The following is a 126,534-nucleotide window of genomic DNA, read 5'->3' as shown; positions in this document are numbered from 1 at the left end:
GTGCTGAGGTTACACAGTATAGGGGAGAGGATGAGAGGTGCAGGGGTTACACAGTATAGGGGAGAGGATGAGATGTGCAGGGGTTACACAGTATAGGGGGAGAGGATGAGAGGTGCAGAGGTTACACAGTATAGGGGGAGAGGATGAGAGGTGCAGAGGTTACACAGTATAGGGGAGAGATGAGCGGTGCAGAGGTTACACAGTATAGGGGGAGAGGATGAGAGGTGCAGAGGTTACACAGTATAGGGGAGAGGATGAGAGGTGCTGAGGTTACACAGTATAGGGGAGAGGATGAGAGGTGCTGAGGTTACACAGTATAGGGGGAGAGGATGAGAGGTGCAGGAGGTTACACAGTATAGGGGGAGAGGATGAGAGGTGCAGAGGTTACACAGTATAGGGGGAGAGGATGAGAGGTGCAGAGGTTACACAGTATAGGGGAGAGGATGAGAGGTGCAGAGGTTACACAGTATAGGGGGAGAGGATGAGAGGTGCAGAGGTTACACAGTATAGGGGAGAGTATGAGAGGTGCAGGGGTTACACAGTATAGGGGGAGAGGATGAGAGGTGCAGGGGTTACACAGTATAGGGGAGAGGATGAGAGGTGCAGAGGTTACACAGTATAGGGGGAGAGGATGAGAGGTGCAGAGGTTACACAGTATAGGGGGAGAGGATGAGAGGTGGAGGGGTTACACAGTATAGGGGAGAGGATGAGAGGTGCAGAGGTTACACAGTATAGGGGGAGAGGATGAGAGGTGCAGAGGTTACACAGTATAGGGGGAGAGGATGAGAGGTGCAGGGGTTACACAGTATAGGGGGAGAGGATGAGAGGTGCAGGGGTTACACAGTATAGGGGGAGAGGATGAGAGGTGCAGAGGTTACACAGTATAGGGGAGAGGATGAGATGTGCAGGGGTTACACAGTATAGGGGAGAGGATGAGAGGTGCAGGGTTACACAGTATAGGGGGAGAGGATGAGAGGTGCAGGGGTTACACAGTATAGGGGAGAGGATGAGAGGTGCAGGGGTTACACAGTATAGGGGGAGAGGATGAGAGGTGCAGGGGTTACACAGTATAGGGGGAGAGGATGAGAGGTGCAGAGGTTACACAGTATAGGGGAGAGGATGAGAGGTGCAGGGGTTACACAGTATAGGGGAGAGGATGAGAGGTGCAGAGGTTACACAGTATAGGGGGAGAGGATGAGAGGTGCAGAGGTTACACAGTATAGGGGAGAGGATGAGAGGTGCAGGGGTTACACAGTATAGGGGAGAGGATGAGAGGTGCAGGGGTTACACAGTATAGAGGGAGAGGATGAGAGGTGCAGGGGTTACACAGTATAGGGGAGAGGATGAGAGGTGCAGGGGTTACACAGTATAGGGGGAGAGGATGAGAGGTGCAGGGGTTACACAGTATAGGGGAGAGGTTGAGAGGTGCAGGGGTTACACAGTATAGGGGAGAGGATGAGAGGTGCAGGGTTACACAGTATAGGGGAGAGGATGAGAGGTGCAGGGGTTACACAGTATAGAGGGAGAGGATGAGAGGTGCAGGGGTTACACAGTATAGGGGAGAGGATGAGAGGTGCAGGGGTTACACAGTATAGAGGGAGAGGATGAGAGGTGCAGGGGTTACACAGTATAGAGGGAGAGGATGAGAGGTGCAGGGCTTACACAGTATAGGGGAGAGGATGAGAGGTGCAGGGGTTACACAGTATAGGGGGAGAGGATGAGAGGTGCAGGGGTTACACAGTATAGGGGAGAGGTTGAGAGGTGCAGGGGTTACACAGTATAGGGGAGAGGATGAGAGGTGCAGGGGTTACACAGTATAGGGGAGAGGATGAGAGGTGCAGGGGTTACACAGTATAGGGGAGAGGATGAGAGGTGCAGGGGTTACACAGTATAGGGGGAGAGGATGAGAGGTGCAGGGTTACACAGTATAGGGGGAGAGGATGAGAGGTGCAGGGGTTACACAGTATAGGGGGAGAGGATGAGAGGTGCTGAGGTTACACAGTATAGGGGAGAGGATGAGAGGTGCAGGGGTTACACAGTATAGGGGGAGAGGATGAGAGGTGCTGAGGTTACACAGTATAGGGGGAGAGGATGAGAGGTGCAGGGGTTACACAGCATAGGGGGAGAGGATGAGAGGTGCAGAGGTTACACAGTATAGGGGGGAGAGGATGAGAGGTGCAGAGGTTACACAGTATAGGGGGAGAGGATGAGAGGTGCAGGGGTTACACAGTATAGGGGAGAGGTTGAGAGGTGCAGGGGTTACACAGTATAGGGGAGAGGATGAGAGGTGCAGGGGTTACACAGTATAGGGGAGAGGATGAGAGGTGCAGGGGTTACACAGTATAGAGGGAGAGGATGAGAGGTGCAGGGGTTACACAGTATAGGGGAGAGGATGAGAGGTGCAGGGGTTACACAGTATAGAGGGAGAGGATGAGAGGTGCAGGGGTTACACAGTATAGAGGGAGAGGATGAGAGGTGCAGGGCTTACACAGTATAGGGGAGAGGATGAGAGGTGCAGGGGTTACACAGTATAGGGGGAGAGGATGAGAGGTGCAGGGGTTACACAGTATAGGGGAGAGGTTGAGAGGTGCAGGGGTTACACAGTATAGGGGAGAGGATGAGAGGTGCAGGGGTTACACAGTATAGGGGAGAGGATGAGAGGTGCAGGGGTTACACAGTATAGGGGAGAGGATGAGAGGTGCAGGGGTTACACAGTATAGGGGGAGAGGATGAGAGGTGCAGGGTTACACAGTATAGGGGGAGAGGATGAGAGGTGCAGGGGTTACACAGTATAGGGGGAGAGGATGAGAGGTGCTGAGGTTACACAGTATAGGGGAGAGGATGAGAGGTGCAGGGGTTACACAGTATAGGGGAGAGGATGAGAGGTGCTGAGGTTACACAGTATAGGGGAGAGGATGAGAGGTGCAGGGGTTACACAGCATAGGGGAGAGGATGAGAGGTGCAGGGGTTACACAGCATAGGGGGAGAGGATGAGAGGTGCAGAGGTTACACAGTATAGGAGGAGAGGATGAGAGGTGCAGGGGTTACACAGTATAGGGGGAGAGGATGAGAGGTGCAGGGTTACACAGTACAGGGGAGAGGATGAGAGGTGCAGAGGTTACACAGTATAGGGGGAGAGGATGAGAAGTACAGAGGTTACACAGTATAGGGGAGAGGATGAGAGGTGCAGAGGTTACACAGTATAGGGGAGAGGATGAGAGGTGCTGAGGTTACACAGTATAGGGGAGAGGATGAGAGGTGCAGGGGTTACACAGTATAGGGGAGAGGATGAGAGGTGCAGGGGTTACACAGTATAGGGGGAGAGGATGAGAGGTGCAGGGTTACACAGTATAGGGGGAGAGGATGAGAGGTGCAGAGGTTACACAGTATAGGGGGAGAGGATGAGAGGTGCAGAGGTTACACAGTATAGGGGAGAAGTGCTGAGGTTACACAGTATAGGGGGAGAGGATGAGAGGTGCAGAGGTTACACAGTATAGGGGAGAGGATGAGAGGTGCAGAGGTTACACAGTATAGGGGGAGAGGATGAGAGGTGCAGAGGTTACACAGTATAGGGGAGAGGATGAGAGGTGCAGAGGTTACACAGTATAGGGGGAGAGGATGAAAGGTGCAGAGGTTACACAGTATAGGGGAGAGTATGAGAGGTGCAGGGGTTACACAGTATAGGGGGAGAGGATGAGAGGTGCAGAGGTTACACAGTATAGGGGAGAGGATGAGAGGTGCAGGGTTACACAGTATAGGGGAGAGGATGAGAGGTGCAGAGGTTACACAGTATAGGGGGAGAGGATGAGAGGTGCAGGGGTTACACAGTATAGGGGAGAGGATGAGAGGTGCAGAGGTTACACAGTATAGGGGGAGAGGATGAGAGGTGCAGAGGTTACACAGTATAGGGGGAGAGGATGAGAGGTGCAGGGGTTACACAGTATAGGGGGAGAGGATGAGAGGTGCAGGGGTTACACAGTATAGGGGGAGAGGATGAGAGGTGCAGAGGTTACACAGTATAGGGGAGAGGATGAGAGGTGCAGGGGTTACACAGTATAGAGGGGAGAGGATGAGAGGTGCAGAGGTTACACAGTATAGGGGGAGAGGATGAGAGGTGCAGGGGTTACACAGTATAGGGGGAGAGGATGAGAGGTGCAGGGGTTACACAGTATAGGGGGAGAGGATGAGAGGTGCAGGGGTTACACAGTATAGGGGGAGAGGATGAGAGGTGCAGAGGTTACACTGTATAGGGGAGAGGATGAGAGGTGCAGGGGTTACACAGTATAGGGGAGATGAATGAGAGGTGCAGAGGTTACACAGTATAGGGGGAGAGGATGAGAGGTGCAGAGGTTACACAGTATAGGGGGAGAGGATGAGAGGTGCAGGGGTTACACAGTATAGGGGGAGAGGATGAGAGGTGCAGGGGTTACACAGTATAGGGGAGAGGATGAGAGGTGCAGGGGCTACACAGTATAGGGGAGAGGATGAGAGGTGCAGGGGTTACACAGTATAGGGGAGAGGATGAGAGGTGCAGGGGTTACACAGTATAGGGGAGAGGATGAGAGGTGCAGAGGTTACACAGTATAGGGGGAGAGGATGAGAGGTGCAGAGTTACACAGTATAGGGGGAGAGGATGAGAGGTGCAGGGGTTACACAGTATAGGGGGAGAGGATGAGAGGTGCAGGGGTTACACAGTATAGGGGGAGAGGATGAGCGGTGCAGGGGTTACACAGTATAGGGGGAGAGGATGAGAGGTGCAGGGTTACACAGTATAGGGGGAGAGGATGAGAGGTGCAGGGGTTACACAGTATAGGGGAGAGGATGAGAGGTGCAGGGGTTACACAGTATAGGGGAGAGGATGAGAGGTGCAGGGGTTACACAGTATAGGGTAGAGGATGAGAGGTGCAGGGTTACACAGTATAGGGGGAGAGGATGAGAGGTGCAGAGGTTACACAGTATAGGGGGAGAGGATGAGAGGTGCAGAGGTTACACAGTATAGGGGAGAGGATGAGAGGTGCAGAGGTTACACAGTATAGGGGGAGAGGATGAGAGGTGCAGAGGTTACACAGTATAGGGGGAGAGGATGAGAGGTGCAGAGGTTACACAGTATAGGGGAGAGGATGAGAGGTGCAGAGGTTACACAGTATAGGGGAGAGGATGAGAGGTGCAGGGGTTACACAGTATAGGGGAGAGGATGAGAGGTGCAGAGGTTACACAGTATAGGGGGAGAGGATGAGAGGTGCAGGGGTTACACAGTATAGGGGAGAGGATGAGAGGTGCAGGGGTTACACAGTATAGGGGAGAGGATGAGAGGTGCAGAGGTTACACAGTATAGGGGAGAGGATGAGAGGTGCAGAGGTTACACAGTATAGGGGAGAGGATGAGAGGTGCAGAGGTTACACAGTATAGGGGAGAGGATGAGAGGTGCAGAGGTTACACAGTATAGGGGAGAGGATGAGAGGTGCAGAGGTTACACAGTATAGGGGAGAGGATGAGAGGTGCAGAGGTTACACAGTATAGGGGAGAGGATGAGAGGTGCAGAGGTTACACAGTATAGGGGAGAGGATGAGAGGTGCAGGGGTTACACAGTATAGGGGAGAGGATGAGAGGTGCAGAGGTTACACAGTATAGGGGGAGAGGATGAGAGGTGCAGAGGTTACACAGTATAGGGGGAGAGGATGAGAGGTGCAGAGGTTACACAGTATAGGGGGAGAGGATGAGAGGTGCAGGGGTTACACAGTATAGGGGAGAGGATGAGAGGTGCAGGGGTTACACAGTATAGGGGGAGAGGATGAGAGGTGCAGAGGTTACACAGTATAGGGGGAGAGGATGAGAGGTGCAGAGGTTACACAGTATAGGGGAGAGGATGAGAGGTGCAGAGGTTACACAGTATAGGGGGAGAGGATGAGAGGTGCTGAGGTTACACAGTATAGGGGGAGAGGATGAGAGGTGCAGGGGTTACACAGTATAGGGGAGAGGATGAGAGGTGCAGGGGTTACACAGTATAGGGGGAGAGGATGAGAGGTGCAGGGGTTACACAGTATAGGGGAGAGGATGAGAGGTGCAGGGGTTACACAGTATAGGGGAGAGGATGAGAGGTGCAGAGGTTACACAGTATAGGGGAGAGGATGAGAGGTGCAGAGGTTACACAGTATAGGGGGAGAGGATGAGAGGTGCAGAGGTTACACAGTATAGGGGAGAGGATGAGAGGTGCAGGGGTTACACAGTATAGGGGGAGAGGATGAGAGGTGCAGAGGTTACACAGTATAGGGGAGAGGATGAGAGGTGCAGGGGTTACACAGTATAGGGGGAGAGGATGAGAGGTGCAGGGGTTACACAGTATAGGGGAGAGGATGAGCGGTGCAGAGGTTACACAGTATAGGGGGAGAGGATGAGAGGTGCAGGGGTTACACAGTATAGGGGAGAGGATGAGAAGTGCAGAGGTTACACAGTATAGGGGGAGAGGATGAGAGGTGCAGAGGTTACACAGTATAGGGGAGAGGATGAGAGGTGCAGGGGTTACACAGTATAGGGGAGAGGATGAGAGGTGCAGGGGTTACACAGTATAGGGGGAGAGGATGAGAGGTGCAGGGGTTACACAGTATAGGGGGAGAGGATGAGAGGTGCAGAGGTTACACAGTATAGGGGAGAGGATGAGAGGTGCAGGGGTTACACAGTATAGGGGAGAGGATGAGCGGTGCAGAGGTTACACAGTATAGGGGGAGAGGATGAGAGGTGCAGAGGTTACACAGTATAGGGGGAGAGGATGAGAGGTGCAGGGGTTACACAGTATAGGGGGAGAGGATGAGAGGTGCAGGGTTACACAGTATAGGGGAGAGGATGAGAGGTGCAGAGGTTACACAGTATAGGGGGAGAGGATGAGAGGTGCAGGGTTACACAGTATAGGGGGAGAGGTGCAGAGGTTATACAGTATAGGGAGAGAGGATGAGAGGTGCAGAGGTTACACAGTATAGGGGGAGAGGATGAGAGGTGCAGGGGTTACACAGTATAGGGGGAGAGGATGAGAGGTGCAGAGGTTACACAGTATAGGGGAGAGGATGAGAGGTGCAGGGGTTACACAGTATAGGGGAGAGGATGAGAGGTGCAGGGGTTACACAGTATAGGGGAGAGGATGAGAGGTGCAGGGGTTACACAGTATAGGGGGAGAGGATGAGCGGTGCAGAGGTTACACAGTATAGGGGAGAGGATGAGAGGTGCAGAGGTTACACAGTATAGGGGGAGAGGATGAGAGGTGCAGGGGTTACACAGTATAGGGGGAGAGGATGAGAGGTGCAGAGGTTACACAGTATAGGGGAGAGGATGAGAGGTGCAGGGGTTACACAGTATAGGGGGAGAGGATGAGAGGTGCAGGGGTTACACAGTATAGGGGGAGAGGATGAGAGGTGCAGAGGTTACACAGTATAGGGGAGAGGATGAGAGGTGCAGGGGTTACACAGTATAGGGGGAGAGGATGAGAGGTGCAGAGGTTACACAGTATAGGGGAGAGGATGAGAGGTGCAGGGGTTACACAGTATAGGGGGAGAGGATGAGAGGTGCAGGGGTTACACAGTATAGGGGGAGAGGATGAGAGGTGCAGGGGTTACACAGTATAGGGGAGAGGATGAGAGGTGCAGGGGTTACACAGTATAGGGGGAGAGGATGAGAGGTGCAGGGGTTACACAGTATAGGGGGAGAGGATGAGAGGTGCATCGGTTACACAGTATAGGGGGAGAGGATGAGAGGTGCAGGGGTTACACAGTATAGGGGAGAGGATGAGCGGTGCAGAGGTTACACAGTATAGGGGGAGAGGATGAGAGGGTGCAGGGGTTACACAGTATCGGGGAGAGGATGAGAGGTGCAGAGGTTACACAGTATAGGGGGAGAGGATGAGAGGTGCAGGGGTTACACAGTATAGGGGAGAGGATGAGAGGTGCAGGGGTTACACAGTATAGGGGGAGAGGATGAGAGGTGCAGGGGTTACACAGTATAGGGGGAGAGGATGAGAGGTGCAGAGGTTACACAGTATAGGGGAGAGGATGAGAGGTGCAGGGGTTACACAGTATAGGGGGAGAGGATGAGAGGTGCAGGGGTTACACAGTATAGGGGAGAGGATGAGAGGTGCAGGGTTACACAGTATAGGGGGAGAGGATGAGAGGTGCAGGGGTTACACAGTATAGGGGGAGAGGATGAGAGGTGCAGGGGTTACACAGTATAGGGGGAGAGGATGAGAGGTGCAGAGGTTACACAGTATAGGGGGAGAGGATGAGAGGTGCAGAGGTTACACAGTATAGGGGGAGAGGATGAGAGGTGCAGGGGTTACACAGTATAGGGGGAGAGGATGAGTGGTGCAGGGGTTACACAGTATAGGGGAGAGGATGAGAGGTGCAGAGGTTACACAGTATAGGGGGAGAGGATGAGAGGTGCAGAGGTTACACAGTATAGGGGAGAGGATGAGAGGTGCAGAGGTTACACAGTATAGGGGGAGAGGATGAGAGGTCCAGGGGTTACACAGTATAGGGGAGAGGATGAGCGGTGCAGAGGTTACACAGTATAGGGGAGAGGATGAGAGGTGCAGGGGTTACACAGTATAGGGGGAGAGGATGAGCGGTGCAGAGGTTACACAGTATAGGGGAGAGGATGAGATGTGCAGAGGTTACACAGTATAGGGGGAGAGGATGAGAGGTGCAGGGGTTACACAGTATAGGGGAGAGGATGAGAGGTGCAGGGGTTACACAGTATAGGGGGAGAGGATGAGCGGTGCAGGGGTTACACAGTATAGGGGAGAGGATGAGAGGTGCAGAGGTTACACAGTATAGGGGAGAGGATGAGAGGTGCAGGGGTTACACAGTATAGGGGGAGAGGATGAGAGGTGCAGAGGTTACACAGTATAGGGGGAGAGGATGAGAGGTGCAGAGGTTACACAGTATAGGGGAGAGGATGAGAGGTGCAGGGGTTACACAGTATAGGGGGAGAGGATGAGAGGTGCAGGGGTTACACAGTATAGGGGGAGAGGATGAGAGGTGCAGGGGTTACACAGTATAGGGGAGAGGATGAGAGGTGCAGGGGTTACACAGTATAGGGGGAGAGGATGAGAGGTGCAGGGGTTACACAGTATAGGGGGAGAGGATGAGAGGTGCATCGGTTACACAGTATAGGGGGAGAGGATGAGAGGTGCAGGGGTTACACAGTATAGGGGAGAGGATGAGCGGTGCAGAGGTTACACAGTATAGGGGGAGAGGATGAGAGGTGCAGGGGTTACACAGTATAGGGGAGAGGATGAGAGGTGCAGAGGTTTACACAGTATAGGGGGAGAGGATGAGAGGTGCAGAGGTTACACAGTATAGGGGAGAGGATGAGAGGTGCAGGGTTACACAGTATAGGGGAGAGGATGAGAGGTGCAGGGGTTACACAGTATAGGGGGAGAGGATGAGAGGTGCAGGGGTTACACAGTATAGGGGGAGAGAATGAGAGGTGCAGGGGTTACACAGTATAGGGGGAGAGGATGAGAGGTGCAGGGGTTACACAGTATAGGGGGAGAGGATGAGAGGTGCAGGGGTTACACAGTATAGGGGGAGAGGATGAGAGGTGCAGGGGTTACACAGTATAGGGGGAGAGGATGAGAGGTGCAGGGGTTACACAGTATAGGGGGAGAGGATGAGAGGTGCAGGGGTTACACAGTATAGGGGGAGAGGATGAGAGGTGCAGGGGTTACACAGTATAGGGGGAGAGGATGAGAGGTGCAGAGGTTACACAGTATAGGGGGAGAGGATGAGAGGTGCAGGGGTTACACAGTATAGGGGGAGAGGATGAGAGGTGCAGGGGTTACACAGTATAGGGGGAGAGGATGAGAGGTGCAGGGGTTACACAGTATAGGGGGAGAGGATGAGAGGTGCAGTGGTTACACAGTATAGGGGGAGAGGATGAGAGGTGCAGAGGTTACACAGTATAGGGGAGAGGATGAGTGGTGCAGGGGTTACACAGTATAGGGGGAGAGGATGAGAGGTGCAGAGGTTACACAGTATAGGGGAGAGGATGAGAGGTGCAGAGGTTACACAGTATAGGGGGAAAGGATGAGAGGTGCAGAGGTTACACAGTATAGGGGAGAGGATGAGAGGTGCAGAGGTTACACAGTATAGGGGAGAGGATGAGAGGTGCAGGGGTTACACAGTATAGGGGGAGAGGATGAGAGGTGCAGGGGTTACACAGTATAGGGGGAGAGGATGAGAGCTGCAGGGTTACACAGTATAGGGGAGAGGATGAGAGGTGCAGAGGATACACAGTATAGGGGGAGAGGATGAGAGGTGCAGAGGTTACACAGTATAGGGGGAGAGGATGAGAGGTGCAGGGGTTACACAGTATAGGGGGAGAGGATGAGAGGTGCAGAGGTTACACAGTATAGGGGGAGAGGATGAGAGGTGCAGGGGTTACACAGTATAGGGGGAGAGGATGAGAGGTGCAGAGGTTACACAGTATAGGGGGAGAGGATGAGAGGTGCAGGGGTTACACAGTATAGGGGGAGAGGATGAGAGCTGCAGGGTTACACAGTATAGGGGAGAGGATGAGAGGTGCAGAGGTTACACAGTATAGGGGGAGAGGATGAGAGGTGCAGAGGTTACACAGTATAGGGGGAGAGGATGAGAGGTGCAGGGGTTACACAGTATAGGGGGAGAGGATGAGAGGTGCAGAGGTTACACAGTATAGGGGAGAGGATGAGAGGTGCAGGGGTTACACAGTATAGGGGAGAGGATGAGAGGTGCAGGAGTTACACAGTATAGGGGAGAGGATGAGAGGTGCAGGGGTTACACAGTATAGGGGGAGAGGATGAGACGTGCAGGGGTTACACAGTATAGGGGAGAGGATGAGAGGTGCAGGGGTTACACAGTATAGGGGGAGAGGATGAGAGGTGCAGGGGTTACACAGTATAGGGGAGAGGATGAGAGGTGCAGGGGTTACACAGTATAGGGGGAGAGGATGAGAGGTGCAGGGGTTACACAGTATAGGGGAGAGGATGAGAGGTGCAGAGGTTACACAGTATAGGGGGAGAGGATGAGAGGTGCAGAGGTTACACAGTATAGGGGGAGAGGATGAGAGGTGCAGGGGTTACACAGTATAGGGGGAGAGGATGAGAGGTGCAGAGGTTACACAGTATAGGGGGAGAGGATGAGAGGTGCAGGGGTTACACAGTATAGGGGGAGAGGATGAGAGGTGCAGGGGTTACACAGTATAGGGGGAGAGGATGAGAGGTGCAGGGGTTACACAGTATAGGGGAGAGGATGAGAGGTGCAGGGGTTACACAGTATAGGGGAGAGGATGAGAGGTGCAGAGGTTACACAGTATAGGGGGAGAGGATGAGAGGTGCAGGGGTTACACAGTATAGGGGGAGAGGATGAGAGGTGCAGAGGTTACACAGTATAGGGGAGAGGATGAGAGGTGCAGAGGTTACACAGTATAGGGGGAGAGGATGAGAGGTGCAGGGGTTACACAGTATAGGGGAGAGGATGAGAGGTGCAGGGGTTACACAGTATAGGGGGAGAGGATGAGAGGTGCAGGGGTTACACAGTATAGGGGGAGAGGATGAGAGGTGCAGGGGTTACACAGTATAGGGGGAGAGGATGAGAGGTGCAGGGGTTACACAGTATAGGGGGAGAGGATGAGAGGTGCAGAGGTTACACAGTATAGGGGAGAGGATGAGAGGTGCAGGGGTTACACAGTATAGGGGAGAGGATGAGAGGTGCAGAGGTTACACAGTATAGGGGGAGAGGATGAGAGGTGCAGAGGTTACACAGTATAGGGGAGAGGATGAGAGGTGCAGAGGTTACACAGTATAGGGGGAGAGGATGAGAGGTGCAGAGGTTACACAGTATAGGGGGAGAGGATGAGCGGTGCAGAGGTTACACAGTATAGGGGGAGAGGATGAGAGGTGCAGAGGTTACACAGTATAGGGGGAGAGGATGAGAGGTGCAGGGGTTACACAGTATAGGTGGAGAGGATGAGCGGTGCAGAGGTTACACAGTATAGGGGAGAGGATGAGCGGTGCAGAGGTTACACAGTATAGGGGGAGAGGATGATAGGTGCAGAGGTTACACAGTATAGGGGGAGAGGATGAGAGGTGCAGGAGTTACACAGTATAGGGGAGAGGATGAGAGGTGCAGGGGTTACACAGTATAGGGGGAGAGTATGAGAGGTGCAGAGGTTACACAGTATAGGGGGAGAGGATGAGCGGTGCAGAGGTTACACAGTATAGGGGGAGAGGATGAGAGGTGCAGAGGTTACACAGTATAGGGGGAGAGGATGAGAGGTGCAGGGGTTACACAGTATAGGGGAGAGGATGAGAGGTGCAGAGGTTACACAGTATAGGGGGAGAGGATGAGAGGTGCAGGGTTACACAGTATAGGGGGAGAGGATGAGAGGTGCAGGGGTTACACAGTATAGGGGGAGAGGATGAGAGGTGCAGGGGTTACACAGTATAGGGGGAGAGGATGAGAGGTGCAGAGGTTACACAGTATAGGGGGAGAGGATGAGAGGTGCAGGGGTTACACAGTATAGGGGGAGAGGATGAGAGGTGCAGGGGTTACACAGTATAGGGGGAGAGGATGAGAGGTGCAGGGGTTACACAGTATAGGGGGAGAGGATGAGAGGTGCAGAGGTTACACAGTATAGGGGAGAGGATGAGAGGTGCAGGGGTTACACAGTATAGGGGAGAGGATGAGAGGTGCAGAGGTTACACAGTATAGGGGAAGAGGATGAGAGGTGCAGGGGTTACACAGTATAGGGGGAGAGGATGAGAGGTGCAGAGGTTACACAGTATAGGGGAGAGGATGAGAGGTGCAGAGGTTACACAGTATAGGGGGAGAGGATGAGAGGTGCAGGGGTTACACAGTATAGGGGAGAGGATGAGAGGTGCAGGGGTTACACAGTATAGGGGGAGAGGATGAGAGGTGCAGGGGTTACACAGTATAGGGGGAGAGGATGAGAGGTGCAGAGGTTACACAGTATAGGGGAGAGGATGAGAGGTGCAGGGGTTACACAGTATAGGGGAGAGGATGAGAGGTGCAGAGGTTACACAGTATAGGGGGAGAGGATGAGAGGTGCAGAGGTTACACAGTATAGGGGGAGAGGATGAGAGGTGCAGGGGTTACACAGTATAGGGGAGAGGATGAGAGGTGCAGGGTTACACAGTATAGGGGAGAGGATGAGAGGTGCAGGGGTTACACAGTATAGGGGGAGAGGATGAGAGGTGCAGGGGTTACACAGTATAGGGGAGAGGATGAGAGGTGCAGGGGTTACACAGTATAGGGGAGAGGATGAGAGGTGCAGGGGTTACACAGTATAGGGGAGAGGATGAGAGGTGCAGGGGTTACACAGTATAGGGGAGAGGATGAGAGGTGCAGGGGTTGCACAGTATAGGGGGAGAGGATGAGAGGTGCAGGGGTTACACAGTATAGGGGGAGAGGATGAGAGGTGCAGGGGTTACACAGTATAGGGGGAGAGGATGAGAGGTGCAGGGTTACACAGTATAGGGGGAGAGGATGAGAGGTGCAGGGGTTACACAGTATAGGGGAGAAGATGAGAGGTGCAGAGGTTACACAGTATAGGGGAGAGGATGAGAGGTGCAGGGGTTACACAGTATAGGGGAGAGGATGAGAGGTGCAGGGGTTACACAGTATAGGGGGAGAGGATGAGAGGTGCAGAGGTTACACAGTATAGGGGGAGAGGATGAGAGGTGCAGGGGTTACACAGTATAGGGGGAGAGGATGAGAGGTGCAGGGGTTACACAGTATAGGGGGAGAGGATGAGAGGTGCAGGGGTTACACAGTATAGGGGAGAGGATGAGAGGTGCAGAGGTTACACAGTATAGGGGGAGAGGATGAGAGGTGCAGGGGTTACACAGTATAGGGGAGAGGATGAGAGGTGCAGGGGTTACACAGTATAGGGGAGAGGATGAGAGGTGCAGAGGTTACACAGTATAGGGGAGAGGATGAGAGGTGCAGAGGTTACACAGTATAGGGGGAGAGGATGAGAGGTGCAGGGTTACACAGTATAGGGGAGAGGATGAGAGGTGCAGAGGTTACACAGTATAGGGGAGAGGATGAGAGGTGCAGAGGTTACACAGTATAGGGGAGAGAATGAGAGGTGCAGGGGTTACACAGTATAGGGGGAGAGGATGAGAGGTTCAGGGGTTACACAGTATAGGGGAGAGTGTTGTGAATTCTGTGGCTGAGTTCACTTCTGTGGTCACAAGTGGTATTGCAGTCTCTGGGCTTCCTCCCTCAGGTGTTTTGGTGAGCTCGTTGGCTGCTTTGCTATTTAGCTCCACCTGAGTCTGTCTTCCTTGCTCCTTGTCAATGTTCCAGTGTTGGATCTGAGCTACTGCATCTTTCCTTGGGCCTGCTGCTCTGCTAGATAAGTGCTTCTAGTTTGTTTTCTGTTTTTTCTGTCCAGCTTGCTATTAACTTTTGCTGGAAGCTCTGAGAAGCAAAGGGGTGCACCACCGTGCTGTTAGTTCGGCACGGTGGGTCTTTTTGCCCCTTTGCGTGGTTTTCGTTTTAGGGTTTTTTGTAGACTGCATAGTTCTCTTTGCTATCCTCGCTCTGTCTAGAATATCGGGCCTCACTTTGCTGAATCTATTTCATTCCTACGTTTGTCTTTTCATCTTGCTAACAGTCATTATATGTGGGGGGCTGCCTATTCCTTTGGGGTATTTCTCTGAGGTAAGTCAGGCTTGTATTTCTATCTTCAGGCTAGTCAGCTCCTCAGGCAGTGCCGAGTTGCATAGGTAGTGATAGGCGCAATCCACTGCTGCTTATAGTTGTGTGAGGATAGATCAGGTACTGCAGTCTACAGAGATTCCACGTCTCAGAGCTCGTCCTATTGTTTTTGGTTATTGCCAGATCTCTGTATGTGCGCTGATTACTGCACGCTGTGTTGCCTGATTGCCAGCCATAACAGGAGAGGATGAGAGGTGCAGAGGTTACACAGTATAGGGGAGAGGATGAGAGGTGCAGAGGTTACACAGTATAGGGGGGAGAGGATGAGAGGTGGAGGGGTTACACAGTATAGGGGGGAAAGGATGAGAGGTGCAGGGGTTACACAGTATAGGGGGAGAGGATGAGAGGTGCAGAGGTTACACAGTATAGGGGGAGAGGATGAGCGATGCAGAGGTTACACAGTATAGGGGGAGAGGATGAGAGGTGCAGGGGTTACACAGTATAGGGGAGAGGATGAGAGGTGCAGAGGTTACACAGTATAGGGGGAGAGGATGAGAGGTGCAGGGTTACACAGTATAGGGGGAGAGGATGAGAGGTGCAGGGGTTACACAGTATAGGGGAGAGGATGAGAGGTGCAGAGGTTACACAGTATAGGAGGAGAGCATGAGAGGTGCAGGGTTACACAGTATAGGGGGAGAGGATGAGAGGTGCAGGGGTTACACAGTATAGGGGGAGAGGATGAGAGGTGCAGGGGTTACACAGTATAGGGGAGAGGATGAGAGGTGCAGAGGTTACACAGTATAGGGGAGAGGATGAGAGGTGCAGGGGTTACACAGTATAGGGGAGAGGATGAGAGGTGCAGGGGTTACACAGTATAGGGGGAGAGGATGAGAGGTGCAGAGGTTACACAGTATAGGGGAGAGGATGAGAGGTGCAGGGGTTACACAGTATAGGGGAGAGGATGAGCGGTGCAGAGGTTACACAGTATAGGGGGAGAGGATGAGAGGTGCAGAGGTTACACAGTATAGGGGGAGAGGATGAGAGGTGCAGGGGTTACACAGTATAGGGGGAGAGGATGAGGTGCAGGGGTTACACAGTATACGGGGAGAGGATGAGAGGTGCAGAGGTTACACAGTATAGGGGAGAGGATGAGAGGTGCAGAGGTTACACAGTATAGGGGGAGAGGATGAGAGGTGCAGGGGTTACACAGTATAGGGGGAGAGGATGAGAGGTGCAGGGGTTACACAGTATAGGGGGAGAGGATGAGAGGTGCAGGGGTTACACAGTATAGGGGGAGAGGATGAGAGGTGCAGAGGTTACACAGTATAGGGGAGAGGATGAGAGGTGCAGAGGTTACACAGTATAGGGGAGAGGATGAGAGGTGCAGGGGTTACACAGTATAGGGGGAGAGGATGAGAGGTGCAGGGGTTACACAGTATAGGGGGAGAGGATGAGAGGTGCAGGGTTACACAGTATAGGGGGAGAGGATGAGAGGTGCAGGGGTTACACAGTATAGGGGGAGAGGATGAGAGGTGCAGAGGTTACACAGTATAGGGGGAGAGGATGAGAGGTGCAGGGGTTACACAGTATAGGGGGAGAGGATGAGAGGTGCAGGGGTTACACAGTATAGGGGAGAGGATGAGCGGTGCAGAGGTTACACAGTATAGGGGGAGAGGATGAGAAGTGCAGGGGTTACACAGTATAGGGGAGAGGATGAGAGGTGGAGGGGTTACACAGTATAGGGGGAGAGGATGAGAGGTGCAGAGGTTACAAAGTATAGGGGGAGAGGATGAGAGGTGCAGGGGTAACACAGTATAGGGGGAGAGGATGAGAGGTGCAGGGGTTACACAGTATAGGGGAGAGGATGAGAGGTGCAGGGGTTACACAGTATAGGGGAGAGGATGAGAGGTGCAGAGGTTACACAGTATAGGGGGAGAGGATGAGAGGTGCAGGGGTTACACAGTATAGGGGGAGAGGATGAGAGGTGCAGAGGTTACACAGTATAGGGGAGAGGATGAGAGGTGCAGAGGTTACACAGTATAGGGGGAGAGGATGAGAGGTGCAGGGGTTACACAGTATAGGGGAGAGGATGAGAGGTGCAGGGGTTACACAGTATAGGGGGAGAGGATGAGAGGTGCAGGGGTTACACAGTATAGGGGGAGAGGATGAGAGGTGCAGAGGTTACACAGTATAGGGGAGAGGATGAGAGGTGCAGGGGTTACACAGTATAGGGGAGAGGATGAGAGGTGCAGAGGTTACACAGTATAGGGGGAGAGGATGAGAGGTGCAGAGGTTACACAGTATAGGGGGAGAGGATGAGAGGTGCAGGGGTTACACAGTATAGGGGAGAGGATGAGAGGTGCAGGGTTACACAGTATAGGGGAGAGGATGAGAGGTGCAGGGGTTACACAGTATAGGGGGAGAGGATGAGAGGTGCAGGGGTTACACAGTATAGGGGAGAGGATGAGAGGTGCAGGGGTTACACAGTATAGGGGAGAGGATGAGAGGTGCAGGGGTTACACAGTATAGGGGAGAGGATGAGAGGTGCAGGGGTTACACAGTATAGGGGAGAGGATGAGAGGTGCAGGGGTTGCACAGTATAGGGGGAGAGGATGAGAGGTGCAGGGGTTACACAGTATAGGGGGAGAGGATGAGAGGTGCAGGGGTTACACAGTATAGGGGGAGAGGATGAGAGGTGCAGAGGTTACACAGTATAGGGGGAGAGGATGAGAGGTGCAGGGGTTACACAGTATAGGGGAGAAGATGAGAGGTGCAGAGGTTACACAGTATAGGGGAGAGGATAAGAGGTGCAGGGGTTACACAGTATAGGGGAGAGGATGAGAGGTGCAGGGGTTACACAGTATAGGGGGAGAGGATGAGAGGTGCAGAGGTTACACAGTATAGGGGGAGAGGATGAGAGGTGCAGGGGTTACACAGTATAGGGGGAGAGGATGAGAGGTGCAGGGGTTACACAGTATAGGGGGAGAGGATGAGAGGTGCAGGGGTTACACAGTATAGGGGAGAGGATGAGAGGTGCAGAGGTTACACAGTATAGGGGGAGAGGATGAGAGGTGCAGGGGTTACACAGTATAGGGGAGAGGATGAGAGGTGCAGGGGTTACACAGTATAGGGGAGAGGATGAGAGGTGCAGAGGTTACACAGTATAGGGGAGAGGATGAGAGGTGCAGAGGTTACACAGTATAGGGGGAGAGGATGAGAGGTGCAGGGTTACACAGTATAGGGGAGAGGATGAGAGGTGCAGAGGTTACACAGTATAGGGGAGAGGATGAGAGGTGCAGAGGTTACACAGTATAGGGGAGAGAATGAGAGGTGCAGGGGTTACACAGTATAGGGGGAGAGGATGAGAGGTTCAGGGGTTACACAGTATAGGGGAGAGTGTTGTGAATTCTGTGGCTGAGTTCACTTCTGTGGTCACAAGTGGTATTGCAGCCTCTGGGCTTCCTCCCTCAGGTGTTTTGGTGAGCTCGTTGGCTGCTTTGCTATTTAGCTCCACCTGAGTCTGTCTTCGTTGCTCCTTGTCAATGTTCCAGTGTTGGATCTGAGCTACTGCATCTTTCCTTGGGCCTGCTGCTCTGCTAGATAAGTGCTTCTAGTTTGTTTTCTGTTTTTTCTGTCCAGCTTGCTATTAACTTTTGCTGGAAGCTCTGAGAAGCAAAGGGGTGCACCGCCGTGCTGTTAGTTCGGCACGGTGGGTCTTTTTGCCCCTTTGCGTGGTTTTCGTTTTAGGGTTTTTTGTAGACTGCATAGTTCTCTTTGCTATCCTCGCTCTGTCTAGAATATCGGGCCTCACTTTGCTGAATCTATTTCATTCCTACGTTTGTCTTTTCATCTTGCTAACAGTCATTATATGTGGGGGGCTGCCTATTCCTTTGGGGTATTTCTCTGAGGTAAGTCAGGCTTGTATTTCTATCTTCAGGCTAGTCAGCTCCTCAGGCAGTGCCGAGTTGCATAGGTAGTGATAGGCGCAATCCACTGCTGCTTATAGTTGTGTGAGGATAGATCAGGTACTGCAGTCTACAGAGATTCCACGTCTCAGAGCTCGTCCTATTGTTTTTGGTTATTGCCAGATCTCTGTATGTGCGCTGATTACTGCACGCTGTGTTGCCTGATTGCCAGCCATAACAGGAGAGGATGAGAGGTGCAGAGGTTACACAGTATAGGGGAGAGGATGAGAGGTGCAGAGGTTACACAGTATAGGGGGGAGAGGATGAGAGGTGGAGGGGTTACACAGTATAGGGGGGGAAAGGATGAGAGGTGCAGGGGTTACACAGTATAGGGGGAGAGGATGAGAGGTGCAGAGGTTACACAGTATAGGGGGAGAGGATGAGCGGTGCAGAGGTTACACAGTATAGGGGGAGAGGATGAGAGGTGCAGGGGTTACACAGTATAGGGGAGAGGATGAGAGGTGCAGAGGTTACACAGTATAGGGGGAGAGGATGAGAGGTGCAGGGTTACACAGTATAGGGGGAGAGGATGAGAGGTGCAGGGGTTACACAGTATAGGAGGAGAGCATGAGAGGTGCAGGGGTTACACAGTATAGGGGAGAGGATGAGAGGTGCAGGGGTTACACAGTATAGGGGGAGAGGATGAGAGGTGCAGAGGTTACACAGTATAGGGGAGAGGATGAGAGGTGCAGGGGTTACACAGTATAGGGGAGAGGATGAGCGGTGCAGAGGTTACACAGTATAGGGGGAGAGGATGAGAGGTGCAGAGGTTACACAGTATAGGGGGAGAGGATGAGAGGTGCAGGGGTTACACAGTATAGGGGGAGAGGATGAGGTGCAGGGGTTACACAGTATACGGGGAGAGGATGAGAGGTGCAGAGGTTACACAGTATAGGGGAGAGGATGAGAGGTGCAGAGGTTACACAGTATAGGGGGAGAGGATGAGAGGTGCAGGGGTTACACAGTATAGGGGGAGAGGATGAGAGGTGCAGGGGTTACACAGTATAGGGGGAGAGGATGAGAGGTGCAGGGGTTACACAGTATAGGGGGAGAGGATGAGAGGTGCAGAGGTTACACAGTATAGGGGAGAGGATGAGAGGTGCAGAGGTTACACAGTATAGGGGAGAGGATGAGAGGTGCAGGGGTTACACAGTATAGGGGGAGAGGATGAGAGGTGCAGGGGTTACACAGTATAGGGGGAGAGGATGAGAGGTGCAGGGTTACACAGTATAGGGGGAGAGGATGAGAGGTGCAGGGGTTACACAGTATAGGGGGAGAGGATGAGAGGTGCAGAGGTTACACAGTATAGGGGGAGAGGATGAGAGGTGCAGGGGTTACACAGTATAGGGGGAGAGGATGAGAGGTGCAGGGGTTACACAGTATAGGGGAGAGGATGAGCGGTGCAGAGGTTACACAGTATAGGGGGAGAGGATGAGAGGTGCAGGGGTTACACAGTATAGGGGAGAGGATGAGAGGTGCAGGGGTTACACAGTATAGGGGAGAGGATGAGAGGTGCAGGGGTTACACAGTATAGGGGGAGAGGATGAGAGGTGCAGGGGTTACACAGTATAGGGGGAGAGGATGAGAGGTGCAGGGTTACACAGTATAGGGGGAGAGGATGAGAGGTGCAGGGGTTACACAGTATAGGGGAGAGGATGAGCGGTGCAGAGGTTACACAGTATAGGGGGAGAAGATGAGAGGTGCAGAGGTTACACAGTATAGGGGAGAGGATGAGCGGTGCAGAGGTTACACAGAATAGGGGAGAGGATGAGAGGTGCAGGGGTTACACAGTATAGGGGAGAGGATGAGAGGTGCAGAGGTTACACAGTATAGGGGGAGATGATGAGAGGTGCAGGGGTTACACAGTATAGGGGGAGAGGATGAGAGGTGGAGGGGTTACACAGTATAGGGGAGAGGATGGGAGGTGCAGGGGTTAAACAGTATAGGGGGAGAGGATGAGAGGTGCAGAGGTTACAAAGTATAGGGGGAGAGGATGAGAAGTGCAGGGGTTACACAGTATAGGGGAGAGGATGAGAGGTGGAGGGGTTACACAGTATAGGGGGAGAGGATGAGAGGTGCAGAGGTTACAAAGTATAGGGGGAGAGGATGAGAGGTGCAGGGGTAACACAGTATAGGGGGAGAGGATGAGAGGTGCAGGGGTTACACAGTATAGGGGAGAGGATGAGAGGTGCAGGGGTTACACAGTATAGGGGAGAGGATGAGAGGTGGAGGGGTTACACAGTATAGGGGGAGAGGATGAGAGGTGCAGAGGTTACAAAGTATAGGGGGAGAGGATGAGAGGTGCAGGGGTAACACAGTATAGGGGGAGAGGATGAGAGGTGCAGGGGTTACACAGTATAGGGGGAGAGGATGAGAGGTGCCGAGGTTACACAATATAGGGGGAGAGGATGAGAGGTACAGAGGTTACACAGTATAGGGGAGAGGATGAGCGGTGCAGAGGTTACACAGTATAGGGGGAGAGGATGAGAGGTGCAGAGGTTACACAGTATAGGGGGAGAGGATGAGAGGTGCAGGGTTACACAGTATAGGGGAGAGGTGCAGAGGTTACACAGTATAGGGAGAGAGGATGAGAGGTGCAGAGGTTACACAGTATAGGGGGAGAGGATGAGAGGTGCAGGGTTACACAGTATAGGGGAGAGGTGCAGAGGTTACACAGTATAGGGAGAGAGGATGAGAGGTGCAGAGGTTACACAGTATAGGGGGAGAGGATGAGAGGTGCAGGGTTACACAGTATAGGGGAGAGGTGCAGAGGTTACACAGTATAGGGAGAGAGGATGAGAGGTGCAGAGGTTACACAGCATAGGGGAGAGGATGAGAGGTGCAGAGGTTACACAGTATAGGGGAGAGGATGAGAGGTGCAGGGGTTACACAGTATAGGGGGAGAGGATGAGAGGTGCAGGGGTTACACAGTATAGGGGGAGAGGATGAGAGGTGCAGGGGTTACACAGTATAGGGGGAGAGGATGAGAGGTGCAGAGGTTACACAGTATAGGGGGAGAGGATGAGAGGTGCAGGGTTACACAGTATAGGGGGAGAGGATGAGAGGTGCAGGGGTTACACAGTATAGGGGGAGAGGATGAGGTGCAGGGGTTACACAGTATACGGGGAGAGGATGAGAGGTGCAGAGGTTACACAGTATAGGGGAGAGGATGAGAGGTGCAGAGGTTACACAGTATAGGGGGAGAGGATGAGAGGTTCAGGGGTTACACAGTATAGGGGGAGAGGATGAGAGGTGCAGGGGTTACACAGTATAGGGGGAGAGGATGAGAGGTGCAGGGGTTACACAGTATAGGGGGAGAGGATGAGAGGTGCAGAGGTTACACAGTATAGGGGAGAGGATGAGAGGTGCAGAGGTTACACAGTATAGGGGAGAGGATGAGAGGTGCAGGGGTTACACAGTATAGGGGGAGAGGATGAGAGGTGCAGGGGTTACACAGTATAGGGGGAGAGGATGAGAGGTGCAGGGTTACACAGTATAGGGGGAGAGGATGAGAGGTGCAGGGGTTACACAGTATGGGGGAGAGGATGAGAGGTGCAGAGGTTACACAGTATAGGGGGAGAGGATGAGAGGTGCAGGGGTTACACAGTATAGGGGGAGAGGATGAGAGGTGCAGGGGTTACACAGTATAGGGGAGAGGATGAGCGGTGCAGAGGTTACACAGTATAGGGGGAGAGGATGAGAGGTGCAGGGGTTACACAGTATAGGGGAGAGGATGAGAGGTGCAGAGGTTACACAGTATAGGGGAGAGGATGAGAGGTGCAGGGGTTACACAGTATAGGGGAGAGGATGAGAGGTGCAGGGGTTACACAGTATAGGGGGAGAGGATGAGCGGTGCAGAGGTTACACAGTATAGAGGAGAGGATGAGAGGTGCAGGGGTTACACAGTATAGGGGGAGAGGATGAGAGGTGCAGGGGTTACACAGTATAGAGGAGAGGATGAGAGGTGCAGGGGTTACACAGTATAGGGTGAGCGGATGAGATGTGCAGGGGTTACACAGTATAGGGGGAGAGGATGAGAGGTGCAGAGGTTACACAGTATAGGGGAGAGGATGAGCGGTGCAGAGGTTACACAGTATAGGGGAGAGGATGAGCGGTGCAGAGGTTACACAGTATAGGGGGAGAGGATGAGAGGTGCAGGGGTTACACAGTATAGGGGAGAGGATGAGCGGTGCAGAGGTTACACAGTATAGGGGGAGAGGATGAGCGGTGCAGAGGTTACACAGTATAGGGGGAGAGGATGAGAGGTGCAGGGGTTACACAGTATAGGGGGAGAGGATGAGAGGTGCAGGGGTTACACAGTATAGGGGGAGAGGATGAGAGGTGGAGGGGTTACACAGTATAGGGGGAGAGGATGAGAGGTGCAGAGGTTACACAGTATAGGGGGAGAGGATGAGAGGTGCAGGGGTTACACAGTATAGGGGGAGAGGATGAGAGGTGCAGAGGTTACACAGTATAGGGGGAGAGGATGAGAGGTGCAGGGGTTACACAGTATAGGGGGAGAGGATGAGAGGTGCAGGGGTTACACAGTATAGGGGGAGAGGATGAGAGGTGGAGGGGTTACACAGTATAGGGGGAGAGGATGAGAGGTGCAGAGGTTACACAGTATAGGGGAGAGGATGAGCGGTGCAGAGGTTACACAGTATAGGGAAGAGTTTGAGAGGTGCAGGGGTTACACAGTATAGGGGAGAGGATGAGAGGTGCAGGGGTTACACAGTATAGGGGGAGAGGATGAGAGGTGCAGGGGTTACACAGTATAGGGGGAGAGGATGAGAGGTGCAGGGGTTACACAGTATAGGGGGAGAGGATGAGAGGTGCAGGGATTACACAGTATAGGGGAGAGGATGTGAGGTGCAGGGGTTACACAGTATAGGGGGCAGGGTGGATAAAAATCAATGTTTTTTTTTTTTTTTAAATAAAAAAAAAAAAATCGGATTTTTTTTATTTAAATCGGATTTTTTTTAATAAGCTGCTTTTTGAGGAAAATATTTTACCTGGTTCTTCCATCATGAGATAAAGCGGAGTTGTTTAACTCAGCAGAATAAAGGCTGTATATGTGTAACATTCACAATGCCATGCTCTTCCAGAGGTTTCTGTAGGATTAGTGGGCAGTTTCTCTCCTATATTATCACAGACGCTCGCTTTACTTACGCAGTTCTCAAAACTGAATTTGACTCCGCAGAGGTCCCAGCCTCTTCTTCACGGCAAATATGTTACAACATCAACAGAGTTGAGAAAAAGACCTTAATCCTATTGTTCTACAATCCTATGAATACAGAATCAACCCCTTTAGTGCCAAGTCCAAGAAGTTAGACAATATGTTTCTGATTGTTTGGACTGGAATAGATCTGCACAACACAAGAAGATTGTGAATCTAAGTGTGAGGAGGAGGAAGGGCAAGCAGACAAGAAAATGAAAGTGAAACTTTGAGCACAATACTGCAGCATAGCCACAGACAGACAAGTCTGGATCTGTTTGTGTGTGCGATCTGAGGTTTATTACATTCTTTCCTTATAATGGCAGCAGGCCATAAAAGAGACCCAGTTTGGGAATATTTTAATGAAGCTCCTTCGCCTATCGGTAAGGCAGGCATGCGTGCAAAATGCAAACGATGCAACAAAGAGATGCAAGGCCTGGTGGCGCGAATGAGGCAACATCATGAGAAGTGCGGTGATGAAGATGACCAAAGAAACACTTCTGAACAGGCAGGATCTTCAGGTTGGTAAACATTTTTATTGAATCCTATTTCTAAAGACTGAACTGTCATGTGTGAGAAAAATTATATTTCTTATTATTACTGCATGTTACTGTCATTTGGTACAGTTATGAAGAAAAACAAATATTCCTTTTGGGGCAGGGGCAGTGAGGTGTTGTGTACAATAAGCAGAAATTGTATAAACAATAAAATAACAGCATTGACTTTTTTTGTTTAGGGGAATTCATGGATTCTGGAAACTATCCACCTCCAAGATCACCATCATCCTGTTCTACAGTTTCAGAGTTATCCATCCAGGATAGTGCTTCATTAGCAGCAGCATCATCATCAGACACCCACAGCCACATATCACCATCACCCAAAAGGAAGAAAAAACCTTTACCTCCTGGAACCACCATAGATAGGTTTGTGAGCAGATTAGAAAAATTGTTGATTGATGAAAAAATTGCCCAGTTTATTTATGCAACGAACTCTTCTTTCCGTCTGACTGAGAACCCACATTTCATTAATATGGTTCAGTCACTGAGACCAGGATACAGTCCACCCAGCAGAGCTGATGTTGCAGGGAAACTGCTGGATCAAGTGTATGACAGAGAAATGGAGCAATGTGCAACAGCTCTGGAGGGTAAAATTGTTAACCTAAGTATTGATGGGTGGAGTAATGTCCACAATGATCCTATTGTATGTGCTTGCATAACAAGAGAAGAAGGTAAAGTCTTCCTTGCACAAACAACTGATAAGTCAGGAAATGCACACACAGCAGAATACTTACAAGAAGTGGCAGTAAAAGCTATAACGACATGTGAATAAAAATTCAAATGTCTAGTACGCAGTTTGGTCACTGACAATGCTGCAAACGTATCCAAGATGAGAAGAGATTTAGAAGAGCAGGGAGGGAATACAAAGCTGCTAATAACATATGGTTGCAGTGCTCATTTGCTGCACCTCTTAGCCAAATACTTAAGTGTTCCAGAAATAAAGGCTAATGTTGTTGAAATTGCTAAATACTTCTGTAATAATCATTTTGCTGCAGCAGCTCTGAAAAGGATGGGTGGAACCAAGCTAACGCTCCCACAAGATGTTAGATGGAACTCTGTGGTGGACTGTTTTGAGCAGTATATCAAAAACTGGCCTATTCTGATGACACTTTGTGAAGAAAATCGAGATAAAATAGATGGCACTGTCACGGTCAAAATCCTCAACATTGGGCTTAAGAGAAATGTTGAAAATATGCTGAGCTTCCTGAAACCCATCTCTCAAGCTTTAAACAAAATACAGAAAAATAGCTGTTTTATTGCGGATGCTGTTGAAATTTGGAAGGAACTGAGTGAACACTTAAAAACAGAACTACACATGGACAGAATTAAATTACAAGCAGTAAACAAACGAATGGGACAAGCACTGACTCCAGCTCATTTTTTGGCAAATATTGTCAATATCCAATATCAGGGTCAAAACCTAAGTGCTGAGGAAGAGGAGTTAGCTATGACATGGGTATCCAGCAATCATCTATCTTTAATGCCAACTATAATAAACTTCAGAGCTAAGGGGGAACCATTCAAGAAATATATGTTTGCTGAAGATATTTTAAGGAAGGTCACACCAGTAAACTGGTGGAAGTCACTTAAGCGCTTGGATTTAGAGACTGTTCAAGTAATGATTTCACTTTTAACAGCAGTAGCTTCTTCTGCAGGCGTTGAAAGAATATTCTCTTCCTTTGGACTCATTCATTTTAAATTGAGAAATCGGTTGGGACCCAATAAAGCAGGAAAGCTTGTTTTTCTTTTCCAGATTATGAATAGGAACAAAGAAGAAGATGATGATGATGAAGATGACGACAAGTGAGCTACAGAGGACAGCAGGGACAGTAGTATTTAAGTTTTTCATGTGTCGGCTGGGCTGACAGTCTAAGTTTCTTATAATATATATATATTTTGTTTAGCCAAATTAGTTAACAAACATGGATGTTTGTTTAAGCAAATAACTTATGCTGTAATGTTGTTATTGTTTCAGTTGAATAAATCTATTTAAATTGTTATTAATGTCAGGATTATTTTTCGCCTTCCTAAGTACAACAAAACAGTGGTGTCCAAATATGAAAGATTAACCCATTAAACTGGGGAGAAAAAAGTAATATAAAAAGTGATTCTAAAAATTTTCATCTACTTGCATGTTAAAGTAGCAAGAACTAGTTTAGGTAGAAACTTTGATTTAAATCACTGATTTAAATCAAGCCTTACTGACTAGTATACACTATATACACTAGATTCCTTGATAGGGCGTTGATCCAGGGAACTAGTCTGATTGCCGTATGTGGAGTCGGGAAGGAATTTTTTTCCCCAAGGTGGAGCTTACTCTTTGCCACATGGGTTTTTTTTGCCTTCCTCTGGATCAACATGTCAGGGCAAGATAGGTTAGGCTATGGGTTGAACTAGATGGACTTAAAGTCTTCCTTCAACCTTAATAACTAAGTAACTATATAGTGATGTAAATCGTGATTTAAATTGTAATTTAAATCAGTTAGATTTAAATCAAATCCACCCTGATAGGGGGAGAGGATGAGAGGTGCAGGGTTTACACAGTATAGGGGGAGAGGATGAGAGGTGCAGGGGTTACACAGTATAGGGGGAGAGGATGAGCGGTGCAGGGGTTACACAGTATAGGGGAGAGGATGAGAGGTGCAGGGGTTACATAGTATAGGGGGAGAGGATGAGGTTACACAGTATAGGGGGAGAGGATGAGAGGTGCAGGGGTTACACAGTATAGGGAAAGAGGATGAGAGGTGCAGGGGTTACACAGTATAGGGGGAGAGGATGAGCGGTGCAGGGGTTACACAGTATAGGGGGAGAGGATGAAAGGAGCTGGGGTTACACATTCTGAGGTGGAGATGATGAGAGGAGTTGGGGTTACGTAGTATGGGGTGCAGAAGATGAGAGGTGCTGGGGTTAGACAGTATGGTGGAGATGATGAGATGTTCTGGGGTTACACAGTCTGGGGTGGAGATGATGAGAGGAGCTTGGGTTACACAGTATAGGGGGAGATGATGAGAGGGGCTGAGGTTACACCGTATGGTGGAGATGAAGAGAGGGTCTGGGGTTACACAGTAGGAGGGTAGATGATGAGAGGTGCAGGGATTACACAGTCTGGGGTGGAGATGATGAGAGGAGCTAGGGTTACACAGTATAGGGGGAGATGATGAGAGGTTCTGGGGTTACTCAGCCTGGAGTGGAGATGATGATAGGGTCTGGGGTTACACAGTCTAGGGTGGAGGTGAAGAGAGGTGTGGGGGTTACACAGTATGGTGGAGATGATGAGAAGTGCTGGGGTGACAGTATGGGGAGAGAAGAGTGGTGCAGTACTCATGCATTATGGGGGGGATTTGATGAGGTGTATGGGAGGGCAATGAAGAGGGGTGCAGGGTTACACAGTATATGGGGGAGATGAGAGTTCTGGGGTTACACAGTCTGAGGTGGAGATGATGAGAGGAGCTGGGGTTACACAGAATAGGGGGAGATGAGAGGGGCCGAGATTACACAGTATGGTGGACATTATGAGTGGGTCTGAGGTTACACAGTATGGGGTGGAGTTGATGAGAGGGTCTGGGGTTATACAGTCTACAGTGGAGATGATAAGAGGGTATGGGATTTTCTCAGTCTGGGGTGGAGGTGATGAGAGCGTCTGGGGTTACTCAGTCTGGGGTGGAGATGATGAGAGGTGTGTGGGTTACACAGTATGGTGGAAATGATGAGAAGTGCAGGGGTGACACAGTATGGGGAGGGAAGAGACGTGATGCACTGATGCACTATGGGGGAGGTGATGAGGTGTCAGAGGTTACACCGTATGGGGGGCAATGATGAGAGGTGCAGGGTTACAAAGTATGGGGTGGAAATGATGAGACGTGCTGACAAAGGGGTTTAACAGTATGGTGGAGATTATAAGAAGTGCAGGGGTTACACAATATATGGGGGGAGATGATGACAGGTTCAGGGGTTACACAGTATGGGGGGGGAGATGATGTGAGGTCTGGGGCTTACAGTATCGGGAATGGGGAGAAGTGCAGGAGTGACACAGTATGGGAGGGAGATGAGGAGGGGGCTGAGGTTACACAGTATGGAGAGATGAGACGTGCGTGTTTGACACAGCATGGAGGAGAGATGAGGTGGCGGGGTTACACAGTATGGGGGAATGAGAGGTATGGGGGTGACACAGTATATGAGGGAGATGATAAGAGGTGCAGGGGTTACACAGTATAGGGGAGATGATAAGTTTACTGAGAAGATGAGAAGGGGTTGGTTATATAGTATGGGGGAGGATATAATGAGAGGTGTGGGGGTGACAGTATGGGGGGGCGGAGATTACACAGTGTTGGGAGAAGATGAGCTGGGGTTGTTCATATAGTATGGGTGGAGGAGATGAGCGGTACGAGGGTATTGGGGGACAAGAGAAGTTTGGGGCTGACAAAGTATGGGGGTGAGATGATGAGGGGTGAAGGTTACAAAGTGTGCGGAGATATGAGTGTTGGGGGTCTGATGAAGCGGGGGGATATGATGAAGGGGAAAGGTTACACAGTATGGGGAGAACATGAGATGGGGCTGTTTATATAGTATGAGAGGAGGAGATGATGAGCGGTACAGGGCTGACACAGTATGGGGGAGATGAGGGGGCAGAGGTTACACAGTATGGGGAGATGAGCAGTGCAGTTGGATATGATGAAGTGGCAGAGGTTACACAGTCTGGGGAGAATATGAGACGAGGTTGGTTATATAGTATGGGGGGAGATGAGAGGTATGGGGGTGACACGGTATGGGGGGAGATGAGGGGGCAGAGGTTACACAGTACTGGGGGAGATGAGCAGCGGGATGGAATATGATGAAGTGGGAGAGGTTATACAGTCTGGGGAGAAGATGAGATGGCGTTGGTTATACAGTATGGGTGGAGGGGATCATGAGAGGTGCGGGGGTGATAGTATGGGGGAAGATGAGAGGTGCGAGGCTGACGAAGTAGGAGTGAGATGATGAGAGGTGAAGGTTACACAGGAAGGGAGGAGGTGAGTGGTGTGGGGTTGACACAGTGGAGAGATATGATGAAGAGGCAAAGGTTACACAGTATGTGGGGCAGATAAGAGGTGCAGGGCTGACGCAGCATGGGGGAATTGATGAGGGGGCAGAGGTTACACAGTACAGGTGGGATGATGAGTGGGCAGAGGTTACACAGTATGTGGGGTAGATAAGAGGCGCAGGGCTGAAGCAGGAGGTGACGAGGGGGCAGAGGTTACACAGTACAGGTGGGATGATGAGTGGGCAGAGGTTACACAGTATGTGGGGCAGATAAGAGGTGCAGGGCTGAAGCAGCAGGTGGGGAGGTGACGAGGGGGCAGAGGTTACACATTATAGGTGGGATGATGAGTGGGCAGAGGTTACAGTATGGGGTAGATAAGAGGGGCGGGGCTGAAGCAGTAAGTGGGGAGGTGATGAGGGGGCAGAGATTATACAGTATGGAGGGGATGATGAGGGAGCAGAGGTTACAGTATGTGGGGCAGATAAGAGGGGCGGGGCTGAAGCAGTAAGTGGGGAGGTGATGAGGGGGCAGAGATTATACAGTATGGAGGGGATGATGAGGGAGCAGAGGTTACAGTATGTGGGGCAGATAAGAGGGGCGGGGCTGAAGCAGTAGGTGGGAAGGTGATGAGGGGGCAGAGATTATACAGTATGGAGGGGATGATGAGGGACCAGAGGTTACAGTATGTGGGGCAGATAAGAGGGGCGGGGCTGAAGCAGTAGGTGGGAAGGTGATGAGGGGGCAGAGATTATACAGTATGGAGCGGATGATGAGGGAGCAGAGGTTACAGTATGTGGGGCAGATAAGAGGGGCGATGGTTACAGAATGTGGTGGAGGGAGATGAGAGATGTGGTGGCTGATGGTTGCAGTTTGGGTGTGAGCATTTTACATGTTCCTTAGTACAGGGATAGTATTACATAGGTGAAATAGCGTCAGTGATTTACAGTAAGGTGGGACTGCGGGCAGGTGATGTCACTCAGTACAGATAATGATGTCATACTATTCCAGTGAATCAGTCTTTATTTTGTGTTAACAGATCCAGGGTACAATATAGCGTTACAGAGCAGTAATATAGCAGCACATTGCTGTATGCAGGGTCACATAGCACAAGTACAGGGTCTACCAACCTCACATACAGGGGCATACTCTCCAACATAAACCCTTCTTACTAATAACCTCCTAAAAGCAAATGCATAGTCTGCAGCAGTCAGGTCATCCGATGAAAAGGGAGGGGGCAAGTATAATACTGCGCTGCTACCTGCCTTTCACAGGGGACCCAAATTATATGACTGGGTATCTAAGCCTTATATGAGGTAACCTGCACACCTCTTAACCTATTACCTGGAAGGCTCAGAGCTTTGAATGGATACACTGAGTAGAGGGAAGAACTAAGTCTTATCAAAGGCATTAAGGCAGGGATCTGAGCATAATCAATGGGTTCTAAACTATTTAGGCTATGTGCACACGTTCAGGTTTTTTCGCGTTTTTTTCGCGCTAAAAACACTATAAAAACTCATTAAAACGCATGTTTTGTACACATGGATGCGTTTTTTTCCGCAAAAAAACGCATCGCGGTAAAAAAATGAGCATGTTCATTATTTTTGCGGATTTTCTACGTTTTTCCCGCAATTCTATGCATTTGGGAAAAAACGCACAAAAAACGCGGTAAAATCGCGGTAAAAATGCATGCGGATTTCTGGCAGAAATGTCCGGTTTTTGTCAGGAAAATTTCTGCAAGAAATCCTGACGTGTGCACATACCCTAAAAGAGAGGAGGGATGATCAGAGCTTTGAAGTAGACAGCCTTATCAAAGAGGATCAGGGCCATTAAGGGGAATCGAAGCCTTGAGATTCAGCAGATCCAGATCTTATCAGAGAATGCTGCTCCTAAAGGAAATATGTGAGCAAGGTCTGGACCAAATACCAACTAGAGGGGTCTCAGTGCCGTGCAGGGAGCGCTGCTAGAGAGGCCTCAAAGCCATACAGGGAGCGCTGCTAGAGGGGTCTCGTTACCGTACAGGGAGTTCCAATAGAGGTGCCTCAGTGCTGAACAGGGAGCGCTGGTAGAGGGGCCTCGGTGCCGTGCAGAGAGTGCCGCTAGAGGGGCCTCAAAGCCATTCAGGGAGCGTTGTTAGAGAGGCCTCAGTTTCGTACAGTGAGCATCGCTAGAGGGGCATCAGTGCCGTATAGCAAGCGCTGCTAAAAGGGCATACAGGGAACGCTGCTAGAGAGGCCTCGGTGCCGTACAGGGAGCACCGCTAGAGGGGCCTCAAAGACATACAAGGAGCGCTGCTAAAGGGGCCTCAGTGCTGTACAGGGAGTGCCGATGGAGGGGCCTCAGTGCTGTACAGGGAGCGTTGCTAGAGGGGTCTCAGTGCGGTACAGGGAGCACTGCTAGAGGGGCCTCGAAGACATACAAGGAGCGCTGCTAAAGGGGCCTCAGTGCTGTACGGGGAGCGCCGATCGAGGGGCCTCAGTGCTGTACGGGGAGAGTTGCTAGAGGGGCCTCGGTGCTATGCTATACAGGGAGCGCCACTAGAGGTGCCTCAAAGACATACAAGGAGCGCTGCTAGAGGGGCCTCAGTGCTATACAGGTAGCGCCGATGGAGGGGCCTCAGTGCTGTACAGGGAGCGTTGCTAGAGGGGCCTCGGTGCCGTACAGGGAGCGCCGCTAGAGGGGCCTCGGTGCTGAACAGGAAGCATTAGTAGAGGGGCCTTAGTGCCGTACAGAGAGCACTGCTAAAGAGGCCTCAGTGCCATCCAGGGAGCGCCGCTAGAGGGGCCTCAAAGCCATACAGGGAGGGCTGCTAGAAAGGTCTCAGTCACGTACAGGGAGCGCCGCTAGAGGGGCCTCGAAGCCATAACGAGAGCATTGCTAGAGGAGCCTCAGTGCAGTACAGAGAGCACCACTAGAGAGGCCTCAGTGCCGTACAGGGAGCACCGCTAGAGAGGCCTCAGTAACATACAGAGAGCATGGCTAGAGGGGCCTCAGTGCCGTACAGGGAGCATCGCTAGAGAGGCCTCAGTAACATATAGAGAGCACGGCTGGAGGGGCCTCAGTGCTGTACAGGGAGCACCGCTAGAGGGTCCTCAGTGCTGAACATGGAGCGCCGCTAGAGGGGTCTCAGTGCTGTGTTGTGAATTCTGTGGCTGAATTCACTACTGTTATGCTGTGCTATCAGGCAACACAGTGTGCAGTAATCAGCGCACATACAGTGATATGGCAATAACCCAAAAACAATAGAACGAGCTCTGAGACGTGGAATCTCTGCAGACTGCAATACCTGAACCTATCCTCACACAACTAAAAGCAGCAGTGGATTGCGCCTAACACTACCTATGCAACTCGGCACTGCCTGAGGAGCTGACTAGCCTGAAGATAGAAATACAAGCCTGACTTGCCTCAGAGAAATACCCCAAAGGAATAGGCAGCCCCCCACATATAATGACTGTTAGCAAGATGAAAAGACAAAACGTAGGAATGAAATAGATTCAGCAAAGTGAGGCCCGATATTCTAGACAGAGCGAGGATAGCAAAGAGAACTATGCAGTCTACAAAAAACCCTAAAGCAGAACCACGCAAAGGGGGGCAAAAAGACCCACCGTGCCGAACTAACGGCACGGCGGTGCACCCTTTGCGTCTCAGAGCTTCCAGCAAAAGAGAATAGCACAGCTGGACAGAAAAAACGGAAACAAAAACAAAGTAACACTTATCTAGCAGAGCAGCAGGCCACAGGAAAGATGCAGTAGCTCAGATCCAACACTGGAACATTGACAAGGAGCAAGGAAGACAGACTCAGGTGGAGTTAAATAGCAAGGCAGCCAACGAGCTCACCAAAACACCTGAGGGAGGAAGCCCAGAGGCTGCAATACCACTTGTGACCACAGGAGTGAATTCAGCCACAGAATTCACAACAGTGCTGTACAGGGAACGCTGCTAGATGGGCCTCAAAGCCATAAAGGGAGGACTGCTAAAGGAGCCTCAGTGCTGTACAGGGAGCGCCGATTGAGGGGCCTAAGTGCTGTACAGGGAGTGCAGCTAGATTGGCCTCAGTAATGAACAGGGAGCACTCGTAGAGGGGCCTCAGTGCCGTACAGAAAGATCTGCTAAAGAGGCCTCAGTGCCGTAAGGGAGCACCGCTAGAGAGGCCTCAGTGCCATACAGAGAGTACCGCTAGAGGGGCCTCAGTGCTGAACAGGGAGCGCGCTATAGGGGCCTCAGTGCTGTACAGGGAGCACTGCTAGAGGAGCCTCAGTGCTGTACAGGGAGGGCTGATGGAGGGGCCTTAGTGCTGTACAGGGAGCGCTACTAGAGGGGCCTCGGTGCCGTACAGGGAGCGCTGCTAGAGGGGCCTTAGTGCTGAACAGGGAGCACTCATAGAGGGGCCTTAGTGCTGTACAGAGAGCGCTGCTAATGAGGCCTCAGTGCCATACAGGGTGCGCCGCTAGAGGGGCCTCAATGCCATACATGGAGGGCTGCTATAAAGGCCTCAGTGTCGTACAGGGAGCGCCGCTAGAGGGGCCTCAAAGCCATAAAGAGAGCACTGCTAGAGGAGCCTCAGTGCAGTACAGAGAGCACCGCTAGAGGGGCCTCAGTGCCATACAGGGACCACCACTAGAGAGGCCTCAGTGCCATACAGGGAGCACCGCTAGAGGGGCCTCAGTGCTGAACAGGAAGCACCACTAGAGGGCCTCAGTGCTGTACAGGGAGCGCTGCTAGACGGGCCTCGAAGCCATAAAGGGAGCACTGCTAAAGGAGCCTCAGTGCCGTACAGAGAGCACTGCTGAAGGGGACTCGGTGCCGTACAGAGTGCGCTGCTAGAGGGGGCCTCAGTGCCGAACAGGGATCGCCGCTAGAGGGGCCTCAAAGCCATACAGGGAGCGCAGCTAAAGAGGCTTCAGTGCCATACAGGGAGCGCCGATAGAGTGGCCTCAGTATTGAGCAGAGAACGCCGCTAGATGAGCCTCAGTACCGTACAGGGAGCGCTGCTAGAGAGGCCTCGAAGCCATACAGGGAGAACTGCTAGAGGGGCCTCAGTGCCGTACGGGGCGTGCCGCTAGGGAGGCCTCGAAGACATACAGGGATCGCTGATAGAGTGGCCTCAGTACTGAGCAGGGAGCGCCGCTAGATGAGCCTCAGTACCGTACAGGGAGCGCCACTAGAGGAGCCTCAGTGCCATACAGAGAGCACCGCTAGAGAAGCCTCAGTGCCGTAGAGAGCGCTGCTAAAGAGGCCTCAGTGCCGTACAGGGAGTGTCGCTAGAGCGGCATCGAAGCCATACAGGGAGCGCTGCTAGAGGAGCCTCAGTACCGTACAGAGAGCACCGCTAGAGGGGCTTCAGTGCTGTACAGGGAGCACCGCTAGAGGGGCCTCAGTGCCGTACAGGGAGAGCTGCTAGAGGAGCCTCAGTGCCGTACAGAGAGTGTCGCTAGAGAGGCCTCAGTGCCGTACAGGGAGTGCCGAGTCTACTAGCATAGTATGGAGAGATGAGAGCCTTTAATGTTGTAGATCTGAGCCTACTATCATAGTATGGAGAGATCAGAGCCTTTTATGTTGGAGATCTGAGCTTAGTAGCACAGTATGGAGAGAGATCAAAGCATTTTATGTTGGAGATCTGAGCTTAGTAGCAAACTATGGAGAGATCAGAGCCTTTTATGTTGGGGATCTGAGCCAAATAGCATCTTATGGAGGGATGAGAGCCTTTTATGTTGGAGATCTGAGCCTAGTAGCAGAGTGTAGAGATAAGAGCCTTTTATGTTGGGGATGTGAGCCTAGTAGCAGAGTACAGTGGGATCAGAGCCTTTTATGTTAGGGATCTTAGTCTATTAGCATAGTATGGAGGGATGAGAGCCTTTTATGCTAGGGATCTGAGCCTAGTAGCAGAGTACAGAGGGATCAGAGCCTTTTATGTTAGGATCGGAGTTTACTAGTAAAGTATGAAGGGATGAGAGCCTTTTATGTTGGAAATCTGAGCCTAGTAGAAGAGTATGGAGAGATCAGAGCCTTTTATGTTGGAGATCCGAGCATAGTATAGAGTGATCAGAGCCTTTTATGTGGGAGATCTGAGCCTAGCAGCAGAGTTCAAAAGGGTCAGAGCCCTTTAATAATATTTGCGTCAAATAGAGCATAACATTGAGATCTAAACCATACTTCTCCCCATCATTACAGAACATTGGGAATATAAACCTATTACAGAATTTCTAGCCCTAAAGTGTAGCAGTTTTGAGCCTAGTATTAGAAAGTCAGTAGAAGGTATATTGGGAATAATTCAGATACTGTGCAGTAAGATTATTCCAGGAAGTGCAGATTACTCATGGGACAGGCCAAAACCATATCTTTCCTCTAGAAGTGACACAGCAATAATGTGAAGAGAGCCACCGCTCGAGGCATTCAGCTTGCTTGCTTTAAAACTGACCACAGATGAAAGTTAGGTACCCTGTTGAAAAATGCAGATGCACTCCCCAAAGGGTATTAAGGGTGCCAATGTAGATGATGCTCATTTTCTAAGAACCTGATCACATAAGTCAAAGGACACCCTGAATCAGGAATTGGAGTTTCTTTCTTTGGTTCTTGGCCAGTAGGAAGGTTCACTGTATACAATGGCAATGTGTTTGAGGCACCACTGCATCTCCTTCCTTATGTCATACAAGATAACTGTGGACTAACAGTAATTCAGCTATATTTACTAGAAAGAAGAGGCTGGGTGTGCATACACCTGATATGGAGGACGTCAACACAGAATCTGCACACAAGGTCTTCAGAACAATTGTCAACATCTACAACCTGAGGTCCTCTTCAGTGCCAGGTGTTTTTGACGGTGGCAAGCATTTCTAAACATGCTCTACCTATCTCCACACTTACATCTTCCAGATCAGAGCGGTGATAACTGCACAAACAACCCTGACATAAGTCCATGTTGGAAGCAAGTGTAAGCTTACAGAAGGACAACTTGATTGAGGAGGATTTCGCTTCAGGTCAGTACAATGGTATTGTGGAGACACAAGGGTCACTGGGTGTTCTTGTCCGCTGGACTGGCTGTCTTTAGAAAGACAGCGTAGACCAGGGCTCATACCACTGAATGCCCGCACTCCATTCCTGTGGAAGGAATACTACTCAGACCTACTGAAAATATATATCTGGCATAATTAAGATTAAATGCTGTGTCCTCACAAGTATGCTTATCTGGACTGAGCTGTGAGCCACGGTCCAGGAGAAATGAAGCCAACATCAGCTGCTTGCATGCACTCACATGACTCATGGAGAAGAAGACGAAAGGTGATCCTCTCCACTAGCATAACTTTAGCTATCATAGCCTACGACAGAAGAGCCTCCAATATCACAAGCTCAGCCTTAAGGACTCCCATGACCAAGAGTTAGGGATGTGGACCTCACATGCACAGGGCTTGTAAAGAGATAGCGGACACAAGTGTCTGTCGTAAACATGCAAACGAAGGGTTATACTCTGTGTGTATATATATATATATATATATATATATATATATATATATATATATATATATATATATATATATATGTATGTATATATATATATATATATATATATATACACACAAATACAGATGTGTTACCATGTGGCTTAGTATTTAGTATCAGTGCCCTGGAAAACATCAGAACTGATTGCCTACAAAATTTTGATCTACCACTAAAACGAGGCTAACACCTTCAGCATTCGGCAGACCTAAGGTACAAAGTGTAATGAGTGGTCGGTCACTGGAGGGTTAAACTGGATAATACGAAACAATGGATATCTTGTGCCCATCAGGTTCCAGCTCTCCTCCCATCTCTAGACTCGTGTTACCTCATCACCCTGCTCAACAGCCTCTAGTACTCACTCAAACTGTGCCACTTGGCAATCAGCTTACGAGGGTTATCGCACACCTCCCGCAAATGTTCAATGCCATCAGCCGTTACACTGTGAGCCCCTAGGATTAGCCGGCCCACCACCTGGTTCTTGGTAGTACGATCAAAGTCGATGACAAGGAATTCAATGCTGATGTCCGGCAACAGGTCTATGGGAATGTCATAGATGAAGGACTCGTTGAAGACTGGACTGAGCGTGCACTTCTTGACGTGAGTTTTCTTCTTTGCTATCCTCTTTCGACCATAATAGACGTTCACTTTTACATAAGGATCTGTGGAAGAAGATCTCACACATTACCCTGGCCACTGAAGAGGAGATATAAAGAGACCAGAGACTGATGAGAGAGGAGAGTTACAGAGGCCAGAGATTGATGAGAAAGGAGATCTATAGAGATCGGAGACTGATGAGAGAGGAGATCTATAGAGGCTGGAGACTGATGAGAGACAAGATCTATAGAGGCAGGAGACTGGTGAGAAGAGGAGATCTATAGAGACCGGAGACTGATGAGAGAGGAGATCTATAGAGACCAGAGACTGATGAGAGAGGAGAGACATAGAGGCTGGAGACTGATGGGAGAGGAGAGTTATAGAGGCTGGAGACTGATGAGAGAGGAGAGCTATAGAGGCTGGAGAATGATGACAGAGAAGATCTACAGAGGCCGAAGACTGCTGAGAAGAGTAGCTCTATAGAGACCAAAGACTGATGAGAGAGGAGAGCTATAGAGGCTGGAGACTGATGAGAAGAGATCTATAGAGGCTGGAGACTGGTGAGAGAGATCTATAGAGACTGGAGACTGATGGGAGAGATGATCTATAGAGACCGGAGACTGATGAGAGAGGAGATCTTATAGTGGCTGGAGACTGATGAGAAGAGGAGATCTATAGAGGCTGGAGACTGATGAGGGAGGAGAGCTATAGAGGCTGGAGACTAATGAGAAGAGAGCTATAGAGACCTGAGACTGATGAGAGAGAAGAGCTATAGAGACCGGAGACTGATGAGAGAGAAGATCTATAGAGAGCGGAGATTGATGAGAGAGGAGAGCTATAGAGGCTGGAGACTGATGAAAGAGGAGAGCTATGGAGGACAGAAACTGATGAGAGAGGAGATCTATAGAGGCCAAAGACTGATGAGAGGAGAGCTATAGAGACTGGAGACTAGTGAGAGAGGAGAGCTATAGAGACCTGACACTAATGAGAGAGAAGAGTTATAGAGACCGGAGACTGATGGGAGAGCAGATCTACAGAGGCTAGAGACTGATGAGAAGAGGAGAGCTATGGAGCACAGAAACTGATGAGAGAGGAGATCTATAGAGGCCAGAGACTGATGAGATAGGTGAGCCATAGAGGCTGGAGACTGATGGGAGAGGAGAGTTATAGAGGCTGGAGACTGATGAGAGAGAAGATCTATAGTGGCTGGAGACTGATGAAAAGAGGAGATCTATAGAGGCTGGAGACTGATGAGAGAAGAGAGCTATAGAGGCTGGAGACTAATGAGAGGAGAGCTATAGAGACCTGAGACTGATGAGAGAGAAGAGCTATAGAGACCGGAGACTGATGAGAGAGGAGAGCTATAGAGGCTGGAGACTGATGAAAGAGGAGAGCTATGGAGGACAGAAACTGATGAGAGAGGAGATCTATAGAGGCCAGAGACTGATGAGAGGAGAGCTATAGAGACTGGAGACTAGTGAGAGAGGAGAGCTATAGAGACCTGAGACTAATGAGAGAGAAGAGTTATAGAGACCGGAGACTGATGAGAGAGCAGATCTACAGAGGCTGGAGACTGATGAGAAGAGGAGAGATCTATAGAGGCCAGAGACTGAGGAGAGAGGAGAGATCTATAGAGGCCAGAGACTGATGAGAGAGAAGATCTATAGAGGCCAGAGACTGGTGTGAGAAGAGAGCTAAAGAGCCTGGAGACTGATGAGAGAGGAGAGATCTATATAGGTCAGAGACTGATGAAAGAAAAAAGCTATGGAGGGCAGAGACTGATGATAGAAGAGATCTATAGAGGCTGACTGATGAGAGAGAAGAGGAGAGCTATAGAGACCAGAGACATAGAGAGAAGATAAGAGCTATAGAGGACAGTGACTGAGAGAGAGAAGAGGAGAGTTATAGAGACCAGAGACTGAAAGAGAATGATAAAGTAAATACTGTAGTTGTTAGCGGTCTATGGAGCGCTGAGCTGAGATGAGGGATAAATGTAAGGACAGTGATCTGGTTAACAAACCTTTATTAACCCTTTTAACTCCACAACACGTTTTGATAGCATAATACTACCTGATGAAGATAGTGTTATGCTATCGAAACGCGCTGTGGAGATCGAAGGGTTACTAAAGGTTTGTTAACCAGATAACTGTCCTTATATTTATCCCTCATGTCAGCGCTCCATAGACCACTACAACTATTTCCTTTATCATTCCATATCCCTCCTTCTGAGGGTTTGTGGCAGGAGCAGGTACGAGCATAGTCAATTCCATTGTGAAGCTTAAAGGGAACCTGTCCCCCCCCTCTGGCATTTTTAACTAAAAGAGCCAACTTGTGCAGAACTAATGCTGCATTCTGTGAAGGTGGCTCTTCTTTTTGTGTTTTCTTTTTCTGATTTATTCAAACTGCGGGGCAGAATCTCGGGCCTCGGGTACACACAGGCGCGAGATGAATTCCACCAGGTGATGTGAGTTGAAGGGCAGTGCAAAACACGCATGCCCGAAAAAGAAAAGCACAGCACAGACACCGGGTACGTTACTAAATACAGAGGAGGCAGGGCCCGGCGCACGGAAGGGCTGACTGATGGCTGGGAGGCGGTTGTGTCCGGGGGAAAAGACGTGCCCCCCCCCCCCCCCCCCCGGACATACTAAAGGTATAGCGCGAAAATTAATATTGCTGCGTTGGAAGGGAGCACAAAAAGAAGAGCCAACTTCACAGAATGCAGCATTAGTGCTGCACAAGGTGGCTCTTTTAGTTAAAAACACCAGAGGGGGGAGACAGATTCCCTTTAAGGACCTGCGGTGTCCGGGCAACGCTGCATCCACACTTCCCAGCCTAAGGACCTGCGGTGAGCTATAGCGACCAGAGACAGAAGAGCTATAGAAGACAGAGAGAAGAGGAGTGCTATAGAGGCCAGAGACTGAGAAAGAAAAAAGGAGAGCTATAGAGGCCAGAGACTGAGCGAGAGAAGAGGAGAGCTATAGAGGCCAGACACTGATGAGAGAGGAGAAGAGAGTTATAGAGGCCAGTGACTGAGAGAAGAGTAGAGCTACAGAGGTCAGTGCCAGAGAGAAAAGAGTAGTGCTATAGAGGCAAGAGACTGATGAGAGTGAGAAGAGGAGAGCTATAAAGGCCAGAGACTGAGAGAGAAGAGAACTATAGAGGCCAGAGATGAAGAGAGAAGAGGAGAGCTATAGTGGCCAGGGACTGAGAAAGAGAGAGAAGAGGAGAGCTATAGAGACCAGTGATTGAGAGAAAAGAAGAGGAGAGCTATAGAGGCCAGAGATAGAGAGAGGAGAAGAGGAGAGTTATAGAGGCAAGTGACAGAGAGGAGAAGGGGAGAGTGTGAAGAAACCAGATTGTATCTTAATTTCCCAGACGACTATGTTTTTGCAAACCAAGAAGAATTGACTTTTTATCTGTATATTGGCTTGTGGATTTAAGTGTTTATTTCTGGTGGGTCAAGAAGACAGACTTCCAAACTGATATACCATTTAACATACTGTGTAAGTCTGTAATAGTGACTTGAACATAATGTGTGTTTATCTTTGACTATTGATGTGTGCTGATATGCTAATTGTGCATTGTATTCTGGAACTAGTTTGTTGACTTCTAAAGTAAAGAGAGAAAATAATGTTAGGGTGGACTGAAGGACACTGGGTAAATCTAAAAATAAAAAAGACTCAAGAGACAGAGCGAGCAGATCTCATCGCTAGTACTGAAGTAACACAGAGCTACCACCCAGACATTCTGCAAAACACCCAACAGACGAGAGAGAGGACTGCAGCCAATTCATCATGGCACCATCACGAGGGACACGAATCTATGATACTATAGGAAACAACCTAGGGGTTTTCAGCTCCGGTTGGAAGGACACAGATCTGATCCAGTGACCATCTCTGAACTATGGATATGTTTGGAGAAAGCCAGGTGGTGACTCTCGTATCAACTGGCTTTGGACCCTGTACGGACTCCGTGGACTATTCTCTGTCATCTCCCTACGCTTGTCGTTACCTCTTCTCTGTGTGTGTATCACAGGTCAAAAAGCGACCCTGGGAGCTCTGACATCGTGTCAACTGCCTTTGGACCTTGTACAGACTCTATAGACTGTCCTCGGTCATCTCCCAACGCTTGTCGATATCTCTTCTCTGTGTGTGTATCACAGGTGGAAAAGCAAGCAACCCTGGGAGCTCTGACGTAACATCTACCATTATCCCGGCAAGTCAGCGGAAGGGTGAGACTCTGTAATGTCCACCATCTTATGGTAACTGCTGGGATTGTTCTGTTTGCTACTGGGTGTTGTGGTTCAATAAAGTATTGCCACACTGTTTTACTCTAACCCTGCGTTGTCTGTGTAGTGTATTACCCATGGAGAGATAGAGCGGGCGTTCAGTGGTATGAGCCCTGGTCCATACAGTCTTGTTAAAGGCAGCCCGGTGGACGAAAGCACCCACTGACCCCTTTTCTTCACAGAGAGCTATAGAGGCCAGTGACAGAGAAGAGAAGAGGAGCGCTATAGAGGCCAGAAACTGATGAGAGAGGAGAAGAGGGAAGCTATAGAGGCCAGTGACAGAGAGAGAGAGAAGAGGAGAGCAATAGAGGCCAGAGACTGATGAAAGAGGAGAGCTATAGAGGCCAGAGAATGAGAGAGAAAAGAGGAGAGCTATAGAGGCCAGTGACTGAGAACGAGAAGAGGAGAGCTATAGAGGCCAAAGACAGAGAGAGAGGAGTAGAGCTATAGATGCCAGAGTTTGAGAGGAGTAGAGCTACAGAGGCCAAAGACTGAGAGACAGAAGACTATTTACCAAAAAGGACAAACAAAACACAGGTTAAATACCAAAATTAACCCCTGTGCCCGTTAGGAGATATAACAACCATAACGGTCCCGTACAAGCAAATATACAAACCTACAAAAAATGTACAAATCAGACCTCAAAGTACAAAGAGATATCAAAAACTTTATTAGATGTACAATTATAAGAAACAACCATGATGGTGATGTCTACCAGTATAAAACACCATAGACCTGAGGCACGTATTATAACACAATTTCAGCTACATTACCTCAGGTCTGATGGTGCCAGATCCCTTACGCGCGTTTCGGTTGCGTGTGCCTTCCTCTTCCCCTACGCAGCCGAAACGCGCGTAGGGGATTTGGCATCATCAGACCTGAGGTAATGTAGCTGAAATTGTGTTACTTGTCTTGCCACTTTTGAGACTCAGTACTGTGGGAATATTGTCAAACATGCCATCTGGTGTAACGATTTGTTATGACAAAGGAGATCTATATATGTGGCAGGAAGGACTGTTATAATACGTGCCTCAGGTCTATGGTGTTTTATACTGGTAGAAATCACCATCATTGTTGTTTCTTATAATTGTACATCTAATAAAGTTTTTTGATATCTCTTTGTACTTTGAGGTCTGATTTGTACATTTTTTGTAGGTTTGAGTGTGTGTGTGTGTGTGAGAGACAGAAGAGTAGAGCTATAGATGCCAGAGACTGATGAGAGAAAAGGAGAGCTATAGAGGCCAGAGACTGAGAGAAAGAGAAGAGGCAAACTATAGTGTCACGACAGATATATAGCAACAGGAACAGAATAGCCGGTCTCAGGAGCGCAGAAGGAGAACACAGACACCAGTTAGGGTAAAACCACAACGCGTTTGAACGGCGTGCGACTGTCGGTGTTAGTTCATTCTGCAGCGACCTTGCTGGGAGAAGGAGCTTTCTGGGAGAAGTGATTCTACAGCTGTGTTTGGCTTATTTGTGTTGTTATCTTGCTGTGCGGTGCTTTGCAGCAGAAAGCTAAATGTGGTATTTTTAATACCCTGTCCGTTTCAGTGTCTGTCTTAGTTTACCTTTTGTTGTCTTAGTGCAGCGGTGGGACCAGTGTTCTCACTTGCCAATTCCCTACTTAGGGATAGGAGCAGGGCAAGTGATGGATTAGGTATCCTGCTCGATGACGGGGTGAAAGAACCCGTAGAGGGACGATAGTATGATCAGGGCACATCCTCAGGTGAGTGCATGAGGTGTCCATTCCCCCTTTGTCTACCGACAGGGCCCACCGATGTTAAAGTTTCCCTGGTGTCCCCTGGTGTGTTGTGCTCTCTGGTGACCAACCAATTGTAGGTTGTGTCACACAGCTTCAGTTACTTCGTGACAAACCTAGTCCTTCACTGTCACCTTGTCGGCCCTGGCTAGTGCACTGGCCGACAAGGTGCGCTAGCCTCCCCCCTGCAGATGGTACCACACAGGGGATAGTGATGAACACAAAAGGGACAAGGAGAAAGCACAGCACTTAGCTTCCAGACACCGCTGCCAAGCTCCACACTGCAAATAGCACAGCAACAGAATTCCTAACACCAGAAGTGGCTGACACCTGAGAGCGGCTCCTGCAAGGCTGGTCTCCATAGAGAAACCAACATTCAGCTGATGTATCAGGTGACCATTTAAAGGATGATGGGAGTGGTCCCCACCCACATCAGCTGACCCAGGAGCACTGCAGTTACACCAGATTGCCAGAGGGGGGGGGGGGTTTGTTGGGGGCTCAGGAGAAACTGCCTGTAACCCCCCGATGGTCCTGAAAGGAAAAAAGCTACTTTTAAGAGAGAGTAGAACCAGAGCTGCCAGGAATCCAAAAATGGATCATGACATAGAGGCTGGAGACCGAGAGAGAGAAGAGGAGAGCTATAGAGGCTAGAGAGTGAGAGAGAGAAGAGGAGAGCTATAGAGGCCAGTGACTGAGAAAGAGAAGAGTAGATCTATAGAGACCAGTGACTGAGAAAAAGAGTAAAGCTATAGAAGCCGGAGACAGAGAGGAGGAGAGCTATAAAGGCCAGAGACAGAGAGGAGGAGTGCTCTAGAGGCCAGAGACTGATGAGAGAGGAGATCTACAGAGACTGATGAGAGAGAAGAGATCTATAGAAATCAGGGACTAATGAGATATGAGGAGAAGATGCCAGAGACTGATGGAAGAGGATAGGATAGAGAAGAATATGGCGATGAGATACGATATACAGAACACGAGGTAGATAAATAGCTGCTACCTGAGAGGCCAGTGATGTCCATTCTGGGCAGGTGTTTGGCTTTCAGAACCACGACCGTCATTCTTTGTGCCACCGGCTGATACGATAGCGACACCTGCAGTTCACCACGGCTGACACATTTCTGTGACAAGAATACAAAATTAACCCTTCATGTGTAGTCAGCGGGACATGAGATATGCTGAGCTCTCCACATTATACCGCTCATCCATTACCTGGATGTTCCTCTTCACGATGTGTCGGGTGATCTGCACGCGTCCTGTACTGGGATCAACCCCTGATAGCGGCACTATTACCTCACCAATCACGTCATCCCGTGAGAAGCGGTCAAAGCTCAGCACCAGAAAGTGAAGAAGCAGGTCCTGGAGCTGGCTGTAGGGGATGCCATAGAAGGTGAAAGTCTCATCAAACACGGGATCTAGGGTTCTCCGTAAGACTCGAGTTTTCACCCGATGCTTCTTGTCTGGCAGGATGGTCATTTTGATATAGGGGTCAGAGCCGTGGGTCTGCTCGTCCATCACTGGGAGGCCATGAGCTTCTTGTATGGTCACCACCAAGGCTTTCTTAGGGAAGTTATAGTCCACAGCGATGGTTAGCGACCCCAGCGTCACCTCCTCCTCGGGGGTTGATAGGGATGAGGTCTTGCTAGCACTGGAGCTTGTGCTCACACTTGGACTTACCTCTTGCCCATAGTGTGGGCTGGTGGGCAGCTGGGTAACAGCAGTGGCCAGACCATTAGGACCTTTCTCAGATCCCATCAGACCAGCCTCAGTGTTGCCACTGTCTGCATGTGACTTATCTCTGCGCACACGGAAGGTCTTCTTCTTGTTGCTGAGGGTCTCTGGGTAGATACTGATCCCTTTCAGCATATGGATGAACTTGTATGGGGGGGTCTTATACTTCTCCTCCATACGGCTGTGGCAACAGCTCCAGATAAAGACAGCCACCGAGACAGACACTACTAAGACCGCAGCACCAATGAAACCCGCTGCGATCGGAGACATGTCTAGAAAACAGAACAAAAGATGCAAGTCACACATGTACCAAGCCAATCAATCACATCACCATGCGAGGACCTGTGGATCGGCACAGACCTACTTATGTCATCCCCTGCTCAATCATCCATGACCAGAAACCACTGCGTCCCGTCACTACACAAGGAACTGCAGACCGGCATGGTCCTACACGGGTCATCCCCCGCTCCATCCTCCATGGCCCGAAACCAGGGTGTCCCATCACTACGCAAGGAACTACAGACCGGCGCGGACCTACATACATCATTCCCTGCTCCATCCTCCATGACCAGAAACCAACATGTCCCGTCGTCACGCTGCCTGTCCGTTATGTGTAATGTCCGATTTATGTGTCCACTCCTGTGTGAGTGTGTAACATCCGTAGAGATCCTCTCCTGGAAATGAGACACCTGTAGGTGCCCCCTCCTGTGTGTGTAATGCCCGTACACATCCCTTCCTGTGTGTGTGACGCCAGTACACATCCCCTCCTGTGTGTGTGAGGCCCATACATGTCCCCTTTCATTTGTGTCACACCGGTATATGACATCTCCTGTGTGTATAACACCTGTATGTGTCACCTCCTGTGTGTGTGATGCCTGTATCTGTTACCTCCTCTGTGTGTGACACCTGAATGTGTGCTATAATAATAATCTTTATCTATATTACTATATGTGTGTGACGCCAGAACACATCCCCTCCTGTGTGTGACGCCAGGACACATCTCCTCCTGTGTGTGTGACGCTCATACGTGTACCCTTCTGTGTGAGTGGCGCCTCTACGTGTCCCCTCCTGTGTGTGATGCCTGTACACAGTCCCACCTGTGTGTGACGCCTGTACATGTCCCCTCCTGTGAGTTTGACCCCCCTACACGTCCCCTCCTGTGCATGATAAGCCTGTACAAGTCCCCTTCTGTGTGCAGGATGCGTGTACGTGTCCCCTCCTGAGTGTGTAGTGCCTGTACATGTTCCCTCCTGTGTATGTGTGTAACGCCGGTATGTCTACCCATCCTGTGTGTGTACCGGCCGTACCTGTCCTATCCTATGTATGACACCAGTATGTGTCCCCTCCTGTACGTGTCTCCTCCTGTGTATGTCGACTGTACTTTTGTCAATTCCTGTGTGTGACACCCGCACGCATGCCGTCCAGTGTGTGTGACGCCTGCACATATCCCTCCTATGTGTGTGTCTCTCATAAACGTACCCTGCAGTGTGTGTGACGCCTGTACACATATCTCAAATGTGTTTGCCATCTGAACACGTCGCCTCCTTTGTGTGTGACGCCCATACACGTCCCCTACTGTGTGTGACGCTCATTCGTGTCCCCCCGTGTGTGTAATACCTGTACAAGTTCCCTCCTGTGTGTGATGCCTGTACATCTCCCCTCCTCTGTGTGACACCCATGTGCATAACCACCTGTGTGCGTGACACCCATACAGTACCCCCCTGTGAGTGAAGCCCATACACGTCCCCTCCTGTCTATGCGAAGCTTGTACTTGTCCCCTTCTGTGTGTGTGTAAAGGCCGTACAAGTCCATTCCTGTGTGTGACATTAGTATGTGTCTTCTGTGTGTGTAACGCCCATTCAAGTCCCCTCCTTTCTGTGTGACCCCGTATATGTTCCCTCCTGTGTGTGTAATGCCTGTACGTATCCCCTCCTGTGTGACACCCGTATGTATCCTCTCGTCCCCTCCTGTGAGTAATGCCTGAATGCGTCCCCTTCTGTGTGTCTGACACCCATAAGCGTCCCCTCCTGTGTGTGTGATACCAGTACAGGTCCACTCCTGTGTGCGTCGCCTGCACATGTCCCCTATGTGTGTGACCCCGTACACGTCCCCTCATGTGTGTGTGACGACAGTAAACATCCCTCCTGTGTGCAACGCAAGTACAGGTCCCCTCCTGTGTGCATGACGCCCATATGTGTCCCCTCCTGTGTGTGACCCAGTACGCGTCCACTTCCGTGTGTGTGACACCCATACGCGCCCCCTCCTGTGAGTGCGACACCTGTACATGTCCCCTCCTGTGTGTGACGCTTGTACACATCCCCTCCTGTGTGTGCGACGTCCGTACACATCCCTTCCTGTGTGTGACCACTTACACGTCCCCATGTGTGTGTGACACCCATACACTTCTCCTCTTATGTGTTTGTGACGCCCATACGTGTCCATTCCTGTGTGCGACGTCCATAAAAGTCCACTCTAGTGTGTGTATGACGCCTGTACAAGTCCATACCTGTGTGTGTGACACCCAGGCACATACCTCCTGTGTGTGTGAATCCTGTACGTGTTACCCTCCGTCCTGTGTGACACCTGTACGTGTCCCCTCCTGTATATGACGCATGTACACATCCAATCTTGTGTGTGTGACGCCCGTACATATCCCTGCTGCATGTGTGATGCCCCTACACGTCACCTTCTGTGTGTGTGCGACATCCATACGTGTACCCTCCTGTGTGTGTGACCCCATACACATCCCTCAATGTGTGTGACGCGCATACACGTACCCTCCTGTATGTGTGTCACCTCCTGTGCTTGTGACGCCTGTACGTGTCTCCTCCTGCGTGTGAGACTCCTGTAAATATCCATTCCTGCGAGTGTGAGGCTCGAACACGACCCATCTTGTGTGTGTGATGCCTGAACTTGTCCCCTCCTGTCTATGTGACGGTCAAACACTTGCCCTTCTGTGTGTGACGCTCGAACACTTGCCCTCCTGTGCGTGTGACGCCCGTACATATCATCTCCTGTGTACACACGTGGTCAAAATTGTTGATATCCCTCGTTTAATGACAGAAAAACCCACAATGGTCACAGAAATAACTTGAATCTGACAAAAGTAATAATAAACAGAAAATCTATGAAAATGAACAAATGAAAGTCAGTCATTGCTTTTCAACTATGCTTCCACAGAATTAAAAAAAAAACTCATGAAATAGGTCATGACAGAAATGATGGTACCCTTAACTTAATATTTTGTTGAACAACCTTTTGAGGCAATCACTGCAATCAAACGATTCCTGTAACTGTCAATGAGACGTCTGCACCTCTAGACAGGTATTTTGGCCCACTCCTCAAGAGCAAACTGCTCCATTTGTCTCGTGTTTGAAGGTTGCCTTTTCCAGACGGCATGTTTCAGCTCTTTCCAAAGATTCTCAATAGGATTTAGGTCAGGGCTCATAGGTGTTTTTAGCTGTGTGTTTTGGGTCCTGTTGCAAGACCCATGACCTGCAACTGAGACCAAGCTTTCTGACACTGGGCAGCACATTTCTCTCTAGAATCCCTTGATAGTCTTGAGATTTCATTGTACCTTGCACAGATTCTAGACACCCTGTGGCAGATGCGGCAGAGCAGCACCAGAACATAACAGAGCCTCCTCCATGTTTCACAATAGGGACAGTGTTCTTTTCTTGATATTCTTAATTGTTCCATCTGTGAACATAGAGCTGATGTGCCTTGCCAAAAAGTTCAATTTTTGTCTCATCTGTCCATAAGACATTCTCCCAGAAGCTTTGTGGCTTGTCAACATGTAGTTTGGCAAATTCCAGCCTGGCTTTTTTATGATTTTTTTAAAAAATGATGTTCTCCTTCGTCATCTCCCATGAAGTCCACTTTTTGATTTGTCATCAATTTTCCTCCTGGCGTCATGTCCAGCGAGGTTGGAGGCACTCCCATTTCTGAATAATATGTGCAACTGTAGTCACAGGAACATCAAGCTGCTTGGAGATGGTCTTTGTCATGAACTTGTGGTGTTTGGTTCCCTCAGTTTTTTGCTCATGGATTTATTTATATCCCACTTTCCAGTTCCGGTTTGGAACTTGCAGCTCTCTGGCGCTGCCCTTACCATCAGGTCAGTGAGGGAACTGCACCTAGGGTAATTAGTCACTAGAAAGGCTGCTCGGTCGTGTACTGGATATTCGGCACACTGCAGCGAAGGTGATATAACTTCTCCCGCTCAGGCAGGAACTATAATTATCAAACGCTGTCCATCGCTGCCAGTTTTGCCCAACCAGCTAAGTACGCTTCGCTGCCACCAGCATCTATTACTATGATTAATAGCGGGTCAGGAGCCAACCCAATCAGTAGCATGATTTACTTCAGAGGATGTTGGAGGTACGTTTTAGAGCAAGTAAAACGAAGCTTGCAAATATTGTAACTTTAACCCCTTCATGACCCAGCCTATTTTGACCTTAATGACCTGGCCGTTTTTTTGCAATTTTGACCAGTGTCCCTTTATGAGGTAATAACTCGGGAACACTTCAACGGATCCTAGCGGTTCTGAGATTGTTTTTTCGTGACATATTGGGCTTCATGTTAGTGGTAAATTTAGGTCAATAAATTCTGCGTTTATTTGTGATAAAAACGGAAATTTGGCGAAAATTTCGCAATTTTCACATTTTGAATTTTTATTGTGTTAAACCAGAGTTATGTGACACAAAATAGTTAATAAATAACATTTCCCACATGTATACTTTACATCAGCACAATTTTGGAAACAAAATTTTTTTTTGCTAGGAAGTTATAAGGGTTAGAATTTGACCAGCGATTTCTCATTTTTACAACAAAATTTATAAAACCATTTTTTTTAGGGACCACCTCACATTTGAAGTCAGTTTGAGGGGTCTATATGGCTGAAAACACCCAAAAGTGACACCATTCTAAAAAATGCACCCCTCAAGGTGCACAAAACCACATTCAAGAAGTTTAATAACCCTTCAGGTGCTTCACAGCAGCAGAAGCAACATGGAAGGAAAAAATGAACATTTAACTTTTTAGTCACAAAAATGATCTTTTAGCAACAATTTTTTTATTTTCCCAATGGTAAAAGGAGAAACTGAACCACGAAAGATGTTGTCCAATTTGTCCTGAGTACGCTGATATCTCATATGTGGGGGTAAACCACTGTTTGGGTGCACGGCAGGGCTTGGAAGGGAAGGAGCGCCATTTGACTTTTTGAATGAAAAATTGGCTCCACTCATTAGCGGACACCATGTCACGTTTGGAGAGCCCCTGTGTGCCTAAACATTGGAGCTCCCCCACAAGTGACCCCATTTTGGAAACTAGACTCCCCAAGGAACTTATCTAGATGCCTAGTGAGCACTTTAATCCCTCAGGTGCTTCACAAATTGATCTGTAAAAATGAAAAAGTACTTTTTTTTCACAAAAAATTTCTTTTCGCCTCAATTTTTTCATTTTCACATGGGCAATAGGATAAAATGGATCCTAAAATTTGTTGGGCAATTTCTCCCGAGTACGCCGATACCTCATATGTGGGGGTAAACCACTGTTTGGGCACACGGCAGGGCTCGGAAGGGAAGGCGCGCCATTTGACTTTTTGAATGGAAAATTAGCTCCAATTGTTAGCGGACACCATGTCGCTTTTGAGAGCCCCTGTGTGCCTAAACATTGGAGCTCCCCAACAAGTGACCCCATTTTGGAAACTAGACCCCCCAAGGAACTTATCTAGATGCATATTGAGCACTTTAAACCCCCAGGTGCTTCACAGAAGTTTATAACGCAGAGCCATGAAAATAAAAAATAATTTTTCTTTCCTCAAAAATTATTTTTTAGCCTGGAATTTCCTATTTTGCCAAGGGTAATAGGAGAAATTGGACCCCAAATGTTGTTGTCCAGTTTGTCCTGAGTACGCTGATACCCCATATGTGGGGCAGGGCTCGGAAGGGAAGTAGTGACGTTTTGAAATGCAGACTTTGATGGAATGCTCTGCGGGCGTCACGTTGCGTTTGCAGAGCCCCTGATGTGGCTAAACAGTAGAAACCCCCCACAAGTGACCCCATTTTGGAAACTACACCCCGAAAGGAACTTATCTAGATGTGTGGTGAGCACTTTGAACCCCCAAGTGCTTCACAGAAGTTTTATAACGCAGAGCCGTGAAAATAATAAATAAGTTTTCTTTCCTCAAAAATAATTATTTAGCCCAGAATTTTTTATTTTCCCAAGGGTTACAGGAGAAATTGGACCCCAAAAGTTGTTGTCCAGTTTCTCCTGAGTACGCGGATACCCCATGTGTGGGGGTAAACCACTGTTTGGGCGCACGTTGGTGCTCAGAAGGGAAGTAGTGACTTTTGAAATGCAGACTTTGATGGAATGGTCTGCGGGTGTCACGTTGCGTTTGCAGAGCCCCTGGTATGCCTAAACAGTAGAAACTGTGACGGGGTGTACGGCAGAGCAAGAAGGGGCAACAGGCCAAGGGATGATTCCACAGATTTATTATCAAGAACGCTGGAACAACACATGCAGGTAGATCTACAGAGTCCACAATTAGTCCAACGGAACAGGTTCGGGGGCACCTCCCGATAATCCTTGTGCCAGCTAACAAAGCAATAGTCCACACGAGTCCAAGGGATCCCAAAACAATCCCACGAACGACGAGATATGTCCTCAGCTCAAGTCTCGCCCCGTTTGCTTCCGCAGTCACAGATGGACATGGGGTCTTGCCTCAGCTAAGAATCCCCACTCCTTCTCCTTTAAGGATCAACTCACATCTGATCTCAAAATAAGAATGGATTGTCTGCGCTCCTGGGATCCGCCCATGAAGGGGGGTAGGGGTCACACCTTCTATTCAATGGTTGGGTCCACCAGAAGATTCTAGACTGGTGGGCTCCACTTAGTCTATGTAGTATGTACATTTGACTAGCCACCTGCTGTGAGGAAGAATGGCTATTCTTTCACTAGTGGTATTGACAAAGCTTAATTACATTGTAGCTTAGGGCTGCAAGTATTGGGGGAAGGAGACATATTGTTACAGGTGAACTCCCAGCACAAGAAAATACATAAATTACAGCTAATAGAAACCAGAGAACAGTTACATACATCAAATGGCATATTATTCAAATACAGGACAGGGCAAAAGTACATATCAAGACAGAAACCCCCCACAAGTGACCCCATTTTAGAAACTAGACCCCCCAAGGAACTTACCTAGATATGTGGTGAGCACTTAAACCCCCAAGTGCTTCACAGACTTTTACAACGCAGAGCCGTGAAAATAAAAAATCATTTTTCTTTCCTCAAAAATGATGTTTTAGCAAGCATTTTTTTATTTTCACAAGGGTAACAGGAGAAATTGAACTCCAGTAATTGTTGCGCAGTTTGTCCTGAGTATGCTGGTACCCCATATGTGGGGGTAAACCACTGTTTGGGCACACGTCGGGGCTCGGAAGTGAGGGAGCACCATTTGACTTTTTGAATACAAGATTGGCTGGAATCAATGGTGGCGCCATGTTGCGTTTGGAGACCCCTGATGTGCCTAAACAGTGGAAACCCCTCAATTCTACCTCCAACACTAATCCCCCACACCACTAACCCTAATCCCAACTGTAGCCATAACCCTAATCACAACCCTAACCACAACCCTAATTCCAACCCTAACCCTAAGGCTATGTGCCCACGTTGCGGATTCGTGTGAGATTTTTCAGCATCATTTTTGAAAATCCGCGGGTAAAAGGCACTGCGTTTTAACTGCGGATTTACCGCGGATTTCCAGTGTTTTTTGTGCGGATTTCACCTGTGGATTCCTATTGAGTAACAGGTGTAAAACGCTGCGGAATCCGCACAAAGAATTGACATGCTGCGGAAAATACAACGCAGCGTTTCCGCGCGGTATTTTCAGCACCATGGGCACAGCGGATTTGGTTTTCCATAGGTTTACATGTTACTGTAAACCTGATGGAACACTGCAGCGAATCTGCAGCGGCCAGTCCGCTGCGGATCCGCGGCCAGTCCGCTGCGGATCCGCAGCCAAATCCGCACCGTGTGCACATGGCCTAATTCTAAAGGTATGTGCACACGCTGCGGAAAACGCTGCGGATCCGCAGCAGTTTCCCATGAGTTTACAGTTCAATGTAAACTTATGGGAAACAAAAATCGCTGTACACATGCTGCAGAAAAACTGCACGGAAACGCAGCGGTTTACATTCCGCAGCATGTTGCTTCTTTCTGCGGATTCCGCAGCGGTTTTACAACTGCTCCAATAGAAAATCGCAGTTTTAAAACTGCAGTGAAATGCGCAGAAAAACCGAGGTAAATCCGCCATAAATCCGCAGCGGTTTAGCACTGCGGATTTATGAAATCCGCAGCAGAAAAATCCGCAGAGGACAAGAATACGTGTGCACATACCGAAACCCTAACCCTAGCCCTAACCTAACATTAGTGGGGAAAAAAAAAAATTCTTCATTTTATTATTGTCCCTACCTATGGGGGTGACAAAAGGGGGGGGGGTCATTTACTATTTTTTTATTTTGATCACTGTGAGGTTTTATCACAGTGATCAAAATGCACTTTGGAACGAATCTGCTGGCCGGCAGATTCGGCGGGCGCACTACGCATGCGCCCGCCATTTTGGAAGATGGCGGCGCCCATGGAGAGGACGGACAGACCCAGGGAGGATCGGTAAGTATGATGGGGAGGAGCATGGGGGGGTGGATCGGAGCACGGGGGGTGGATCGGAGCACGGGGAGGGTGGATCGGAGCACGGGGAGGATGGATCAGAGTGCAGGGGGGTTGGATCGGAGCACGGGGGGGGGGGGGGTGATTGGAGCACGGGGGGAGCGGACAAGAGCACAGGGGGAGCGGAGCACAGGATGGAGGGGAGCCGGAGCAGTGTACCGGACAGATCGGTGGCTTGGGGGGGCGATCGGTGGGGTGGGGGCACATTAGTGTTTCCAGCCATGGCCGATGATATTGCAGCATCGGCCATGGCTGGATTGTAATATTTCACCAGTTTTAATAGGTGAAATATTACAAATCGCTCTGATTGGCAGTTTCACTTTCAACAGCCAATCAGAGCGATCGTAGCCCCTGGGCTGAACTACCACTCCCCCTGTCCCTGCAGATCGGGTGAAATTGGAGTTAACCGTTTCACCTGATCTGCAGGGACGCGATCTTTCCATGACGCCACATAGGCGTCATGGGTCGGATTGGCACCGACATTCATGACGCCTACGTGGCGTCATGGGTCGGGAAGGGGTTAAGGCTGTGTGCACATGTGATTTTTCACTTTTTTTCGCTATAAAAACGTTATAGAAATCCATTTAAAAAAGCACACATTATGCATCCCATCATTTAGAATGCATTCCGCAATTTTTGTGCACATGATGCATTTTTTTCCGCAAAAAAAAACGCATTGCGGTAAAAAACGCAGCATGTTCATTAATTTCGCGAATTTTTCACATTTTTCCCGCTATTTAATGCATTGGAAAGCTCTGGAAAAAAACGCGTCAAAAACGCACAAAAAAACACGCAAAAGACGCGTCAAAAACGCATGCGGATTTCTTGCAGAAAATGTCCGGTTTTGCTCAGGAAATTTCTGCAAGAAATCCTGAACATAGCCTTAAGGTACCGTTACACTAAACGACTTACCAACGATCACAACCAGCGATACGACCTGGCCGTGATCGTTGGTAAGTCGTTGTGTGGTCGCTGGGGAGCTGTCACACAGACAGCTCTCTCCAGTGACCAACGATCAGGGGAAAGACTTCGGCATCGTTGAAACTGTCTTCAACGATGCCGAAGTCCCCCTGCAGCACCCGGGTAACCAGGGTAAACATCGGGTTACTAAGTGCAGGGTCGCGCTTAGTAACCCGATATTTACCCTGGTTACCATTGTAAAATTTAAAAAAATAAAAAAACAGTACATACTTACATTCCGATGTCTGTCACGTCCTCCGCCGTCAGCTTCCCGCACTGACTGTCAGCGGCGCCGGCCGTAAAGCAGAGCACAACGGTGACGTCACCGCTGTGTTCTGCTTTACGGCCGGCGCTCACAGTCAGTGCAGGGAAGCTGACGGCGGGGGACGTGACAGACATCGGAATGTGAGTATGTACTGTTTTTTTTTTTACTTTTACAATGGTAACCAGGGTAAATATCGGGTTACTAAGCGCGGCCCTGCGCTTAGTAACCTGTTGTGAATTCTGCTCTTGGGTTCCCTCCAGTGGTTGTAGGTGGGAATGCAGTTGTCTCTGACTCGCAGTCCTGGCCAGGTGTATCGGATGATTACAATTCTGACTGGGATATTTAAGTGTGCAGGATCCTTTAGCCCTTGCCAGTTGTCAATGTTCCTTGTGAAGTGTTGGATCACTTTCTGGCTTCTCCTGCTGGCTGCCAAATTCAGCAAAGATAAGTGTTTGGTTTTTGTATCTGTGGCACACTGCTGTGTGCTTGTTTCAGTTTTATTCCTGCTCTGATTGTAGGATTCACTGGAGTTGCAGATTTACGCTCCTACATCTGGGGGTAAACCACTGTTTGGGCGCACGTTGGTGCTCAGAAGGGAAGTAGTGACTTTTGAAATGCAGACTTTGATGGAATGGTCTGCGGGTGTCACGTTGCGTTTGCAGAGCCCCTGGTATGCCTAAACAGTAGAAACTGTGACGGGGTGTACGGCAGAGCAAGAAGGGGCAACAGGCCAAGGGATGATTCCACAGATTTATTATCAAGAACGCTGGAACAACACATGCAGGTAGATCTACAGAGTCCACAATTAGTCCAACGGAACAGGTTCGGGGGCACCTCCCGATAATCCTTGTGCCAGCTAACAAAGCAATAGTCCACACGAGTCCAAGGGATCCCAAAACAATCCCACGAACGACGAGATATGTCCTCAGCTCAAGTCTCGCCCCGTTTGCTTCCGCAGTCACAGATGGACATGGGGTCTTGCCTCAGCTAAGAATCCCCACTCCTTCTCCTTTAAGGATCAACTCACATCTGATCTCAAAATAAGAATGGATTGTCTGCGCTCCTGGGATCCGCCCATGAAGGGGGGTAGGGGTCACACCTTCTATTCAATGGTTGGGTCCACCAGAAGATTCTAGACTGGTGGGCTCCACTTAGTCTATGTAGTATGTACATTTGACTAGCCACCTGCTGTGAGGAAGAATGGCTATTCTTTCACTAGTGGTATTGACAAAGCTTAATTACATTGTAGCTTAGGGCTGCAAGTATTGGGGGAAGGAGACATATTGTTACAGGTGAACTCCCAGCACAAGAAAATACATAAATTACAGCTAATAGAAACCAGAGAACAGTTACATACATCAAATGGCATATTATTCAAATACAGGACAGGGCAAAAGTACATATCAAGACAGAAACCCCCCACAAGTGACCCCATTTTAGAAACTAGACCCCCCAAGGAACTTACCTAGATATGTGGTGAGCACTTAAACCCCCAAGTGCTTCACAGACTTTTACAACGCAGAGCCGTGAAAATAAAAAATCATTTTTCTTTCCTCAAAAATGATGTTTTAGCAAGCATTTTTTTATTTTCACAAGGGTAACAGGAGAAATTGAACTCCAGTAATTGTTGCGCAGTTTGTCCTGAGTATGCTGGTACCCCATATGTGGGGGTAAACCACTGTTTGGGCACACGTCGGGGCTCGGAAGTGAGGGAGCACCATTTGACTTTTTGAATACAAGATTGGCTGGAATCAATGGTGGCGCCATGTTGCGTTTGGAGACCCCTGATGTGCCTAAACAGTGGAAACCCCTCAATTCTACCTCCAACACTAATCCCCCACACCACTAACCCTAATCCCAACTGTAGCCATAACCCTAATCACAACCCTAACCACAACCCTAATTCCAACCCTAACCCTAAGGCTATGTGCCCACGTTGCGGATTCGTGTGAGATTTTTCAGCATCATTTTTGAAAATCCGCGGGTAAAAGGCACTGCGTTTTAACTGCGGATTTACCGCGGATTTCCAGTGTTTTTTGTGCGGATTTCACCTGTGGATTCCTATTGAGTAACAGGTGTAAAACGCTGCGGAATCCGCACAAAGAATTGACATGCTGCGGAAAATACAACGCAGCGTTTCCGCGCGGTATTTTCAGCACCATGGGCACAGCGGATTTGGTTTTCCATAGGTTTACATGTTACTGTAAACCTGATGGAACACTGCAGCGAATCTGCAGCGGCCAGTCCGCTGCGGATCCGCGGCCAGTCCGCTGCGGATCCGCAGCCAAATCCGCACCGTGTGCACATGGCCTAATTCTAAAGGTATGTGCACACGCTGCGGAAAACGCTGCGGATCCGCAGCAGTTTCCCATGAGTTTACAGTTCAATGTAAACTTATGGGAAACAAAAATCGCTGTACACATGCTGCAGAAAAACTGCACGGAAACGCAGCGGTTTACATTCCGCAGCATGTTGCTTCTTTCTGCGGATTCCGCAGCGGTTTTACAACTGCTCCAATAGAAAATCGCAGTTTTAAAACTGCAGTGAAATGCGCAGAAAAACCGAGGTAAATCCGCCATAAATCCGCAGCGGTTTAGCACTGCGGATTTATGAAATCCGCAGCAGAAAAATCCGCAGAGGACAAGAATACGTGTGCACATACCGAAACCCTAACCCTAGCCCTAACCTAACATTAGTGGGGAAAAAAAAAAATTCTTCATTTTATTATTGTCCCTACCTATGGGGGTGACAAAAGGGGGGGGGGGTCATTTACTATTTTTTTATTTTGATCACTGTGAGGTTTTATCACAGTGATCAAAATGCACTTTGGAACGAATCTGCTGGCCGGCAGATTCGGCGGGCGCACTACGCATGCGCCCGCCATTTTGGAAGATGGCGGCGCCCATGGAGAGGACGGACAGACCCAGGGAGGATCGGTAAGTATGATGGGGAGGAGCACGGGGGGGTGGATCGGAGCACGGGGGGTGGATCGGAGCACGGGGAGGGTGGATTGGAGCACGGGGAGGGTGGATCAGAGTGCAGGGGGGTTGGATCGGAGCACGGGGGGGGGGGGGGTGATTGGAGCACGGGGGGAGCGGACAAGAGCACAGGGGGAGCGGAGCACAGGATGGAGGGGAGCCGGAGCAGTGTACCGGACAGATCGGTGGCTTGGGGGGGCGATCGGTGGGGTGGGGGCACATTAGTGTTTCCAGCCATGGCCGATGATATTGCAGCATCGGCCATGGCTGGATTGTAATATTTCACCAGTTTTAATAGGTGAAATATTACAAATCGCTCTGATTGGCTGTTGAAAGTGAAACTGCCAATCAGAGCGATCGTAGCCCCTGGGCTGAACTACCACTCCCCCTGTCCCTGCAGATCGGGTGAAATTGGAGTTAACCGTTTCACCTGATCTGCAGGGACGCGATCTTTCCATGACGCCACATAGGCGTCATGGGTCGGATTGGCACCGACATTCATGACGCCTACGTGGCGTCATGGGTCGGGAAGGGGTTAAGGCTGTGTGCACATGTGATTTTTCACTTTTTTTCGCTATAAAAACGTTATAGAAATCCATTTAAAAAAGCACACATTATGCATCCCATCATTTAGAATGCATTCCGCAATTTTTGTGCACATGATGCATTTTTTTCCGCAAAAAAAAACGCATTGCAGTAAAAAACGCAGCATGTTCATTAATTTCGCGAATTTTTCACATTTTTCCCGCTATTTAATGCATTGGAAAGCTCTGGAAAAAAACGCGTCAAAAACGCACAAAAAAACACGCAAAAGACGCGTCAAAAACGCATGCGGATTTCTTGCAGAAAATGTCCGGTTTTGCTCAGGAAATTTCTGCAAGAAATCCTGAACATAGCCTTAAGGTACCGTTACACTAAACGACTTACCAACGATCACAACCAGCGATACGACCTGGCCGTGATCGTTGGTAAGTCGTTGTGTGGTCGCTGGGGAGCTGTCACACAGACAGCTCTCTCCAGTGACCAACGATCAGGGGAAAGACTTCGGCATCGTTGAAACTGTCTTCAACGATGCCGAAGTCCCCCTGCAGCACCCGGGTAACCAGGGTAAACATCGGGTTACTAAGTGCAGGGTCGCGCTTAGTAACCCGATATTTACCCTGGTTACCATTGTAAAATTTAAAAAAATAAAAAAACAGTACATACTTACATTCCGATGTCTGTCACGTCCTCCGCCGTCAGCTTCCCGCACTGACTGTCAGCGGTGCCGGCCGTAAAGCAGAGCACAACGGTGACGTCACCGCTGTGTTCTGCTTTACGGCCGGCGCTCACAGTCAGTGCAGGGAAGCTGACGGCGGGGGACGTGACAGACATCGGAATGTGAGTATGTACTGTTTTTTTTTTTACTTTTACAATGGTAACCAGGGTAAATATCGGGTTACTAAGCGCGGCCCTGCGCTTAGTAACCTGTTGTGAATTCTGCTCTTGGGTTCCCTCCAGTGGTTGTAGGTGGGAATGCAGTTGTCTCTGACTCGCAGTCCTGGCCAGGTGTATCGGATGATTACAATTCTGACTGGGATATTTAAGTGTGCAGGATCCTTTAGCCCTTGCCAGTTGTCAATGTTCCTTGTGAAGTGTTGGATCACTTTCTGGCTTCTCCTGCTGGCTGCCAAATTCAGCAAAGATAAGTGTTTGGTTTTTGTATCTGTGGCACACTGCTGTGTGCTTGTTTCAGTTTTATTCCTGCTCTGATTGTAGGATTCACTGGAGTTGCAGATTTACGCTCCTACATCTTTTAGTAGATGTAGGAAGTTTTTTGTATATTCTGCTGTGTATGTTTTGAAGGGTTTTAATACGGACCGCACAGAACTCTGTCCTATCCTGTCCTATCTAGCTAGAGTGGCCTCCTGTGCTAAATCCTGTTTTTCTGCCTGTGTATGTTTTTTCCTCTCCGACTCACCGCCAATATTTGTGGGGGGCTGTCTGTCCATTGGGGATTTTCTCTGAGGCAAGATAGTATTCCAATTTCCATCTTTAGGGGTATTTAGTCCTCCGGCTGTGACGAGGTGTCTAGGTGTGTTAGGTGTTATGATACGGTGGTCTAGGAGCAACATGGAACGAGCTCTGAAGGAAGTGGTAACTGTACTGACCGCAGTCCCTAAGCTCAACACAACACTAGAAGTAGCCGTGGAATGCTCCTAACTCTCCCTAGGCATCTCGTCACAGCCTAAGAGCTAACTACCCCTAAAGATAGAAGCAGGAAAGCTATCTTGCCTCAGAGAAAATCCCCAAAGGATAGATTAGCCCCCCACAAGTAATGACTGTGAGTGGAGAGGGAAAAGACATACACAGAATGAAACCAGGATGAGCACAGGAGGCCAGTCTAACTAAATAGATAGGACAGGATGGAATACTGTGCGGTCAGTATAAAACACTACAAAAATCCACGCAGAGTTTACAAAAAATCTCCACACCTGACTAAAGGTGTGGAGGGCAAATCTGCCTCCCAGAGCTTCCAGCAAGACAGAATTAATTCACACTGATAAGCTGGACAAACATAGAAAGCACAGAATGGATAAGTCCACAATCTATGGACAGAAAAGGGCAAGCAAAAACTTAGCTTAGACGAACTGGTCAGGATAACAGGGAACTCCAAAGAGATGTGAATCCAACCAGGAACCATTTACAAGTGGCACTGGCTGAAGATAGAGCCAGACTTAAACGGACACCGTCACCTGAATTTGGAGGGAACAATCTTCAGCCATGGAGGCGGGGTTTTTGGGTGTTTGATTCACCCTTTCCTTACCCGCTGGCTGCATGCTGGCTGCAATATTGGATTGAAGTTCATTCTCTGTCCTCCATAGTACACGCCTGTCCCTTTAAATAGCCGAGCAGAAGAGACGATAAGTGGAGGCAGCTGATGACAGCTAACTCCAAGGAGCAGCCATACCACTAGAAACCACAAGAGGGAGCCCAAGAGCAGAACTCACAAAAGTGCCACTTACAACCACCGGAGGGAGCCCAAGAGCGGAATTCACAACAGTCAGGTACACTCCACGGCTACTTCTAGTATAGTGGACACCTTCTCCAGTGAAAGTTCTCATGCAGCTCCTAGGTCACCGGATCATAACAGTAACCCGATATTTACCCTGGTTACAAGTGAACACATCGCTGGATCGACGTCACACACGCCGATCCAGCGATGACAGCGGGTGATCAGCGACGAAAAAAAAGGTCCTGATCATTCCCCACGACCAACGATCTCCCAGCAGGGGCCTGATTGTTGGTCGGTGTCACACATAAAGGAGATTGTTAGCGAGATCGTTGCTACGTCACAAAAAGCGTGACGCTGCAACGATATCATTAACTATATCGTTATGTGTGAAGGTACCTTTACTCCAAAAAGAAATAGGCAGTGTTTACAAAAGTCTAATAGGATATTACCAAAATGAGACAATTATAGTTTGTACAGAATGATTACAAAATAAAAGGGATTAAAGAAGAAAATAAACTTACATTTGTCTTATGTCATTCCATGGTAAGCCATGCGGCAGGGAGAAGGAGGAGCATACGTCCCAATGCATCGGGCACAGTATCTGCTAGGTGACTTCCCAGGCCAAGAGAGACAGACGGAGAGAGAGGGGGCTCTAGTCCCGCCTCTGTGTCTTATACCTGTGCTCAAACTTAAGGCACTCTCACTGCGGTGACCTCACTGGGTGGTTGGGGAACTCCCCTGTCAGAACAGTTATGAAATACTCTATTATCCATATCTCTTAGGGTGAACTTCGTAGAAGAAAGACAAAATTATCATTATGCTCAGCATGACATGGGGGTTCATTTAAGTATAAACACGACGTGGATACATGACCTGCTTATGGAGAAAATAATTCCTTGGATTTTGTTGGGTTTGGATCCCAGAGATTCGGGGTCAAGTTATGCCCTGCTATTTAGTTTTTAAATGAACAAAAGAGCATGTTTCCACAACAGCCTTCAGCCTGCTTAGGGCTATAAACTACTCAGTGGGGGGCTGCTAGCACACTGGTATCACCTTGCACAGAGTGTGTAGTGAGAAGGAGCTGGGAGGAGGGGTCAAAAAGCCCACAGCATGTGTCTGTACCACCATGGAACCTTCCAGAAGTATACTCAGAATATGGCGTATTTATATTATCGTGACACCTCCCCCTTTTGGACTGCGCTACGGAGGCAGGACCTATCAGTACTCCTCCATGCGCATCTCGGCAGGTTTGCCCCGGTGGGACAATCCATCTGCGGTGCCATGCTCGCTGCCCTTTTTGTGTTTCACGGTAAAGTCGCACTATTGGAGAGAAAGGCTCCAGCATAGCAACCTTCCGTTGGTACTAGACACGGCGTGCAGCCAGCTCAGGGGGTTGTGGTCGGTCACCACGGTGAAGGCGCATCCGTACAGGTAGGGCTGCAAACGTTGCAGGGCCCAAACCATGGCCAGGCACTCCTTCTCGATGGTGGAATAAACACTTCCCTCGGCAGAAGCTTCCGCCTCAGGAACAACACGGGGTGCTCTTGGTTCCCAGAGTCCACCTGGCTGAGCACAGCACCGAGGCCAAACTCGCCGGCGTCAGTCTGTACCAGGAACGGCCGACTGCTGTCAGCGGCTTTTAGCACAGGAGAACTGCTCAGGGCTGTTTTCAAAGCCCGGAAAGCCACCTTACAGCCGTCTGTCCAGTCAACTGTTTGGGGTAGCTTCTTCCTGCTGATTTCCGTCAAGGGTTTTGCAAGGCAGCTATAGTTCTATACGAAGCGCCTATAGTATCCTGCAGTGCCCAGGAAGGACATCACCTGTTTCTTGGTCCTGGGGGAGGGCCAGGACCTGATCGCGTCCACTTTCCCAGGTTCTGGCCTCATGGAGCCCCCGCCTACCCAATGCCCCGGGTACTGGACCTCGCTCATGCCCATCTGGCACTTTCCCGGCATGATGGCCAGGCCTGCTTGGTGAATTCGCCTGAGCACCTCCTGGAGATGCTGCATGCGTTCCTCCCAAGAGGAACTGAAGACGGCAATGTCATCCAGGTACGCCACCGCGTACTTCTCCAGTCACTGAAGCAGGTGATTGTCCATCCGCTGGAAAGTGGCAGAGGCATTCTTCATGCCGAATGGCATGACCGTGGACTCGTACAGTCCTAAGGGGGTGATAAAGGCGGACTTCTCCTGTGCCTTGGGGCTCAGGGGAATCTGCCAATATTCCCGGCTCAAATCCATTATGGACAAATATTTTGCGCCAGCTAATCGCTCAAGCAGATCCTCGATGCATGGCTTTGAGTGTGTGTCAGAGGCTGTGACGTAGTTGAGCCCCCAGTAGTCCACGCAGAAGCAGGTGAGGCCCACGCGCTTTTGGACTGTTGAATCACCCCCAGCTGTAACATCTCATTGATCTCCTGGTGCATAACCCGCTGCACCTCATCAGAGATCCGATAGGGTGTTTGCCGTAGTGAGACATGATTCCCGGTGTCCACCTCGTGGATCGCTAACTCAGTCCTTCCAGGTCTAATGATGAACACGGCCCGTAAGGGTTCCTGCGCGGTCCCCAAATCCGACCGCTGGGGTTCAGATAGCAAGGTGCTTACCTCCACGTCCTCAACGGACCCACCGGCCTTGGTTTGGGCCAGCATGTCCAGGAGGGGTCTTCCTCCCCGTCTTCGGGCAGGTTGCAGACTGGTAGGACACAGGCTTCACGTTCGTGATGAGCCTTCATCATATTGATGTGAAAGGCCTTTCGCCTACCCCGAGCGTGGTCAAGCATGACCACGTACGGGCATTCCCAGGCTGCCTGAAGCTTATCCTTTGGTATGAGGACCAGCAACCACACCTTTTGACCCACCTGGTAGGTCCGCTCCCCACGTACTGGGGAGTGCTTCTGATCGGCCTGGGCCTGTGCCATGTTGTCATGCACCAACTGCGTCAAGGTCTGTTTTGTCACGGAAGCGCATGACATACTCCACGACTGACACTTCAGAAGGGTCCTGCATTTCTTCCCAGGATTCCTTTACCAACCCAAGTGGTCCCCGGACTCGCCTGCCGTACAGGAGCTCAAAGGGGGAGAACCTCGTCGAGACCTGCAGAACCTCTCGGTAAGCGAATAGCAGGTGTGGGAGGTAACGCTCCCAGTCGCGTCCTTGGGTCTCAACAAGCATGCGTAGCATCTGTTTGAGGGTACCGCTGAAGTGCTCACACAAACCATTGGTTTGGGGGTGATACACACTCGATACCAGATGCTTCACCTGCATTCTCTTAAGGTACCGTCACACATAACGATATCGCTAACGATATTGTTGCTTTTTGTGACGTAGCAACGATATCGTTAACGAAATCGTTATGCGTGACAGCGACCAACGATCAGGCCCCTGCTGGGAGATCGTTGGTCGCTGTGGAAAGTCCAGGACTTTATTTCGTCACTGGATCACCCGCTGACATCGCTGAATCGGCGTGTGTGACACTGATTCAGCGATGTCTTCACTGATAACCAGGGTAAACATCGGGTTACTAAGCGCAGGGCCGCGCTTAGTAACCCTATGTTTACCCTGGTTACCATTGTAAATGTAAAAAAAAAAAACACTAAATACTTACATTCCGGTGTCTGGTCACGTCCCTCGCCTTCAGCTTCCCGCACTGACTGTGAGCGCCGGCCGGCCGTAAAGCAGAGCACAGCGGTGACGTCACCGCTCTGCTTTACGGCCGGCCGGCGCTCACAGTCAGTGCGGGAAGCTGAAGGCGAGGGACGTGACCAGACACCGGAATGTAAGTATGTAGTGTTTTTTTTTTTACATTTACAATGGTAACCAGGGTAAACATCGGGTTACTAAGCGCGGCCCTGCGCTTAGTAACCCGATGTTTACCCTGGTTACCCGGGAACTTCGGGATCGTTGGTCGCTGGAGAGCTGTCTGTGTGACAGCTCTCCAGCGACCAAACAGCGACGCTGCAGCGACGTTGTCTAGATCGCTGCAGCGTCGCTTAATGTGACGGTACCTTAACAGAGAGCCTCCATTAGGCGAGACATGAATTGGGTCCCTTGGTTGGAAAGCATCTCCTTGGGAAATCCTACCCGTGAAAAGATGGCCCACAGGTCATCCGCCATCTTATCCGCCCTAGTTGAGGATAGAGCCACTGCCTCTGGGTACCGGGTAGCGTAGTCTACCACAATGAGGAAGTATTGCTTTCCAGAGCTGCCGGGGATGGCCAGCGGGCCCACAATGTCCACCGCAATCCTCTGGAAAGGCTTCTCTATCACTGTCAACAGGATCAGGGGGCCTTAAGAGCAGGCCCCAACTTCCCCACTCTTTGGCAGGTGATACAGGAGCGGCAGTAGTTTGTCATATCTGTCCCCATCTTGGGCCAATAGAAGTGTTGAGACAGCCGGACCTTAGTTTTGCTGATCCCCAAGGGTAGAGCGAGTGGGATCTCATGGGCAATCACAACTTACCCAATTGAATTGGTACGGGATGACCAGCTGTCTTTCTTGCAACCACTCCTTTTGGGAGTTACCGGGAACTGTCTCCCGGTATAACCTCCCTCGTTCCCAGAACATCCTCTCCTTATCAGTCACGGAGGTGGGTGTCTCGGCGAGGTGTCTCAAGTTCTCCAGGCTTGCATCTGAGTGCAGAGCAGCCTTGAACTCCTGGCTGGAGGCAGCCAGAAGTGACATCAGGGTCCCTTCCCCACGGGAACCTACTGGGACCTGCTCTGGGTCCATCTCTGGTTCAGTCAGCCCTGTAACTGAGGAGGATCCGGAAGGCAGAACATTATCTGCATTCCGGAAACTCTGACTGCGGGTGACAGCAGCTACGTAGGCTGTCTCCCTGGGGATTTCCACAGACCCATCAGCCGATGCTGCTATGGGTTCTACCTCCCCATCCAACCCTATCACCTCAGGAGCAGTGCTATATATGGGGCTGTTACCTTCCTCTGTGGCACTGGTCAGTTCCTCACGGTTCTCATGCATCTACCCATTTCCCTTAGAACCATCGCTTGCTCCTGTTAGGGGTTCCTTAGCCATGTCACCACACAGAGTGACGTGGCTGAGCACTTCTGCACCTGTAGACACATCATCATTAGGAGATAAATGGTTAGCAGGTAAAACATGCACATTTTCATCATCATCATCATCATCATCATCATGAGATAAATCACTTTCAGGTAACACATGCAATTTCCCATCATTATCATCCGCATTAGCATCACCCTTAGCATCAGATTGGGTAGGGGATCAGGGACGTAATATGCAAACATGCTCCCCAAATCAGTCCCCAATAAAACATCGGTGGGCAAGTTATCGGAGAACCCCACTTCCTTCACCCCACTCCTGGCACCCCAATCTATAAACACCTGGGCCACGGGCAAGGGACAGCGGATGCCCCCAATCCCGGTGACAGTCAGGGTTTTCCCCGGAATAATCTCTTCAGGGGCCGGAAGTTCGGGTCGGATTTGGGTTTGTTCAGCCCCGAAGTCCTTGAGGCCTCTAGCGACATGGCCCCCCATGGTGACGTGCTGCACGTTGTCAAAGAACCCACCCATTAAACCTCACTGAGCTCAAGCTGTTTGCCAAGGAAGAATGGGCAAGAATTTCAGTCTCTCGATGTACAAAACTGATGAGAGACATACCCCATGCGACTTCCAGCTGTAATCGCAGCAAAAGGTGGCGCAACAAAGTATTAAGTTAAAGGGGCCGAATAATATTGCACGCCCCACTTTTCAGTTTTTGAATTTCCACAAAAATTTTAAATAATCAATAAATTTCGTTCAACTTCACAATTGTGTTCCACTTGTTGATTCTTCACTAAAAATTTAAATTTGGTATCTTTATGTTTGAAGCATGATATGTGGGAAAAGGTTGAAAAGTTCCAGGGGGCCAAATACTTTTGCAAAGTACTGTATTTTTGTCTGCGTCCGGTATCCTCTGGTACAGAGGAGCAACGGGTGGGGATTGTTATCTCGTTCCTACAGGGGGATCCACAAGCTTGGGCATTTTCTCTCCCATCCCATTCTTTCAGGCCCTGGGCTTGGTGTATGATGACCCTGATCGCGTCTCCTTGGCTGAGTCATCTCTGTGCTCCGAGTTCCAGCGGTGGGCCACCGACACGAGGTGGAATGACCCGGCCCTCCGTAGTCAGTTCTGTGAGGGTCTCTCTGTGAGAGTAAGGGATGCTTTTGCTCTTTATGAGACTCCTGACTCCCTTGAGGCGGCCATGTGTCTGGCAATCCGGGTTGATAGCCGTCTTCATCATAGACATAGGGAATCACCTCTGGGGGCGGGAGGTCCAAGTTTGAGCGTGGTCAGTACTGATTCAACTGTGGAACCCATGTAGGTGGGTGCGGTGTCCCAACCTAGCAAACAATATTAGTCCGGCGTAAAGGGGGAGTGTGTTTCTGTTGTGGCAAGAAGGGTCATTTTGCGAGTACATGTCCTACCTGTCATTTGTTTAAACAACCGCTGGAAAACTAGTGGGTCCGGGTTGCGGGGAGGTTGGCAACTCGGGTGTACTTGTAACCTCGGTGGGAAAGACTCATTTTTTCCTTCCAGCTATGTTATACGTGGGTGAAAAGAAGGTGGACGTTTCTGACTTCTTGGACAGTGGAGTGCGGTTTAATTTGGTCAACGCTAGGTTTGTCCGGGACCAAGGCCTTGTATCACATACCTTGTCCTGACCGATACCCATTATAGCTATCGATTCCGGCCCTCTAAAACTGGGGCACTTCACACAGGTGGTCCGTGACTTGCGGCTACAGGTGGGGGCCATACATTCTGAGGTGTTAAACTGCTATGTGCTTGAGGGTCTGCCCTTACCTGTGGTGCTGGGACTTCCTTGGCTCGCTCTGCACTATCTGGTAATTGATTGGTAGACTCAGGAAGTGGTAAAGTGGAGTACATACTGTCAAGCACACTGCTTTGGTACCCAGTTGGCAAGGGTGGATACCCAGTCTGTGACCCGTTACCTGTCAGACTTCAAGGATGTGTTTTCTGAGCAGGGGAGCCAAGAGCTTCCCCCTCATCGTCCTTATGATTGTGCCATTAATCTGGTGCCAACCTGCCCAAGAGCAGACTCTATAACATCTCAGGTGCAGAAAGGCAGGCCATGAAGGACTTTATTAAGGAAAGTCTGGCTAAGGGTCATATCTGACCATCCTCTTCTCCCCTTGCTGCGGGGTTCTTTTTTTGTCAAGAAGAAGGGTAGGGGGTTAAATCCTTGCCTGGATTTCCAGGAACTCAATGCGATCACTGTCTGTGATCCATATCAGCTACCTCTGATCCTCTGATTCCTGATTTCTTTAATCAAATTGTTGGGGCAAAATGGTTCTCTAAGATGGACCTCAGGGGGACATACAGCTGCGTTCAATACGCCAGAAGGACACTACGAGAATCTAGTGATGCTTTTTTGGTTGACGAACGCGCCCGCTGTTTTCCAGCACATTAATGACATATTTAGTCACCTAGTAGGCAGGTTTGTTATTATCTACCTGGATGATATTCTTGTGTATTCACCTGACCTTGATTCACACCAGCGACATGTCAGGTAAGTCCTACACATACTTTGTGACAATAAATTGTATGTCAAACCCGAAAAGTGTATGTTCTCGGTTGAGGAGATCCCTTTCCTAGGATATGTATCATCTGCCACCGGCTTTCGTATGGATCCGATGAAAGTCCGGGCGGTATTGGAGTCAGATCGTCCTGAGCATCTGAAGGCCTTGCAAAGGTTTTTGAGTTTCGCCAACTACTACCGCAAATTCATAAAAACTTTTCGGCAGTAGCCAAGTCGCTCATTGATCTGACCAAGAAGGGGACGGACTTCTCCAGGTGGTCCAGTCCTGCCAGGGAGACATTTGACACATTGAAAAAGTGTTTTGCTTCAGCGCCGATTGTTATTCAGCCTGATGTCACTCAGCCTTTCATTGTGGAGGTGGATGCATCCGAGGTAGGGGTGGGGCTGTATTGTCGCAGGGTGCGTCTCCTGGTAAATGGCAACCATGCGCATACTTTTCTAAAACACTTTCGCCAGCTGAGAGAAACTATGATATTGGTAATACGGAACTCTTAGCTATCAAATGGACTGTCAGGAAATATGAAGAAGTTCTTGTTATTTCAATTACACATACAGGGCTCTCAGCTGCAGTTTCCTCTGCCTGCATATGCATGTGTGCGATTTCACTCCCCCCCTCCCTCTCCCCTGCTATACAGCTGTAATGTGAGACAAGTGTGCCAGTAGCCCTCCCTGAGTAGTTTATGGCCCTAAACTGAAAGTACAAAGCAGATGCACATGGAAAAACCACAGTTTCTTTGTCCTTGCAAACGTACGGTAAATATCTTAGCACCGATTAATGATAGAAGTGGGACAAATACATCCTTTTCATGTGCCTCGGTAGAACTACCAGCCAGTGAGGTTTCTAGGGTCCAGAACCAGCACAATCACAGAAATGGATTTCTGCTTAACCGGGTCACACTTGCACTCCATGTTTAGACTTAATAGAAAACGAACTTCGAAACCAGAATGATGATGGTCCCGATAGCGACAGTGCTTAGGGGAATGGGGAGATGCATGGGAACCGTGAGGAAGGTGATACCGTGCAACTGACCAGTGCCACAGAGGAAAGTAACTGCCCCATAAATAGCACTGCTACAGAGATGTTGGGGGTGGATGGGGAGGTAGTACCCATAGCAGCGCTGGCTGATGGGTCTGTGGAAATCCCCGGGGAGACAGCATACGAAGCTGCTGTCACCCGCAGTAAGAGTGCCCGTAACGCAGATAATGTTCTGCCCTCTGGACCCTCCTCAGTCACAGGCGTGACTGAACCAGAGATGGACCCAGAGCATGTCCCAGAGGGTTCCCGTTGGGTAAGGGACCCTAACGTCGCTTCTGACTGCCTCCAACCAGAAGTCCCAGGCTGCTCTGCACTCAGATGCAAGCCTGGAGAATTTGAGACACTTCACCGAGACGCCCACCTCCACGACTGATAAGGACAGGTATCATGGATCCCAGGGAAGATATCTTTATCATCCCCGCCGCTCACACTAATATGTCATGAACCGGGGTTGTTTGGTTGCCCAGTTCTTTTCTGAAGGGGATTTATCTATATCCCACTTCCCAATTCCGGTTTGGAACTTGCAGTTCTCTGGCACCCCCCTTACCCTCAGGTCAGACAGGGTACTGCACCTAGGATAATTAGTCACCAGAAAGGCTGCCTTACTTTGTACTGACTAATAGGCATGCTGCAGCGAGGGCGATATAACTACTCCAACTCAAGTGGGAACAATAATTATCAACGCTGTCTGTCACTACCAGGTCTCCCAAATGCCCAGAACAAATCCGCTGCCACCAGCTCCGATTCCTTAATTAAGAACGGGTCCGGAACCAACCCAAATTAGTAGCGTAATTCACTTCAGAGGACATGACAGTACGTTATAGAGGAAGGAGAAAGGAAGCTAGTAATTTTATATATTTTACTCCAAAAAGGTAGGCAGTGTTTAAAAAAGGGTAAAAAGATATTATAAGAGAAGACAGGTATCGTATGTACAAACAATTACAAATAAAAAAGGATTATCGGTGGGAATCGACTTATGGTTCTTTCATATCATTCAAGGGTACACCATGCGGTGGCAGGGGAGGGGACTTTGCACACTTATGGGTCTCTCCCCCTGGATGACCTCATGGGGTGTACAGAGCTATGGAATGCACTCCTCTTTCTTGAGCATATTATAAACCATCATCCCGCATATCTTGGCTGTGTCGTTATGCTCAGTGTGACCTAGGGATTCGTTTAAGTAGAGACACGGGGTGACAAAGTTACGTAGTAATGCGTTTCTCACTTTCTGCTAGGTGCTGGGCTCCCGAAACCCACCAGTTAGGAGCCCTATTGTTGCGCATACCAAATATATAACTTTCAGAGCTATGTCACTATTTGGGGTGGAATTATTCCATCTTGAATAACTCTGATACACAAAGGAGCACATGGTATCAGACAAAGTACTGGCTTTCCCAGCTTAAAGCCTTAACCGCTTCATGACCTTGGGATTTTTCGTTTTTCTGTGTTCGTTTTTCACTCCCCTCCTTCCCAGAGCCATAACTTTTTTATTTTTCCGTCAATTTGGCCATGTGAGGGCTTATTTTTTGCGGGACGAGTTGTACTTTTGAACGACATCATTGGTTTTAGCATGTCGTGTACTAGAAAGCGGGAAAAAAATTCCAAGTGCGGTGAAATTGCAAAAAAAGTGCAATCCCACACTTGTTTTTTGTTTGGCTTTTTTGCTAGGTTCACTAAATGCTAAAACTGACCTGCCATTATGAGTTCATAGACACCTAACATGACTAGGTTATTTTTTATCTAAGTGGTGAAAAAAAATTCCAAACTTTGCTTAAAAAAAAAAAAAAAAAATTGCGCCATTTTCCGATACTCGTAGCGTCTCCATTTTTCGTGATCTGGGGTCGGTTGCGGGCTTATTTTTTGCGTGCCGAGATGACGTTTTTAATGATAGCATTTTGGTGCAGATACGTTCTTTTGATCGCCCGTTATTGCATTTTAATGCAATGTCGCGGCGACCTAAAAAACGTAATTCTGGCGTTTTGAATTTTTTTCTCGCTACGCCATTTAGCGATCAGGTTAATGCTTTTTTTTAATTGATAGATCGGGCGATTCTGAACGCGCCGATACCAAATATGTGTAGATTTGATTTTTTTTTTTATTGATTTATTTTGATTGGGGCGAAAGGGGGGTGATTTAAACTTTTATATTTTTTTCACATTTTTTTAAACTTTTTTTTTTTTACTTTTGCCATGCTTCAATAGCCTCCATGGGAGGCTAGAAGCAGGCACAACTCGATCGCCTCTGCTACATAGCAGCGATCTGCTGATCGCTGCTATGTAGCAGAAATGGAGGTGTGCTGTGAGCGCCGAACACAGGGTGGCGCTAACAGCCACCGGTGATCAGTAACCATAGAGGTCTCTAGGACCTCTATGGTTACCATCCTGACGCATCGCCGACCCCCGATCATGTGACGGGGGTCGGCGATGACGTCATTTCCGGCGGAAGCGGTAGTTAAATGCCGCTGTCTGCGTTTGACAGCGGCATTTAACTAGTTAATAGGTGCGGGCAGATCGCGATTCTGCCCGCGCCTATTACGGGCACATGTCAGCTGTTCAAAACAGCTGACATGTCCCGGCTTTGATGCGGGCTCACCGCGGAGCCCTGCATCAAAGCAGGGGATCTGACCTCGGACGTACTATCCCATCCGAGGTCAGAAAGGGGTTAAAACTCCGCAGTGCAGGTTGCCGTCAGGCTGGTTTCACATTACAACTGTTTAGCAGGGGGAGGGAGGGGGAAAGGTGAAATCGCACACAGGCACATGCAGACAAAGGAAACTGCAGCTGAGAGTTTTGTATGTGTAATTGAAATAATAAGGAATTCTTCCTATTTCCTGACAAGAGGGTGTTCTGGGAATGAGGGAGGTTATATCGGGAGACAGTTTCCGGTCAATCCCAAAAAGAGTGGTTGAGGGAAAGACAGCTGGTTGTCCCATACCAATTCAGGGGTGAGTTGTTGCGGATTGCCCATGAGATCCCACTCGCTGGACACTTGGGGATCAGCAAAACTAAGGCCCGGCTGTCTCAACACTTCTATTGGCCCAAGATGGGGACAGATGTGACAAACTACTGCCGCTCCTATATCACCTGCCAAAGAGTGGGGAAGTTGGGGCCTGCTCTTAAGCAGCGTCGGACTGGAGCACCTTGGGCCCACCAGAGAAAATCATTCTTGGGGCCCACTATGTAGCTACATAGAAATAGATACAAGACCACCAATTGTGCGGTAAAAAGCGCTAATATCAGGGTATAATATAAGGTAGTTCACGTCTTAATAATGTAGCAAGGGTTGGGGTAGCCCCCTCACAGAATATAATGTAGCCCCCTCATAAAATATAATGCAGTCCCCTCTCATAGAATATAATGCAGCACCCCACAAAATATAATGCAACCCTCTCAGGTATGACGCAGTCCCCACCATAGAATATAATGTAGCACCCCATAGGGTATAATGCAGCCCCCCCATATAGTATAATGCCACCCACCACAGAATATAATGTAGTCCCGAGAGAATGCAGTTCCACCACAGAATATAATGCAGCCCCCCATAGAGTATACTGTAGCCCCCTCATATAGTATGATGTAACCCCCATAATATTATGTAGTCCCCTGAGAGAATAATGCAGCCCCACCACAGAATATAATGTAGTCCCCTGAGAGAATAATGCAGCCCCACCACAGAATATAATGCAGCTCCCCCATAGAGTATACTGTAGCCCCCTCATATAGTATGATGTAGCCCCCATAATATTATGTAGTACCTTGAGTATAATGCAGTCCCCCCACAGAATATAATGTAGCCCCCCAGGGCCGTATTTAGAGTTTCTGCTGCCCTAGGCACTTTTAGTGCTGCCTCCCCCTTTGGTGAGTATGACACTATCGGCATAGACTTTGGCAAGAATCGCTGATGTGAAAGTCGCCTTTTGCAGCAGATCCTACAGTTTTTCTGCATCTGCCGCGTAATGGATTACTTACGGCAACACTGCGTTCGGCCTCATTCATTCCCTATGGGATTTGCGGCACTTGCCGTGATCTGGCAAATGTGGTACCATACCTCCCAACTTTTGAAGAAGGGAAGGAGGTATAACGTAGTGCGCCGCGGCAAATTTTAGGCCACGCCTCTGACCAGACCCATTTCACAACTAGTCACACCCATATCCACGTCCCAACCACAGCCATTTAGCACTGCTGATCACACTGTTTGCTTATAATTATTGTATATAAAACAAAAATATGGCCACACAGTGCTCCATACTGTATAATGGCCACATATGATGCTCAATACTGTATAACGGCCACCACACATGATGCTCCATACTGTATAATGGCCACACATGATACTGCATACTGTATAGTGGCCACACATGATGCTCAATACTGTATAACGGCCACCACACATGATGCTCCATACTGTATAATGGCTGCACATGATGCTCCATACTGTATAATGGCCACACATGATGCTCCATAGTGTATAATGGCCACTCATTGCTCCATACTGTATAATGGCCACACATGATGCTCCATAGTGTATAATGGCCACACATAATGCTCCATACTGTATAATGGCCAGACAGTGCTCCATACTGTATAATGATCCCACATAATGCTCAATACTGTATAATGGCCACACATGATGCTCAATACTGTATAACGGCCATCACACATGATGCTCCATACTGTATAATGGCCACACATGATGCTCAATACTGTATAATGGCCACCACACATGATGCTCCATACTGTATAATGGCTGCACATGATGCTCCATACTGTATAATGGCCACACATGATGCTCCATACTGTATAATGGCCACACATGATGCTCCATAGTGTATAATGGCCACACATTGCTCCATACTGTATAATGATCCCACATAATGCTCAATACTGTATAATGGCCACAAATGATGCTCCATACTGTATAACGGCCACACATGATGCTGAATACTGTATAATGACCCCCCTCCTGTATGCATGGCTCATCTCCCTCCTATCCCATATACATAGCTCATATTAACCCCCCCTGTATGCATGGCTTATATTCCCCCCTGTATGGCTTATATTCCCCCCTGTATGGCTTATATTCCCCCCTGTATGGCTCATATTCCCCCCCGTATGCATGGCTCATTCCCCCCTGTATGGCTTATATTCCCCCCTGTATGGCTCATATTCCCCCCGTATGCATGGCTTATATTCCCCCCTGCATGCATGGCTTATATTCCCCCCGTATGCATGGCTTATATTCCCCCCTGCATGGCTTATATTCCCCCCTGCATGGCTTATATTCCCCCCTGCATGGCTCATATTCCCCCCGTATGCATGGCTTATATTCCCCCCTGCATGGCTCATATTCCCCCCTGCATGGCTCATATTCCCCCCTGCATGGCTCATATTCCCCCCGTATGCATGGCTTATATTCCCCCCTGCATGGCTTATATTCCCCCCTGTATGGCTCATATTCCCCCCTGCATGGCTTATATTCCCCCCTGTATGGCTCATATTCCCCCCGTATGCATGGCTTATATTCCCCCCTGCATGGCTTATATTCCCCCCTGCATGGCGGCTTATCTCTCTGCACCAGCACCCGCTCCTGCTCGGCGCGCCGGCTCATGTCCTCCTTCATCCCCTCCGTCCCCCCCGTCCCTCATACTCACCTGTTCCACTGCACGGCCGTGCCGACATCCCTCGCGCTCTGTCCCGACTCCAGGCGGCGGCGCCGGCGCAGCAGCTTCTTCCTGCTTGAGCGCTCATGTAACACCATTCATTAAGATCATGAATATGCGCATATTCATGATCTTAATGAGCGGTGTCACGTGACCGCTCGTTCAGGACGAGCTGCAGTGCAGACGCCGAGACCATCGCTGGAACAGGGTGAGTATTCAAGGCGGGCGACGGGGGGGGCCCTGGAGCAGGGGGGGGGGGCCCTGGAGCAGTGGGGGCCCTGCCAGTAGGTGTCAGTGCCAGGGCCCACCGGAGGATCCTCCGGTTCCCCGGTGGGCCAGTCCGAGCCTGCTCTTAAGGCTTCCCTGATACCTTTGCCAGTGATAGAGGAGCCTTTCCAGAGGATCGCGGTGGACATTGTGGGCCCGCTGGCCATCCCCAGCAGCTCTGAAAAGCAACACTTCCTCACTGTGGTAGACTACACGCTACCCGGTACGCAGAGGCAGTGGCTCTATCCTCAACTAGGGCGGATAAGGTGGCGGATGCCCTGTTGGCCATCTTTTCACGGGTAGGATTTCCCAAGGAGATGCTTACGACCAACGGACCCAATTCATGTCTCGCCTAATGGAGGCTCTCTGTAAGAAAATGCAGGTGAAGCATCTGGTATCAAGTGCGTATCACCCCCAGACCAATGGTTTGTGTGAGCGCTTCAACGGTACCCTCAAAACAGATGCTAAACATGCTGGTTGAAACCCAAGGATGCGAATGGGAGCCGTACCTCCCACACCTACTATTCGCTTACCGAGAGGTTTCGCAGGCCTCAACTGGGTTCTCCCCTTCGAGCTCCTGTATGGCAGGCGAGTCCGGGGACCCTTTGGGTTGGTAAGGGAATCCTGGGAACAGGAGCCGAACCCTTCTGAAGTGTCCATAGTGGAGTATGTCATGCGCTTCCATGACAAAATGCAGACTTTGACGCAGTTGGTGCATGACAACATGGCGCAGGCCCAGGCTGATCAGAAGCACTGGTACGACCAGAACACCCGGGAGCGGACCTACCAGGTGGGTCAGACGGTGTGGATGCTGGTCCCCGTACAGAAGGATAAGTTTTAGGCAGCCTGGGAAGGCACGTACGTCATCCACCAACAGCTCAACCCAGTCACCTATGTGGTAATGCTTGACCACGCTCAGGGTAGGCGAAAGGCCTTTCACGTCAATATGATGAAGGTGTGACAGGGTATGCGACAGAGCAGAAAGAAACACCAGGCCGATAAACAATCCAACAAGACTTATTGGAACAGGGAACTGGGACAATGCAAATGAAAGTAATTCTGCAGAGTCCACAATGAGTCCACAGAAATGGAGTAGATCCGGGGGCGCCACCCGGCAATCCGATGCCAGGGAAATAGCAATAGTCCTTGAGCGAATTCAATAGATCCAGCAGATGAGGGGCACAACACAGTTCCATGTGGCAGCTTCCAACAATACACACGGTCACAGGGATCTCGCCTCAGCCTAAGATCCCAGCCCTTCGCAAGTCACCACACAATTGAATCACCCAACACATGAGTCTATTGTTCTGTGTCCTGGGATCCACCCCTCCATGGGGGAGGGCTCCCCCTCCTGGTTGTTGACTCCAGCCTGATTACATGGCAGTCAAGGGACACAGGCTGGGGGAGGGACACGCTGTTACAACTCCTTCCCCCCTCAAGTAGTGTACATACTAGTGACCTCAACAGGTCGCTTGTCAAGTACACGTAAACATGGCAAACGTAACTCATGGCTCCTGCCTGGACAATCCATTAGCGTTTGTGTCGACTGCCTCATCTTTATTATATGGTGCATTTGTAGGCTTAAAGGCGGGCTCTATTTTACATCCTCTTTGACTTAAATTCTGCTTCCTGCACCCACAAATCGACATTGTAGCTCTCTTATATCATTCCTAAGACAATATCTGCAGGCAGGCTCCTCATCACCCCAACCACGCATTGCTTGACCCCAAAGCCAAAGTCCAGTTCTACACTTGCTTTTGGGATATTCTTCCATTGGCCTCCAGCTAATTCATTGGTAATTCCAGGTCCATGCTGTATTGCCTCTGGCCGAACCACTCTGGGATACGCTATGGTGAGAAATGCCCCAGAGTCACAAAAGCCAAGAACTTTCCGACCATCCAGCATGACCTCCTGTAAATGCTTTCTTTGAGGATTAAAGGAACTCGTGGCTGTGGCCCTGACCCCATAAACCCCTAATGGTCGAACATGGGTTTCTGAACTATTAGGCAAATCAATTTGTAGGGGTGGCACCTCTTCCTCCATTGTGTTTGGCTGTAAATAATTGATAGGCCGATTTGGTGCAGGGTCAATCCTCAATTGACCCTGAGGGCAGGTGTCTTGCAGATGCCCAGTCTGCCCACATCAGTAACAGCTGCGCTGTATCACACTCCTTCCCTTGTGCACTTTGGGGATGGAGCTAAGGGGACCTGGAGGCTGATATCTATGTGAAGGTGCATGAGGTGGTTGTTGGGGTTGAGACCAATTTCTCCACTGTATAGCTGGGCAGGTGGCCTGCATATGCCCGGGATGCCCACATCCATAACACCTGTGCTCTACTACTTTCTCTCCTTCTAGCATTTCAGAGGAAGAGGCAGGAAAAGCTGGAAGGTGAGTCATATGGGTATCAACATGAGGTGGTGGTCTAGTGGGACAGCAAACTTTTGGGGACTGAAGGACAAGAGACCACTGGTGGTGGGGTGTTGGTAGTTGGTGTTGGTAGTTTTTACTTCATCCACCAGTACATTTTTCCACTGAGGCTTGATGGTGAGAACCTCATTAGCTAAAGCAGCAACTTGCTCCACTGTCACTGGTTTCCTCTTTCGCACCCATTCCCGGATCTCAGCGGGGCATTTGGCATAGAACTGTTCTTTTAGGATGACCTGGAGGAAAGGCTCACAAATTAAGGCCCCCTCTCCCTTCAGCCAGCGGTGACACACTTGTTTGAGCCTGTGGGCATATATCTTGAAAGACACTTCCCCCTCACAGGCTAAGGAGCAGAATTGTGCTCTGTAAGTATCTGGAATTACAGCATAATGTTCAAGAATGGCCTCTTTTATCTCCTCATACTCACTGCTCCACTGAGGGTCCATAGCTCTGTAGGGTTCAGCAGCTCCACCATCTAAGAGCAACACCAGATGTCTGACTCGCTCCCTTTCCGGAACTTCCATTAATCGACATTAATGTTCGAAGTCCTGGAACAAGCCCTCAATGTCGCCTGCAGCCTCGTTAAAAGGCTTAAAGTCCTTACAGGACACCCTTGGGAATTCCCTCATGGTGGGTGCTGAGGTTACAGTCTGTCTGGAGCTTCTAGCTGCTTCCACCATGCACTGTCTCTCCTTAGCTGTTCGAATAGCCTCCCTCTTATCCTCTATGGTGTCCTCATCCCCAAGCAATGCCATCTCCTCCTCATACTACACAACCCACTGACTTTTTGGGGTATTTACCTGCAGATCCAGTCTTTCCTCCCTTTGCTGTGGGAATCCTTCTTCGGTTCCATCTTGCAGGTAAGCTCCTTCCAAAGCCTTAATTAGTTGGTCCTTGGACAGTCCTTTATAGCAGACTCCTAATTCACGGGCCTTTGTTTGTAAACTCCCCACAGTCCAGTTCCTGTATCCTGAGGTTCCGGTTCCAGACATTGATGAGCCACTGTCTTCCATATCCTCTGCTCTGTCCCCACTGCTTGCCACCAGTTTGTGACAGGGGTATGCAACAGAGCAGAAAGAGACACCAGATCGATAAACAATCCAACAAGATTTATTGGAACAGGGAACTGGGACAACTCAAAGAAAGTAATTCTGCAGCGTCCACAATGAGTCCAAAGAAAGGGAGTAGATCCGGGGGCTCCACCCGGAAACCCGACACCAGAGAAATAGTAATGGTCCTTGAGTGAATTCAATAGATCCAGCAGATGAGGGGCACAACACAGTCCCATGTGGCAGCTTCCAACAATACACACGGTCACAGGGATCTCGCCTCAGCCTAAGATCCCAGCCCTTCGCAAGTCACCACACAATTGTATCAGCCAACACGAGTCTATTGTTCTGTGTCCTGGCATCCACCCCTCCATGGGGGAGGGCTCCCCCTACTGGTTGTTGACTCCAGCCTGATTACGTGGCAGTCCAGGGACACAGGCCAGGGGAGGGACACACTGTTACAGAAGGCTCATCATGAACGTGAAGCCTGCGTCTTACCGGTCTATAACCTGCCCGAAGATGGGGAGGAAGACCCCCCTCCTGGACATGCTGGCCCAAGCCAAGGCCGGTGGGTCCATCGAGAACGTGGAGGTAAGTGCCTTGCTATCCGAACCCCTGCGGTCGCAGTTGCGGACCACGCTGGAACCCTTCCAGTCTGAGTTCTCCAACAGACCTGGAAGGACTGAGTTAGCGGTCCACGGGGTGGACACCGGGAATCATGGCCCACTACGGCAAACACCCTATCGGATCTTCGACGAGGTGCAGCAGGTTATGCGCCAGGAGATGGATGAGATGTTAAAGCTGAAAATGATTCAATGGTGCAAAAGTGCATGGGCCTCACCTGTAGTCCTCGTGCCAAAGGATTGGACCACCCGGTTCTGCGTGGACTACAGGGGACTCAACGCCTCTGACGCGCACCTAATGCCGCGCATTGAAGAGCTGCTTGAGCGGTTAGCTGGTGCAAAATATTTATTCATAATGGATTTGAGACTGGTATATTCCACTGATCCCCGAGGTGCAGGAGAAGTCCGCCTTTATCACCACCTTTGGACGGTACGAATCCACGGTTATGCCATTCGGCATGAAGAATGCCCCTGCCACTTTCCAGAGGATGGTCAACCACCTGCTTCAGGGACTGGAGAAGTACACGGTGGCATACCTGGATGAAATTGCAATCTTCAGTCTCTCCTGGGAGGAACATCTGCAGCCTCTCCAGGAGGTGCTAAGACGAATTAACCAAGCAGGGAAAGTGCCAGATAGGCATGAGAGATTTCCATTACCTGGGGCACCGGGTAGGCGGGGGCTCCATGAGGTCAGAGCCTGGGAAAGAGGACGCGATCGCGTCCTGGCCCACCCCCAGGACCAAGAAACAGGTGATGTCCTTCCTGGGCACTGCAGGGTACTATAGGCGCTTCGTGCAGAACTATAGTAGTCTGGCAAAACCCTTGACGGACCTCAGCAGGAAGAGGCTACCCCAAACAGTCGACTGGACAGACGGCTGTGAGGTGGCTTTCCGGGCTTTGAAAACAGCCCTGAGCACGATGCTAAAAGCTGTCGACAGCAGTCAGCCGTTCCTGGAACAGACCGATGCCAGCGAGTTTGGCCTCGGTGCTGTGCTCAGGCATGTGGACTCGGGGGAGGTGTTAGGAATATGATGTATTTGATTCTCTATTATCACGCACACCGAGCTTTGCTACATCCATTAGGTCTGGGTACAGACAACAGGCTGTGGGCTTTTGACCCCCCTTCCTCCTAGCTCCTTCTCCCTAACAATACAGATGTAACGTGAAACTCCAGTGTGTGACTCTGTTCCCCCTCCCTCAAGAATGCGAGGCTTAGCAGAAAACCAATCTTTGTTTCCAGCCATGTGCGTTCTGTTTTGTTTGACAGTTATTCAAGAGGGACTAATTCTACCCCAGGTAGTGAGAAAGGTGTGAAAGCTACATATTTGGGATGTGCCAGGGTAGAGCGACACGCTCAGTGTTTTTTCTAAGCTCAGCACCTAGCAGAAACAGAGAAACGGATTACTACTTAACCGGGTCACACAGCTACCCCATGTGTAGACTTAAATGGAAGATAACCTCGTGAGAAGACATGTAATACTTTTGCCGTCACTCTACGAGGTTCCCAGTGTATGCTATGACAGATATGAGTTTTAATAAAGTTCTGAGTCTCTTGGGAAAGGGGAGTGGAGTCCATGGTGCAGCCCACCGGGGGGTATAAGACAGTGGGAGCTCGTTTTGCACAAGATTTTTGCCCAGGGAGCCAGCTAAAGAGAGACTCTGTGAAGCATTTTGATGTCACCCCTCCCCCACACCACATGGTCATCCATTATATAAAACAAATGTAAGTTTATTTTCATCTTTAATCTCTTTTATTTTGTAATTGCCTGTACATACAATTGTCTCACCTTGTAATAGTTTTTATATACTTTTGTAAACACTGCCTAATCTTTTTGGAGTACAAGCCATAATATTTACTAGTCTTGTCCTCCTTGCTCTAAACGTACCTCCATCGTCCTCTGAAGCAAATTACGCTACTGATTGGGTTGGCTCCTGACCCGCCATTAGTCTTAGGAATGGGAGGTGGTGGCAGCAGATCGTACTGAGCTTGTTGGTTAACGCTGGCAGTGACGGAACGGGGTTTATAAGTGTATTGCTCGGCTGCGGCTGGGAATAATTGCAGTGGGTGCCCAATAGCTAGTACATAGCCGGCAGCATTTCTGGCGACTAATTATCCTAGCTGCAGTGCCCTGACTGACCTTAGGGTAAGGGGGGCGCCAGAGAGCTGCAAGTTCCAAACCAGAACTGGGAAGATGGATGTAAATAAATCCCAGCAGAACGAAGTGGGGGCAACCAAACACCCCCCGGTTCATGACATATTGGTGGCAGCAGCGGGATGACAAAAATATCCCCTGTGATTCATGACACTCCCGTACACATCCCCTCCTGTGTGTGATGCCTGTACACGTCCTCTCCTGTGTGTGATGCCAGTACACGTCCTCTCCTGTGTGTGTGTGATGTCAGTACACTTACCTTCCTGTGTGTTATGCCTGTACACATCCCGCCCCGTGTGTGTGATGCCAGTACACATCCCCTCCTGTGTGTGACACAAGTAGTCGTTCCCTCCTGTGTGATGGCTGTACACGTTCCCTCCTCTGTGTGTGTCGCCCTTACAAGTCCCCTCCTGTGTGTGTGACGCCCGTACACGTCTCCTCCAGTGTGTGTGACGCCCGTACACATCCCCCCAGTGAGTGATGCCGATACACGTCTTCTCTTGTTTGTGTGACGCCAGTACAAGTCTCCTCCTGGGTGTGACGCCCATACACATACCCTCCTGCGTGTTTGACGCATGTACATGTACCCTCCTGAGTGTGACACTTATACATGTCCTCTCCTGTATGAGTGACGCCCATACACTTCGCCTCCTGTGTGAGTGAAGCCCGTACACGTCCACTCCTGTGTGTGACGAACGTAAACGTTCCCTCCAGTGTGTGACACTTGTACACGTCCCCTCCCGTGTGTGTGACGCCCGTACACATCTCCTCCAGTGTGTGTGATGTCCATACACGTCCCCTCCAGTGCATGTGACACGCGTACAACTCCCCTCATGTGTGTGTGACGCCTGTACACATCCCCTCCAGTGTGTGATGCCCTTACACATCCCCTCTAGTGTGTGAGACGCCCGTACAAGTCCCCTCCAGTGTGTGACGCCCATACACGTCCCCTCCTGAATGTGACGCACGTACATGTCCCCTCCTGTATGTGTGACGCATATACACGTCCCCTCCGGTGTGTGTGTGACACGCCCATACACGTCGCCACCTGTGTGAGTGAGGCCCATACACGTCCCATCCAGTGTGTGTGACGACAGAACAAGTCTCCCCCTGTGATGCTCGTACATGTCCCCAACTGTCTGTGACACCCGTACATATTCTCTCATGTGTGTGTGACGCCCGTGCATGTCCTCTCCTGCGTGTGCGACGCCCGAACTTGTCCCCTCCTGTGTGTTTAACGCCAAAACGTGTCCCCTAATGCATATGTGACGCCCGCATACGTTTTCTCCTGTGTGTGACGCCCGTACATGTCCCATCCTGTGTGTGTAACGCCCGTACAGTTTCCCTCCTGTGTGTGACGCCAGTATGTGTCCTATCCTGTGTGTGTGTGATGCCCGAACGTGTTCCTTCCTGCGCATGATGCCTGGATACATTTCATCCTGTGTGTGACACCGTACACGTCTCCTCCTGTGAGTATGAGGCCCGTACACATCCCATCCTGTTTATGTGACGCAAGTACATTTCCCCTCCAGTGTGTGTGACGCCCGTACACGTCCTCTCCTGTGTGTGTGACGCCCGTACACATCCCCCCCAGTGAGTGATGCAGATACACGTCTTCTCTTGTGTGTGTGACGCCAGTACAAGTCTCCTCCTGGGTGTGACGCCCGTACACATACCCTCCTGCGTGTTTGACGCATGTACACGTACCCTCCTGTGTGTGACGCCTATACATGTCCCCTCCTTTTATGAGTGACGCCCATACACTTCGCCTCCTGTGTGAGTGAGGCCCATACACATCCACTCCGGTGTGTGACGCACGTACACGTTCCCTCCAGTGTATGACACCTGTACACGTCCACTCCTGTGTGTGTGACGGACGTTCAAGTGCCCTCCCGTGTGTGTGACGCCCGTACACGTCTCCTCCAGTGTGTGTGATGCCCGTACACGTTCCCTCCAGTATGTGTGATGCCCGCACACGTCCCCTTCTTTGCATGTGACGCGCGTACAACTCACCTCATGTATGTGTGACGCCTGTACACATCCCCTTCAGTGTGAGATGCCCTTACACATCCCCTCCAGTGTGTGACGCCCGTACAAGTCCACTCCTGTGCGTGTGACACCCGTACACGTCCCCTCCAGTGTGTTTGACGCCTGTACACGTCCCCTCCAGTGTGTGACGCCCATACACGTCCCCTCCTGAATGTGATGCACGTACATGTCCCCTCCTGTGTGTGTGACGCCTATACACGTCCCCTCCTGTGTGTGTGTGTGTGTGTGTGTGTGTGACATGGCCATACACGTCGCCACCTGTGTGAGTGAGGCCCATACACGTCCCATCCAGTGTGTCACGACAGAACAAGTCTCCCCCTGTGATGCCCGTACATGTCCCCAACTGTCTGTGACGCCCGTACATATTCCCTCATGTGTGTGTGACGCCCGTACATGTCCTCTCCTGCGTGTGCGACGCCTGAACTTGTCCCCTTCTGTGTGTTTGACGCCAGAACGTGTCCCCTAATGCGTATGTGATGCCCACATACGTTTTCTCCTGTGTGAGACGCCCGTACACGTCCCATCCTGTGTGTGTAACGCCCGTACAGTTTCCCACCTGTGTGTGATGCCAGTATGTGTCCTCTCCTGTGTGTGTGATGCCCGAAAGTGTTCCTTCCTGCGCATGACGCCCGGATACGTTTCATCCTGTGTGTGACGCCCGTGCACGTCTCCTCCTGTGAGTATGATGCCCGTACACAACCCATCCTGTTTGTGTGACGCAAGAACATTTCCCCTCCAGTGTGTGACGCCCGTACACGTCCCCTCCTGTGTGTGACGCCCGTACACGTCCCCTCCTGTATGTGTGACGCCTGTACACGCCCCCTCCAGTGTGTGTGACACCCGTACACGATCTCTCCTGTGCGTGTGACGCCCGTACACATCCCCTCCCCTTCGTGACACCTGTACACGTCCCCTCCTGTGCGTGACGCCCGTACACATCCCCATGCGTGTGACGCCCATACACATACCTTTCTTTGTGTGACGCCCGTACACTTCCCTCCTGTGTGTGTGTGACGCTCCTACACGTCCACTCCTGTGTGTGACGCCCCTACACGTACCCTATGTGTGTGACGCCCATACATGTTACCTCCTGTGTGTGACGCCTGTACACGACCCCTCCTGTGTGTGTGATGCCCATACACGTCCCCTCCTGTGTGTGTGACGCATGTACACATCCCATCCTGTGTGTGTGATGCCAGTACATGTCCGCTCCTGTGTGTGGGACGCCCGTACACATCCCCTCCTAAGTGTGTGACACTCGTACACGTCCCCTCCTGTGTGTGGGATACCAGTACACATCACCTCCTGCGTTTTATGCCTGTACATATCCCCTCCCGTGTGTGATGCCAGTTCACGTGTTCTCCTGTGTGTGTGACGCATGTACACATCCCCACCTGTGTGACGCCCGTATGTGTCCCCTCCTGCGTATATGACACCTGAAAGTGTCCCCTCCTGCGTGACGCCAGGATATGTCCTCGCCTGTGTATAACGCTCATACATGTCCCCTCCTGTGTGAGGCCCATACAAGTCCCCTCCTTAATTTAATGGTTGTTGTGTGTTTTTTGTAACGTGTTTTTATTTTATTTTTCACAATTTAGTTCTGTCTAATGATATTAATGCACTTTATGGACTATCTGACTGCACAACATTTAGAAATGGAGGATTTTGCCTATAACAACCGAATGGATATAGGAAGTTCACGTATGAAGATCCACTGGACCAATCCAACTATGACTGTGTGAGTGAGGCCCGTACACGTCCACTCCGGTGTGTGACGCATGTACACGTTCCCTCCAGTGTATGACACCCATACACGTCCCCTCCTGTGTGTGTGACGGCCGTACACGTCTCCTCCAGTGTGTGTGATGCCCGTACATGTCCTCTCCAGTATGTGTGATGCCCACACACGTCCCCTTCTTTGCATGTGACGCGCGTACAACTCACCTCATGTATGTGTGACGCCTGTACACATCTCCTCCAGTGTGAGATGCCCATACACATCCCCTCCAGTGTGTGACGCCCGTACAAGTCCACTCCTGTGCGTGTGACACCCGTGCACGTCCCCTCCAGTGTGTTTGACGCCTGTAGACGTCCCCTCCAGTGTGTGACGCCCATACACGTCCCCTCCTGAATGTGACGCACGTACATGTCTCCTCCTGTGTGTGTGACACCTATACACGTCCCCTCCTGTGTGTGTGTGTGTGACACGGCCATACACGTCGCCACCTGTGTGAGTGAGGCCCATACACGTCCCATCCAGTGTGTCACGACAGAACAAGTCTCCCCCTGTGATGCCCGTACATGTCCCCAACTGTCTGTGACGCCCGTACATATTCCCTCATGTGTGTGTGACGCCCGTACATGTCCTCTCCTGCGTGTGCGACGCCCGAACTTGTCCCCTTCTGTGTGTTTGACGCCAGAACGTGTCCCCTAATGCGTATGTGATGCCCACATACGTCTTCTCCTGTGTGTGACGCCCGTACACGTCCCATCCTGTGTGTGTAACGCCCGTACAGTTTACCTCCTGTGTGTGTGATGCCGAACGTGTTCCTTCCTGCGCGTGACGCCTGGATACGTTTCATCCTGTGTGTGACGCCCGTGCACGTCTCCTCCTGTGAGTATGAGGCCCGTACACAACCCATCCTGTTTGTGTGACGCAAGAACATTTCCCCTCCAGTGTGTGACGCCCGTACACACCCCGTCCAGTGTGTGTGACACCTGTACAAGTTCTCTCCTGTGCGTGTGACGCCCGTACACATCCCCTCCTGTGCGTGACACCCGTACACGTCCCCTCCTGTGCGTGACGCCCGTACACATCCCCATGCGTGTGATGCCCGTACACATACCTTTCTGTGTGTGACGCCCGTACACTTCCCCTCCTGTGTGTGTGTGACGCCCCTACACGTCCACTCCTGTGTGTGTGACTCCCCTACACGTACCCTATGTGTGTGACACCCATACATGTTACCTCCTGTGTGTGTGTGACGCCTGTACACGTCCCCTCCTGTGTGTTTGAAGCCCATACACGTCCCCTCCTGTGTGTGTGACGCATGTACACATCCCACCCTGTGTGATGCCCGTATGTGTCCCCTCCTGCGTATATGACGCCTGAAAGTGTCCCCTCCTGCGTGACGCCAGGATATGTCCTCGCCTGTGTATAACGCTCATACATGTCCCCTCCTGTGTGAGGCCCATACACGTCCCCTCCTTAATTTAATGGTTGTTGTGTGTTTTTTTGTAACATGTGTTTTTATTTTTTTTTTCACAATTTAGTTCTGTCTAATGATATTAATGCACTTTATGGACTATCTGACTGCACAACATTTAGAAATGGAGGATTTTGCCTATAACAACCGAATGGATATAGGAAATTCACGTATGAAGATCCACTGGACCAATCCAACTATGACTACTATGGCCTGATATATGGTTATTATTTTGTACGGTGTTGTATACAACGCTGTTTTCAGGAGCCAAAGGACACTTTAACAGTAGTCTGAACTTTAGGAGATATGGGTCAACGCCATGAGTTATCACCATTAGCGTTGCTCTGTCTCTTTTTCATATTCTAATATATGTATGGGTTGGCACTTTGGGATTTTGATGGTGGGTTACATGTTACATGTTGTATGTATCTTTGACTCTGTTAGATTTGGATCTGTGCCTGGTCTGTAATGCTTATCCCTGCCCCTTGTGCATCTTAATCGCATTTTTAGATGTGTAATGATTTTTTTTATTGAATAGCATTTTAAATAGGGTCCGGGATGTGCAGTTTGTAACTATGGGGCACAGATGATTGATACGATACCACTGTAACTATTTTATTCCGTGAACCCTTTCACTAACCCGAGCCTGAGCGCGCACTGCACATGCGCTGCCTCGTGCGGTGGAGGGAGGTGCTCAGTATGGGTGACGCGTTGCCATGGTCAAAGGTCCGGTCATGTGACCGGACCAGGTGAATTGATGACGCGCACTTTGAGCGCCTCTCTCCTCGGCGTGTCGCAACATGGCGGGTGGCGCGCCATACATGGCTGTAGGTAATTAGGTTAGATATTCTTGTTATATAAAGTGGTCAAACAAGTCGCTTACTCACCTCCTGACGAAGCCACGGATGTGGTGAAACGCGCGTCGAGGTGCAGTAATTTCTGGATCACACTGAGGACACCATGACTGCAGGTATAATACGGTTGTCACTATAATCAGACTATTTTATGGGATTAATATATGGATATAGGCTACAAGGTGGAGTGCAATGATCATTGTTACTGATAACTATATATTACGAGTGAGTTTCTTTTGGATCGGCACATATGCACTTTAATCCCTATGATATCAGCATTTGATACCCATGGATTGGCTGGATGGATATACGGCGGGGAGCCATCTATAGCATTTGAATATGGCTACATTGTCTTTAGTTTTGTGATCCTGTATTCTCTTTTTCTGCTAAACCTCTCTACAGATGGGTAAAACCATCTGGAATGTACTCATTTTGTGTAAAAGAAAGTTTTTTGTAATGTAATATTTTTATGAAGATTGTTTAATAAAGATTGTTATACTGGGAATTGCTCCTTCAGTTGTTTCTCTATTGGTAAACATCCCCTCTTGTGTGTGTGACGCCCATACACGTCCCCTACTGTCTGACGCCCGTACATATTCCTTCATTTGTGTGTGATGCCCGTACATGTCCTCTCCTGCGTGTGCGTACCTGGTAGCCCCTTTACGGCATCTAGGTTCAGGTGCTGAACCTAGAGTCGCCAACTCGTATATAGTTAAGTAAATAAGGCAGCACACTGTAGCGCTGAAACATGCAAATATGAAACACGAAAATTGAACTGCATTACTGCACTAGAAATATGAAAAATGATAGCGTTTAGCGCATAAAAATGGCCAATTTTATGTGTACCTGGTAGCCCCTTTACGGCATCTCTCTTATACCAGGTCCTACACTTGCCTTACCTCGCTGAGAATAAACGTCTCCATCTGAATGGGTACATGTGAAGCCTCTTCCTAGACTAAAATTCTCTCTCTCTATGGAGGGGTATTGGACCTGCTGTAATTAAAACACCTGAAGCTAGGAGGCGGAGTGCACGATCAGAAGGCTAGAGAATACATTTCAAAAACCTGACCTGCACATCCAAACATAGACTCAGTGTGAACAGGTGCTGAACCCAGAGTCGCCAACTCGTATATAGTTAAGTAAATAAGGCAGCACACTGTAGCACTGAAACATGCAAATATGAAACACGAAAATTGAACTGCATTACTGCACTAGAAATATGAAAAATGATAGCGTTTAGCGCATAAAAATGGCCAATTTTATGTGTACCTGGTAGCCCCTTTATGGCATCTCTCTTATACCAGGTCCTACACTTGCCCTACCTCGCTGAGAATAAACGTCTCCATCTGAATGGGTACATGTGAAGCCTCTTCCTAGACTAAAATTCTCTCTCTCTGTGGAGGGGTATTGGACCTGCTCTAATTAAAACACCTGTGGCTAGAAGGCGGAGTGCACGATCAGAAGGCTAAAAAATACATTTCAAAAACCTGACCGGCACATCCAAACATAGACATAGACTCAGTGTGAACAGGTGCTGAACCTAGAGTCGCCAACTCGTATATAGTTAAGTAAATAAGGCAGCACACTGCTGCGCTAGAACATGCAAATATGAAAACACGAAAATTGAACTGCATTACTGCACTAGAAATATGAAACATGAGAGCGTTTAGCGCATAAAAATGGCCAATTTTATGTGTACCTGGTAGCCCCTTTACGGCTTCTCTCTTATACCAGGTCCTACACTTGCCTTACCTCCTACGTGTGCGACACCCGAACTTGTCCCCTCCTGCATGTGTGATGCCAGAACATGTCCCCTAATGTGTGTGTGACGCCCGAATACGTTCTCTCCTGTGTGTGACGCCCGTACACATACCATCCTGTGTGTGTAACGCCCGTACAGTTTCCCTCCTGTGTGTGACGCCAATATGTGACCTCTCCTGCGTGTGTGATGCCCGAACGTGTTCCTTCCTGCGCGTGACGCCTGGATACGTTTCATCCTGTGTGTGACTTCTGTGCACGTCTCCTCCTGTGAGTATGAGGCCCGTACACATCCCATCCAGTTTGTGTGACGCAAGTACATTTCCGCTCCACTGTGTGTGACACCCGTACACGTCCCTCCTGTATGTGTGACGCCTGTACACGCCCCCTTGAGTGTGTGAGACGCACGTACACGTCCTCTCCAGTGTGTGTGACGCCCATACACGATCCCTCCTGTGCGTGTGATGCCCGTACACGTCCCCTGTGTGTGATGCCCGTACATGTGCCCCCCTGTGCGTGACGCCCGTACACATTCCCTACGCGTGTGACACCGGTACACTTCCCCTCCTGTGTGTGTGTGACGCCCGTACACTTTACCTCCTATGTGTGTGACGCCTGTATATATCCCCTCCTGTGTGTGTGAAGCCCATACACGTTCCCTCCTGTGTGTGACGCATGTACACGTCCCATCCTGTGTATGATGCCAGTACACGCCCCCTCTTGTGTGTGGGACGCCCGTACACATCCCCTCCCATGTGTGATGCCAGGACACGTGTTCTCCTGTGTGTGTGACGCCAGTACACATCTCCTTCTTTGTGTGACACCCGTACACATACACTCCTGTGTGTGTAATGCCGTACATCCCCTCCTGTGTGTGACACCCGTGCAAGTCACTTCCTGCGTGTGTGACGCCCGAACATGTCCCCTCGTGTGTGACGCTTACACACGTCCACTCCTGCGTGTGTGACGCTCATACACGTCGCCTCCTGTGTGAGACACGTACAGGTCCACTCGTGTGTGTGACGCACATACAAGTCCCCTCCAGTGTGTCTGACACGCGTGCACATCCCCTCCAGTGTGTGACGCCCGTACATGTCCCCTCGTGTGTGTCACGCCACTACACTTCCCCTAATGTGTGTGATGTTTGTACACGTCCACACCTGTGCGTAGGACGTCCGTACACATCCCCTCCTGTGTGTGTGACACCCGTACAGGTACCTCCTGTGTGACACCTGTACACGTACCTCCTGTGTGTGTGAGACACCCGTACACGTACCCTCCTGTGTGTGTGACACCCGTACACGACTACTCTACTACATGTATTGCCACTTGTTATGAAAACGTCACTAAGATTGAGTAACTCGTCAGGTGACGTCATGACAACAACCAGGCTAGTGACGTCATGCAGGATGCTGACACGGCACAGCGGGGCCACATCCCGGATCCGGGCCAATGCTGACCACTCACCAAAGCTGGGGACGAGACTGGTGATCTCCGCCATGCTGACCGTGTGCGCTGAAAGGCAGAGACGTCACTACATGTCCTGGTAGCAGCCGAGAGAAAGATGCTGCGACTCTGGTCCTGAGGAGATCGGGTACCGCCCAGTGCACGGAAACAGCCGAAGTCTCAACCCCGCCCAGTGCACGGAAAAAGCCGAAGTCTCAACCCCGCCCAGTGCACGGAAACAGCCGAAGTATTAACCCCGCCCAGTACACGGAAAAAGCCGAATTCTTAACCCCGCCCAGTACACGGAAACAGCCGAAGTCTTAACCCCGCCCAGTGAACGGAAAAAGCCTAAGTCTCCACCCCGCCCATGCACGGAAACAGCAGAAGTCTCAACCCCGCCCAGTACACGGAAACAGCCGAAGTCTCAACCCCGCCCATGCACGGAAACAGCAGAAGTCTCAACCCCGCCCAGTACACGGAAACAGCCGAAGTCTCAACCCCGCCCAGTACACGGAAACAGCCGAAGTCTCAACCCCGCCCAGTACACGGAAACAGCCGAAGTCTCAACCCCGCCCAGTACACGGAAACAGAAGAAGTCTCAACCCCGCCCAGTACACGGAAACAGAAGAAGTCTCAACCCCGCCCAGTACACGGAAACAGAAGAAGTCTCAACCCCGCCCAGTACACGGAAACAGCCGAAGTCTCAACCCCGCCCAGTGCACGGAAACAGCCGAAGTCTCAACCCCGCCCAGTACACGGAAACAACCGAAATCTCAACCCCGCCCAGTACACGGAAACAGCCGAAGTCTATCTTGATCGGCTGAATGAGAATGCCAAGCATCCAGGGCTGCCAGGAAATGTACAGAGTACTGATCTCTATATACAGTGTACTGATCTCTATATACAGTGTACTGATCTCTATATACAGTGTACTGATCTCTATATACAGAGTACTGATCTCTATATACAGAGTACTGATCTCTATATACAGTGTACTGATCTCTATATACAGTGTACTGATCTCTATATACAGAGTACTGATCTCTATATACAGTGTACTGATCTCTATATACAGAGTACTGATCTCTATATACAGAGTACTGATCTCTATATACAGTGTACTGATCTCTATATACAGTGTACTGATCTCTATATACAGTGTACTGATCTCTATATACAGAGTACTGATCTCTATATACAGTGTACTGATCTCTATATACAGTGTACTGACCTCTATATACAGTGTACTGATCTCTATATACAGTGTACTGATCTCTATATACAGTGTACTGATCTCTATATACAGAGTACTGACCTCTATATACAGAGTACTGATCTCTATATACAGTGTACTGATCTCTATATACAGTGTACTGATCTCTATATACAGTGTACTGATCTCTATATACAGTGTACTGATCTCTATATACAGTGTACTGATCTCTATATACAGAGTACTGATCTCTATATACAGTGTACTGATCTCTATATACAGTGTACTGATCTCTATATACAGAGTACTGATCTCTATATACAGTGTACTGATCTCTATATACAGTGTACTGATCTCTATATACAGTGTACTGATCTCTATATACAGTGTACTGATCTCTATATACAGAGTACTGACCTCTATATACAGAGTACTGATCTCTATATACAGTGTACTGATCTCTATATACAGTGTACTGATCTCTATATACAGTGTACTGATCTCTATATACAGTGTACTGATCTCTATATACAGAGTACTGATCTCTATATACAGTGTACTGATCTCTATATACAGTGTACTGATCTCTATATACAGAGTACTGATCTCTATATACAGTGTACTGATCTCTATATACAGTGTACTGATCTCTATATACAGTGTACTGATCTCTATATACAGTGTACTGATCTCTATATACAGTGTACTGACCTCTATATACAGTGTACTGATCTCTATATACAGTGTACTGACCTCTATATACAGTGTACTGATCTCTATATACAGAGTACTGATCTCTATATACAGTGTACTGACCTCTATATACAGTGTACTGATCTCTATATACAGAGTACTGATCTCTATATACAGAGTACTGATCTCTATATACAGTGTACTGATCTCTATATACAGAGTACTGATCTCTATATACAGTGTACTGACCTCTATATACAGTGTACTGATCTCTATATACAGAGTACTGATCTCTATATACAGTGTACTGACCTCTATATACAGTGTACTGATCTCTATATACAGAGTACTGATCTCTATATACAGTGTACTGATCTCTATATACAGTGTACTGATCTCTATATACAGAGTACTGATCTCTATATACAGTGTACTGACCTCTATATACAGTGTACTGATCTCTATATACAGTGTACTGATCTCTATATACAGAGTACTGATCTCTATATCAAATTCAAATTCAAATGAGCTTTATTGGCAGGACTAAGTACATGTTAGCATTGCCAAAGCATATGGTAAAAATACGGGGGTGGGGGAGGGGGGGCATATAGAGGTCCAGGGAATATCAAATTCCTTTTAGAGGATAGGGGATGTTTCCAGGGTGGGGTATAGGAGTCCATGACATATCGGGCTCTTTAGTCGGGGGATAGGGATATGTCCAGTGTTGGGGTACGGGAGTCCATGACATATCAGGCTCCTCTTAGTCTGTGGCAGGCACTGACATATTCCGCTGCTACGGCCACTGCACTTTCCTCTTCCCCCAGTATTATCGGCAGTTTCTCTTCCTCCTCCTTGGAGGTGAAATCTGGGAGGAGATCAGACAGCCTCTTGAAGTGAGTGTCCCTCACTGCGGAGTATTTGGGGCACCTCAGCAGGAAGTGGGCCTCATCCTCCACGGCCTCCTGGGGGCACTGCTGGCAGAGTCTGTTCTCTCGAGGCTTGTAGTTCTGTCGGTGCCGCCCGGATTCGATGAGTAGGCTGTGGGCGCTCAGTCTGTACCGGCTCAGGATCTGTCGATCTTTGGGGTTTTCTAGTTTCTCTAGATATGGGGCCAGTTTGTACTCCCTCTGTAGATTCCGGTGTATTGTCAGTTTCTGGGATTTGTTTATGTCGTTCCTCCAGATGCTGAGATATTCCTCTTTGACTTTGTGTACCTTTTTTTGGATTTCACCTTTTGTCAGGCCATGGAGGTTGATGGCTTGGTCAGACTGGCTTTGGGTACTTTTCCTTGGGAGGCTTCCTGAGGCTTCCTGGTGTAGGAAGGCTTTGTGATGGTAGGAGCTGGGACTGCTACTTTGTAGATGAGCCTTGAATGACAGCGCCTTCTTCTTTATTGCGATGTGTAGTGGGAATCTGCCCAGCTCTGCTCGGCAGGCGCTATTTGATGTGCTCCGATGGACTTGGAGAAGATGCTTGCAGAACTCTAGGTGGAATATTTCTATCTATCTATCTATCTATCTATCTATCTATCTCATATCTATGTATCTATCTATCTATCTATCTATCTATCTATCTATCTCATATCTATCTATCTATCTATCTATATCATATCTATCTATCTATCTATCTCATATCTATCTATCTATCTATCTCATATCTATCTCATATCTATCTATCTATCTATCTATCTATCTCATATCTATCTATCTATCTATCTATCTCATATCTATCTATCTATCTATCTATCTATCTATCTATCTATCTATCTATCTCATATCTATCTATCTATCTATCTATCTATCTATCTATCTATCTTTCTATCTCATATCTATCTATCTATCTATCTCATATCTATCTATCTATCTATCTCATATCTATCTATCTATCTATCTATCTCATATCTATCTATCTATCTATCTCATATCTATCTATCTATCTATCTATCTATCTATCTATCTCATATCTATCTATCTATCTATCTATCTATCTATCTATCTCATATCTATCTATCTATCTATCTCATATCTATCTATCTATCTATCTATCTATCTCATATCTATCTATCTATCTCATATCTATCTATCTATCTATCTATCTATCTATCTATCTATCTATCTATCTATCTATCTCATATCTATCTATCTATCTATCTATCTCATATCTATCTATCTATCTCATATCTATCTATCTATCTATCTATCTCATATCTATCTCATATCTATCTATCTATCTATCTTTCTATCTCATATCTATCTATCTATCTATCTATCTCATATTTATCTATCTATCTATCATATATACAGAGTACTGATCTCTATATACAGTGTACTGATCTCTATATACAGAGTACTGATCTCTATATACAGAGTACTGATCTCTATATACAGTGTACTGATCTCTATATACAGTGTACTGACCTCTATATACAGTGTACTGATCTCTATATACAGAGTACTGATCTCTATATACAGAGTACTGATCTCTATATACAGTGTACTGATCTCTATATACAGAGTACTGATCTCTATATACATTGTACTGATCTCTATATACAGTGTACTGATCTCTATATACAGAGTACTGACCTCTATATACAGAGTACTGATCTCTATATACAGTGTACTGATCTCTATATACAGTGTACTGATCTCTATATACAGTGTACTGATCTCTATATACAGTGTACTGACCTCTATATACAGTGTACTGATCTCTATATACAGTGTACTGATCTCTATATACATTGTACTGATCTCTATATACATTGTACTGATCTCTATATACAGTGTACTGACCTCTATATACAGAGTACTGATCTCTATATACAGTGTACTGACCTCTATATACAGTGTACTGATCTCTATATACAGTGTACTGATCTCTATATACAGTGTACTGATCTCTATATACAGTGTACTGATCTCTATATACAGTGTACTGACCTCTATATACAGTGTACTGATCTCTATATACAGTGTACTGATCTCTATATACAGAGTACTGATCTCCATATACAGTGTACTGATCTCTATATACAGTGTACTGATCTCTATATACAGTGTACTGATCTCTATATACAGAGTACTGATCTCTATATACAGTGTACTGATCTCTATATACAGTGTACTGATCTCTATATACAGAGTACTGATCTCTATATACAGTGTACTGATCTCTATATACAGAGTACTGATCTCTATATACAGAGTACTGATCTCTATATACAGTGTACTGATCTCTATATACAGAGTACTGATCTCTATATACAGTGTACTGATCTCTATATACAGTGTACTGATCTCTATATACAGTGTACTGACCTCTATATACAGTGTACTGATCTCTATATACAGTGTACTGATCTCTATATACATTGTACTGATCTCTATATACATTGTACTGATCTCTATATACAGTGTACTGACCTCTATATACAGAGTACTGATCTCTATATACAGTGTACTGACCTCTATATACAGTGTACTGATCTCTATATACAGTGTACTGATCTCTATATACAGTGTACTGATCTCTATATACAGTGTACTGATCTCTATATACAGTGTACTGACCTCTATATACAGTGTACTGACCTCTATATACAGAGTACTGATCTCTATATACAGTGTACTGATCTCTATATACAGAGTACTGATCTCTATATACAGAGTACTGATCTCTATATACAGAGTACTGATCTCTATATACAGTGTACTGATCTCTATATACAGTGTACTGATCTCTATATACAGAGTACTGACCTCTATATACAGTGTACTGACCTCTATATACAGAGTACTGATCTCTATATACAGTGTACTGATCTCTATATACAGAGTACTGATCTCTATATACAGAGTACTGATCTCTATATACAGAGTACTGATCTCTATATACAGAGTACTGATCTCTATATACAGAGTACTGATCTCTATATACAGTGTACTGACCTCTATATACAGTGTACTGACCTCTATATACAGTGTACTGACCTCTATATACAGTGTACTGATCTCTATATACAGTGTACTGATCTCTATATACAGTGTACTGACCTCTATATACAGAGTACTGATCTCTATATACAGTGTACTGATCTCTATATACAGTGTACTGATCTCTATATACAGTGTACTGACCTCTATATACAGTGTACTGACCTCTATATACAGAGTACTGATCTCTATATACAGTGTACTGATCTCTATATACAGAGTACTGATCTCTATATACAGAGTACTGATCTCTATATACAGAGTACTGATCTCTATATACAGAGTACTGATCTCTATATACAGAGTACTGATCTCTATATACAGTGTACTGACCTCTATATACAGTGTACTGACCTCTATATACAGTGTACTGATCTCTATATACAGTGTACTGATCTCTATATACAGAGTACTGATCTCCATATACAGTGTACTGATCTCTATATACAGTGTACTGATCTCTATATACAGTGTACTGATCTCTATATACAGAGTACTGATCTCTATATACAGTGTACTGATCTCTATATACAGTGTACTGACCTCTATATACAGAGTACTGATCTCTATATACAGTGTACTGATCTCTATATACAGAGTACTGATCTCTATATACAGAGTACTGATCTCTATATACAGTGTACTGATCTCTATATACAGAGTACTGATCTCTATATACAGAGTACAGTACTGATCTCTATATACAGTGTACTGATCTCTATATACAGTGTACTGATCTCTATATACAGAGTACTGATCTCTATATACAGAGTACTGATCTCTATATACAGTGTACTGATCTCTATATACAGAGTACTGATCTCTATATACAGAGTACAGTACTGATCTCTATATACAGTGTACTGATCTCTATATACAGTGTACTGACCTCTATATACAGTGTACTGATCTCTATATACAGAGTACTGATCTCTATATACAGAGTACTGATCTCTATATACAGTGTACTGACCTCTATATACAGTGTACTGATCTCTATATACAGAGTACTGATCTCTATATACAGTGTACTGATCTCTATATACAGTGTACTGATCTCTATATACAGTGTACTGATCTCTATATACAGAGTACTGATCTCTATATACAGTGTACTGATCTCTATATACAGTGTACTGATCTCTATATACAGTGTACTGATCTCTATATACAGTGTACTGATCTCTATATACAGTGTACTGATCTCTATATACAGTGTACTGATCTCTATATACAGTGTACTGACCTCTATATACAGTGTACTGATCTCTATATACAGAGTACTGATCTCTATATACAGTGTACTGATCTCTATATACAGTGTACTGATCTCTATATACAGTGTACTGATCTCTATATACAGAGTACTGATCTCTATATACAGAGTACTGATCTCTATATACAGTGTACTGATCTCTATATACAGTGTACTGATCTCTATATACAGTGTACTGATCTCTATATACAGTGTACTGATCTCTATATACAGTGTACTGATCTCTATATACAGTGTACTGATCTCTATATACAGTGTACTGATCTCTATATACAGAGTACTGATCTCTATATACAGTGTACTGATCTCTATATACAGAGTACTGATCTCTATATACAGTGTACTGATCTCTATATACAGTGTACTGATCTCTATATACAGTGTACTGATCTCTATATACAGAGTACTGATCTCTATATACAGAGTACTGATCTCTATATACAGTGTACTGACCTCTATATACAGTGTACTGATCTCTATATACAGTGTACTGATCTCTATATACAGAGTACTGATCTCTATATACAGTGTACTGATCTCTATATACAGTGTACTGATCTCTATATACAGAGTACTGATCTCTATATACAGAGTACTGATCTCTATATACAGTGTACTGACCTCTATATACAGTGTACTGATCTCTATATACAGAGTACTGATCTCTATATACAGTGTACTGATCTCTATATACAGAGTACTGATCTCTATATACAGTGTACTGATCTCTATATACAGAGTACTGATCTCTATATACAGTGTACTGATCTCTATATACAGTGTACTGATCTCTATATACAGAGTACTGATCTCTATATACAGTGTACTGACCTCTATATACAGAGTACTGATCTCTATATACAGTGTACTGATCTCTATATACAGTGTACTGATCTCTATATACAGAGTACTGATCTCTATATACAGAGTACTGATCTCTATATACAGTGTACTGATCTCTATATACAGAGTACTGATCTCTATATACAGTGTACTGATCTCTATATACAGTGTACTGATCTCTATATACAGTGTACTGATCTCTATATACAGTGTACTGATCTCTATATACAGAGTACTGATCTCTATATACAGTGTACTGATCTCTATATACAGTGTACTGATCTCTATATACAGTGTACTGATCTCTATATACAGTGTACTGATCTCTATATACAGAGTACTGATCTCTATATACAGTGTACTGATCTCTATATACAGTGTACTGACCTCTATATACAGTGTACTGATCTCTATATACAGTGTACTGATCTCTATATACAGTGTACTGATCTCTATATACAGAGTACTGATCTCTATATACAGTGTACTGATCTCTATATACAGTGTACTGATCTCTATATACAGAGTACTGATCTCTATATACAGTGTACTGATCTCTATATACAGTGTACTGATCTCTATATACAGTGTACTGATCTCTATATACAGTGTACTGATCTCTATATACAGTGTACTGATCTCTATATACAGTGTACTGATCTCTATATACAGAGTACTGATCTCTATATACAGTGTACTGATCTCTATATACAGTGTACTGATCTCTATATACAGTGTACTGACCTCTATATACAGTGTACTGATCTCTATATACAGAGTACTGATCTCTATATACAGAGTACTGATCTCTATATACAGTGTAATTATCTCTATATACAGAGTACTGATCTCTATATACAGTGTACTGATCTCTATATACAGTGTACTGATCTCTATATACAGAGTACTGATCTCTATATACAGAGTACTGATCTCTATATACAGTGTACTGACCTCTATATACAGTGTACTGATCTCTATATACAGAGTACTGATCTCTATATACAGAGTACTGATCTCTATATACAGTGTAATGATCTCTATATACAGAGTACTGATCTCTATATACAGAGTACTGATCTCTATATACAGTGTACTGATCTCTATATACAGTGTACTGATCTATATACAGAGTACTGATCTCTATATACAGTGTACTGATCTCTATATACAGAGTACTGATCTCTATATACAGTGTACTGATATCTATATACAGTGTACTGATCTCTATATACAGAGTACTGATCTCTATATACAGTGTACTGACCTCTATATACAGTGTACTGATCTCTATATACAGAGTACTGATCTCTATATACAGAGTACTGATCTCTATATACAGTGTAATGATCTCTATATACAGAGTACTGATCTCTATATACAGAGTACTGATCTCTATATACAGTGTACTGATCTCTATATACAGTGTACTGATCTATATACAGAGTACTGATCTCTATATACAGAGTACTGATCTCTATATACAGTGTAATGATCTCTATATACAGAGTACTGATCTCTATATACAGAGTACTGATCTCTATATACAGTGTACTGATCTCTATATACAGTGTACTGACCTCTATATACAGTGTACTGATCTCTATATACAGTGTACTGATCTCTATATACAGTGTACTGACCTCTATATACAGTGTACTGATCTCTATATACAGAGTACTGATCTCTATATACAGAGTACTGATCTCTATATACAGTGTAATGATCTCTATATACAGAGTACTGATCTCTATATACAGTGTACTGATCTCTATATACAGTGTACTGATCTCTATATACAGAGTACTGATCTCTATATACAGAGTACTGATCTCTATATACAGTGTACTGACCTCTATATACAGTGTACTGATCTCTATATACAGAGTACTGATCTCTATATACAGAGTACTGATCTCTATATACAGTGTAATGATCTCTATATACAGAGTACTGATCTCTATATACAGAGTACTGATCTCTATATACAGTGTACTGATCTCTATATACAGTGTACTGATCTATATACAGAGTACTGATCTCTATATACAGTGTACTGATCTCTATATACAGAGTACTGATCTCTATATACAGTGTAATGATCTCTATATACAGAGTACTGATCTCTATATACAGAGTACTGATCTCTATATACAGTGTACTGACCTCTATATACAGTGTACTGATCTCTATATACAGAGTACTGATCTCTATATACAGAGTACTGATCTCTATATACAGTGTAATGATCTCTATATACAGAGTACTGATCTCTATATACAGAGTACTGATCTCTATATACAGTGTACTGATCTCTATATACAGTGTACTGATCTATATACAGAGTACTGATCTCTATATACAGTGTACTGATCTCTATATACAGAGTACTGATCTCTATATACAGTGTACTGATATCTATATACAGTGTACTGATCTCTATATACAGAGTACTGATCTCTATATACAGTGTACTGATCTCTATATACAGTGTACTGATCTCTATATACAGTGTACTGATCTCTATATACAGAGTACTGATCTCTATATACAGTGTACTGATCTCTATATACAGTGTACTGATCTCTATATACAGAGTACTGATCTCTATATACAGTGTACTGATCTCTATATACAGTGTACTGATCTCTATATACAGTGTACTGATCTCTATATACAGTGTACTGATCTCTATATACAGTGTACTGATCTCTATATACAGAGTACTGATCTCTATATACAGAGTACTGATCTCTATATACAGAGTACTGATCTCTATATACAGTGTACTGATATCTATATACAGTGTACTGATCTCTATATACAGTGTACTGATCTCTATATACAGTGTACTGATCTCTATATACAGTGTACTGATCTCTATATACAGAGTACTGATCTCTATATACAGTGTACTGATCTCTATATACAGTGTACTGATCTCTATATACAGAGTACTGATCTCTATATACAGTGTACTGATCTCTATATACAGTGTACTGATCTCTATATACAGTGTACTGATCTCTATATACAGTGTACTGACCTCTATATACAGTGTACTGATCTCTATATACAGTGTACTGATCTCTATATACAGTGTACTGATCTCTATATACAGTGTACTGATCTCTATATACAGAGTACTGATCTCTATATACAGTGTACTGATATCTATATACAGTGTACTGATCTCTATATACAGAGTACTGACCTCTATATACAGTGTACTGACCTCTATATACAGAGTACTGATCTCTATATACAGTGTACTGATCTCTATATACAGTGTACTGATCTCTATATACAGTGTACTGATCTCTATACACAGTGTACTGACCTCTATATGCAGTGTACTGACCTCTATATGCAGTGTACTGACCTCTATATACAGAGTACTGACCTCTATATACAGAGTACTGACCTCTATATAGAGTACTGATCTCTATATACAGTGTACTGATCTCTATATACAGTGTACTGACCTCTATATACAGTGTACTGACCTCTATATACAGTGTACTGATCTCTATATACAGAGTACTGATCTCTATATACAGAGTACTGATCTCTATATACAGAGTACTGATCTCTATATACAGAGTACTGACCTCTATATACAGAGTACTGACCTCTATATACAGAGCACTGATCTCTATATACAGTGTACTGATCTCTATATACAGTGTACTGATCTCTATATACAGTGTACTGATCTCTATATACAGAGCACTGATCTCTATATACAGTGTACTGATCTCTATATAAAGAGTACTGACCTCTATATACAGAGTACTGACCTCTATATACAGTGCACTGATCTCTATATACAGAGTACTGATCTCTATATAAAGAGTACTGACCTCTATATACAGAGTACTGACCTTTATATACAGTGCACTGATCTCTATATACAGAGTACTGACCTCTATATACAGAGCACTGATCTCTATATACAGAGTACTGACCTCTATATACAGAGTACTGATCTCTATATACAGTGTACTTGTCAGGATTCCCCTGACCGCTGCCACCAATTTGTCACGATTCCCACCGTGACTGTCACCCCTACGTCACGGATTGAGGTGACTTTAGGCCAACAGATGGCTATCACATGTGCAGGGGGGCTTATCTTAGTTATCCCTCCACTCCACGATGTGATGAAAAACCACACACAAGGCTATTGACCTTTTAGTTTACAGCAGGGGCTTATTTTAGGTATCCCACTGCTTTTAATATACCACAAACTGCAGGGATTTATGTATAACCCGCTTACAGTTCCACTTAACACTTGCAGCTCTCTGTCGCCCCCTTTACTCTCAGGTCAGATTAGGTACTGCACCCTGGGTAATTAGTCACCAGAAAGGCTGCCTGCTATGTACTGGCTATTGGGCACGCTGCAGCGACGCGATAACTACTCCCACTCAGGCAGGAACAATAATTATCAACCCCGCAGCCGCTACAGCATCACCCAAAAGTCTGCACACTATCGGTATCACTGCCACCAGCTTCGATTAAACGGGTCCGAAGCTAACCCAACACAGTAGCGTAATTCTCTTCCAGAGACTTAGGGTACGGTTGTTAGAGCATGGAGAATGAACTAACATATAATAGTATATCCCATAAAAAATTAGGCAGTGCTTTATCAAAAATATTTTATAAAGATGTTACAAATGAGACAATTGCAAATATGTACACGGGTAATTATAACATAAAGGGAATAAAGGAGAAAAGATAACACTCACATGTTCAAACCATGGCAGGCACCCAGGCTAGGGCAGTTTTCCATACGTCCCAGCTCATGGGATGTACTCAGCTCTTCCAGGAAAATAGGACAAGAAGGAAGCTGGGGATGTGTGCAGACAGTTCTAGCCAAGCCTGTAACATCCCAGAAAGGGGTTGGATCACCTCGTCCCTCCTACCTCTTCAGTTAACTGATTTTTTCTAATCTATATCTAATTTCGATAACTCCGCTACAAAACATGTCATAGTTCTAACAAACCCATCAATCATCTCGGATTAACGTGAGCATTCTAATGAGATCAAATATGTCCTATCTGGGATACATATTTACAGAGAAAACCCTACTTCTTTACCAGACGGGGTTAGAAGCCCGTGTTTCGGGGAATGGGTAGGTCCACCGAGTGAGAATACGAATATATATTTTCGTGTTCTTAACGTAAACATGGTGCATACTATCGTACAAAAACCAAACAAAGAATCTCATGGATTTCTGGAAAATTTTAAACAGTTCTCTGCAGTTCTCTGCTAGAGGAGATCTGAGCCTAATCGTAAATTCCTTTCGGCAATAAAACCTTTCTTCCCCCATATATTGGCAAAGTAGCTCTTGGCTGAGTGAAAGGGAAGGAATTTGAAGCTACAAACTGCTGCAGCATCACTCCAAGAAGGGGGGCTTAGCTCACGCAGGCTAGCAAGAAAACTACTTATGATATTTCATACCATATCGTGACACCTCCCCCTTTTGGTGTGCGCTAGGGAGGCAGTACCCCACGATATGCCTCCATGGGCACCTCAGTAGGTTCACCCTGGCGGGAGAGTCCATCTGCATTCCCATGCTCTTTGCCCGTTTTGTGTTCAATGGTGAAGTCAAACTGCTGAAGGGCAAGGCTCCAGCGTAGCAACCTGCCGTTGGTTCCACACATGGCGTTTAGCCAGCGCAGAGGGTTGTGGTCGGTCACCACAGTGAAGGGGCGACCATACAAGTAGGGCTGCAAGCGCTGCAGGGCCCAGACTATGGCCAGGCACTCCTTCTCGATGGTGGAGTAAGCCACTTCCCTCGGCAAAAGCTTCCGGCTCAGGTATAACACGGGGTGCTCTTGGTCCTCCGAGTCAACCTGGCTGAGCACAGCACCAAGGCCAAACTCGCTGGCGTCGGTCTGCACCAAGTACGGTCGACTGCTGTCGACTGCTTTCAACACAGGGGCGTTGCACAGTGTCCGTCAAAGGTTTTGCCAGGCTACTATAGTGCTGTACAAAGCGCCTATAGTACCCTGGGAGTGGGCCAGTTCACAATCACTCCCACTTTGTCAGGCTCTGGCTTCAGGGTGTTCCCGCCTACCCGGTGCCCCAGGTAGTGAACCTCCCTCATGCCCATCTGACACTTTCCCGGCTTGATAGTCAGTCCTGCTTGGTGAATTCGCCTGAGCACCTCCTTGAAGATGCTGCAGGTGTTCCTTCCAGGAGGGACTGAAGATGGCAATTTCATCCAAGTACGCCACGGCGTACTTCTCCAGTCCCTGAAGCAGGAGGTTGACCATCCGCTGGAAAGTGGCAGGGGCATTCTTCATGCCGAAGGGCATGATCCTGGACTCGTACAGTCCAAAGGGTGTGATAAAGGCGGACTTCTCCTGTGCCTCAGGGCTCAGGGGAATCTGCCAGTATCCTCGACTCAGATCCATTATGGTTAGGTAATTTGCGCCAGCTAACTTCTCAAGCAGCTCCTCGATGCGCGGCATTGGGTGCGCATCAGAGGCTGTGATGGCGTTGAGCCCCCTGTAGTCCACGCAGAACCGGGTGGTCCGGTCCTTCTTTGGCACGAGAACTACAGGTGATGCCCACGCGCTCTTTGACCGTCGAATCACCCCCAGCTGTAACATCTCATCGATCTCTTGGCGCATAATCTGCTGCACCTGGTCAGAGATTCGATAGGGTGTTCGCCGTAGTGGGGCGTGATTCCCGGTGTCCACCTCGTGGACTGCTAACTGAGTCCTCCCAGGTCGGTTGGAGAACACGACCCGGAAGGGTTCCAGTGTGGTTTGCAACTGCAACCGCTGGGATTCAGTTAACGAGGCGCTTACCTCCACGTCCTCGATGGACCCATTGGCCTTGGCTTGGGCCAGCATGTCCAGGAGGGTGTCTTCCTCCCAGTCTTCGGGCAAGCTGCAGACCGGTAGGACGAAAGGTTCACGTTCGTGATGAGCCTTCATCATGTTGACGTGAAAGGCCTTTCGCCTACCCCGAGCGTGGTCAAGCGTGACCACATAAGTGACCGGGTTGAGCTGTTGGTGGACGACGTACGGGCCCTCCCAGGCTGCCTGAAGCTTATCCGTTGGTACGGGGACCAGCACCCACTCCTTTTGACCCACGTGTTAGGTCCGCTCCCGGGCGTTCTGGTCGTACCAGTGCTTCTGATCAGCCTGAGCCTGCGTTATGTTGTCATGCACCAACTGCGTCAAGGTCTGCATCTTGTCACGGAAGCGCATGACATACTCCACTATGGACACTTCAGAAGGGTTCGGCTCCTCTTCCCAGGATTCTCTTACCAACCCAAGGGGTCCTCGGACTCGCCTGCCGTACAGGAGCTCGAAGGGGGAGAACCCCGTCGAGGCCTGCGGAACCTCTCGGTAAGCGAACAGCAGGTGTGGGAGGTACCGCTCCCAGTCGCGCCCTTGAGTCTCGACTAGCATGGGTAGCATCTGTTTGAGGGTACCATTGAAGCGCTCACACAGGCCATTGGTCTGTGGGTGATACGCACTCGATACCAGGTGCTTCACCTGCATTCTCTTACAGAGAGCCTCCATTAGGCGAGACATAAATTGGGTCCCTTGATCAGTAAGCATTTCCCTGGGAAATCCTACACGTGAAAAGATGGCCAACAGGGCATCCGCCATCTTATCTGCCCTAGTTGACGACAGAGCTACTGCCTCTGGGTACCGGGTAGCGTAGTCTACCACAGTAAGGATGTATTGCTTTCCAGAGCTGCTGGGGACGGCCAGCGGGCCCACAATGTCCACCGCGATCCTCTGGAAAGGCTCCTCTATCACTGGCAAAGGGATCAGGGGAGCCTTAAGAGCAGGCCCCGCCTTCCCCACTCTTTGACAAGTGATACAGGAGCGGCAGTAGTTTGATACATCTGTCCCCATCTTAGGCCAATAGAAGTGTTGAGACAGCCGGGCCTTAGTTTTGCTGATCCCCAAGTGTCCAGCTAGCGGGATCTCATGGGCAATCCGCAACAACTCACCCCGGAATTGCTGCAGGACGACCAGCTGTCTTTCCCTCAACCACTCCTTTTGTGATTCTCCGGGTACGGTCTCCCGGTACAACCTTCCTCGTTCCCAGAACACCTTCTCCTTATCAGCCTCGGAGAAGTGCGTCCCGGCAAGTTGTCTCAAACTCTCTAGGCTCGCATCTGTGTGCAGAGCGGCCTGAAACTCCTGGCTAGGGGAAGCCAGAAGCAATGTCAGGGTCCCTTCCCCACAGGAACCCTCTTGGACCTGCTCTGGGTCCACCTCTGGTTCAGTCACAGTGATGACTGAGGAGGGTCCAGAAGGCAGACAGTTATCTGCGTTCCGGGCACTCTGACTGCAGGTGACAGCAGCTACGTAGGCTGTCTCCCCGGGGGTTTATACAGACCCTTCAGCCGGCGCTGCTATGGGCTCTACCTCCCCATCCACCCCCAACACTCCAGGGGCAGTGCTACTTATGGGCCAGTTACCTTCCTCGGTGGCACTGGTCACTTTCATGGCGGTTCCCATGCATCTCCCCTTTTCCTGTAGCACCGACACTTGCCCCTGTTAGGGGTTCCTCAGCCGTCTCACTCCGCAGAGCGACGTGGCTGGGCACGCCTGTACCTATGGACACATTAACCTTCACAGAAAAATCATTATCAGGTTCAGCTGGCACAGGTACAACATTTTCACCATCAATCCTAGGAAAAAAAATGGTTAATAGATGCATCATTACAAGATAAAGCATGGTCAGGTAACACATGCGATTTCCCATCATCATCATCATCATCAGGGTTAACGTTACCCTTATTAGTAGATTGGGGAGGGGTATCAGGGACGTAGTGGGCAACCAACCTCCCCAAATCAGTCCCCAACAAAACATCAGTGGGCAAATTATTAGACAGCCCCACTTCCTTCACTCTGCTCCCAGCACCCCAATCAATAAAAACCCGGGCCATCGGTAAGGGACAGCTGATGCCCCCAATCCCAGAGACAGTTAGGGTTTTCCCCGGAATGATTTCTTCAGGGGCCGCCAGTTCGGGTCGGATGAGGGTTCGTTCAGCCCCGGTGTCCTTGAGGCCTGTAGCAACATGGCCTCCCACAGTGACGTGCTGTACGTTGTCACACACCCTCCCAACCACACCACCCACCAAAAGAACTGCTGCATTAGGCCCTGGGGCCTTGGCTGGGGGGTTCTTCTGCTTGGTTGGGCAGGAGGGACTGATATGACCAGTCTGATGGCAGGTGAAACACTTGCGAGGTTCGGTGGTAGGTCTGGTGCTGTTGGCTACGGGGACAGGACCTCTGGAGTGCTGGCTGGTAGGGATACTGGCGTTGGTTGCATGCTTACCCCCCTCTCCAGCTGGTGGTGACTGGCTTCCACACTTCCGATCTACGGTTGGCCTCATAGGCATCGGCAATCTGCGCTGCTTTCGTCACGTCTTTGGGTTCTCTGTCCATCACGAACTGTCGCACCTCAGCTGGGCAAAGATGAAAGAACTGGTCTTGGATCATCAGGTCTCGCAGCTGTGCAAAGGTGGTCACTGACAGTCCTTGGGTCCACTGGTCAAAGTGGGTCCCCAGTCCATGCACCACATCACTGTAACTGTCGTGTGGGCCACGTTGGAGGGTCCGGAACTTTCTACGGTACACCTCGGGAGTAAGCTGGTACTTTGCTATCAGGGCCTGCTTGATGGCCTCATAGTCTCCTGTTGTGAATTCTGTTGTCAAGCTCCCTCCTGTGGTCATGAATGGTACTTCGGCTGGTTCTGTCCATGGGCTTCCTCTGGTGGTTGTGAGTGGGGCTGCGGCTTCTGAGGTTCCTTCCACAGGTGATGAGGTTAATTCGTTAGCTGGCTGCTCTATTTAATTCCACTTAGATCATTGCTCCATGCCACCTGTCAATGTTCCAGTATTGGTCTAGTTCGCTCCTGGATCGTTCTTGTGACCTGTCTTCCCAGCAGAAGCTAAGTTCCTGCTTGTTTTTCTCTGGTTTGCTATTTTTCTGTCCAGCTTGCTATTTTGATTTTTGTCTTGCTTGCTGGAAGCTCTGGGACGCAGAGGGAGCGCCTCCGCACCGTGAGTCGGGGTGGAGGGTCTTTTTGCGCCCTCTGCGTGGTCTTTTTGTAGTTTTTTGTGCAGACCGCAAAGTTACCTTTCCTATCCTCTGTCTGTTCAGTAAGTCGGGCCTCACTTTGCTAAATCTATTTCATCTCTGTGTTTGTAATTTCCATCTTTACTCACAGTCATTATATGTGGGGGGCTGCCTTTTCCTTTGGGGAATTTCTCTGAGGCAAGGTAGGCTTTATTTTTCTATCTCTAGGGCTAGCTAGTTCCTTAGGCTGTGACGAGTTGCATAGGGAGCGTTAGAAGCAATCCACGGCTATTTCTAGTGTATGTGATAGGATTAGGGATTGCGGTCAGCAGAGTTCCCACGTCTCAGAGCTTGTCCTGTATTATTAGTAACTATCAGGTCATTCCGTGTGCCCTTAACCACCAGGTCCATTATTGTCCTAATCACCAGGTCATAACAGTCTCCATCTTGTTCTTGAGGGAGGGCAGCAAACGCCTCCAGAGCTTTGCCTCTCAGCCCTGGTGTCAGGTATCGGGCCCATTCATCTGTAGGCAGCCGGTACTGTCTGCAGGCTTTCTCAAAGGCCCGCAGAAAAGTGTCCAAGTCCCCGTCCTTCTCCATAACAGGAAAGTGATCGGGTCGGGGCTTAGGTATCTGAGCGCTGCTGGGCTCACGTCTCTGAGTGGTGGAGGGCATCCCCCCCTGCCGGAGCATCTCCAGTTCATGTGCTCGCTGGGCTTGGCGCTCGGCTCTCTCAGCCTCCCGCTCGGCTCTCTCAGCCTCCCGCTCGGGCCTCTTTCTCGGCTTGCTGGGCCTCCTGCCGGTGTTGCTGAATCAGCTGCAGACGTCTCTCTAGGTCATCTGCGGAACATTGTTGCAGAGCCAGCTGCAGGAGGAGGTCTGCACCCCCCTGGTTGCCAGTAGGGCCCGTATTCAGTGGTTGGACCTCTGCTGCAGCACCATGTTCGCTTGTGCTGGCTTCTGCGGCCTCTGGGCTCTGTTGCCTGGCTTGGTCTGCTTCAAATTGCACCAGTTCAGCGACCATTTGAGTCTTGGTCTTACCCTGGGGGTTCAGGCCATGGCACGTGCATATCCCAGCAAGAAAGTCCTTCTTCTGGTGGTTGTACCAGGCTTCCCCTTTCGCAGCCATGGTTGCTAAATAAAAGATAGGATAGAAAAACGAAGAGAAAGGGAGGGGATAATTACCAGTACGCAATTGTCTCAAGACTAATAAAACACTGAGTTCGTTCTCCAAACTTATTTGCGCAGAGTCCTCGCAAGAACTTTCTGCAAGTTTTTAGTGAGAGGAATGATTACTCAAACCAAATCACTAATGCTCTAAGATATCCCACCGCCTTGCCACCAATTTGTCAGGATTCCCCTGACCGCTGCTACCAATTTGTCACGATTCCCACCGTGACCGTCACCCCTACGTCACGGATTGAGGTGACTTTAGGCCAACAGATGGCTATCACATGTGCAGGGGGGCTTATCTTAGTTATCCCTCCACTCCACGATGTGATGAAAAACCACACACAAGGCTATTGACCTCTTACTTTACAGCAGGGGCTTATTTTAGGTATCCCACTGCTTTTAATATACCACGAACTGCAGGGATTTATGTATATCCCGCTTACGGTTCCACTTAACACTTGCAGCTCTCTGGCGCCCCCTTTACTCTCAGGTCAGATTAGGTACTGCACCCTGAGTAATTAGTCGCCAAAAAGGCTGCCTGCTATGTACTGGCTATTGGGCACGCTGCAGCGATGCGATAACTACTCCCACTCAGGCAGGGGTGGATTAAGGGTAGCCAGGGCCCCGGGCTGTTCACACACTGTGGGCCCCCCCAGTCATGTGACGGGGGTCATGTGATGGGGGTCATGTGACGGGGGTCATGTGACGGGGGTCACGTGACGGGGGTCATGATATACCCGAACCAGATTATTCCAGAAAAAGGGCCGGGCCCTACTCTACTGTAACCTAGGAAATATTTGTTAAAATCTGCAATACAATTTAGGTATATCTTGACCAATAATATCACATACAAGGAACAAATACCACCGCACCATGACCAGACCACAAATTACAACCACAGTGATCGAATAATAGCACATACAAGGGACAAATACCACCGCACCATTTCCAGACCACATATTACCATACCTCCCAACTTTTGAAGTTGGGAAAGAGGGACAAAGTTTGCGTTGCGCGCCGCAGCAAATTTTGGGACACACCTCTGACCACACCCATTCACTAGTCACACCCATATCCATGTCTCAACCACACCCATTTAGCACTGCTGATCACACTGTTCATAAAGAATAATTATAAAAAAAAAATATGGCCACACAGTGCTCGATACTGTATAATGGCCACACAGTGCTCCATACTGTATAACGACCCCACATGACCACATGATGCTCAATACTGTATAATGGCCACACATGATGTTCAATACTGTATAATGACCCCACATGATGCTCAATACTGTATAATGGCCACACATGATGCTCCATACTGTATAATGGCCACACATGATGCTCCATACTGTATAATGGCCACACATGATGCTCAATACTGTATAATGACCCCACATGATGCTCAATACTGTATAATGGCCCCACATGATGCTCAATACTGTATAATGACCCCACATGATGCTCAATACTGTATAATGGCCCCACATGATGCTCAATACTGTATAATGACCCCACATGATGCTCAATACTGTATAATGGCCACACATGATGCTCCATACTGTATAGTGACTGCCCATGATGCTCCATACTGTATAATGACCGCACATGATGCTCCATACTGTATAATGGCCACACATGATGCTCCATACTGTATAATGACCGCACATGATGCTCTATACTGTATAATGACCACACATGATGCTCCATATTGTATAATGACCGCACATGATGCTCCATAATGGCCACACATGATGCTCCATACTGTATAATGACCGCATATGATGCTCCATACTGTATAACAGCCGCACATGATGCTCCATACTGTATAATGACTGCACATGATGCTCCATACTGTATGACAGCACATGATGCTCCATACTGTATAATGACTGCACATGATGCTCCATACTGTATAATGACAGCACATGATGCTCCATACTGTATAATGGCCACACATGAAGCTCCATACTGTATAATGACCGCACATGATGTTCCATACTGTATAATAGCCGCACATGATGCTCCATACTGTATAATGACCGCACATGATGTTCCATACTGTATAATAGCCGCACATGATGCTCCATACTGTATAATGACTGCACATCATGCTCCATACTGTATAATGACTGCACATCATGCTCCATACTGTATAATGACTGCACATCATGCTCCATACTGTATAATGACCGCACATGATGCTCCATACTGTATAATGACCGCACATGATGCTCCATACTGTATAATGACCACACATGATGCTCCATACTGTATAATGGCCACACATGATTCTCCATACTGTATAAAGACCGCACATGATGCTCAATAATACTGTATAATGACCGCACATGATGCTCCATACTGTATATTGGCCGCACATGATAATGGCCACACATAGCTACTCCTACACACGTGGCTGCGCTCCGTAAACTTTGCATATACGGCTCCGCTCCGTACACACGGCTCCACTCCATACATCTCATACACACACGGCTCCGCTCCGTACACATTCAGCTCCGCTCCATACACCTCATACACGGCTCTGCTCCATACACCTCATACACGGCTCCGCTCCATACACCTCATTGTTGTGAGTTCTGTTTTTGGGCTCCCTCTGGTGGTTACTGATGGTACTGGGTGATTTGTGTTCTGCTGTCTCTGGTGTCCACCTGTTCTATTAGGATTTGGGAGTTTCCTATTTAACCGGGCCTTCTTGTCATTTCCTGGCCGGCTATCAAGGTTATCAGAGTGTTTTGTTACCTCAGCTTCTGGCCTCAGTAATCTTCAGGACAAGCTAAGTTTTTGATTTTCTTGTTCCACGTTTGCTTTATTTTTGTCTTGTCCAGCTTGCATTGACGTGTTTCTTTGCTGCTGGTTGCTCTAGCGGGCTGTAATTGCTCCTCATGTTCCATGAGTTGGAACATGAGTTCAAGTAATTACAGGATGGTTTTTTGAAGGGTTTTTTGCTGAACGCACAGTTTACTTTTGTATCCTCTGCTATCTAGTTTTAGCGGGCCTCATTTTGCTGAATCTGTTTTCATACTGTGTATGTGCCTTCCTCTCATTTCACCGTCATTATATGTGGGGGGCTGCTATTTCTGTGGGGAGTTTCTCTGGAGGCAAGAGAGGTCTGTGTTTCTTCTAATAGGGGAAGTTAGATCTTCGGCTGGTGCGAGACGTCTAGGATCAACGTAGGCACGTTCCCCGGCTATTGTTATTTGTGTGTTCAGGTTTAGGGTCGCGGTCAGCTCAGGTTCCATCACCCTAGAGCTCGTTGGTGCTTGTCCTTTTGTGATTCCCTGCCATTGGAATCATGACACCTCATACACACACGGCTCCGCTCCATACATCTCGTACACACGGCACTACTCCGTACACCTCATACACACACCGCTCCGCTCCATACACATTGCACACACTGCTCCGCATACCTTGCACACACACAGCTCCGCTGCGTACACCTCATACACATACGGCTCCTCTCCATACATCTCGTACACACACGGCACTACTCCGTACACCTCATACACACGTGGCTGTGCTCCGTACACCTCATACACACGCGGCTGTGCTCCGTACACCTCGTACACACGCGGCAGTGCTCCGTACACCTCGTACACACGGCTCCACTCCGTACACCTCGTACACACGAGGCTGTGCTCCGTACACCTCGTACACATGGCTCCGTACACCTCTTACACACAACTCCGCTCCGTACACCTTGTACACATGCGGCTGTGCTCCGTACACCTTGTACACATGGCTCCGTACACCTCTTACACACAACTCCGCTCCGTACACCTCGTACACACGCGGCTGCGCTCCGTACACCTCGTACACACGCGGCTGTGATCGGTACACCTCATACACACGACTCCACTCCGTACACCTTTCACATGCTGCTCCGCTCCGTACACCTCGTACACACGCGGCTGTGCTCCGTACACCTCGTACACACGCGGCTGTGCTCCGTACACCTCGTACACACGCGGCTGTGCTCCGTACACCTCGTACACACGCGGCTGTGCTCCGTACACCTCGTACACATGCGGCTCTGCTCTGTACACCTCGTACACACACGGCTGTGCTCCGTACACCTCGTACACATGGCTCCGTACACCTCTTACACACGACTCCGCTCCGTACACCTTGTACACATGCGGCTGTGCTCCGTACACCTTGTACACATGGCTCCGTACACCTCTTACACACGACTCCGCTCCGTACACCTCGTACGCACGCGGCTGCGCTCCGTACACCTCGTACACACGCGGCTGTGCTCCGTACACCTCGTACACACGCGGCTGTGCTCCGTACACCTCGTACACACGACTCCGCTCCGTACACCTCGTACACACACTGCTCTGCTCCGTACACCTCGTACACATGCGGCTCTGCTCCGTACACCTCGTACACGCTGCTCTGCTCCGTACACCTCGTACACGCTGCTCTGCTCCGTACACCTCGTACACACGCTGCTCTGCTCCGTACACCTCGTACACACGCGGCTGCGCTCCGTACACCTCGTACACACGCGGCTGCGCTCCGTACACCTCGTACACACGCGGCTGTGCTCCGTACACCTTGTACACACGATTCCGCTCCGTACACCTCGTACACACGCTGCTCTGCTCCGTACACCTCGTACACACGCGGCTGCGCTCTGTACACCTCATGCACACGGCTCCGTACACATCGTACACACACGACTCCGCTCCATAGACCTTTCACACGCTGCTCTGATCCATACACCTCGTACACACACACGGCTCTGCTACATCCACCCTGTAAACACCTCCTGACCTCACACATACGCTGCCTTACCCTCCTCCGGCGCCATGGCAACCAGCAAAGTCCTGTACACGGAGGTCCTCCTCCCGATCATGTGACCCCTGACTCCTCCCATCCTGTGACCTCATCACAGGTCCTGTGCACAGAGCAGCCATTATGTGGTGTGCTGCTGTGCAGGCCTGGTGCAGGGACTCTGAGCTCTCAGCTGACCGGCTGATACACGCACCTCCCAACCAATGCGGGCCCCCTCTCTCTGCCCACCGGGTCCGGGGGCACACAAATGCCGGCGGGCATTCAGACACTTAGTGGAGGGTCAATCTGTGCGGTAGCCCAGGGCCCCCCCAGACCACTGGGCCCTGGGCTACCGACCATATTGACCCTCTGATAATCCGCCCCTGCACTCAGGCAGGAACAATAATTATCAACCCCGCAGCCGCTACAGCATCACCCAAAAGTCTGCACACTATCGGTATCACTGCCACCAGCTTCAATTAAACGGGTCCGAAGCTAACCCAACACAGTAGCGTAATTCTCTTCCAGAGACTTAGGGTACGGTTATTAGAGCATGGAGAATGAACTAACATATAATAGTATATCCCATAAAAAATTAGGCAGTGCTTTATCAAAAATATTTTATAAAGATGTTACAAATGAGACAATTGCAAATATGTACACGGGTAATTATAACATAAAGGGAATAAAGGAGAAAAGATAACACATGTTCAAAGCATGGCATGCACCCAGGCTCGGGCAGTTTTCCATACGTCCCAGCTCATGGGATGTACTCAGCTCTTCCAGGAAAATAGGACAAGAAGGAAGCTGGGGATGTGTGCAGACAGTTCTAGCCAAGCCTGTAACATCCCAGAAAGGGGTTGGATCACCTCGTCCCTCCTACCTCTTCAGTTAACTGATTTTTTCTAATCTATATCTAATTTCGATAACTCCGCTACAAAACATGTCATAGTCCTAACAAATCCATCAATCATCTCGGATTAACGTGAGCATTCTAATGAGATGAAATATGTCCTATCTGGGATACATATTTACAGAGAAAACCCTACTTCTTTACCAGACGGAGTTAGAAGCCCGTGTTTCGGGGAATGGGTAGGTGCACCGAGTGAGAATACGAATATATATTTTTGTGTTCTTAACGTAAATATGGTGCATACTATCGTACAAAAACCAAACAAAGAATCTCATGGATTTCTGGAAAATTTTAAACAGTTCTCTGCAGTTCTCTGCTAGAGGAGATCTGAGCCTAGTCGTAAATTCCTTTCGGCAATAAAACCTCTCTTCCCCCATACATTGGCAAAGCAGCTCTTGGCTGAGTGAAAGGGAAGGAATTTGAAGCTACAAACTGCTGCAGCATCACTCCAAGAAGGGGGGCTTAGCCCACGCAGGCTAGCAAGAAAACTACTTATGATATTTCATACCATATCGTGACAGTACTGACCTCTATATACAGTGTACTGATCTCTATATACAGTGTACTGATTTCTATATACAGAGCACTGATCTCTATATACAGAGCACTGATCTCTATATACAGAGCACTGATCTCTATATACAGAGTACTGATCTCTATATACAGAGTACTGACCTCTATATACAGAGTACTGATCTCTATATACAGAGTACTGATCTCTATATACAGTGTACTGATCTCTATATACAGTGTACTGATCTCTATATACAGTGTACTGATCTCTATATACAGAGTACTGATCTCTATATACAGAGTACTGATCTCTATATACAGAGTACTGATCTCTATATACAGAGTACTGATCTCTATATACATTGTACTGATCTCTATATACAGAGTACTGATCTCTATATACAGAGTGTCATGATATGTACTTTTGCCCTGTCCTGTATTTGAATAATATGCCATTTGATGTATGTAACTGTTCTCTGGTTTCTATTAGCTGTAATTTATGTATTTTCTTGTGCTGGGAGTTTACCTGTAACAATATGTCTCCTTCCCCCAATACTTGCAGCCCTCAGCTCTAATGTAATTAAGCTTTGTCAACATCACTAGTGGATGAATAGCCATTCTTCCTCACAGCAGGTGGCTAGTCAAATGTACATACTACATAGACTACGTGGAGCCCACCAGTCTAGAATCTTCTGGTGGACCCAACCATTGAATAGAAGGTGTGACCCCTACCCCCCTTCATGGGCAGATCCCAGGAGCTCAGACAATCCATTCTTATTTTGAGATCAGATGTGAGTTGATCTTTGAAGGAGAAGGAGTGGGGATTCTTAGCTGAGGCAAGACCCCATGCCTGTTGTGAATTCGGTGGCAGAGCTCCCTCCTGTGGTCACAAGTGGTACTTCGGCTGATTCTCTCTATGAGCTTCCGTTGGTGGAGGAAAGTGGTACTGCGGCTTCTGAGTTTCCTTCCTCAGGTGTTGTGGTGAAGTCGTTAGGTGCTGCTCTATTTAACTCCACCTAGTGCTTTGATCCTGGCCTCCAGTCAATGTTCTAGTATTGGACTTGTTTCCTCCTGGATCGTTCCTGTGGCCTGCTGCTCTGCATAGCTAAGTTGCTCTTGTGTTATTTTTGTTTGCTGTTTTTTCTGTCCAGCTTGTTTATTTGTTTTTCTTGCTTGCTGGAAGCTCTGGGACGCAGAGGGTGTACCTCAGTGCCGTTAGTCGGTACGGAGGGTCTTTTTGCCCCCTTTGCGTGGTTGTTTGTAGGGTTTTGTGTTGACCGCAAAGTTACCTTTCCTATCCTCGCTTTGTTCAGTAAGTCGGGCCTCACTTTGCTAAATCTATTTCATCTCTACGTTTGTCTTTTCATCTTACTCACAGTCATTATATGTGGGGGCTGCCTTTTCCTTTGGGGTATTTCTCTGAGGCAAGGTAGGCTTGTTTTCTATCTACAGGCTAGCTAGTTTCTCAGGCTGTGCCGAGTTGCATAGGGAGTGTTAGGCGCAATCCACGGCTGCCTCTAGTGTGGTTGGAGAGGATTAGGGATTGCGGTCAGCAGAGTTCCCACGTCTCAGAGCTCGTTCTATGTTTTTGGGTTATTGTCAGGTCACTGTATGTGCTCTGACTTCTATGTCCATTGTGGTACTGAATTACATAATCATAACACACGCCCATCTGGGACTGCGGAAGCGAACGGGGCGAGACTTGAGCTGAGGACATATCTCGTCGTTCGTGAGATTGTTTTGGGATCCCTTGGACTAATTGTGGACTATTGCTTTGTTACCTGGCACAAGGATTATTGGGAGGTGCCCCCGAACCTGTTCCATTGGACTAATTGTGGACTCTGTAGATCTACCTGCCTGTGTTGTTGCAGCGTTCTTGATAATAAATCTGTGGAATCATCCCTTGGCCTGTTGTCCCTTCTTGCTCTGCCGTACACCCCGTCACACAGAGTACTGATCTCTATACACAGTGTACTGACCTCTATATACAGAGTACTGACCTCTATATACAGTGTACTGACCTCTATATACAGAGTACTGATCTCTATATACAGTGTACTGACCTCTATATACAGAGTACTGACCTCTATATACAGAGTACTGATCTCTATATACAGTGTACTGATCTCTATACACAGTGTACTGATCTCTATACACAGTGTACTGACCTCTATATACAGAGTACTGATCTCTATATACAGTGTACTGATCTCTATATACAGTGTACTGATCTCTATATACAGTGTACTGATCTCTATATACAGAGTACTGATCTCTATATACAGAGCACTGATCTCTATATACAGTGTACTGATCTCTATATACAGTGTACTGACCTCTATATACAGAGTACTGATCTCTATATACAGTGTACTGATCTCTATATACAGAGTACTGATCTCTATATACAGTGTACTGATCTCTATATACAGAGTACAGTACTGATCTCTATATACAGAGTACTGATCTCTATATACAGAGTACTGATCTCTATATACAGAGTACTGATCTCTATATACAGTGTACTGATCTCTATATAAAGTGTACTGATCTCTATATACAGAGTATTGATCTCTATATACAGAGTACTGATCTCTATATACAGTGTACTGATCTCTATATACAGAGTACTGATCTCTATATACAGAGTACTGATCTCTATATACAGAGTACTGATCTCTATATACAGAGTAGTGATCTCTATATACAGAGTACTGATCTCTATATACAGTGTACTGATCTCTATATACAGTGTACTGATCTCTATATACAGTGTACTGATCTCTATATACAGAGTACTGATCTCTATATACAGAGTACTGATCTCTATATACAGTGTACTGATCTCTATACACAGAGTACTGATCTCTATACACAGTGTACTGATCTCTATATACAGTGTACTGATCTCTATATACAGAGTACTGATCTCTATATACAGTGTACTGATCTCTATATACAGTGTACTGATCTCTATATACAGAGTACTGATCTTTATATACAGAGTACTGATCTCTATATACAGTGTACTGATCTCTATATACAGAGTACTGATCTCTATATACAGTGTACTGATCTCTATATACAGTGTACTGATCTCTATATACAGTGTACTGATCTCTATATACAGTGTACTGATCTCTATATACAGTGTACTGATCTCTATATACAGTGTACTGATCTCTATATACAGTGTACTGATCTCTATATACAGTGTACTGACCTCTATATACAGTGTACTGATCTCTATATACAGAGTACTGATCTCTATATACAGTGTACTGATCTCTATATACAGTGTACTGACCTCTATATACAGTGTACTGATCTCTATATACAGTGTACTGATCTCTATATACAGTGTACTGATCTCTATATACAGTGTACTGATCTCTATATACAGTGTACTGATCTCTATATACAGTGTACTGATCTCTATATACAGTGTACTGATCTCTATATACAGAGTACTGATCTCTATATACAGTGTACTGATCTCTATATACAGAGTACTGATCTCTATATACAGTGTACTGATCTCTATATACAGTGTACTGATCTCTATATACAGTGTACTGATCTCTATATACAGAGTACTGATCTCTATATACAGAGTACTGATCTCTATATACAGAGTACTGATCTCTATATACAGTGTACTGATCTCTATATACAGTGTACTGATCTCTATATACAGTGTACTGATCTCTATATACAGAGTACTGATCTCTATATACAGTGTACTGATCTCTATATACAGTGTACTGATCTCTATATACAGTGTACTGATCTCTATATACAGTGTACTGATCTCTATATACAGTGTACTGATCTCTATATACAGAGTACTGATCTCTATATACAGAGTACTGATCTCTATACACAGTGTACTGATCTCTATATACAGAGTACTGATCTCTATACACAGTGTACTGATCTCTATATACAGTGTACTGATCTCTATATACAGAGTACTGATCTCTATATACAGTGTACTGATCTCTATATACAGTGTACTGATCTCTATATACAGAGTACTGATCTCTATATACAGAGTACTGATCTCTATATACAGTGTACTGATCTCTATATACAGAGTACTGATCTCTATATACAGTGTACTGATCTCTATATACAGAGTACTGATCTCTATATACAGTGTACTGATCTCTATATACAGTGTACTGATCTCTATATACAGTGTACTGATCTCTATATACAGTGTACTGATCTCTATATACAGAGTACTGATCTCTATATACAGAGTACTGATCTCTATATACAGAGTACTGATCTCTATATACAGTGTACTGATCTCTATATACAGTGTACTGACCTCTATATACAGTGTACTGATCTCTATATACAGTGTACTGATCTCTATATACAGTGTACTGATCTCTATATACAGTGTACTGATCTCTATATACAGTGTACTGATCTCTATATACAGAGTACTGATCTCTATATACAGTGTACTGATCTCTATATACAGTGTACTGATCTCTATATACAGTGTACTGACCTCTATATACAGTGTACTGATCTCTATATACAGTGTACTGATCTCTATATACAGTGTACTGATCTCTATATACAGTGTACTGATCTCTATATACAGTGTACTGATCTCTATATACAGTGTACTGATCTCTATATACAGAGAACTGATCTCTATATACAGAGAACTGATCTCTATATACAGTGTACTGATCTCTATATACAGTGTACTGATCTCTATATACAGTGTACTGATCTCTATATACAGTGTACTGATCTCTATATACAGAGTACTGATCTCTATATACAGTGTACTGATCTCTATATACAGTGTACTGATCTCTATATACAGTGTACTGATCTCTATATACAGTGTACTGATCTCTATATACAGTGTACTGACCTCTATATACAGTGTACTGACCTCTATATACAAAGCACTGATCTCTATATACAGAGCACTGATCTCTAAATACAGTGTACTGACCTCTATATACAGAGTACTGATCTCTATATACAGTGTACTGATCTCTATATACAGTGTACTGATCTCTATATACAGAGTACTGATCTCTATATACAGTGTACTGATCTCTATATACAGTGTACTGATCTCTATATACAGAGTACTGATCTCTATATACAGTGTACTGATCTCTATATACAGTGTACTGATCTCTATATACAGTGTACTGATCTCTATATACAGAGTACAGTACTGATCTCTATATACAGAGTACTGATCTCTATATACAGTGTACTGATCTCTATATACAGTGTACTGATCTCTATATACAGAGTACTGATCTCTATACACAGTGTACTGATCTCTATATACAGAGTACTGATCTCTATATACAGTGTACTGATCTCTATATATAGTGTACTGATCTCTATATACAGAGTACTGATCTCTATATACAGTGTACTGATCTCTATATACAGTGTACTGATCTCTATATACAGAGTACTGATCTCTATATACAGAGTACTGATCTCTATATACAGTGTACTGATCTCTATATACAGTGTACTGATCTCTATATACAGAGTACTGATCTCTATATACAGAGTACTGATCTCTATATACAGTGTACTGATCTCTATATACAGAGTACTGATCTCTATATACAGAGTACTGATCTCTATATACAGTGTACTGATCTCTATATACAGTGTACTGATCTCTATATACAGAGTACTGATCTCTATATACAGAGTACTGATCTCTATATACAGTGTACTGATCTCTATATACAGTGTACTGATCTCTATATACAGTGTACTGATCTCTATATACAGTGTACTGATCTCTATATACAGAGTACTGATCTCTATATACAGTGTACTGATCTCTATATACAGAGTACTGATCTCTATATACAGTGTACTGATCTCTATATACAGTGTACTGATCTCTATATACAGTGTACTGATCTCTATATACAGTGTACTGATCTCTATATACAGAGTACTGATCTCTATATACAGTGTACTGATCTCTATATACAGTGTACTGATCTCTATATACAGTGTACTGATCTCTATATACAGTGTACTGACCTCTATATACAGTGTACTGATCTCTATATACAGAGTACTGATCTCTATATACAGTGTACTGATCTTCTATATACAGTGTACTGATCTCTATATACAGTGTACTGATCTCTATATACAGTGTACTGATCTCTATATACAGTGTACTGATCTCTATATACAGAGTACTGATCTCTATATACAGAGTACTGATCTCTATATACAGTGTACTGATCTCTATATACAGTGTACTGATCTCTATATACAGTGTACTGATCTCTATATACAGTGTACTGATCTCTATATACAGAGTACTGATCTCTATATACAGAGTACTGATCTCTATATACAGTGTACTGACCTCTATATACAGTGTACTGATCTCTATATACAGAGTACTGATCTCTATATACAGTGTACTGAACTCTATATACAGTGTACTGATCTCTATATACAGAGTACTGATCTCTATATACAGTGTAACTGATCTCTATATACAGTGTACTGATCTCTATATACAGTGTACTGATCTCTATATACAGTGTACTGATCTCTATATACAGTGTACTGATCTCTATATACAGTGTCACTGATCTCTATATACAGTGTACTGATCTCTATATACAGTGTACTGATCTCTATATACAGTGTACTGATCTCTATATACAGTGTACTGATCTCTATATACAGAGTACTGATCTCTATATACAGTGTACTGATCTCTATATACAGTGTACTGATCTCTATATACAGTGTACTGATCTCTATATACAGTGTACTGATCTCTATATACAGTGTACTGATCTCTATATACAGTGTACTGATCTCTATATACAGTGTACTGATCTCTATATACAGTGTACTGATCTCTATATACAGTGTACTGATCTCTATATACAGTGTACTGATCTCTATATACAGTGTACTGATCTCTATATACAGTGTACTGATCTCTATATACAGTGTACTGATCTCTATATACAGAGTACTGATCTCTATATACAGAGTACTGATCTCTATATACAGTGTACTGATCTCTATATACAGTGTACTGATCTCTATATACAGTGTACTGATCTCTATATACAGAGTACTGATCTCTATATACAGTGTACTGATCTCTATATACAGAGTACTGATCTCTATATACAGTGTACTGATCTCTATATACAGAGTTACTGATCTCTATATACAGAGTACTGATCTCTATATACAGTGTACTGATCTCTATATACAGTGTACTGATCTCTATATACAGTGTACTGATCTCTATATACAGTGTACTGATCTCTATATACAGAGTACTGATCTCTATATACAGTGTACTGATCTCTATATACAGTGTACTGATCTCTATATACAGAGTACTGATCTCTATATACAGAGTACTGATCTCTATATACAGTGTACTGATCTCTATATACAGTGTACTGATCTCTATATACAGTGTACTGATCTCTATATACAGTGTACTGATCTCTATATACAGAGTACTGATCTCTATATACAGTGTACTGATCTCTATATACAGTGTACTGATCTCTATATACAGTGTACTGATCTCTATATACAGTGTACTGATCTCTATATACAGTGTACTGATCTCTATATACAGTGTACTGACTCTATATATACAGTGTACTGATCTCTATATACAGTGTACTGATCTCTATATACAGTGTACTGATCCTCTATATACAGTGTACTGATCTCTATATACAGTGTACTGACCTCTATATACAGTGTACTGATCTCTATATACAGTGTACTGACCTCTATATACAGAGTACTGATCTCTATATACAGTGTACTGATCTCTATATACAGTGTACTGATCTCTATATACAGTGTACTGATCTCTATATACAGTGTACTGATCTCTATATACAGTGTACTGATCTCTATATACAGTGTACTGATCTCTATATACAGTGTACTGACCTCTATATACAGTGTACTGATCTCTATATACAGTGTACTGATCTCTATATACAGTGTACTGATCTCTATATACAGTGTACTGATCTCTATATACAGAGTACTGATCTCTATATACAGTGTACTGATCTCTATATACAGTGTACTGATCTCTATATACAGTGTACTGATCTCTATATACAGTGTACTGATCCTCTATATACAGTGTACTGATCTCTATATACAGAGTACTGATCTCTATATACAGTGTACTGACCTCTATATACAGTGTACTGATCTCTATATACAGAGTACTGATCTCTATATACAGTGTACTGATCTCTATATACAGTGTACTGATCTCTATATACAGTGTACTGATCTCTATATACAGTGTACTGATCTCTATATACAGTGTACTGATCTCTATATACAGTGTACTGATCTCCTATATACAGTGTACTGATCTCTATATACAGAGTACTGATCTCTATATACAGTGTACTGATCTCTATATACAGTGTACTGATCTCTATATACAGTGTACTGATCTCTATATACAGTGTACTGATCTCTATATACAGTGTACTGATCTCTATATACAGTGTACTGATCTCTATATACAGTGTACTGATCTCTATATACAGTGTACTGATCTCTATATACAGAGTACTGATCTCTATATACAGTGTACTGATCTCTATATACAGTGTACTGATCTCTATATACAGTGTACTGATCTCTATATACAGTGTACTGATCTCTATATACAGTGTACTGATCTCTATATACAGGAGTACTGATCTCTATATACAGTGTACTGATCTCTATATACAGTGTACTGATCTCTATATACAGTGTACTGATCTCTATATACAGTGTACTGATCTCTATATACAGTGTACTGATCTCTATATACAGTGTACTGATCTCTATATACAGTGTACTGATCTCTATATACAGTGTACTGATCTCTATATACAGTGTACTGATCTCTATATACAGAGTACTGATCTCTATATACAGTGTACTGATCTCTATATACAGTGTACTGATCTCTATATACAGAGTACTGATCTCTATATACAGTGTACTGATCTCTATATACAGAGTACTGATCTCTATATACAGTGTACTGATCTCTATATACAGTGTACTGATCTCTATATACAGTGTACTGATCTCTATATACAGTGTACTGATCTCTATATACAGAGTACTGATCTCTATATACAGTGTACTGATCTCTATATACAGAGTACTGATCTCTATATACAGTGTACTGATCTCTATATACAGTGTACTGATCTCTATATACAGTGTACTGATCTCTATATACAGTGTACTGATCTCTATATACAGTGTACTGATCTCTATATACAGAGTACTGATTCTCTATATACAGTGTACTGATCTCTATATACAGTGTACTGATCTCTATATACAGAGTACTGATCTTCTATATACAGTGTTACTGATCTCTATATACAGTGTACTGATCTCTATATACAGTGTACTGATCTCTATATACAGTGTACTGATCTCTATATACAGTGTACTGATCTCTAATATACAGTGTTACTGATCTCTATATACAGAGTACTGATCTCTATATACAGTGTACTGATCTCTATATACAGTGTACTGATCTCTATATACAGTGTACTGATCTCTATATACAGTGTTAAGTTGATCTCTATATACAGAGTACTGATCTCTATTATAC

General features: G+C 47.6%; 1 protein-coding gene across 1 annotated transcript; it reads right to left on the bottom strand.

The window, feature by feature from the left end:
- Nucleotides 1–36,994: 36,994 nt before the first annotated feature.
- SYT11 (synaptotagmin 11) lies at nucleotides 36,995–91,524 on the bottom strand. Its single transcript, XM_069726093.1, has 4 exons — nucleotides 91,385–91,524; nucleotides 44,810–45,600; nucleotides 44,595–44,718; nucleotides 36,995–37,618 (listed from the first exon to the last, which is right to left on the bottom strand). The coding sequence occupies exons 1-4, from the start codon at nucleotides 91,416–91,418 to the stop codon at nucleotides 37,308–37,310; spliced, it is 1,260 nt and encodes a 419-aa protein (XP_069582194.1). The 5' UTR covers nucleotides 91,419–91,524; the 3' UTR covers nucleotides 36,995–37,307.
- Nucleotides 91,525–126,534: the final 35,010 nt, after the last annotated feature.

Source organism: Ranitomeya imitator, chromosome 1 (assembly GCF_032444005.1).
Source record: "Ranitomeya imitator isolate aRanImi1 chromosome 1, aRanImi1.pri, whole genome shotgun sequence".
Lineage (NCBI taxonomy): Eukaryota > Metazoa > Chordata > Amphibia > Anura > Dendrobatidae > Ranitomeya > Ranitomeya imitator.
Note: the sequence above shows the minus strand (reverse complement) of the source record. Positions and strands in the feature narration are given on the sequence as shown.

Bases quoted from the DNA above. Each gene is read 5' to 3' on its own strand.
- SYT11 (XM_069726093.1), bottom strand. From the start codon at position 91,418: ATGGCGGAGATCACCAGTCTCGTCCCCAGCTTTG. The intron at 45,601-91,384 runs GTGAGTGGTCAG...TCTGTTTTCTAG, and splicing joins CAGTCTCGTCCCCAGCTTTG to ACATGTCTCCGATCGCAGCG. The intron at 37,619-44,594 runs GCAGCTATTTAT...CTTCTTCCACAG, and splicing joins CATCACTGGCCTCTCAGGTA to ATCCTTATGTAAAAGTGAAC.